Source organism: Polypterus senegalus, chromosome 7 (assembly GCF_016835505.1).
Source record: "Polypterus senegalus isolate Bchr_013 chromosome 7, ASM1683550v1, whole genome shotgun sequence".
Classification (NCBI taxonomy): Eukaryota; Metazoa; Chordata; class Cladistia; order Polypteriformes; family Polypteridae; genus Polypterus; species Polypterus senegalus.
In genome coordinates, this window is record NC_053160.1 from 35,354,106 (window position 1) to 35,498,284 (window position 144,179).

Here is a 144,179-nt window from a genome sequence, read left to right on the forward strand (position 1 = left end):
AGATTCACGGAAGGCGGAGTTATTTCTGCAAAGCTGAACCGCTGGTAGGAGCTTGTAATTGAACTGACATTTTGTTGTTTCTTTGTTTCGAATGATAGGGCAGTAATGCCAAATGGCCATTTCTTTTGTTTATTTTTTGTTTAAATTAAACAGAACAACCCGATTGACTCCCCAATTTTTTATCCAGCAGTCTGTCATTCCTGCACCTGCCCACAATCTATATATATATAATTCACTAAGGGCAAGCAAGACGCACACAAGACAGAGAGCCACGCCTGCCAACTCACAGAGCCCCGCCTGCCAACTGTAAGACCATGGGATACCATGGGATACGCATGACAAGGCCAGCCCCGCCAACTCACAGAGCCCCGCCCGCCAACTCTAACACCATGGGTTATGCTCGACAGAGACCTGCCCGCCAACTGTAGCCCTCCTCCCACGTCCACTGTTGCTCTCGAGGCATGTGCACTGCCTGCTCATGTACCCACACGCAACAACTCACCAATCACAGCCTCAGTCGCTTTCATCTGTGCTACAGTCCACATGCACCTCTGAACCACGTTGACTTTTCATTGTTCTTTTCGGTTCCGGCTGCTTTTCTACATATATATAATCGACCAAGTCGCCCGACCATGGGGTACACATGACAGAGCCCCGACCGCCCACTCTAACCATCCTCCCGCGTCATGGGGAACACACAACAGAGCCCCACCCGCCATTCACTAAGGGCACGCAAGACAGAGAGGCTCGCCAACCAACTCACAAAGCCCTGTCCACCAACTGTAAGACCATGGGATATCATGGGATACGCACAACAGGGCCAGGCCCACCAACTCCTCTGATGGCCAATGAAGAGCATTACAAGAAGTACATACTACAGTAGGTAGGCCAATGTTATGTTCTTGGACAGGAATGGTGGTATTTTCTTGAAAAGCGGCATAAAATTGAATGCGATGACTGTGCATGGGGTTTGCAAGTTGACACTGAAAGGAATTCGAATGAGTTTGTAAGTGCTTCTTGAGAGCACAAGTTGTTTTGAAGCATTGCTGGCAATGTTCACATTGCATAATTTGTTCAGTGGAGTGTGATTTTAAATGTGCATTGAGATATCTCTGCAGTCAGAACGTTTTCGATCAAATAGTGTATTGAAAGACCTGTGTGGAATGTGTTTGTTCACATTGTGTGTGTGTTTAAATGTACTTTGAGATACTTCTGGAGCGTGAAGTTTTTTGAGCAAATGTTGCATTGAAATTCCGGTGTGAAATGCGTTTGTAAATGTTTTTCAGTAAGAGAATAGTGGGAAGGTGACGTCACATCAGCGTGGCTGCAGACAAATGTTTGTGTTGAATGGATTTGCACATGGTTGATGAGATCCGTCTCTGTCATGGCACTAGACTTTCTGTTACCAGCTTTCACCGCAATGTACTGGAGTGTAAGACTATCACATCTGCTACCTCACAAACTGTCCTTATTCCCCGGATTTCACTGACCCCATCAGATTCAAATTTGCCTTTTACTTTTACATGCAGACAATTTCCTGTTAGATTGGCGTTTGCAATGACCATTAATAAGGTACAGGGCCAAACTTTCAAAAAGATATGCCTGTATCTGCCAAAACCTGTTTTCAGTCACGGACAATTGTATGTTGCTCTCTCCAGAGTTCCATCTTTTCATTCACTGACAGTTATATCCTCAAACCCTCCCCATTTGGACAACTGTGTCTTTCAGGAGGTGTTCACACATCAATAAATAATTATGCGGCGTATACTACGCCATGGGTTGGCTAGTACTCAAGTAATGCAGAAATGTTCTCGGAACATACTTGAGCACAATAATGAAATATTTCTACAGACCTGAAACCTGTGTAAAACTTTAAAATGCTAACTCAGCGAGCATTTGCTATTTCATTTTGTTATACTTTGCCCACTTATTGTGCTTAATAAGTTCCTGATCAAACTCTTTCTTTGAAAAGGCTAAAGAAACAATTATTGTTCATGTTATTACACATATTCTTCCAGGTGTGCCTTTTGGTCTTTCAGATTTCCTTAATGTCAGCTCTGGTGTGTTCATAAAGGTGCTTCTTGTAAGTATCTTTCTTTTTACCTTAATCATTTATTGGGGGATAGATGTTACAGAAGTGTTGAACTTGTCTGTACACTGTGAAGTATACTTAACAATCTTTCTCTTTTGCACCTTTAAGCTCGTCCAGATTTATTTCCACAATGCCTGGTTGCAACTCTTTGAACCCTGCCTTTTTAAGATTAAATATAGTGTTTTAATGTTATGTTAAATTTCTCTGCGAAACGATTACATTTATCATAAGATTTCTTCATTAAAATTTTAAGTCGGGCTGAATGAAAACAAATTGTTTAAGACAGGATAGAAAGGAGGTCTGTATTTATCACTGGTAAATGTGCTTCCCTCTGTACTTGTATTCACTGATTTTACAATAATTATAGTCGTTCCTGATTACATTTTAACAGCTGACTGGAACGAAAAACGGACGACCGATACGCTCATCCAACACTTTAAAATCAGCAGATGACAGAGCACTGGTGACCATCGTCAAAGTGCAATTCATGCAGTTGGACACTAGAGGGCACTACGCATACACTTGTTGTATTCCGAGGAAACGGTTCGCTGAAGGCTTCGCACGCCCAAAATATTTGTGCCGTTTGTAGCAGAAATAAATAAAACAAGGCTTATGTAAAAGTGTTCTGATAATCACCAGTGAAACAAATGGAGCTACTCTGTGCCCTCGTGAAGCACTTTTATGAACAGTACCTTGAGAACCTTGGTTGACATAAAGTGAAAGATACATTCAGATCTTTTCTATGTAAATCAAGCGATACCCCAATACATTTACAATTATTTTATCTTCTATATTGATGTTTTTATTTGTATAAAATGACAACGAACACCTTAAATTTGTCAAATTCAAACCATATATTTTCGTTCTTTAAACCGTGGCAAGATTGGGTTTTTTTGCTAAAATAATTTAAACGACTTTAGATCTAATATATCATAATACCGAGAAAAGAAAGTCCCCTCATCTATGAATTGCAATAGCACTCACCATATACACACTGATTGCTCTGCAGATTTAAAAGAACACAGGATTTGTTTGTATATTGAAAACTGAAAACACATTAACACTCACTAAAACACATCCGTATACTTCAATATAGTCTGAAAATAACTACACATGCAATAACAAGAAACAAGAGTCACACATGTAAGACAGCATGATGGAAAACTGCAGAACATGCAATGTGTGGGGTCAAGATAATTTATATTATTTTATGAGTTCTTCAAAGTTCAAAATAATATTTTACACAGCCCTTGGGTCCCAGGACTCAGATACAAGCTGCAGACACACAAGTAACTCACATTGCTTAACAAGTGACAACTAATTTTCTTCTTTCTCTAACACTTGCTTCTGTGGTATTCTCTTACTTAGTATTTAATATACACTTGCATGACATCATGCTTTACGTGAATATGAACTACTTTTTTTATAATGGCAGTTACAATAAAGCTCACATCTAGCCTCTCTGTATAAAAGTGATACAAAAAGTACAGGCCTATGATTGCAATTACATTGGTAAATGTTTAAACAGTTATGAATGATGCATTTTTGCAAAACATCAGACAAAATGCAGGCAATCTCAGTTTTATATATATATATATATATATATATATATATATATATATATATATATATATATATATATATATATATATATATATATATATATACCCACACACATGTATAAAATACATGAGAGAGAGTGATGGGCTGCAGAGGTGGACTGGCTTCCCAGCCTGATAAACCATGTCCTTTTACCTGGCAGAGAGGCCAGTGTACATTGTGGACAGGGGAGACTGTCCCCCAAGAGTAGGCACACTGGAAGCATTCCTGGACCAGTATGCCCATTCGTGTGCCTGCAGTGCAAGCTGAGAGTTACAGTCCCATAGGGCAGCTCTGCTGGGCCCTTAGGGTGCCAACAGGAGGAGTGCTGCAGGTGACGGCTGACCCTACTCTCTGCGTCTCCCACCTGACCCAAGAGTGCTTCCTCCTTGACACCAGAAGTACTCCGGGGTCTGGCATAAAAGGAGCCACATCTGTCCACTCAGGGAGTCAAAGTCAAGTGGGAGAGCAAAAGACTTGCCTGGAGAAAGGAAGGAAAGGAATAGAACAGAGAACAAAAGAAGAGAAAGTGTTGGCTATTGGGAGACCTGTAAAAAGGTATTTTGCTTAATAAAAAGGTCATTAGGAATCCAGGACTGTAGTTGACAGAAAAGTCCTGGGCAGGAAGAGGTGGGTCCAGGTGGGCAAAAATCAGAATTAACATAAGAGGTGTCATGGTTGTCAGTCTTCTGGTCTGCAGAGAGAGGAAAAGAAAAGGCATTAGTCGACAGCGCCCACTAGCTTTCCGGAGGTAGATTACAATTAGCCAAACCCTTAAACTGTCCTCAATGCATAGGCATCTCTCTCTCTCTCTCTCTCTCCCTCTCTCTATATATATATTCATATATTAATATTCATATATATAAAATCATTTTTACTTGCCTGGTGCCTTAACCCAAGGCGACTGACAATATTTAAGATACACTTGGTTACATTTAATTTGTTTTTCCAATAGGCGCATAAGCAGGTGAAGTGACTCATGGTCACACAGTATCAATAGTGGGATTTGCAACCACCACGTCAGGGTTTGAAGTCCAACTTTAACCACTATAACACACACAAACACACACACACACATATATATACAGGTATATATACACACACACCCCTATATAATGCAATTCCTGAAATATTTCTATGATATGTGGAGTATCTTAGTAAAAATATATATTTTCTTTGTCTTTTGTATACATTAAGTGTAAAGTAAATCTTGTGGGATTTTGTTGTTGCATACTTTTATATACATAATGCAATCCGACTAATTAATACAGTGTATACTGCTATTTAATTTTTCTCCGTGTTTTATTGATGCCTCCTGTGTCATTTGTACTATTTTAACATAACAGTCTCGGCATTATGTACAACGCAGGAAACGTATCAACTGATGCCCACAAATTCACATGGGGTTGATATTTGAATCGCCGACAAACATGACATACATTTCTTTGAAACGTCACAGGAAGCCAATAGCACCTGAAGAAATCCTTACCAAAACACAGGTAGATCACCCGAATTCTGCATCCAGCAACAACAGGCGCAAAATTCTAAACCAGTGTTAAATTATCTTTGGGCCAGCAGCACCAATCATTATTTTACCGTATTGTTAGGATTATGTAACATTGCGAATGTTATTTTTTTTAGCAAACCAACCCTTTTTCATTTCAGCGTCCCAGGGGTCCTGTTCCTGTCCCAGTAGCAATAAACGCAAAGTGGGAAGGAACTCTACAAAGAGCGTCAGTGTCGCATGGTTAACCGCCGCACACAAACCACATTAACACTCAAAGAGGACCGATATGAAATCGTCTATCACGCTAATTTGCAGGTATGTACAAAATAAGAAAAAATCCGGAGTATCCCCAAAAAAAAGGCACAAACACAATTGCAGAACGCTTAGTTTTGCGCTGGATTTTTGAAGTTGTGGTGCTTATCTACAGTATCTTATTATTTGTTAAGACAGACGTAAAAGTCACCGCTGCCATCTTCCAACTCCGTGAATGTGTGTCCATTTGCCTTGCCAGTCTGTCAGCGTTATATGTGCACACTGAGTTTAAGTTATCCTAACGTAACCGAATGGTCCGTTTGTTTCTGACTGTGTGCTTAATTAATGGGGTGGCGGCCCCGCCAGGACTGGCCCTTGCCTTGCGTCAGACAGGTATGGTTCTGCTGCGAGGGAGCTCTAATTATTACAGACATGATGTGGTGAACTTACAGCACTGCTAAACCACGTCGAAATCTACTAACTCCCATCGGGTTAAGAAAATAGGCGGACAGATAACCGAAATCACAAGGGCATTGTCATATCTCATATGTTGACACAGTATGTGACTTCTTGGGGACCCACTTAGTTCATAATTCTGCATCTATCGTAACCTCTTGAGATGTATACTAGAAATGAGTTTAACAAAATTATGCGATGTTGTGTCACAGGCAGTTCACGTTTATTGCCAAAAAGCTGCAGTAGACGATTTACTATAGATCATTCAACTAATACTATTGATTTACTGAATGGCTGTGAGCTATATGTATCTGTAATAAAAATGTTAATTTTGTTAAGTAATACTTCGCTTTTGAACACGTAAAGCACCGAAGGTGTTTTTTGTATAATGAAATGTGATAGATATTGCTCTGATCGGCATTTCTGGAAAGAGTTTTAAAACGCACAACATGTTTGTAACCAATTTAGATGAAAGACAATAAAGTAAAACTTTTTTGATTTACATTGAATTATATTATAACTTAATAATGCCCGATTCCGCATCATACGCAAATCAATGCCGAAGGACGCCAAATTTATTTGAAATTCTTGAACGGCTGCGTGTAACGCACCCTCCTCGTTTGGAGTGTGACGTCCACCTTATTGTTTGGATCGTGATTTTTTTTAACAAGTCACTTGTTTTTAACCCGCTTTTCTCAGGGTGCCCATCTCCGCCTATCTTTAAACCAACGTGTCTCTCTTTTTAAAAGGGCGGAGTCTCCCTTTGAGTGACGTATGAATATTAATAAGAACGCGCCTTACAAAAATGCCCAGCGAACCGCCCCTTGTGGCTCCTACATACCAAGCGGCTGTCTCATTTAAACGCGAGTAATTACCAGGGAAACGGCGAGAGCGTGAGCACGGGAAAGAAGGAGACGCGGGGCTTTTAGATGCAGCTGTGGCACGGCCTCTTGCTCACTCTTCAGAAACCTGGAGTCCTGCAAAATCGGCGCTGCTCCCTCAATTTAACTTTCAACGACCAGACAAAACTTTAAGCACGCCGGTTGCAAAGACGCGGAGAGGCATACAAGTCTGCTTTGTCACGGGGTTGCTAAAAACACAGTAACAGTGCAAAAGCAGCTAATAAAAGCTATTGTTTAAACAGAATAGACAGGAAGGAAACAAACATAAAGACAGATAGGGGAGAATCTGTCATTATGCCATGCTTGCCGTTATGCTGCCTGTGCGCTGCTTTAGCGCTGATGCCTGTCCAGATAGGCGCCCTCAGTGAAGACAGTGACATCGACGTGCTAATCCTTTTACCCAAAGACACCTCATACTTGTTCTCCATTCCCAGGGTCAAACCAGCTATAGAATACATACTGGACAGAATCAGGGGCAACGAGAGTCTCCATTCAGGATTCACTTTCAAGGCGCGCTATGAGAACTCCAATTGCGGCAATCAAGCCCTGTTCACCCTGGTGGAGCTGTCCTTCAAGAGGAAGCCCGACGTGATCCTGGGACCTGTGTGCGAATACGCGGCCGCACCGGTCATTCGGTTGGCGTCCCACTGGAATATTCCAGTCATCTCGGCAGGTGCACTGGCTTCGGGCTTTGCCAGCAAGAGCCCTGAGTACACGCATCTGACTCGAGTGTCACCCTCTTATCGCAAGATGGGGGAGACTTTCAAGGCAATGTTCCGCTTCTTCGACTGGAAGAGAGCCTTATTCATCTACGACGACGACAATATGGAAAGGAACTGCTATTTTGCTACTGAAGGGGTGTACGGTGCACTGGACGAGGATGGCCGCCACACTGTCACACATAAGATCGATTCCAGGTACCACGTTGACGTGGACGAGATCATCAAGCTGATTCAGGACAGCGCGAGTGGTAAGTCTTGAAGCCGTATTGAACAAAACATTTCGGAACGCCTTATGCCGTCATTATTTATCGATGATGGAAGACCTCCGAACCTTGTGCTTTAATGGGGAGACTAGTTATTCGTGGGTCACTTTTCTCTGACACCAATGCGCTGCTGCTTCCAACAACTCCACAAGTGTGATAGCTCGACTACCAGGAGGTTATTATTATTATTATTATTATTATTATTATTATTATTATTATTATTGTATCAAGCAGTTTGGTGTTATGGCTAAGCCATTGCATTTACAGACACCAACCTTGTCGTTTCAATACCAGGTAGAGATTCACCGGAGGAACGGTTAAGCAATCGCTTAACAAGCCTGTACGTCCAATGTGAAAAAAAGTTCTTTCTGGACTCCTGCAACAGATGTCAATCTTTTAAATCGCTTGGACAAAGACGGGTTCAGCGCTACAGGTGTCATTTATTACGTGTCTAATCCGACACAGTATTTTGAATCTGACTTTTTCAGTGCAATTTTTCCCATTACATGTCTAGTAGTTGGAGGTGCGTAGATTTGTATTATTGCTTGGGTTCAACTTTTTTTTAGTTTTAGGCCGATCGCTTATTTACGCATTTTTAGGAGTATGTGATCCCTCTTTTGTATGCATTATACCGCATTAAATCAATGGGTAAATTGTTAGATAATAATCCCGACAAGGAAGATAAATGGAGTTAAAAATGAGGAATTTAATTCTAGGGGTGGGTATGCTTCTCAAAAAAAAAAAAAAAAACTTTTTTCTTCCGACATTTCATCATTTTCAGCATGAAAAGACCTAATCTTTTTCATTCTGCCGTAGCTTCGCCAATTCAGTCAATCTTTTGTTATTCACATCACGCTCTATTTCATGGAATCTTACAGAATAACCAAACAAGCAAAAAGAGAAACCGACCAGTAGAATAACGTTTACACCTCAATATAGAAGTTGAAGTAAGAATGTATTACGGACACTAGGGGGCGCATGGAAAAGCGTTGACATTATGAAGCGAGAATTTCACGTATCAATTTACTGGCGGCGCGGTACTCGCGTGCGTGTGGAGCTCAGATGGCATTCCACGAGGCACTCCAGTTTTTCTTATGGTTCAGTGATACATAATTGGATGTGACAGTTTAAATTGTCTTAGCGTTGTTGTGCACATTTGCTGTGCTCTGTCAGCACCGGGGTCCTATCCAGGGGGCTTCTTCATTATTAACTGATGTTGCAGCGTCTCTGTAAGGGATAAAACGTGCACGAAAAAGGAATGTTTGCAGTCTGAGTAGCCGCAAGTGCTACTCAGTGCAGTAGTGAACGCCAAGAAGAACAGTTTCCTAGTGCAAAAACAAAAAAGTGCGTGTTCAACGTGTTGGACCTTTAATTACAGGTGCTAGTTAAATAATGACTTTGAACTGTAGCTTTTATAGGCATTTGATATATTTTAGTTTCAGCAGCGCAAAGCTGTGCATCTAAGCATTGCTGCTTCACACTTCCTGAGTCCTGGGTTCAAATCCCTACTAGGTCACACTTTCTGTGGAGTTTCCCACCATGGCTGCATGGGATTTTTCTCAGGGTACTCCAGTGTTCCTCCCACATCCCAAAGACGTGATGTTAGGGTTAACTGGAGATTCTAAACTGATCTGGTGTGATGAAGTAGTGCTTAGCACAGGCTTGGTCCCAGACTTCTGTCTTGTGCTGCCAGCTCCTGTGTATTGAATGTGTTGTGGGTGTTAAGAGCTTTATGTGGCTGTTATTCTGTGCCCTGGTGAGTGCCCTTTTTACTCGCTGTCGAGAGAAGGTCTTTACTTTTGATAAGGATTTGCCTTTTTAGGACAGACCACTTGTTTTTTATATATTGAATATTGGGAATGCTGTATTAAATGGGAAAAATGTGCTTTGCTCATGTTATAGTTTTCTAAATAATGTAACAATTTTCTGGTGATCTATCATTATTTCACATTGGCCAAAATGACAAATCTTTTTTTTATGTACAGTCCATTAATTCACATACAGTAAGCTGGGTGGCATTCTACTGCTGATTTGTACCTCTTTCTTTTAGGAAGAAAAGTGCATTAGTCTTCTTCCATACAAAAAAAAGTATTTTTTTTTTATAAATTTTGCTTCAGTCGTGAGCAAGCATTAGTTGGACAGAAAGCCCTATGGTTAGTTTGGAGTATCCCCCCAACCTACACCAAATGTTCGCTAAAATATCAGTCCATCCTTTTTCTCAACCAAATGGATGCTGGGGTCATTCAAAGCCCTGGCCCAAAGATCAGTTATTGCAAATGCGTAATCCAGAAATGCGTCAGACTAATCCAAATTAGTGCTTGTCTTTGGACTCTATGAGGAAGTTCACGCCAGTTCCACACAGATGTTGAACTGGTGTCTGAGCAGTGTAAAATGGCAATGCTAACTAACCTTTGTGCCAACAAGTCAGAAATAAATATTAATACATAAAATATGCCTTGGACTTCACTGCAATACTGGTAAACACTTGGGAACATCGACCATACCTGTGACTATGAGCTACATACTGTACTTGGTGACAAAGGTGTTACATTACCTCTTTAATCTGGTGAATAGGTTTTCTTTTTTATGTATATTGTACATATATATATATATATAAATACATACACTGTATATATACAGCATATATATAGGTGTGTGTGTGTGTATGTATATGTGCAATAACCGCCGAGAAAATTATTAGGGACACATACGCTTGCTTATCCATACAATTAACTAATTAGCTAATCACATGGCAGCGTCACAATGCATTAAATCATGCAGACGCAGGTCAAGAGTTTCAATTAACATTCATATCAAACACCTGAATGGGTTAAATTTGTGATCTCCGTGATTTTGACTGTGTCACGATTGTTGGACTAGTTGGAATATTTCTGTACCTGCTTATCTGTTGGGATTTTCACACAGAACAGTTTCTAGAGTTTACACAGAATGGTGCAAAAAACAAAAACACTGAGTGAGTGGAAGTTCTGTGGATAGAAGCACCTTCTTGATTGGGTTGTGTTGGTCATAGGAGAAGGGCCAGACTGGTTTGGGCTGACGGAAAGGCGGCAGTAACTCAGATAACCACTCTGTACAACTGTGGTGAGCAGTGAAGCATCTCAGAATGCACAACTCTTCAAACCTTGAAGCAGGTGGGCTACAATAGTAGAAGACCACAGTGGGTTCAACTGGTTTCTGCCAAGAACAGAAAGCTGAGGCTGCAGTGAGCACAGGCTCACCAAAACTGGACAGATGAAAACTGCAAAAAACATAACCTGGTCTGATGAATCTCAGTTTCTGCTGAGACACATAAATCAGTGCTTCCCAAACTCAGTCCTGGGGACCCCCTGTGCCTGTAGGTTTTTGTTCCATTTTTAATTGGACTCCTGGGCTAATTAAGCGAACTGTTATTTCCCACATTCTGTGTTTTGGGAACAATATAGAAATTAGAAAACTAAGTTTGGTAAAAAAAAAAAATATATATATCTTGTATATAAACATCTATGCATGGAAGTGTGCGTGTCTGTCTGTCCAGCCCAAAAGTGACAGGTGGAGTCGGGGAAAGGGCTCCACCTCCGAGGATACACAAGCGAGATGAGCATGTCAGCCAAACGAAACTTCCGAAGAAAGACAAAGTCACTTACCTGCTAACATCGGCAAAACAGGATCCCTTTATCTTTTCCTCCTGCCGCTAATGCGCAAGCGATGCAAGCACGTCGGCAAAACAGAACCTCTTAGGAGAGAGATATCCAGAGTAGTTTCTTTCATTTACCTGACATGTCTACATTTCAGTTTTTTTCTGACGATTTCAATAGGTTCTAGGACCCTGGGCTTTTTACAGCATGGGCTTACACATCTGGTATATATATATATACAGTATATTAAAATGTAGCATGCAGTAACAATTAGGGCATCCTTTTGCTCTTAAATCAACCTCAGGTCTTTGTGGCATGGGAATAATAAATGTTTTTTCTTTTTAACAATATTTTCATTTTGATTTTCATTCTGCTTTTCCAGGCGTTCTAATTGTTTAATTAATCCATTATTTACTAATCAGTGGGTCTGACGCTAAAGTAGTTGCAGCCTTTCATGATTCAGTGTTGTTTGCCTGGGTGTCTGATCTGCTCGTTTTAAATTGTCATTAATAAGAAACAACGAAGGGGGAAAACTGCACAGAAAAAGGGCAAAATAAAATGAAATCAACAAAAGAGAGTTAAGCATTTAAATCTATAGTAAAAGCAGAAATATTTCTAAATGTCTTATAAATGTAAAAATCATGCTGCTGTGCTTTACTGAATGTAGAATAAGAGAAAAGGGGAAAAAACAGCTAATTAAATGAGCTCTGTGTTATCAGGCGTTGTCACTGATTATGAATCTGGCTCAAACAAAAACCTGCAGCCACAGAGGGTCCCCAGGACGGAGTTTGTTGAGCACTGACATAGATGATAGCATCAGAATTTGTGCCATCCTGAATTGTGTCAACAGTCAGGTGGTGGTAGTGGTGTAATGGTGTAGGAAATGTTTTCTTGGCACACGTTTGCCTTGTTAACTCCAATCAATTATTGTTTGAATGCCACAGCATATTTAAGAATTGTTGCTAACCATGTACGTCTCTTCATGGCCACATTTTAGACATTTTCTAATGGTTATTTCCAGCATGATAATACATAATGTCACAGAGCAAAAGTCGTCTCAAATTAGTTTCATGAATGTGACAGTAAGTTCAGTGTTCTTCAGTGGCCTTTCCAGTCACCGGATCTGAATCTAACAGAACACCTTTGGGATGTGGTAGAGCTGGAGATTCACAGTATGAATGTGCAGCTGTCAAACCTGCAGGAACTGCATGGTACAAGAATGACCACATTTGCCCAGAATCTCAAAGGAAGGTTTCCAGCATCTTGTGGAATCCATGCCACAAAGACCTGAGGTTGATTTAACAGGTAAAGGATGCCCTACCCAGTATTAGTATAGTAGTCCTGATAGATTGGTCAGTGAGTATATATTTTTGATCCATACATGTTCTCAGCCTAGTAATGGGAACAGGGAGTATGCAGGGCCCTGGCCGAAACTTTAGTTACTGCTAATGTGTATTCCACAGATCAGACTAAGGCAGCCTGTGTCAGAAGGCAATGATAAACTTTGTACTACCAAGTCAAAACTGAAAAATGGAATCATAAAATACAGTATGTCTTGGCCTGCTCTGCAATACTGACAAGCACTTGTAAACATCTGCCATACCTGGGACACTGAGTTACACAAGTCTCCGCTAATGGTGACAAAGGTGTCACATTTCCTTTTGTAATCTGGTGAATAGATTCTCCAGAGAGGCTGCATATTATTTTGGAAACCCGATGCTACACAAAAACAAATGAGTGAGATGTCTTTGAATGGTGAGCATTCATGTCAAAAGCAGAATGGACTTTTAATTGTGAACAAAGTGGATTCCTAGTAAATGAAATTTGCAGCAGGTTCCTCTCTTGGGGTATCTGGCCCCAAGATGGCGGCGTTCATGGATGCAGTGCCTTTCGGCTCTGTGTTTCAATGCTTTGCTGTGTTAATATGTATATATGTGTTATGTGCAAGGTGTGCTAAGATGGACCAGTATAGTCATACAGAAGTGCTTAATATTGGATTATGATGCAATATGAACATTACAAGCAGTTGCCAGCGGATTCACAACATACCGTAGGATATAGCGAGGCCTCCAGGCGCTCCTTGGATTGTTATCGGGTCCAAGAGTCAGTGCAGATGGCATCAGGTGCGCAAGTAGAAGTATGGATGTCGGGAGGGCCTTCTGGTTAGACTAAGGGAGCAGACATATACGCCCCCAATACTGAGTATCTTCCTCACAAATGCTAGATCCATCATCTACAAATTGGATGATCTGGAATTACCAGTGGCAACAAACTTCTATGTCCATAAATGTCGTGTGATGATCATTACGGAAATCTGGCTGTACATGCTTGTCCTGGAAATCGTAGGGAAACTGGCAGGCCGTACACTCTACTGCTTTCACAAGATTGGAATCTGCCAAAAACAAATGTGGGGTATTTGCGTGTGTATTAACGATGGCTGGTCTACAAACAGTAAGATTTTATACACACACTGCTCTCCTCATTTGGAAGCAAGTTTTATGCAGACCATTCTACCTACCAAGGGAGCTGACTGCTGTGATCATTGTTGCTGTTTTTATCCCTCCTAATGCTAATATTAGCTCAGCTCTTGCCTGTCTACATGATGTGATTAAAAACCATCAACAAGCTTATTCTGGCAGTGTACACATTGTGGCTGGTTATTTTAATCAAGCATGCCTAAAGACTGTACTCCCCAAATTTGTGCAATATGTACTGTGCTCCACCGGGGGAAGAACACGCCAGACCATGTTTATTCCAACCGAAAGCATGCTTAGAGAGCCCTACCTCTCCTACATCTGGGCTTCTCTGACCATCTCTCACTTCTACTCATCCCAGCAAACACTCCCTCTCAGAGGGAAATCAAGCCAACCATAAAAACCATCAAAACCTGGCCTGAGGGAGCCCTCTCACAGCTGCAGGCCTTTTTTGAAAACACAGAATGGTCCATATTTGAACAATTAGACTGAGAGAAGCACACAGAAACTGTACTAGGCTATGTTAAGTCCTGCACTGATATGGTTAAAGTAGATAATCACATACACGTCTACCCCAACCAAAACCAATGGATGACCAGTGAGGTTCAGTCTCTGTTGAGAACCTGAGAACAGGAAGCAGTACAGTGCAGCAAGAGCAGATCTGAGGAGAGCCATCAGCACTGACAAGATGACCTATAAGAGCAAGGTACAGCCCCACCTGACAGAAAATAACCCACAGCAGGTATGGCAGGGAATCCGAAAAATCACCAGTTACAAAAGCAGTACATGTGCCATTCTGTGCTGATGCCTCACTGACAGAAGAACTAAATCTTTTCTTTGCCCGCTTTGAGGGAAAGTGGTCTCACACTGACAGTCTGCCCCCTCTAACTCCCAGATGCGACATACTTACTTGTTAGGAATTTCAAGTGAGATGGGTACTCAAGATGGCGAACCTGAGGAAAGCTGCTGGACAAGATGGCATACTTGACATGGTACTTAAAGCTTGTACCAACCAGCTGGCATAAGTCCTAACTAATTTATTTAATCTGTCATTGACGCAGGCCACCGTTCACCCCGACTACAGACCAATTGCATTGGTGTCAACAGTCATGAAATGTTTTGAAAGACGTATAGCTCTGCACATTAAAGCCAGCCTCCTTCCCAACTTCAGCCCTCAACAGAATGCTTATATATCAAATAGATGCATGGAAGATGCTATCAGTACAGCCCTTCATACAGTGATGAGCCATGTGGACCATTTAGGAACCTATGTAAGGATGCTATTTGTCAATTACATCTTGGTGTTTAATACAATCATCCCTAGCATACCAATCAATAAGCTGTATAACCTGAACTTTGCCTCCTCCTTCTTTGGATAAAGGATTTCCTCACTGGCTGTCCACAAACTGTTAGATTTAGCCCCGAAAGCTACTCCACCCTCACACTTAACACCGGCTCCCCTCAGGGCTGTGTACTGAGCCCACTTCTCTATGCCCTGTATACTTATGACTGCTCATCAAGTTTCAATGATGGCTCTGCAGTGGTAGTTCTCATAATTGGTGACGATGAGTCAGCACACAGGGATGACGTGCAGAAGCTGTCAGTGTGGTGCTCCAGGAACAATCTTTTACTCACCACCCGCAAAACTAAAGAGATGGTCATTGACTTCAGGAGGCACAGAGCAGAGCCAGGCTATACATCAATGGAGGCCGACCTCCTTTAAGTTCCGGGGAACTTACATTTCTGAGGACCTGTCCTAGACAACAAACACTCTGGTGGTGGTCAAAAAGGCCCAGCAACGACTGCATTTCAGGAGACTTCTCTGGAAAGTGGAAATGAAGGACAAGCTGCCCTTGACCTTCTACCGCTCAACCAACGAGAGTCAATATGGTATACTGGATGTACACAGCAGCAGACAGGAAAGCTCTCCAGAGGGTAATATGTACAGCAGAGCTCTCTGCTCTCCCATGAAGATATCTCCAGTGCCCAATGCCTCCGCAGAACCAGGAAAATCATTAAGACCCTTCCTATCCTGGCCACTCACTGTTCACATTACTGCCCTCCGGCAGGCAGTGCAAGAACTTTAAAAATAAAACAAAAAGATAGTTTTTATCCTTGGCCATTAGAATTTAAAATTTTAAGAACTCATAGAGCTGTTACAATTTTTTTACCAGTATGTATGACGATAACTTTAGTGAATAATAATTTCATGTCCCTTACTTATTTATGTATGGTATTTATTTGTAATAGGATGTGTGCTTTTTATATTATTTGTTCGTTGCTGTTTGATGCACTTGCACTGTTTATAGTTGTAGCTTTTACAATTTCATTGTGCTGGCACAATGACAATAAAGGCTTCCTTCCTTCCTTCCTCTTTTAAATGGTGGCAGATATACATTAATTATAGTATAGAAGAAGTTTATTTCTGCCTTTTCCCTTTTTGTGTAAGAGGACATGCTTTTCCTAAATTATTTTTTCATAAAACTGATTTTGCTTTTAGCTTTTGTCTGCATAATTTAAAAATACAATATGAATGAAATAGAGTTGATTTTGTAGATGTAGTAGGGCAATAATTTGGCCCCATTTTTTTTCCTACAGGTTATTCATTTTAATGTTTTTACTTGCGTTGATTGGCTTTAGCATGTGGTCCTCAGGCCAGGGGCTAAGCTACGGTGTGGCCAGGGCCCCCCATTCAGAAGCAAATTCTCTCTGTAATGTAATCTTCAAGGGGGATCCTCCCTCCGGATTTTTGTTAGGTCATCACTATGCTGAGCTGTGCAAAGCTTCATGTAGACCCCCTCTCCAAAGAATGGCTAATTGCTTGCCCACCCAGTTGTGTCCAGGCCCACCCACTTTGCAATTTCTGGCTTCACCACTGCCTCCGACTCCAGTGATCCAAAGACGATTCCTATTTTGTTGTTGGAATGGCCTAGTTTGCTGATTTGATGCCCCATATGTCTGTCAATGAACCTCCCCTATAGCTCTTTTCAAACAAAAAAGACTTTGTTTTTAATTTAAACAGAAGAGAAAAATCGAGGAACAGCCAAAGATGTGTAAGCCATTCAAACTGTTTTGCATTGTGTGCTCTGAATCGTTGTTTGTATAATTTAAGTGAGAGTAATTCAATTAAGTAAAGTAAAGCCAATCAGTCAATCAGTTAATACAAGAAGAGAGTTAGGAAACCAAAGAGAGATTATTCAGTTTGGCAAAACTGGCACCAGATGATCACCTTAATATCATACACGTTATGGCCAAAAGTTTGTGGACACCTGACCATCACACCGGTATGAGTTTATTGGCCATCCCATGCCAAAACCGTGGCCACTAATATGGACTCCTAACCCTTCCTCTTGCTGGCTATAACAGCCTCCACTCTTCTGAGAAGGCTTTCTTCAAGATTTTGGAGTGTGTTTATGGGAAATTGTATCCATTCGGTCAAAAGAGCATTTGTGTGGTCATGTATTGATGTTTTACAAGAAGATCTGGCTCATAGTCAGCATTCCAGGTCATCTTAAAGGTGCTCAGTAGAGTTGTGGTGAGGGTTTTGTGCAGACCACTTGAGTTCCCCAGTGTCATTGTGCAATGGAGCACAGCCATGCTGGAACAGAAATGGGCATTCCAGAAACCAAGCCGTTAAGCACACAATTGTACAAATTGTTTTTGTATGCCATAACATTAACAATACTCTTCAATAGAACCAAGGGGCCAAGCTCAAACCCTATAAAACAACCCCAGATCAGCATCCTTCCTCCAACAAAATTTACAGTAGGCATTATGCAGTCTAGAAGGTAGCCAAACCCTGCTTGGAAGGTGCCAAACTTAGATTTGTTCATTGTACTGTTAGGCACTGGAACATGATTCACCACTCCAAAGAACGTTTCTACTGCTCCAGAGTCCAATAGTGGTATGCTGACGTTTGACATTACATGTAGTTGTCTTAGGCTTGTGAGCAGCTGCTCAGCCATGGAAACACATTCCATAAAGCTCTCGATGCACAGTTCTAGTGCTGATGTTACTTATAGGAAATGTGGATTTTATGTGATATGTGCTTCAGCGCTTGGAGGCCTTGATCTGTGAGTTTGCGTGGTCTACCACTTCTTGGCTGAGTTGTTGTTCCACCTAGACGCTTCCACTTCACAATAACAGTACTTTCTAGCACAGCAGAAATTTCACATACTGACTTTTTGAAAAGGTGGCATCCTATCACAATACCAAGTTTAAGGTCTTCAGCTCGAGTCATTCAACAGCTAGTGCTTGTAAATGGAGACTGCATGGCTGTGTGAGTATATGAAATGTGTCATGAAATATTTTTTATTGCTTATTTACTGTATTTTTGTATTTATTTAATTATTTCCTAATTTATTTAATTCAGAGGCACTGTATGCAGCATGAAATACACCTTAAAATGTAAACTGTTATTTTCACCCAATAGAGTTGCAAGGATGGACTCTTGTGAGTACTGTGTTTTGATTGTTAGTAGAGTTGATGTAAAGCTTCGGCTAACTTTACAGCAGACACTTCAGATGCAGACTCAGTCATCATCAGTCATTTTCTAACCAGCTTAGTCCAGAACAGGGTCATTGGTGGGTCCTAGAGTCTATCCCAGCTAGCATAGATCACAGGGCAAGAACAAACCCTGGACAGGGCGCCAGTCCCTCACAGGGTGAACACACACACACACTAGCTGCACAACAGAGCCAAGTTAGTATTGCTAATCCACCTAACCTACATGTCTTTGGACAGTTGGAAAAAACTGGACAACTCGGAGGAAATCCATGCAGACACAAGGAGAACATGCAAACCCCACGCATGGAGGACCCTTGACGTGAACTCTGGTCTCCTTACTGTGAAGCAGATTCAAACTTTTGTTGAAGAATTCAGGGCTACTTGCACTAATATCAGTCATAGATGCTCACAACTTTGAGCATGCGCCTCACTGACAGTCCACCAATCCAACCAACCATCCAACCAAAACACAACATTCATTACAGCCACCCTCTCAGCTTTGATGGGAGAAAACAACAGTTTTCTGGCTTATTTCATGCTGCATGTGGTTTCACAGAAATAAATAAATGAAGAAATAATTTAATAGGTGCATACATAAAAGAGCAACACATGGATATTTAAAGACACATTTAATTATGTATACTCACATATAATTTTGTTATTATTTATTGATTTTCACATTTCACATATTCATGTATTTTCTGTGAAATCTATATCATGCATGATATTTTACAATTCTGCATTTATACAGATCATTAATGGCTGTTCTTTACAGTATGTTGAACATTAAATTTTAGTAAATTCATAGCAAGTCTCTGTACTTGTCATGGCAATAGCCTACTAAAAATATTTTACATTATTCATAATCTGATAGTTTTAATTCTCATGTGGCTAAGATGGTTAAGGTGAAATGAACTAATTAGATGTTTACATTTGACTTTCATAGTTATTATGCTCCAGATCACCCAGACTCTTTTACATCAAGATGTTGATCATGACACATAAGTACAGTAAGTGATGGGTAACTAAAATATGGGCATCAAGGCTAATTTGCAATGGAGTCCTCTCATGTGAGTAAAAGCAGAATTAGCTAAAATGAAAGCTAAGTGACCATACCAAACAGTTTTCACTGACGCCCAGGTAGCGTACGGCAACACAAGTCACACATTAGTATTATAATATTATCATAATAAGAAGACTATAAGATGCAGAATAAATCAATTAAACAGTCAAGTGTGAAATATAAATGATATTAATATGTTTCAGTTTGATTTTAATAGGGAATCATATCTTTTAAATGTGAGGTGGAACCCAGCTCTCAAGAGATTTCTAATATTGTAGTAAAGGCACCACTAGGATTGCTGGGCAAAACTGTTGCAGGTAGTATCCAGACACTGCTAGCTGTTGGAGAGGTGCAGTAATACCCCAGGACATTCGGGGCAGGCATCCAGGCTACCAACATGGATGACTGATTGTCTCTTGTAAGGAAAGTGAGATCAAGAAGGGAAAACCATAGGTGGTAACATCTCCTAGCCCCTAGTGAGCATGATTCCAGGCTGCTTTGGAGCTGTCTTGGAGACGCAGCCTTAAAGGCCAACATTAGATGTGGGGTGTGTTTCTATCAGGTACCTTTTAAAGGAGTACTAGCCTGATGTACCTGGAGAATGGAAAGACTACTTGAGTCCACCAGAAATCTTGGGGTGCCACCTTACAACCAAAGGACTATTGAGGGAAGATTCAAAAAGAGAGTGAGACAAGCAGTCAATTGTCAGGAAAAAAAGGCCCAGGTCTAGAGAGAGAGAGTAGACAGAGGAAGGAGGTTCGAAAGAGAGTGCTGTCATGAAGGTACAGTGGTGGGCAAACTAAACATTAATTTGGGCCCAGAGGGGCCGCATGTTTTGTTATTGTGTTCCTTAAGATTTACTTATCAATGAATTGGTATCACTTCAGTCTTTTTGTCTGGTGCTTCCTGACTCACTGGTATGATAAAATCCCCACATATTATAAACCGTTCAACTCATCTTGATGTCACGTTATGTAGGATGTTGATTGTTTTAGTTTCCTCCTTAATTTGGCCTCCCACTTTTGGACCATATTTTGATCAAGAAATTACATCCTTATGATAAAGAGTAAAGCAATAGGTGCCTACAGCATAAATGATCAGAAGAACTCAAAGTCGTGTGTGCCACATCAACCAACCCCAGGAGTTCACACACAAATGGCAATAAAGGTTTCAAAGTTACTCCTTCTCACAAAACTCTGAAAAAAATGGGGAATGGTAATATGGGCATGAGGAGTGCCACTTTATTCTATTTCGAGTTTGCCAATGACAAAAATTACAGAAGTTTTGATATTTTTGGTCCTAACCCTATAAGAGCCACTTCCAGAAGGTTAAAAATGACAAACGTGCAAACATGAGCATGTGGGGTGTCATTTTAGACCTGTGTTTTTCAATCAGTGGGCTGCAGCTCAGTGGTGCACCGTTAGAGCTGCCCAGGTGTGCCTTTGAAGTGACAGTGTAGCGCACCTGGGTCTAAACCTGAGAGGGACACCTTCCTAAGTGTGTTGAGACCTTTCTGAGGAGGACAGAACTTAACCTGGAGAAGCTGGCATAAAAGCATCACCACAATGTTTATATTACAGGCACATCACTAATGAACTGTTACAGTCCATCTTCCCTGAGTGTGTGGTCAATAGTGAGTCTCACAGGGCTGGTGGATAATGGGCATAGGAGTTGTCTCTGAGGCAGAGAGGAGTGGGCATAGGGGCAAATGCAGGTTCGAGATACGCCCAAAGTGCTCACTAAGTGCCGTGCTGCGAACACTGATCTCGAAGCTGCTTTTTTTTACCTGCTTCTCCGGGAGTCCTACACCTTCAGACAGACTATGAGATATAATGTGTTTGTGGTTAGTTCAACAGCAGTGTGCCTTGGGATGGTTTTAGTTACAAAAAGTGTGCCACCACAGAAGAAAGGTTGGGATATACTATTTTAGTCTATTTCCAGGTCAGCGATTACAAATATGTTATTGTTGATTTTTTTTTGTTTTACAATTAAGGGTACTTACACTTTAAATATATTTTTTTAACGTTTTATTAATTTTATTAAAATCAAATAACATTTCATACAAGCAAGTCAAGTTTAACAAACTAGGTTCGAAACAAATCAACCCCCAACCATGAGAAAGAGAGCTAGGCCAACAGAGTACAACTTTAATAACAGAATAATAAAGAAGGGAGAGAATCCACTTCCTCAATTTAAATTCTTTCTAAAATGTTATTGATTATATCCTGCCAAGTTTTGAAAAAGTTAGATTTTTTCCAATTTTAGATAGTATATAACATCAGTTGCCAACTGACTTGAAAGAGGTGAGTTAGGATTCTTCCAGTTGAGCAAGATAAGAGTGCGTGCCAGTAGTGTAGTAAAGACAATTGCAGTTTGTTTGTTCTTCTCCACTTTAAACCTATCTGGAAGTCCACCAAACACCACTGTTAATGAATTAGGAGTGATTCTGACACCCAGGCTGTCTAATAATCATTTAAAGATTTTGGTCCAGAATGATGTTAATTCGGTGCAGGCCCAAAACATATGGCCCAATGAGTCTGGAGCTCGATTGCAATGTTCACAGGTTGGATCTTGCCCTGAAAACATTTTGGACAATTTTAAATGAGACAGATGCGCTCGATATGTAATTTTAAGTTGAGTAATTGTATGCTTTGCACATGTGGAGCTCAAGTAGACTTTAAACATTTAAACCGAAGAACATTTTTTTAATATTCACTAGGGGGCTCTGCCCCCTGCTTGCTTCGCTTGCCAACCCCTGGGTTTGGTCCTGTGGAAAAACAATTAAATTTTTTTTTTTCACGGTAATTGTTAAATATGCGTTATGTTCAGTTTCCATTTTAAAACTTCAGTAAAAACAATATTTGGAATGAACTTTTCTTCAAGATCGCATTGAATTTTGATTCCTTGTTTGGTCTTACAGCAATCAATCAATCAACATTTATTTATATAACACATATTCATACAAAAAAAGTGCTTTACAAAATGAATAGAAAAATAGAAGACACAATAAAAAATAAACATAAGTCAACATTAATTAACATAGAATAAGTAAGGTCCGATGGCCAGGGTGGACAGAAAAACAAAAAACTCCAAAAGCTGGAGAAAAAATAAAATCTGTAGGGATTCCAGACCACGAGACCGCCCAGTCCCCTCTGGGCAATCTACCTAACATAAGTCAAACAGTCCTCTTTGTATTTAGGGTTTTCATGGAAGGACTTGATGATGATACAGCATGATAATGCAATGTATAACTGGCCGTGAGTGAATATCGATTCTTTGTCTCTTATAAATAAACCGACTTTTTCAAATGTTTGTCCTTGTGATTTGTTAATTGTCATTGCAAAAGCTATTCTCACAGGAAACTGTTAACATTTTAATATGGATGGCATATCAAGATTTCCTATTTGCTCAAACACCATTTCGAGTTCATTCAATAAAAATAAGACTTTCTGATAAAACAATCTACTTACGCAAATGAGAATATCCATAGCCGATGTAGCCGGTGGCATTGTTCTCAAGAAGCTGTGGATTTCTGGCCATTTTGGATTGCATGTCATTGTTAGAAATAAATCTGGCCGACCGATAGTTCTGGATATTGCCATTGCATCATGATATAACTGTTGCAATGCTCTTGGACTACCTTGATATGATGATGGTAATATTACTGCTTTACCTATTTTGAATTTGTCTGAACTATTGATATTTGAATTTTGAATGTGATCAATGAGACCTTGCATATGTTCCATTCTAAGTTTAGCTTGATTCGATTTAATAAAGAAGAGACAATTAGCTGCGACATTTACATACGTATTAATAGTGTATGGTACATTATTGTGTAAATCAATGTTTTGTGCATTGAATGATGCTTATGTGTAAAGATTATTGTAGACGTGTATATTTTGCCTGTATTGTGTGTGGATTTCACTTTCACCAAACAACAAATCTTTGAATTCTTGCGGAAACGCCTCTTCATTGGGAAGCAGCAGTACTTTTCCCTGATGGCAACACGAATTAGACGATCTACAAGTCTCCGACTTAAACTTTAAAGCCTTACAATATCTACATACTTCCAACATATCACCTATGTCCATATATTTGATCTCTTTTTGCTGTTCTGTTATTTCACCTAGTAATAATTTCCATTTGTTTGCGTGAATGCGATCTGTGCTCTTTTTTTGACAATTTCGAATATTAGTACTGTCACATTTTTGAACTTGCTCTGCGTGTGTATCATGCCAAGGTTTTTTTTGAGCCTTTCGAATCCCACTGCTTTCATAATCTGTAATCTGCTCTGCATGTGTATGGTGCCAACGTTTTTGAACGTCTTTATGAAGTTCTACTGTGTGTTTTACTCTTTGTCTTTTATTTCTGAGCCTGTTTGGACCTGCAAGGTTTTTAGTTCCACTTGTTCCGGGCTGATTATTACTTTCCTTGCCTAGGTCACTGTCTCACGGGAGCATGCTTTCCAATGGATGTCAGTATGACGTGACTTGACCGCGACTTGACCATGTCGTGGCAAGTGAAAGTGTCTCTGGCTCTCTGAAGTGTCTCTCTGTCTCTCTTCTGAAGATCACATCTTGTCGCAAGATTTTCATTTATAATAGAGAGAAATATCTAACCCAATTATTTTTGTTTATTATGTACTTCTAGCTTCTTACGAACATCCTGAGTTAAGGCAGCTTACGCTCTATCAGACTTTTGTTTCCCTTGTTTACTTGTACGTTAAATTTTTCCTTTTGTCTATTCTTCCCATTAGTCATTTTTGTTAATAATTGTGCCATTTTTATTTATCTTTTGCATTCTTGTTGGATGGCTGCCTTAAGGGCTTATCAATCACACAACAGGGAAACTTTGACTTCCCAATACAATTTATATTACAATTAAAAACTTGGGATTACACAATGCTGATAGTGGATGAGAAGTGTTTCTGAAAATTCCCACAGTATGACAAAAATAATAATGAAGGAGCATTAGAAGTGGTCATGAGTATATCGTGTCATTTAATGACTGAATGGTTAATAGTGATGCAGATGATATTTAAAAAGTAACAAGTGAACCCAAAACTGTAAAAAAATTAATTACATATACGTGTTGATGGGTTTGTTTTAGTTTAGCCGTTTACTGTCTGGTTAAGCCCATTGTAAAGTACAATGAAGCAATCATTTTGCAAAATAATCCATTATGATTTTATCAGAAACAAACACAGGAAAAAATCACTTCATGTTGTGTTTTGCATCTTTTGTCAGTGTGTGTGAACTAGGAAATGTTTCCGTTGCTGCTGCTGTCTTCAAAGCACTTAGGAACACATTGTAATGGCCTCCTAGGGACCTGCAGTTACCTAACAGAATTCTGCAATTGACTTAGTGACCTTTGTATGTGCTTGTCACTTCTCTGCATTTCAAATGAATACATCAACAAATGGCCATATTAAATGATCTATCCATCGAGTTTTAACCCCAAACAAGTCAGAGTTGCTGTGGAGTGGAGACAGCCCAACGACTTCAAGCATGTAACACAATTCAGTAAGGAATGGGGTTCCTTTTCACCGCAGGACACATTCTGCTCACACTGGGTCAGCTTAGTTTTGTCAGTCCTCCAACTCACACATTAGGCCTTTGTTGGAGGTAAACTTGAGAACTCAAAGAAAAACCCACATAGGCACTGGAAGAACGTGCAAACTGATAATAACTGCGGCCAGGAGTTGAACACACTAATAAGGTTCTGTAAGGCCACAACTCCAAATATTGTGTCAGCTGAAGTGTAACACTTAAATTGATATTGCAGTTATTTTGACCCAAAATACAATATTTGATATATTATGATGCATATATACAGGCAGATTTATCGTCAGGATGATTTGGGTGCACACCCTGGGGCCCAACTCTTAAAGAAGCCTTAACATATGTGATAGAAAATGCCTAATAACAGGAAAGGTCTGCATTATCACCTACAGTACAGGCCCTCACAGTTTCTTTGACATTTTCTGAAGCTCCTTGAACTACATTCTGTACATCAAAATGTGTGCTATAGAAGTAAATGTTGTTAAATAACTTAATATAAGGGAATTGACAATAGGGTATCATGTAGCACTTGGCAATGTCCACAATTAGGATAAGGATGGACTGTGAAAAGAACCTCCTCCTCAGTCTGTCTGAAGAGTCCTTACATAACGTTTCCCTGGCCACAGCACGGAGGGGAGGCCATTAGTGGGTCGTGTCCTTGATCATTCTTTTTGTCCTGGTTCAACGTCACTTGGTGTCAATGTCCTAAAGGTTGGAGAGTGCAAACCCAATGCTGACGACACCATTTTATGCAGCTCCTTGTGGTGTGTATATGATTATTATGCATATAATGTTTCATGATTTACATCATTTGTAATGAATCCAAATTATGCATTTTAATATACACGCATTTTCCTTTTTGTAACATTCTGTAGAATTTGCGCATGTATTCATTTTGGGACACTTACCAGCATTGTAAGTAGCATATTTGATGTAATGAATATCATTCTGACTGTCTCTGACGTCATCACACATATTACACAGACACACCATAACACGATCCAAAGCAATTCCTAAAACCCCTGTAAATAACCTGTTGCTGTCTATTTAGAATATTAGGACATTTTAATGAGAACAGGCTGTTCAGCCCAACAAGCTTGTCAATCCTGTTAACCTAAATTCTCCAATATGACATCAAGTTGAGTTTTGAAAGTCCCCCGAGTTACTACTATTTACCACAGTACTTGTTACTTATTCTGTGTATCCATAATTCTTGTACAACTTGCAAGCAGAGCACTAACGTGTGTTTTGAACCAGACCAGGAGATAAATCAAAGTCTGAAGCCAAAAATAAGTCAAAACCAGGAAGTGTAATTTACTGTTTTATTCATGGCTCTCGAGAATGGTGACTTGCATTGTCTGCAAACCTAACAGCTTGTGATTTATATTCTCTTCAACATCATGCCTGTATGTTAAAAAGAGTAGTGTCCCTAGCACTGCTTCCTGTGGGATACCACTTTTAACATCACCAAATTTAGGAAAAGTTCCTCACACCATAATTCTTTGTTTCTGTTGTTTAAGTCAATTTTGAACCCATCTACACCTCATGCCTTGAATTCCCACTTCTTTTAATTTACTCCTTATCCTTTCAAATTGTGGCAGGACTGCCACTCCAGTCACTGTAAAAAACCTCACACTGTTCCATTCCATTTGAGCTAGGGTTCAACGTTGCACTGCTGCACTCGGGTCCTAATTTGGGATACTTAGGTGGTTCATCGTGTAATGGGTGTGTCAACGTGCTGTATCAGTGCATTCTCCCAACTCTCTCTTTCTCATATGGGACCTTATCAAAAGTTTTCTGAATATCATATGCACCCCTCTGATTGTATACTTTTGCTGCTTCTTAACTCTTTGAGGGCTGAATATTTTTCCAAAAAATTATGCTTTCACACCGAAATCAACCTTTTTCTGTCCACCCTGGCCATCGGACCTTACTCTTATTCTATGTTAATTAATGTTGACTTATGTTTATTTTTTATTGTGTCTTCTATTTTTCTATTCATTTTGTAAAGCACTTTGAGCTACATTTTTTTGTATGAATATGTGCTATATAAATAAATGTTGATTGATTGAACCTAAAACATCTGTTGCTCCATGCTGTGGCTGCCAGTTTGTCAAGTTTGCTGCCAGGCTATCTTCACGTGGCTGGGACAGCAGCGGTGGTCATGGTCACAGTGCATTACAATCTGGTTTCTACATCTTATTATTGTTAAGTGGCAGGACTCCCTGGCAAACATTGTCAGTACCATGACTAGCTGGGCACCGATCAGCTGAAGCCCGACCCTCACATTCATTTTCGATCACTTGTATCAAAATCTGAGTCTGACAAGTCATAGTCCAGTTTAGAGATAATAGGCAAAGCACCATCCACAGACTATTTGATTTTCGCATTCGATTTGATCTCTCGCCAGATGTCATGTGCCATTTTTGCCATTGTGTGCGCCTTGCTACTCACGACAGAGCAGGGAATCTCAGTCAAATCAATGAATCTAACTTTCCTTCTAGCAACAAGAGCTCAACGTAACGGCTTGTTTTGTCAGAGTTTACAGTCGATGACCATCGTCAACTCCTTCTTTTGACAAAAGTCGACATCAGCCCTGAAAGAGTTAATATAATTCCAACATTTAAGTGAAGCATGATCTCCATCCATCCATCCTTTCTTCCATTTCCTTAACCCATGATCCCCTCTGTCTAGATTCAAGCTGATTGCTCACTAATACACCTTTTCTTGCCATGTGATGCTCAATCGATCTTTTCCTTAAGAATTGCTTCCATTAATTTACCCCCGATACTCACAAATTGTACTAACAGTATGTTAGGACTTCAGATCCATTTATCAGGCTCTCAGGGTGTCATAAACCACAGTTATCACAATGTTGTGAAGAAAGTGTGCAACGGTAGTAATTTTTGTAAGAAGTGGCCACTCTACCAAAAGGTAAGGTGTACAATTTATCATGAAATCAATTGTAGTGATTCCTAGAGAAGCAACTTGGGATTTCAAGTTTGTGTCTTTATCTTTTGCTAAGCGCGATGTTTATCTCTCCATGTGGGGAAATTTATAATAGCAGGGCAGAAGCCACTACTCTCAAACTAGTATGTGCATGAACATGTCAGTCAAAAATTAAACTGTTTGGCCAAGACAGTTTTGATTATGGCTGTAGAAAAATTAACAATACATTTCTCAGTTGAAGCCTCATACTAACATCTCAGTCAATGGCTGTGGTGTCATATTTCGGTAATGCTTTGCTATACCAAAACTTGTAATGCCAACTTATAATCACTAAACAACTATGAGCTCCACTCTGTTTCAGTGATCTTTAAGAGAATGTCAAGCAAGGTCCTGAGTTTAATAAAATGTTCCCAAATAAAACCCTTACAGCAGAGTAGAGTGAACATTTTTTAGCCGTAGTCTTTAATATGTTCAGTACATGTATGTTTTGTCTTGGTAGAGTAATATATTGCTCTACTTTCCCCTTTTGCATTATTAATATGTAGCCTTTGTCAGAATGTCTCAAATCTCACATACTTTCCACTGCTTATAAGGTATTGTACCACATAACTTCTCCCCATCTTCCCTTCTACATTTATAACCTCAGGCAATTAGGTATAGTAAAAGACAAACACTAGTTAAGTTACAATTTAAATAATGTTTTATTGATAATGTTAATAAATAATAATATGCAAAGTGCAAGTGAATACTGGCAACCACATAACCTGATAAATGCTGAAGTGTAAACAGACTTATAGTTACTTTAAATGTCTCTAGTTAGGTCCCCATTTGTGGCCAGCTTTCTTCAGAATAGACCGAATGCCTGTCTCAATATGGCTGCCGAGCTGTGCTCTTCATTGTGTTGTCCTTTTCAGTTTATGGTGTGTGAGATGCTCCTTCATCAGTTGGTAAGAGAGAGAGCGCGAGGTAAAGCAATCAAATTTATAGATTCTCTGTCTAAACCCTACAGCCAATAGGGTGTCATGGTACTTAAAGGCTTCTGATACAAACCAATTCCAAACAGCCATACTACAGACCAATGGGGCACAGAATACCTTCACACCTGCCCCCAAAACCACTTGTTGAGCTGATGTTTGCCAGCTAGGCAGTCTGGCTTTCCTGTGGGGGGTGATTAAGAGAGCCCTGCAGAGAATCACTTGCCAAACTTGTTTGAGGCACTTCCCCCAACCCTGTCGTAAAATTACAAAGAGACTCAGCCTTAAAAGGGGGTGGGGGTACTTAACCATACAAATAAAGACATACAAAATATTTATCAACTTATATGCAAAATTTCACATCATAACAGTATAACTATCAATAGCTTAAAATATATAGGCAAAATTTCACACTATAACACTATAAATATCAATAGATTAAAATACATTATATACGATGTGTACAGATATGTTATTTTTCTGGTGATTCAGGTGCTGCATACAAGTCTATAGTAGTGGCACACATACAGTATAATGCCTTGTGTAAGTATAGACAGGTTCATAAAGTGCTGATTAACAAAACAATTACAGATAGCCAGATAAGATCTACTCATGAGAAGGTAGACGTGGTAAGAGTATCGGAAGAGTGTGATATTTGATCAACATATAAAACATGGGAGTAACATTCCTTTACACCCTGCAGTGCACCATTGTAAGGCAAAGTGAGAGATGACGAAGCACATATCTCACTCTTTCTCAATGTACAGTATATGAGAAGAAGCTAATTCATCTAAATCACATATTCACTAGATCCAATTCCTAGCAGCATAGTCAAAGCTTGTCTTCTTTCACTTACCACACATTTTCCTGCCATTATGGAATCATCTCTATCAACTGGTATTGTCTCACATTCTCTTAAAGCTGCTGCTGTTACTTCTGTCATCCAGAGGGCTGATGCTGATCCTAATGACTTCAGTAGTTGCTGATTTTTGATTTTCCTCTATTGGTTAAAATTCTAGAGTGTGTTGCTGCTCTGCAACTTCTTTCACAGATGAATTGTAACAACTTTGGCAAACTTTTTCAATTGGATTTCCATGATAAACATACTGTCAAATGATCACAAATAATCTCCTTTGTAGTTCTGATGCTGGACTTCTTAACATTCTTATTCTCCTTGATCTAAGCACAGCTTTGGACACAATTTCTCACTCTCCACTATTCAAATGTCTCTTTTCTTTAGGAACTACAGGTACTGCTCATTCATGGTTACAATCTTCTCTAACGAACAGATTTGACTTCATCATTTGAAAAGTTATAGATCACATTGCCCCCTTATTATTCATGGTGTTTCTCAGAGGTTAGTATTAGGTCCTTTGCTTTTCATTTTATATCTCCTTCTTCAGGTGTCCATTATGCATGACTGCGGTGCCAGCCTTTATTGATTTGTGAGCGATAGCCAACTATCCATTTCTACTAAACCTTCCGAAGGACTTCCTTCATTTTATTTGATTTGTTGTCGTCATGATAATTAACACTTGGATGACACACCACCTTCTTAAGATCAACAGCAAGAAATCTCAAATTCTTTTTATGGGGCAAATTCCACTCTGTTAAAATCTGGTAATGTTCATATTTGTACTGATAGCTCTCTGAAATGAACAGTTTATGTGTGACTCTGTGTAGAGAATGCTATGAAGGCTGCCTTACTCCGAGTTAAGACCTCTGAGCCCTAAAGGTGGCAAAATATAGTAAGCAGCCAAGGACCACTGGAGCATGACAGGAGACCACTTAACTGCCTGAAACTAGGCAGCAGTACATTTTCCTTGGCTTGGATAAATGGGATCATATTGCCCCTTAAAATTACAGAAAAGAGAATTCTTTGATATTTTACTGGTTTAATGGCTACTGGGGCACTGCAAAGTAATAAAAGGAGTATGGTGTTTAATGGACGGAGTCATAAAGCCACCTCATGGTACAGTAAGACAAGTCTGTAATCATAAGGAGAGTTATAATGGAGGCTTACAGATTGGAGGAATAGCCAGTACTAAGAAAGAGAGAAATGAAAAGAGGAGGAGAGTACATACAGTAGGTGTGGTACATTTAAAAAAGTAAAGTGGGTAAGTTATGCCACCATTCAGGCATGGGAAATTCCCGTGCAGTCAGGCCCAATTTGTGTTTATTTGTATTTTGTGCCAGCCTACTTTAGTCTTTTTATCTGATTATAATAAACATACCAATTTTAATAATAATTCTTTCCATTTATACCTCGTATAGTACTTTTCTCACTACTCAAAGCACTTTGTACACCAGGCATGGGGGTCCTGGGACACGAGCACTACCATTGCACCCCTTGATATCTGAGTCTCCTTGGAATCATTCCATATATGAAGAGATGGCAAGAGACATGAAATTACAACATACAGTATATGCTGTTTATACTGTAGTGTAGTTTATGAGCCAGCATTGCTGCTTTTGATTGCTGTGTGAATTGTGCTTTGTGAAAGTTCTGCTTTTGTCATCACTACTTATGTTGTCCAAATCTGCATTCAGTCATCTGACAAATTGTAATTAACAGAATAAAAACAAAATATAACAGCAGATTTGTACTGTTCAGTAATGATATGCTACAACTAATTCAGTTTAATACTTTAGTTAGCTTAAAAGGCTTGTTATTTTAAGTATATAAACATAAGAATGCATGTTTGCCTTATCTCAGCAAGGGATTTATTTTTTTCTTGAGCATTTGCTGTTGTATGCTTTGGATGTCTGGTTGACGGTAATTAAAATGTATATAATATTGCAATCTGCGGTGGGTTGGCACCCTGCCCAGGATTAGTTCCTGCCTTGTGCCCTGTGTTGGCTGGGATTGGCTCCAGCAGACCCCCGTGACCCTGTGTTCGGATTCAACGGGTTGGATAATGGATGGATGGATAATATTGCAATTGTTGATTCTCAGAATTCCTTTATGTACATTTTTTTTTACCTCAAAAGATAAGTCAAAGAGCCACTTAAAAGCAGGAGGTGCTTGAACCAAAGACTGACTCTTGGGGCTTTTCGGCATATGGTAGGCACCAATGTATTATGTGTTGTGAAGTGATACGTAAAAGTCATGCAAGATTGTTATAGAAGCATAAATATCTGAAATGTTACTAGTTTAGCAATAATATGTCAGTTAATACGATTAAAATTTACTATTAGATGAAACAGTGAAGGGCTCCGGCACCCCCACGACCCTGTTGAGTACTGAGCGGTTCAGAAAATGACCTACTGACTATTAGATGATGAAGTGGGAGACACCACCCTAACTTGGCTTTATCATCTGTGATTTGACTCGGTAGGATTTAATTTTCCACATAATATAAGGTTTTAGCAATTTAAAATCATTAAATTATATGGTCTTGGGTGGGCAGCTTATAAACTCCTGAATTAATTGTAGACTGAAATATTGGACCAAGGAGAAAGAGTCCATTGTATTCATTTGGATCAATGTTTCTTAAGATCCAGATGTATTTTTCTCTATTCAGGTCTTTATATTATGTCCATATCAATCCGTCTTTATAGGTTGAGGAGATAGATTGTAGTCAAACATACTGGACACATCAAATCTGAATAATAAAGGAAAACACAATTTAGAATTTGAATCAAGTGTCATGAGTCAGGAGTTTAACAAAATGACTTTCCTCTATTGGTTTAAGAAATCTGTGCTGAGAATGTGTCATTCAAAATGGCCAAGGCCACAGAGATGCAAAGTCACTCCAGGATCTGTGCATTTTAAGAATGTTATGAGCAGACAACCCAAACTCAACAAACAAAGCACATGCACAGTGTAAACAAAAGCAAAACAATGCCTTTATGTAAAGAGTTGTCACACCAACACACATCGGCCATCTGCTTCTCCTGTGTGTTCTTTATTACACATTTGAATTTCCCATAGTAATTCTGGTCTTGTCTGCCATTGTATTGACATATTGTCAGGTCAAGTGATTTTAAGTGAACATTGGGAAGCATGCAGATTTTAAAAGACACCACATGTCACCACAGACTTCTTAAACCAATAAAGGAAAGTTATTTCATTAAATTTTCTGACTCCTCACACTTGATTCAAATTCTAACTTTGTGTTTTCTTTTGTTATTCAGATTTGGTATGTCTAGTATGTTTGACTACAATCTGTCTTCTCATGTATAAGGACATGTTAGTTAATTTTTCACGTAAATATTGTCACTCTTCAGTCAAGTAATACGCATATCTACACTTTAAAGAATTAAGTGCCCATATTAAAACCAATGTGTTTGATACAAACTTGGTTTGAAAAATTAAACAAAATAAACGCGGAGTTGCCTTTGCAGACACGAATTCAGGACAGAACCGTCCCAAGATGGAGAAGCTTCCAGTTTTGGATCCTTTTGACAGACAGAAGTGGGTCCACATGGACAGACACGGGAAGTGGGGTCAGAGGTGTTATAAATGTCAATCACCCGGTCTTCAGAGAGAGAAGAAGAGAAAACGACATTAGGACACAGCGCCAGCCCCTGGAGCGATGGTTGAATTAACTTCACTGTCCCCTATGTGCACACACTTGACAATACCTTATTATAATCTGAGATGAATGAAGCTAAGAGTAAAGCCCCATTTAAAAGGTCAATTCAAGCCCTCCGCAAGGTTAAGTAAGTCTAGTACTCTCTGTATCTACAGATGTTTTTCCTACTGAATGTTTCTAATTATTCTTGCAGATTTATATTTTACTAGCCATGTGCGGCCAACTACGTTGCGCATGTTGTCTGTGAAGGGCTCCCTGTTTAAACGCGGCTTCCAGTCGTGAACTGGGCCCTTCATCACACAGCATTATGATTTTTTATAAGGGAAACAAAATTACAAAAGAAAACCCTTGCACATTGATTCGATAGGAACGGCCTACTCAGAATCACTGTCCGAATAATAATTATGTGGTGGTGTAGGAGAATTTCTGCTTCTGTCCGTTCACAGTCCGTCTCGTTTTCACGACGCTATCGTTTCCTCTCACGATGTCTTCTCAACCTTTCTCCAATCTCTCTGGTTGCTTTGTGGCAATCCAAAGAGTAAGGCAATATACATGGAGCAATGGTTATAAAAGGGGGACACATAGGTATCCAGGCTCTTTAAAGCATAAATAGAGATCACTTCACTGACATGTAAGCAAGCCACGGTACAACTGTGAGACGCGCAGCACTCGCCAGCTACAACATAACAATAATAATTTCCAGAACATGCTGTTACGTTGTCATTCATTTTACCCACTGTCTTTCTTTCACTCATATGTTACATAGACACGTACCTTTTATCTTCGACAGTCTCATTCTCTAACCGGGCCTCAGGAGCTAACCAGCGTAACACTGTCCACCACCCCTTTCGTTATTCCAGCACATTGTTGACATCCGTGAGTAACAACAACGTACTAAACTGGAAGGTGGTCTACACATGCGTGGAATTCGCGGACAAAGATCAAGATCTAAATGAAGATCTCTTTAGTTAATTTAAAACACAACAAATTGTTTAGTTTGAATGTCTGTGTTTTGAGGTGTGACTGGCGTACTACAGTCTTCAGTAGTATAAGCCTGGAGGAGATTCTTAATACAATGCCTATGTTTTAGCTGTCTCTCTACTGCCATCTAGTGCTTCTTCTTCTAATTCATTCGTGGACAAACAAAGATCAAGATTCAAATGAAGATTATATATAGAGATACTGTTTACAAATACTGTTTTGCTTTCCTATCCTTGAAGCATACAGAAATAAGGATTGCAAATTTACAAATTAAATAAAATACACATTTTTATTGTTAGTCTGGGGAAATAAGGACACAACAGTTATAAATTGTCAGAACTGTAAGAGTAAGTTTACAATAATGTGCAAATTGTGTACATTTCCAGCTGCAGCATACACAACTCTGCCTTAGACTATTAGGCCCCTTTTTTAGTAAAGGTAAAATTTTTTCTACCAGTTTTGTACAAAATCCCAATGTCATGTAACTCACCTCCTCACATAGTGTAAATCTGTTAAAAACGTCACTTTTTATGTAAGGTCCTTTGGGATATTGCTGAATATGTACAGTATATGGTGATTTACCAAGTATGACAGGTTTGTAACTCCTGAATGCTCTGATGGATCATAAATTGCTCCTTAATATTTAGAATGACTAAATTAATATGCTTTATTTCAGAATCTTGACTGTAAGAATGCCTGTGGCGTGTTGTATCTACTGGCAGTCAGAGAAGAACACAACATTATCATGGCTGTTAGAAAAATGCAACTTGCCCTTTATATTCTCAATCATTACTATATTAACTAAAAAATATATTTTTTTTCAACTTTATACATTTTTCTTTAATTTTGAAAAGCAGAACAACAATATACTACTGTATTCAATCAAACAAATAATAACATAAAATATACAACCATTTGCTTCAAAATCAATACGGAGAAAACAAAGTAAAAACAGAAATACAAAGAAAAACAAACAAAAGAGGACCGAAATAGCTTTTCTAAATGAATTCTAAAGAACTGTAAAGAATTCATGTTTGAGTTTTATACTGGTCACCTTTCCTGATGTTTGCCCACTTGTGTCTTTTGAATGACTGTAATTTATGTAAACTACAAGAAACAAAGAAATATTCCTAAAAATAATAATACTTCCTGTCAAAAGGCGTCTTAATGGTGTGTCACACTATCCAACACTATGTAGCCTTCATTTACATAATCTTGGTGAGTTAGTGATTGTCATAGTAATATAACATACTCAACGGCTCAGTAAAACTAGTCTGCAACTTGCTCTGATAAAATCAGATCTTTAGTTATAGGAGCAGGCCCTGTGTACATGAACGCTGACAATCAATGAATGCTCATCCAGAAATACAACGCATAGAAGGCAGTGACAAGGAGTAACAAGGAGGCTCTCTGTCTAGTGTCTTGTGTTTTACATAACATGGCCAGATAGAATAAGAAAAAAAAAATGAGCACAGATTACTGCTGAACTCACCACGGTTGTTAAACTTTCGTACAGAGCCGACTCCATCAGGCAGCATGTTATTGGCTATCAGAAAGCTTGTCAAGCACAACTGAGGTTTAAGATCAGCACTTGGTTGGTAAAGTAGACATGCACAGAGATTTTTAGTCATTTAAATTGAGAAGGCTAAGCATCGGGAACTTCAATCAACAAATCTGACATACTCAGAGCAATCTTAAAGGCATCATAGGCCCCCGGGCAAAGTAGTGCACTGAGCCCCCTGTTTTGATTGCAAAACAGAAACACATATAGGCATCAGAAACATCATGGGCCCCTGACCAGTGCCCATATGTTAATCAATGACCAGAGGTTGTGTAATGTGTCATCAACTTTAATTAGTTCTGATTTATGGACTATTCATAACAGGAATGTGAGCAAGTTATCAAAAAATCTAAAACTATATTCATTTTAAAATGCATGGTGGAGATCTCTTTATTTTAGCAGCCATTCAGCATTTTGTTTTGTTAAGATGATGCTTCTGGCAATGCCACTTGTATTCTAGCTTCTCAATAATGAAGTCGAGGACATCGATAATTACATTGAACAAAACATCAAATCTTTTAAATCTTACCCTAGTCATAGCATGTGTGCACTATACATGTTTTTTCGGTGTCCGTGTGACTTTTCCACCCATATTTCAAATATGTACTGTCCACTCTAAACGGTCCCAATGTGAGTGAGTGTGTATCCTACCATGGATTGGTTTCTCATCTAGCATTGGTTTGGGCCGTGTGTCTCTGCACACCTGTACTTGAAAAGGCAATCTCATAAACTGAGCATTTTTTCCAAATATGTTTGTCTTTTATTTTTTGCAAAACAAAAGTAAACTTAAATGTGAGTGAAGTTGGCGGGACACCCTCTGACACACTAACACTGCATACTTTCAGGCAATGAATTATTCAGTAGAAGTGTGTGAAGAAACACAATGAGACACACTCCTTAACACCAAAAGCACTACGTCTGCATAATGCCTCACTGGGGCTGTGACAGCCAAGTCAGGAGTTTTCTTTCTTTTTGAATTTTCTTTCTTTTCAGTCATTCTGATGTGTGTTCTACCATAGTGTATAAATATATAAAAATAAATATTTAATTTAAAATTTATTTTATTTGTTTATTTCGTTCATTTATCAATCTATGTATGTATTTAATTATTTAAAGAGCTTCTGTAAAAAAGCCATATTTCCTCCTGAGGAAAAATAAAGTTGTATCACTGGAACTGGAACTGCTAAGTCAGAAGTTTTTATTTATTTTCATTTCCTTTCATTTTAGTCATTGGGGTGTATTTTGAAGGCGCTTGTTATTTGTCATAATATAATAGTACTATTTATTTATTTGTTGAACTATAAAAAGCCATATTTCCCTTTAGGGACAAGTAAAGTTCTATCTATCTATCTATCTATCTGTCTGTCTGTCTGTCTGTCTGTCTGTCTGTCTGTCTGTCTGTCTGTCTGTCTGTCTGTCTGTCTGTCTGTCTGTCTGTCTATAAGATATATATAAGATATAAGATATATAATATATAAGATAGCAGATCAAGTGAATGCCCACTCAATTTTATTACAGTCAGTGATCACCCCACGCAGTATCCCCCCTACATTAGCACAGGCCGAGGACAAGAGTACATTTGTCTGCTATTTTCTAAGTGTGTAGTCTCATTCCCAGCTATACACATTAGAAATACAGGAGCACGGTTACTCGGAAAGTTAGAGTGCTGATAGCACACTAGTAAAACAGTAACTGTAGGTCTTTATAGCTGCTGCAGTGTGACCCAGGATTGTGGAGCTGCATTTGGCACAATGTTCCATGAAGGACACCAACACCACTCCTCTCTTTTACACATCCTTGACATTACTGGCTGATCATCAACTATATATTTTGAAAATCTGATTATTTATAGCTTGCTTATAAAACATGTTTGAATCTTCACTGTTACATTCACAAAAACAAATGACACATAAACTAGTTGAATGTACTTCCGTATACTACAGCGTGAAAGCCCTCAATGATTTCTTTTCGGTGTGCTTTCCTTAAAATGCATCCATGTTATAAATGTCCTAATTGGGGCAGCTAATTATGAATATATACTGTATGCAGAAAGCTAACCAGTGCTTGTTAAGAGAGATTTTTCCGCTTTTCCAAATGCCACAGATTCCACTCCTTGCATATTTACTCTCAGGCACTAGTGAAAGAGAAAATGCAGCCTTTTACCAGCTGAGAAGGGAATTATTTAGAGAGAAAGCTGTTCAAAAACACAGAGATAAGAAAAACATATGAGGTTTCCATGGAAACATTACTTCGATGAACATAGCTCTGGAAAATGTTTAACCAGATCATGCCTTTTTTTTTTATGGATTGCTTTTTTTAGAGCACCCACCTACTTTAGATGTGAGCCTTTTGCCCTCTTGTGATATTTGTATTTTAGATTTCACTGTTAATGACATTCACAGCAACCTTACCAAGTTAGAAAGCACCAGTTTTATTGTTTTCTTTAAGCAGGTTAAGGAGTCCACATTCTAAGTGGAGACCTTCAACCTACCATAACTTTGCAATGCTTCAGATTGAACTAACCACTGTAGCTACCTGTTTATTGTCACCAAAAAGACAACTAATCCTAGGAAACACGTTCGAACGAGTGATCATCAGGGTGTGCTGGAGGATGGAAGCCGAGTACTTGTTCCTGCTATTATGCAAGTTGTCTCATCTGTTTTTCTGCCGATTTGTTAATATCGCTCAGGAGAAAATGCTGTGTATCAGTTCCATTAAATTCAGTTTAATCTCACTTAGCACTTTAAAGATACAAACTGAATCCTTACACAGATCTACAAATATAACATGGAATCAGAAAGTACAAAACTATGCAACATTTAACTGTATACAGTAGATATGCATTTCTAAATAATTAAACAGTAATAGAATCATAAAAGGATCTATACCTTTATCTTGACTGCACTCAGAAATGCCAGTCTAGTGAAACAAGTATAATTGAGGCTCTGGGACTGAAGCATATTCATGAAAGAATAATAACTCAGTAAGGGAACTTGTATATATATAAGCAAATTAAGTCCTGTTGACTTCAGGAAACAAAAAAAGTTATTGTTGTTGACAAATATTAGCAAGCAGAGGGCATAGTGGTGGATGTCATCTCTTGAAAGGCATAATGCAATATGCCCATTAGCCTAGTACCACCGATCACTAGTGGGCACCTCAACCTGAGATGAAAGTTCTTTGATTAACTGAAAACCCCTAACAGAGCACTAATAGGTCCATGTTTTATTAATCTGTCTTAGGCTACATCTGTGTATCCCTTTGTTCAGTGAGAAGCCAAGCAAAATGACACCTTTTATTGGCTAAATAAAAAGATTACAATATGCAAGCTTTCGAGGCAACTCAGGCCCCTTCTTCAGGCAAGATTAAGGTGTCATTTTGCTTGACTTCTCACTACATTCATAATGGCTAACACGGTACAACACCCTAGTGCTCCCTTGTTTCACATATCCATTTTTTGTGCCACCTTTTATTTTAGGTTCATTCTAGTTGTTCTTGTATAGAGTTAATGAACTGAGTTCAACAGTCCATTCCTCTTGTATACAATTAATAGACGGAGTGTAACAGTGAACTTTGTGTAAAAGATGCTCCAATAGAAAGCCAAATCACTTCACATAGCTCTTGTTAATCCTAAGGATTAAGCTTCTCACCCTATCATGAAGTGTAGGCCTGGCCATCCTAAACACTTTAGCCCAAGTTCTTATCCTTTTGATTGCTTCCCAAAGCTCATGACCATAGGTGAGTATGGAGATGTAGTTACTGTACCATGAAATACACTGTAAAAACTTTACAAATACAAAGAAACTTCTGAATTGCTTAAATAGCCAATATAAGAACAAAGATTTGATATGCTATTCCATGACCGAAGCATCTTATATATAAACGTCTGTGTGTGAAAATGTGTATGTCTGTCTGTCCAGCCCGGAAGTGAGAGGTGGAGTCGGGGTAAGGGCTCCACCTCCGAGGAAACAGAAACTCGCTTAGCCGCTAATACACAAGCGAGGCAAGCACATTGACAAAACGAAGTCTCCGAAGAAAAACAGTCGCTTAGCCGCTAATGCACAAACGATGTGAGCACGTCAGCAAAACGAAACCTCCTAGGAGAGAGATGCCCAAAGTAGCTCCTTTCAATTGCCTGACATCTCTACATTTAAATTTTTTTTCTGACGATTCCAATAGTTTCAAGGACCCTGGGCTTTTTACAGCACGGTGCTTACAGAGCTAGTAGTTTATAATGTTTCTTTGGGACCAGGGGGTTGACTATCAGTTGCAGCCACCATTGAACTAACCTGATCAAGGCTTTTTTAATGAAGATAAAAGATCTGAGCCCTCAGTAACTAAAACACATCCTGTTGATCATTCTACTCAACCAATTCTGAGGTACTGCCCAACCTTAAAACAAATACAATGTAGTGTCATCAGTACTTCCTACCCGAATTTTGTCCACTGTGGTAGCCTTGCTGTTATGGGGCATTTTAATCACTTCACTGACTTCAATCACCGAGTTCCATTAGATACTTAGGACACTGCCTTCTCTGGAGAAGACATTCTGGTTAAGGACTTCATGAGAGTTTTTCTTCAACCTTTCATCCAAATCTTTAGATAAGGTCATCTTTTCCTTATCCTTGCTGCAAACAGCTTAAGAAGTATTCTGCCTGAACATTCTCAGTTTTCAGATGTTTTGTTAGAACCTCTTTGGGTCTTCCTGAAAGTAATTCTTCTTTCCATACTATTTTTAAACATGGGCCATTGCTTTGTCCACCACTACATCTGCTATTCAAATCCAGAGACTCTCTTGCTAATGATGCACAGAATGTATATATTTTCAACTTGATTTTTTTCCCCAATCATTGATGTCTCTCACTGGACCCAAGAGCTGCTTTTCATGAGAGATACCAAATAATATATGGCCATAGCTCCTAGCAGCAGTTTCAGTTACCATAACTGCGATCCCCACTAATTTATCGTTGATCTCATTCCAAACAGTAACATTCACTACTCATAACACCCACACAACCCATTAGATTTTCCAGTTTATGCAGCAGATTCCCTTGAGGTCTCACTTAACTCACCACTAAGTGACGATTAGTTGAGAGAACCTTTTCTACCAGTGACCAGGATGAGGTAAGCCATTTTGTGTAATCACACCCGTCTAGGTCACCTCATCATTTTCAATGAGACCGTTGACATCTTCCAGCTTAACTACAGACTTAGAAGACAATACACTTTAAAACACCAAGCTCACTCTCTCTAAAATGTCTGCATACTCTCAACAGTAATTTACAAACCAAGTTTTCATCCGTGCAACTTCAAATCACATTGAGGTGATCCATTTGCCCACTGGCACAAATGCTATTATATGTTTTTAAATTTTTTACTTTGACAATTACAGTATGTCTAATTTTTGTTGATTTTTGTATTGCTATTGTTTTTACCATCTTGCTGATGATGTCATTGCTGCCCCTTTTTGGGTTCACATTGAGAGCCTTTGTTCTTGACAACTATGCTCGTTATTGGTCATGTGATTGACAGTGCCACTGTGTAATTGTGGAAGACTATTTAATATGGCACTGCATTAACAGTGACATTTATGTTCTTGGATAAATGTAGAATAAATAATTGCAAACAGTTAGTGTATTTAGAGAAAGGTTTTACAGGCATCTAGGATATGTCTGTGTTTTCAATTTATTAATTTGGATTTTCATTTCAGGTTTTTGTGCACAGTTCTTTAACTTTGTAGTTTTGACTCCTTGTCTGGTCACCTGACTGCTTGCCTCTTTTGTTTTTTTTTCATTTTCTGGTCCATAATTATTTATTTTTTTTTGTTTTTGAGCCTTTATCAGCTCACAACAAGCACATACTCTGTGTTATTCATTTAAAGGCTTATGAGTTTTTCCACACTTTTCCGGGCTTTTTTCTAAGCAGGAACTTGACTAGTTGAGAGAGACCAACCCTGATGAAGAATTCCAGAGTTCCACAATTCTCAATGTTGCAAGAACCAACTTCCATTTTAAAGGTCTTGCATGATCAGATCTGCTACAGGTATGCCTATTCTCTAACTGCGTCTGAGCCCATTGCCTTATGGGTGAAATGGCCAAGTGGCAACTTCATGCAGCGTTTAAGTCTGTGTTGGTCAATACATCAAGAAAGATCACCTGAGTCCTGAATGCAGGAGTGGGTCCTGCCTGAGGTTTAAGTAGATTGCTGAAAATGATCTTGTGAGTCTTACTTTTTGTTTTGCTCTCTCTCTGCCTCACTCCCTTTAGACAATGTGATCATTGAAGCCCCTGTAACACTACATGACTTTTCCAGTGATTTTCATAGGCATCATTTACATAATCTTAGCAAGCTGAGGAGCATTTAGCATCCCTGGAAACGCAGTTATAGTGATCCTTTACAGTAGTGACTAGCCACAAATAAATCAAGTAGGTTTGCTTTTGTCACAAGATATGGAGGGATGTTTCCTATGTGTCTGAGAGCTGACAACCAATGTACTCAAAGTACAATACATATAAACCTGTTGTCCAAAACCAAACAAGTATGGTTCCCCAGGTTATACAAAGTATTGTCTTGATTTTTTCTTGCTACATAGGAAAGCACAGACAACAACAGCAGCGGCAGCTGCCACCTAGCTGTTCTCTTTAATTTTTATTTATCTTCACATGAGATGCCAATTCTTATTCTTTTGTGCTCCGCATTGATTAGCTGCCAAAACATGTCTCCTTCATGATACCTTCACGGCGCAATAGGAAATTTGAAACTCTGTAGAGAGGTGTGGGAGTTGTGTAATCGGTTGTGTGACGCTGGCCTTAGGCACAAAAGCCCTGCCAACAAATCAAGGTCACAGTCCTAGGAGAGGACTTTTAAAATCTTGCAATGGAAATAAATTGTAAGTTACAGGATTCATACTTGCTGTATAAATATCTTTTGCAATTTTTTTGAGGAGCTTTAGATTTTAAACTCGGTAAATTTTACCTTGCAGTGTATTTCTTTTTGTTTTCCTCATATTCCAATTGTTCACAGCTCTAATTTAATTTGATCTAATTTAAAATCGAAGCTAGTCCCCCTAATCCTGAGTTAACTTTTTGTTTACTGATTTTTAAAGTTTGTCCTGTTTCAGTTCCACACAGCTAGTATACTATATGAAATACTGTATTAGTAAGCCCCATCAGATCAATATCTTAATGCAATCATATTCTGCAAGAATTTCAGTCTCCTACATTGTGGTGAAGAAATTTTAGAACTGGGATAAGATAGGAACCAACCCTTAAGGGGGTGCCATTTCATCACACACAAAGTTACACTAACACAGACAAGGCTGGGTGTAAATGATCACCTAAGCCAGAATTTACATCTTTGGAAAGCAAGAGGTGACAGACACAGACAGAATGCACTTACGCATTACAGATAATACCATGCAGATAGGTGAACCTTATAAAATTGTGATCCTCCAATAACCCTGTGATATGTTAGAATAAGATTCAGTGTTGTTCTATTAACCTTTACAGTGTTATCAGCAATAACCAAACCAACAAAAGCAAAACCAATTAATTGGTACAAACTGATCCAACCAGGTTTCTCTCTGGCCTTCTGTTAAGTTGTAGTTAGGAGGATGGTACAGCTGTAGGTATCCAGTTCGAAATTACATTTCTATATATCAATATTTAGGGATTAAAAATGATATTAATAGAAAAACTAAATAAACCAAATTCTCAAAAATATCTTGGCAGATTTAATTGAATTTTGGTGATGTTGTAAAATAAAGAAAATTAACCAACACATGTTTTTTATTGATGATATTTGTAGTTAATAATGCTGTAGAGAGTGGGACATTTTACTGCACTGCATCCCCTGTTTCACCACAGCACTGACAGTGATCACACAGAGAAATGGAGTTTGCTGGTTTATGCAATTGAAGCCTATCTATAGACATGAAGTGAAAGGAGCAAAAGGAGCAAAATTTAGCAAAGCAGGCAGAAGACATTTTTAGCAAGTGCATACCAAGCGCTGTGGCTGTGCCTGAGAGTATAGTCAATTTCATGTATTTGATTTAGTAAGAAAGGCATTTAATAAGTCTTACCACTCCCCATTTTATCGGCAACCTTGAGAAATGCTGAAGTAGGGACTACAATTTCCATCAGCGGAACAAGATGATTTCATCACCACTCACAAAGTTTAAATAAGAGCTTTGAAAAATGTGGCCTGTCATCAAAGGTAGGAACTGCTGCGTTTTTTTTTTTCCTCAACTGCTTTGGGATAATAATTTCATTGTCTCATTGCATTACACATCTGTCATAGAGCAGCGTTTCACAACCTTTGTGGCTTTGGGATCTAGTTTTACCTTTTTAAAACCCTTGACAACCCAGCATTTGAAGAGCCCGGAAGGGGTCTTCCCCCTTTTTGAATTGAATACTGTTAGAAGAGTGTGGGGAGGTGTGGACCCCTTGGTGAAACAGAACAACAACAACATTTATTTATATAGCACATTTTCATACAAATGAAAGTGCTTAACAATCTTCTTCTTCTTCTTCTTCTTTTGGCTGCTCTCGTTAAGGGTCGCCACAGCGGATCATCTTCTTCCATATCTTTCTGTCCTCTGCATCTTGTTCTGTTACACCCATCACCTGCATGTCCTCTCTCACCACATCCATAAGCCTTCTCTTAAGCCTTCCTCTTCTCTGGCAGATCTATCCTTAGCATCCTTCTCCCAATATACTCAGCATCTGTCCTCTGCACATGTCCGAACCAACGCAATCTCGCCTCTCTGACTTTGTCTCCCAGCCTCGTCACACCCAATGCAAATCTTAGCATCTTTAACTCTGCCACCTCCAGCTCTGTCTCCTGCTTTCTGGTCAGTGCCACCATCTCCAACCCATATAACATAGCTGGTCTCAATACCGTCCTGTAGACCTTCCCTTTCACTCTTGCTGATATCTGTCTGTCACAAATCACTCCTGACACTCTTCTCCACCCATTCCACCCTGCCTGCACTCTCTTTTTCACCTCTCTTCCACAATCCCCATTACTCTGTACTGTTGATCCGAAGTATTTAAACTCATCCACCTTTCCCAGCTCTACTCCTTGCATCCTCACCATTTCACTGACCTCCCTCTCTCATTTACACACATGTATTCTGTCTTGTTCCTATTGACCTTAAATCCTCTCCTCTCTAGAGCATATCTCCACCTCTCCAGGGTCTCCTCAACCTGCTTCCTACTCTTGATACAGATCACAATGTCATTAGCAAACATCATAGTCCACGGGGACTCCTGTCTAATCTCGTCTGTCAACCTGTCCATCACCATTGCAAATAAGAAAGGGCTTAGAGCCGATCCCTGATGTAAGCTGACCTCCAACATGACTGCATCTGTCACTCCTACTGCCGACCTCGCCACAGTCACTCTTCCCTCGTACATATCCTGTACAACTCTTACATACTTCTCTGCCACTCCTAACTTGTGGGGCATATTGTATGCACTAACAACATTCATCATCACACCTCCAATTTCCAGCTTCATAATCATTACTCTGTCTGACACTCTTTTCACCTCCAAAACACTCTTGACTTACTGTTCCTTCAGTATAACCCCTACTCCATTTCTCCTCCTATCCTCACCATGATAGAACAATTTGAATCCACCTCCGATCCACCTGGCCTTACTCCCCTTCCATTTAGTCTCTTGCATGCACAATATATCAACCTTCCTGCTCTCCATCATATCTGCTAACTCTCTCCCCTTACCAGTCATACCGCCAACATTCAAAGCTCGTACCCTCAGTTCCACTCTCTTTACCTTCCTCCTCTCCTCCTGCCTCCGGACACGTCTCCCCTCTTCTTCTCCTTCTTCTTGGCCAACAGTAGCCCAATTTCCGCCAGCACCCTGTTGGCTAACAGTACTGGTGGTGGTCATTGTTAACCCAGGCCGACCGATCCTGTATGAAATTTGTATTGTTGTCCGCATATTGATTTGGCAAAATTTTACAGCGGATGCCCTTCCTGACATAACCCTACCCATTTATCCGGGCTTGGTGAACGGCACTAAGAAATACACTGGTTTGTGCATCCCCTGTGGCTGGGTTACCTCATAGTGCTTTACAATATAAAGAAAAAAGAAAAATATAAAAATAAAATTAGCCTATACTAAGTAACAAAGAATAAGTAAGGTCCGATAGCCAGGAGAATAGAAAAAGAAAAAAAAATCTCCAGAGGGAAGGAGAAAAAACGCAAAATCTGCAGGTGTTCCAAAGCCACGAGACCTCCCAGCCCCCAGTGGACATTCTACCTAACAAGAATTTCAAAAAGAATGATATCAGGTAGTACTGTCGATCATTTTGGTGGACCAGGGGTGTGTCACATGTGACAATAAATCTGAGATAAACTGACTACATTACATTTTTTTATCATTTTATAGTCTGGAATTTATGAAAAAGCCAACAACGTTACCCAGTTGCATATCATCATTAAGTCTGCAATACCGCAATTAACGATCAACGCTTTCTGAAGTTAAAAAAAGCAAAGATGAAATAAAAAAGGAAAAAAACCCCTGCAAATTAACCAATGGAGCAAACTACAAGTGAAGAGAATGAAACACGATTTTTTCTATAGCCGATGGAGATGCTGTTAGATTGTGATAAGAGGAGAACAGGGCGGTACTTTTGAATGAGTAAAAGTAATTGGTAACTTTTGTATTTTATGTTGGTAGACATTTATTCAAACCCACTGTATATTGAGGCAGTACTAATATTAGGGTTTAATACTAATGGACAGTCGAAAATCTAAACAGTTTTTGCTTTTGAATAAATCAACTTTAAATCACCTTTGTAATGTTACAGAATACTGCTTTAAAATGGAATTCTGCAGCAATCATTTTCTCACTAACATCACCAAGGAGTGAATAAAGCATGTTCAACAGAGGGCCTCTCGAGTGAACTAACAATATTAGCTTTAGGTCAAAAAAACAACAAATATTGTGCACAATAAAGAACTTAGTTACATAGTACATTCCATTAACCAATATCACTATCAGGCCTTTTGACTTTTACCTAGTTGAATGAATACTCAGTGACTCAGTACAACTAGTCTGCGACTTAATTTTGTTTTAGACAGGCTTGTGTCTGTGTGTGTGAAAGCTGACAACCGATGAGTGTTCACCCGGACATATAATACATAAAATGTAGCCACAAGGAATGAGGAGCACAGGTGTTTTGGGCCTGACAAACCAAGAGTGGATGAGAGACTCTGATGTTGTGAGACCCGAAAAACCCAATGAGAGCAGCCATACCACATGCATCTCAGAAGAGGTCGTCCACCTGAAGCTAAGCAAGTTTGGGTCCGGCCTAGTACTTGGATGGGGGACCAAACAGTAAAAGCTTGGGTTGCTGCTAGAAGAGGTGTTAGGGAGTTCATCGTTGGTGCTTACCTTGTGGTCTGAATGTGGATCCCAGATCCCCAGTGCAGTGGCAGGGTTAGTGTGTGGTAAAAATTGTGCTGTCCTTTGGATGATAGGTAAAACTGAAGTCCTGATTCTCTCTGGTCATTATATATCCCAGGGCATCCTTCATAAAGAGTAGGATGTATCCCAAAGCCCTGGCTAAATTGCCCAAATCAACCAAGTCGTTCTGCCCTCCTAATCGTCCCTTGTCTATAGTTGTCTGTCTCATCACTTCACCACCTAATAGCTCATGTGTGGTGAGCATACTGGTGCGAGAATGGCTGCCGTTGCATCATCCAGGTAGATGCCACACATTAGTGGAAGTTGAAGTGGCTTCCCACTCAGTATGTAAAAGCACTCTAGTAGTGAGAAAAGATCTATATAAATGTAAAGAATTATTATTATTATTACTATTGATGCATCCCAGTGCTTTCTTTGTATGTATCTGCACATCATACATCAATTATAAGATCTAAACTTTATTTGCCTCTTATACTAGTGAGGATGGTATGGAATTACTCATTAAAATGAACAAACAACAGAAATGTGGGTGCTGAAACAATTCCTCACTAACAGGAGAATATAGTCTGTTCAGAAATTAATAATTCTCTGGCTTGACACTCCTAAAAGTGTTGTTACCCACACCTAGAATGAAAAAAAGATAAAAAACATGCAAGAATAGTTTAAAATCGTAGAATCACAAGATAATGCCCTGCAGCATGGCCAAATGCCTTGGGGTCCTTATCCCATACTGGTCAGTTAGAGAAGAAGGGATAGTTGTACAGTAGTTGTGGGTCCAAACAAGTGAGGCCCAACGCTCCAGCAGCATCTTTTTTAAAGGAGCAACAACGGGCAGCATTACAGGGTTTGGGGCGAGCTACAGTGCACCCTCCTGCACAACCTGTCCCTGTTATATTATGTGCTTAACTTTTACTCATCTTGCAAAATAGTGTTTTGAGAATGCATTTTAGAAGCATGAGTGTATATCTGAGTGTCTCGATTTGTTGTTTCCCAGAAGCCACTTATTGATTTTGTGGGCTTTAATTGTGACATATCATGAATACGTATGAGCTACTCTTAGCAGTACTGGAAAGCCTTTTTAACAGCTTGTACAAGTCAATCTCCCTTTGTGCATATGACACCCTAATGGTGTGAAAAATATTTGGCACAACTTACTAAAGTTAAAATCACGTATTGTAACAGTGTTCTGCGTGTGAGCCTGCTAGACTGCAGCAACAGCATCTCCCTTGCAGGTAAGAGGAACATCATAAAAACATTCCTCCGTTCAGCTTGTTAGGTCACTAATACGTCCAGTCAGCAGCAAGGCTGTAATTACCAGAACAAGAGATCAATATAAGGTGGGAGGCAAATCACTGCAGTCACTAAGATCCTGTTCATAATAATCGCTCTCCTATGATTTTATTTTAGTATAGATATGTAGTGTTTTAAAACTGATTTCATTTTTAGATTCTGAAATGTTTTCTTAGTTTATTCCTTTCTTATATTTGTTTGTGCAAGATGGCATATTGTAAATATTGTAGGAAATAAAATATTAGAGTGTCGCATAGGCTTTAATGTTTTAAATGTATTGACTTTGAAAGCACTTTACTGGTGATACAATCACATTATTAAGGTAATGGCGGCTAAGAACAGGTACACGAACATGGCTTTGTACAAACAGCATTCTGAAACATTTACTCTGAATATGACTGCTCAGCTGTTTAATTCTGTCAGTTACGCTGCCATCTTTTGGTAGAAAAAATAACTACAGTACAAACATTAAATAAAGTTTCTAAGGTAAGAAAATAGTATAGTTATACAGTATATACTGTAAATTTACATTACAGTATATATTTAAAACTGTACATTTACAGTATATATATATTGAGTATTGATGGGTTTAAGATAACATAACATTCTAAAACCTGTTTAAGCTGATTCAGGGTCATGGGGGTCCAGAATCTGTCCTGGCAAAACTGAGCACCAAGCAGGAGAGAGCCCTGGAGACACTAAGTCCACTGCAAAGTTTAGTTATTTATTTCTAAAATAGAATATTTTGCTAGGATTTTTTTTTCTTATTGTAGCTGGAAATTTGAGTATTTAAAAAAAAAGTTTTTTTGTTTGCTTTGGAATTTCACAATACATTTTCCATTACAAACCTAATGATATGAAGGCTGTTGCAAAAGTCCATAGCCATTCATGCAAGAAATAACAATTAAGGCATAGAGGTATTCCCCATTGAAAGTTCATTTATTGGTGACTTCAACACAGAGAGTAGTTAGGAGCACGCACTGATACAGCGTGTTGCAGCACCCACCACATGATGAACCACCTCAGGATCCCAGATTAGGACTCGAGTGCAGCCATGCAACGGGTGACACCTCAGCACCACACTAGTTCAGATAGAATGGAACAGTGGGAGGTTTTTTTATGGTGGCTGGAGTGCCAATTCTGCCACCAACCCCCAGGTTTCTCCAAGCAAATTGGAAGTCCTGCTTGTAGGGATGGATACAGGTTTACTGTATGTCATACCCAGGATGGAGCAGTTGCAGGTTAAGGGCCTTGCTCAAGAGCCCAACAGAGTAGAGTCACTTTTGGCATTTACAGGATTTGAACTGGCAACCTTCCAATTACCAGTGCAGATCCCTAGTCTCAGAGCCACCACGTCTTTCATGCAAGAAATAACAATTAAGGCAACAATATATTCCCCATTGAAAGCTCATTTATTGGTGACTTCAACACAACATAAATGCCTTTTTTCCTGCCCTTGAATCATTTGTCAAAGCAAGCAGCAAAATTACCTTTAGTTATGCTCTCAAGTTGCTCACTCACCACATCAATCCATTAATCGCTCATCTTAAAAAAAATTCCATGTAAAAGTTCTTTAATTTTTGGGAACAACCAGAAATCACAAGGCACTAAATCAGGTGAATAAAGAAGTGGGTTCAAGCACCTGGATACTACATTTCTCCCAAGTTTGAATGGTCAGCTTTGCAGTGTATGCTGGCGCATTGTTATGGTGGAAAAATTACTCGTTCACAATTGGGGGGCAAACTCCACTTCTCTCGGTCTTCTCCCCTGTACCAACTCATCATGACTTTCTGTGGGTAAGAATTTTTTTTTTTTTATAAACTTGATCTCCAATCAATCAAGACATCTCAAATGAGCATGTGGTCACTACTCCTCACCTGCCTGACATGCATTTATTCAGTTTTATTGTTGTTTTCATTACTGTTAAATTATTATATTTTATTTATGCTGTCTCACTAAATGTGTGGCCATTCCGCTCACTTTGTGGGTGGAGCCCCAGGAGACTTCACTGCTGCTAGCTCCTCCCTCTGGTTTTATAAGTAAACAATAAAAAAGGATTCAGTGGCAGTTCATTGAGTTTGTAGTGAGGTTTACTGTTAGCTTTGTTGGTTCTTGATTTAGTTTTGGTTTCTTTGATTCTTTTGGTCTATTCTTTGATTGCTGGATTCTACACTGGGACTTGATTATGTTGGATTGTTTTTTAAGGCAAATAGATTTTTTGCTATTTTGAGCATTTGGTTGTATTTTTCACACTTTGTTAAATAAATTCCTTTTATAAAGATTAACCTTTTGGTTACAGGCCAAAAATTGTTTATAGTTTCTCCCTTGTAGGGAATGTCGTATATTTTGCGTCATTTTTTAGTCATTTTGATCTTATAAGCCTGTCTAGGCTGAAGCCTACAGGTGGCAGTTGGGTGTCATTCTTCTCTGCTGGCCAGAGTAAGTCCTGTCTTGCTGCTCTTGTGGTTACTTTTGGGGGCATCACTGCCATGTTTTTGACCTCATGTTATAACACAGGTTAGCTGGGTTAGTTAAGGTTACAGACATATTTAAGTTGTGAGTTAAAACACTAGTGCATTCAAGATCTAACTGATAAAGAATAATCCATCTCAATTTACCTGACATCAAAGGTGCTAAGTGTCTTTAAACTTCTAGATGATACAAATTTGTGGCATACCACTTTAGACGTTGGGCAATGGAAATAACAGTATGCAGTACTAGATGTTATGAATGATGGTGTAGCTGCTCTTGATGTTTTGGTAGCATCCATTATCGGAGGTGTAATGTACCCTGCTGCATTGAATGGCGGTAGTATCTGGTTATGCCAAGGGTACTTCAAGATGACATTGGTCCATAATTACTTCTGAAGTAATCTCAACCATTGGGATTTAAAGTGAAATGTGTCAAAATATTTATTTAATACATTAAGAGCTGATATAATTGAAGTGTCTGAAAGGAGTTAGTGAATTCACACTGTTACTTTAAAATGAGCTCAACCAGAACACATGGTAGTAGTTGGGGCTTTCTTAAACATTAGGAAGGTTTTCTTCACACAGAGATAAAGCAGCGTTGTAGACTATAGAGCTTTCGGGACCTTGAAGAATCGACTTGATGTTATTTTGGATTAATTAGGTGGATAAGACTGATGAGCTTTGTTGGGCTAAATGACCTATTCTCGCTACAGATTTTTTAATGTTCTAACATATGGTGTGTATGTGTCACAGAAAACTCCTCTGTATCAGACTGGGGCAGAGATTGACTAAGACCAGGAAGCAAAAAAAAAAAACAGAGTCCAAAATGGGCATGTTTGTAGCAATGAAAAAAAGAAAGAGGGATCATTGGAGTCTCACTTTCTCCAATGAATCTTTTAATGATTACCTCTGGTACAAACCATGAGAGAAAGTTGCATGATTGTATGGTAAGCACCATTCCCAGCTATAGTGCTTTATATTTTTATTAATTAAGATCAACTTTGTGCTATCATTTAGGATTCCATTTGTGATGACCTGACAGGAAATGAAATTACAAACATCTGAGTGGAATGCTTGCCAGCTGATGACTGGAGACAGTCGCGTAATTCCAAAATAAATATATAGATAGATAGATAGATACTTTATTAATCCCAAGGGGAAATTCACATAATCCAGCAGCAGTATACTGATACAAAGAAACAATATTAAATTAAATAGTAATAAAAATGAAAAGAATTAAAATAAAATTAATGTTCGCATTTACTCCCCCGGGTGGAATTGAAGAGTCGCATAGTGTGGGGGAGGAACGATCTCCTCAGTCTGTCAGTGGAGCAGGACGGTGACAAAAGTCTGTCACTGAAGCTACTCCTCTGCCTGGAGATGACACTGTTAAGTGGATGCAGTGGATTCTTCATGATTGACAGGAGTTTGCTTAGTGCCCGTCGCTCTGCCACAGATGTTAAACTGTCCAACTTTAATCCTACAATGGAGCCTGCCTTCTTAACAAGTTTGTCCAGGCGTGAGGCGTCTTTCATCTTTATGCTGCCACCCCAGCACACCACCGCGTAGAAGAGGGCACTCGCCACAACCGTCTGGTAGAACATCTGCAGCATCTTACTGCAGATGTTGAAGGATGCCAACCTTCTCAGAAAGTATATTCTGCTCTGAGCTTTCTTACATAGAGCATCAGTATTGGCAGTCCAGTCCAATTTGTCATCCAGCTGCACTCCCAGATATTTATAGGTATGCACCCTCTGCACACAGTCACCTCTGATGATCACAGGGTCCATGAGGGGCCTGGGCCTCCTAAAATCCACCACCAGCTCCTTGGTCTTGCTGGTGTTAAGGTGTAAGTGGTTTGAGTCGCACCATTTAACAAAGTCTTTGATTAACTTTCTGTACTCCTCCTCCTGCCCACACCTGATGCAGCCCACAATAGCAGTGTCATCAGCAAACTTTTGCACGTGGCAGGACTCCGAGTCATATTGGAAGTCTGATGTATATAGATTGAACAGGACCGGAGAAAGTACAGTCCCCTGCGGCGCCCCTGTATTGCTGCACACGATGTCAGACCTGCAGTTCCCAAGACGCACATATTGAGGTCTGTCTGTAAGATAGTCCACAATCCATGCCACAAGGTGTGAAGCTACTCCCGTCTCAGTCAGCTTGTCTCTAAGGAGCAGAGGTTGTATGGTGTTGAAGGTGCTAGAGAAGTCCAAAAACATAATTCTTACAGCACCACTGCCTCTGTCCAGGTGGGAGAGGGATCGATGAAGCATATAGATGATGGCATCCTCCGCTCCCACCTTCTCCTGGTATGGTATATGGTTGGGTATTAGACCTGGATGTGTATAAACTTTAAATGCAAACTACAAATATTTTTTCTTTTTTTTACTTTTAAAGACTCAGTTCATAATAGATATGTAGCACAGTAATTTATGCTGCTGCCTTATAGTGTGTTGTGGCGTTTCTTGGTTCTACTTGTGTTAATGTGCATATTAAGTTATTTGATGTTGCGAAACCTGAACGTTTAGACTGAAAGTGGATGTATTTGTATGTATGCCGGTGACAAACTGGCCTCCTGTCTTTGGGGTGAGGTTGTGGCCTTGCAGCCAGCATTACTGCACTGAGGTTTGGATCTCTGTGACTCAGGTGACATATTCTTAAAATGAATGTATGGAAATGTACATGTAAATATGTTCTCACATTCTATTTGCTGCCATTGTACACCATTTATGTACATAATGCAGTTTCTCCTACCTGAACTCACTTCACTATTCTCATCTGAGAATGTAATATGCTTCTTAACCTGTGCTAGGCTTAATAAAATCAGGATCACAGACCATTTCTCTCATTAAAGGACTAAAACAAGTAAAAAACAATTACGTTTAGTGTTACGTTTAGTGTAACAGTTTGGTGTGTTAGGAGACTTGGTTTGCTAGTTTGAAAACTGCAGCATTTTTTAAATCTTTAGTCAATTTCATCCAAGAGTATATTATATCAATATATGACATATTTTTGTAACAGTGAGTCATATTGAAAAATAACAGTGATGATATAATATACTAGTGGATGGTTGGGAGACAAAGTCAGAGAGGAGAGATTGTGTTGGTTTGAACATATGCAGAGGAGAGATGAGGGGTATATTGGGAGAAGGATGCTAAGGAAATAGCTGCCAGGCAAGAGAATAAGAGGAAGGCCTAAGAGAAGGTTTATGGATTTGGTGAGAGAGGACATGCAGGTGATGGGTGTAACAGAACAAGATGCAGAGGACAGAAAGATATGGAAGAAGATGATCCGCTGTGGCAACCCCTAATGGGAGCAGCTGAAAGAAGAAGAAAAAGTATGCATAAAATGTGTGTTTTAATGTCATTTTACAATATATTGTGGCTGAAGTTGCTTTCAAAGAAGATTACAACTCAGGTGATGAATAGATTAATGTGTGGTTGTCAGTTGCTCGATGTGGAGGATCTGGAGCTAATTGGAGTTCACATTTCTTAAACATAATTTTTTTCAAATAAATACCCAAAGGAGATTTAAAATCTGTGCTGAGGTCTGAAGCTAAAATTTTTGGCTGCCTCCAAATACAGTATGATAGATAGCTAGTTAACTGCTAAAATTGTTGGCCGTATCCGTACATGATAAATAGTGGATCGTTATGACAGTTTGCTGAAAAATTATAGTGTGAGAGAAATACTGAATCACTATAATCTTTAGAAAATGCGGCCATGAGGTTGTTTTTAGTATAACAGAAATATTGAGTACACATTTCTTCACTGTAGCATGAACTGTCACCGAGCCATCACTCATACATTTCTTTCTAAGTTGAGATGCTTTCATTTACTATTGTTAAGGACATGAACCTAACGTCACCTACCCGCTTTGATTTCAAGGACCAATAGAACTGTGACTGAGGTTTGCGCAAGAAACTGCACAGTCGTAGGGACAAGTGTGGGATGGCATGACCTACTCCTGCATTCTGATACTATAAGAGACAATACTTACCTTATACAGAGATGAATACATAATATAATAAAGAATATTATTATTAGCTAATTGAATAAATACATACACATCTAAGGTTGTACCTTTCTTATATGGTAACACTTGACCTACTGAACCCACCCCAACCCCTGTTCTCTACCGAGGTGCAGTTGCTTCAGTAGGCACAGCTGTTTTGCTGTCGGGTGTGGTTGTCAAAAAAGAAAAGAAAAATGTTAAAAGCATACAAGTTTTAAGTAACTACTCACAAGGTAAAAGCCAAACAGTATCTAATTCATACTTGAAGTCACACAATGTTTCCCCATTTTAAGACAGACACATTCACAAATTCACCAATGCTTTTCAAAAGGAGATTTTGAAATCTCAAAAACATGTACAGTGCATTGTATTTGAGATATCTAAACAAAAAACTGAACCGTCCAAACAAATCTCCTTGAAGAATGAGTGTGCCAAATTTCAACAAAATCAGTCTGTTGTGTTCATTTACTTCTTTGGCTGACACCTTTATCTAAGGTGACCTACAACATTTATGATACAATTGGTTACATTTCTTTTGTTTTTCCACTTGGAGCACAGAAAGGTTAAGTGACTTGCTTATGGTCACATAGTTTCAGTAGCAGGATTTGAACCCACAACCTCAGGGTTTGATGTTCAAAGCCTTAAATACTACACCACACTGCCTGCACAGACATTGAGATGTGGCTATTGCAGTAGGTGCTTTCTGCAGTGTATGTTAATGCACCTAAAAGGAACAGCTACAGCAATACGATTATTATTTAAAAACATAAAGGTGTGTGTGAAAGCAGTGCTTTCCGTCTTCTTTCTTAAATCAACTTCCATTTAATTTAAAGCAGTCTCCTAAAGTTCATGGCTCAGTGTTAACTAAATATACATTTATATTCATACAAACAAAAACAAAGGACGGAAGAAGGAATTCATTAATATTTAAAGAATCTTTTATAATACAGAATTCAGCATTTACAATATGTAGTCAATAACATCAGCAGAAAATGTAAGGCATAAAGTGAATAATAATACCATTTACCATTCACAACATAACAACATCTTCAAACCCACTTCATGCAATTCCGAGTTGTGGGTGGCTGAAATCTGTCGTGACATTTTTATTGAATGATAATTAATGCATGGCCTTTTCTACTAGATAAGTGTTGACAAAGATGTAAGCTTATGCCATTGTGGCTGAAATTAATGAACAATTGGCAAAAAGCAAGACAAAGTAAAAAAGAAGATAAAAATGTACTGTGTTAAATAAATAAGCAATCCCTTTCCTTCACAAACTAAATTCTTAAGGGGTCCAAAATACCTGATTTTGCAGGAGTCTTGCTCTCCATTCTGGGACACATTGACAGGCTCAGAGGATCAAAGGGCCCAGAGTATAGCTGTCGAAAGATATTGATTGTCATCTCTTGCATATGTTAGGAGATGCATCACCTTTTATTTATTCGGGAGTTTTATGTATGGTTAGATAGCTGTGAAGTTGCTCAACAGTTAATTCAAGGATTCCTCATTTTTGTATATTTATAACAGCTTAAAGCCTCTGTGCTCTGAGCAGTAGGTGGACACAAAGGTTCTGCACAGAATGGCACAAGAGCAAAAGAAATGCATAACTCACATAGGACACCTTTTAGTCTATCTTTAGATACTTTTGGATTAGAAAAAAATGTTTCTATTGAGTATTTACATTACTCAAGATATCAAACCTATTCATTCAGATTAATGTCTTTTGAGGAGTCCCTTTCTCAGTGTAGATGCCACAGAGAGCTTAAGAGTGGAGACCATCCCAAACCAGAATGAAAGTGTTATAAGTCTGTCAAAAATAAAAATAAATTATACTTTTACTGCAGGAAAATTCAATAAGTGAAGGATCGAACAATTTAAAACCATTAAGTATTAAAAGGAATATGCTTACGTTTGGATTCTCGAAATCAATTCTCCACAGGCAGTAAATCAGTGAACTGAACGCTGGTTCTTTCTGTTACCTGTATATATGGCTGAGGAGTGGACAGGCAAAAATGGACCTGCTGTCTGGATAATAAGTGCTTTGCATTTGCTATATTAGCAGCATTGGGGTCCTGTAAGCCTCAACCATGAAAACGTTCAGACAATACCCAATTCACTTCAATATCAGGTTGCTTCAGCTTACAAAACAAAGTTTGCTTCCGAGAGTGCAGCTCACTTTGTCAAATAAATAGCATACATGATACATTAGCTAACATACTGTAACATTTCATAATTGTTTAAAAGGTTACCAAGGTAAACTTATAGCTTCTCAAAGAGTACTGGTTCCCATGAGCATTAAATCATCTAACAAAATGTTCATGCTTACTTTTGTTCGACGAAGAGCCTTGCACTTGTCATAGAGAAAATGCAAATTTTATGGACTATGTTGTGAAATAACTGATCTAACTGTGTCCTCAAATGAAAGTATCTGATTACTATTAAGTGAAACTTCTAAAACCTGTAATTAAAGCCTAACCCTTCTAGTTTTATATTCTCAACTTCAAAAGACAAATTTACAAAGACTGTAACATCAGCCTTGGTGGCTTTTGTGCTTGTGAAAAAATGATATGTCGTGCTTATGCAAATAATCTGGGCATAGAATTATTTACTTGAATGTGGGGAGAAGTTTTAAAGGGACAATCCAAAGAAAGTAGTCAGACACTGAAATCAGGACCAAAGGGGTGAGCAGTTGCTGGAAGTCTTTAAGCAGGTAAGAGACCGAAAACCAAATGAAAAGCCGCTCAACAAGTGAAAACATTTAAAAAGATAAACTTTATTTACTGACAGAATTTTTTCATTTAGAAAACAAAGTACAGATGCAAAATGCTTTCCATCTCAGTTTTTTAAAGACAGTCGAGGTCAAGCACTCATGTTCTGCACATGAACAAATGAGCCCTAATGGCAGCAGGTGTGATAGAAGCCCAAAATACAAACCGGTGTCAGTGATGCCGTTGCTGATGGAATCGCTCAAAACTATAACAAATAAGCAAAAACAAAATGATATAATCACTTCATTCCTTTCAATGATAAATAGAAAGACAATGCATTCAATATATCTACAAGAATACAACATTCTGTCAGTATTCATTTTGACAAATTTGCGTGGGAAGGGCCCCCTTAAACATTTTTGTGAACAGTAGCATATTGTGCAGAGTGCCTTTCAAAACATAAAAACTTCCTGTCCACCAAGAAAATAAGGAATAGACAAGTTTTATAAGTCAAAGCAAGCCTTATTAATGGAGTAATGATTTGCCAATAATCTAAGCCATTTCTTAGTTTCATCCTTTATAGAAAGCAAAAACATCAAGTAGAAGCCTTCTGGTCTATGGACCTGTCTTCACCAGGTCTTACTCTACTTGGAATGGCATTGGTTCCACTTTTTTCACCACTCAATACTGCAAAGGTTTTCTCTTATTGTCTACTCCTATCAGGCCCTGTAGTCCTTCCCCTGTCTGCTTTAAGCCTCTGATCATAATAACTTAAGAAATTTAACAAGTGAGAGGAGAACATTCAGTCCGTCAAGCTCATGTGTTCAGCTAATAGCTAAGCTGTCCCAATAATACTGGCGTGAGTAATGCACTCTGGTAAGGTGCGCCCATAAACCACCTGCCATCCGAATGAAGCTTGTCTATTAAGCCTCCAGATTTGTTAGCTCAGAGCATTGTTTAGCAACCCCTGGATTTAGTACAACCCCAGACTCACTCTTTTTGGAAGAGCGTAGTACCTACAGCAGTTTGCCCTCTTTTAATATAAGCAGAACTCCATCTATCCCTGTTGACTGTCTGTGTGTCGACTGCTTTTGTGTCTTTCCCTTATGTGGCATTGTCCATATGTAAAGGGGGTGGGTTTTTGCCCTCTGGGGGCATCTGGCTACCCACACAAGCATGCAGATTAGCTCTCCACTTTCTCTATAGCCTTTTGTTGAACCTTTTGATACCCGTCCTAGCCCTTGCAACCTTTTGCCCACCAGACAATTCATTACAGGAAGACTAAAATAAATTTCCCAAATCATTATCATGAAGAAATTCTTGACTGCAGCGAGAATAAATTCTTAACAGTAGAAATGAAGAGTTAAAAAGAAATCTCTGGTCCGTAAAGGTCACTCTGGTCACCTTCCCTCCAGGCATATAAAACTGCAATGAGAAGAAAGACAGAGGCAGTTTGTATGAATATTGTTAATTGTTTCTATTCTGCCCGGAGGCTGACTATGCTTTCCAGCTCTCCTAAATCCCTTGCTGTGTCTTAACTTGGCTGAAATGACTTATGAAGTGGCAGGTCACAGTAAAGGATCTGATAGAAAAGAAAAAAGGAATAAAATTTGCAAAAATGTTAATTCCACAGGCTTTAAAGAGAGAGAGCAACTACAACTGCTACCATTTTATACTTATTAACTTATGTTGCAGCCTTATACTAAAATCTTTTAAATTGTTTTTCCCTCATCAAGCAAAACTGAATACCCCACAATGACAAATCAAAAACAGGATTTTAGACATTTTTTTATAATTAAAAATAAAAATCGTCACATTGACACAAGCACTCAGTAATTTTGTTGAAAACCCTTTGACAGACATTGCCACCTGGAGTCTTCTTAGGTTTGATGCAACAAGTTTTGCACACCTGGATTTGAGGATTTTCTACCTTTCTTCTCTGCAGATCCTCTCAAGATCTGTCAGGTTGGATGGAGGCTGTTGGTAAACAGCTATTTTCAGGTTACACATTCACATAGTTGACCCTAAGCCACTCTAGTGTTGTCTTTGCTTTGTGACTAGGATCTCTGAACACTGATGTTCTCTACAGGAAGGTGCAGAGTAGGCTGTTTTTCCTCAGAAGACTCAGATCATTCATTGTATGTAGTGAAATGCTCTCTGTGTTTTATCAGACAGTTGTTGCCAGTGTCCTCTTCTTTGCTGCTCTGTGTTGGGGAGGCAGTTTGACAGATAAGAACACTAAGACACTATACGAGCTGGTGAAGAAGGTGGGCTCCATGCTGGGTAAGACTGAGGACTCACTGGGAATTGTGGTGGAAAAATTGCATGGGGAGGAAGGTACAAGCCATCCTTGACAATAGCAGTCACCCTTTCCACAACATTTTGGCAGGTCAGAAAAGTAAAAGTAGCAGACGTCTTCCCTCACTGCAATGTGGAACAGAATGCTTTAGAAGATAATTTGTTCCTACATATGTGAGATTTTATGACTCTGTTGTCAACACGAGTGATTCATGACCACTCGTCATGACCATTCATCACCACTCTATCATCTGACACTGTAACAAGTGACTATTTGTACTTTATACTTTCTTTCTTTCTTTCTTTCTTTCCTTCTTTACTATTTAATTATATTTTTTGCCTTTTTAAATAATGCCTTTTTAAATAATTTGTAACAATTTTTTACTGATGTGATTGAGCTCTGGACACCTGAATTTCCCTATAAGGATGAATAAAAGTATCTATCTATCTATCTATCTATCTATCTATCTATCTATCTATCTATCTATCTATCTATCTATCTATCTATCTTACAGACAGACCTCAATATGTGCGTCTTGGGAACTGCAGGTCTGACATCGTGTGCAGCAATACAGGGGTGCCGCAGGGGACTGTACTTTCTCCGGTCCTGTTCAATCTATATACATCAGACTTCCAATATGACTCGGAGTCCTGTCATGTGCAAAAGTTCGCTGATGACACTACTATTGTGGGCTGCATCAGGAGTGGACAGGAGGAGGAGTACAGAAAGTTAATCAAAGACTTTGTTAAATGGTGAGACTCAAACCACTTACACCTTAACACCAGCAAGACCAAAGAGCTGGTGGTGGATTTTAGGAGGCCCAGGCCCCTCATGGACCCTGTGATCATCAGAGGTGACTGTGTGCAGAGGGTGCAGACCTTTAAATATCTGGGAGTGCAGCTGGATGACAAATTGGACTGGACTGCCAATACTGATGATATATGTAAGAAAGGTCAGAGCAGAATATCCTTTCTGAGAAGGTTGGCATCCTTCAACATCTGCAATAAGATGCTGCAGATGTTCTACCAGACGGTTTTGGCGAGTGCCCTCTTCTACGCGGTGGTGTGCTGGGGTGGCAGCATAAAGATGAAAGACGCCTCACGCCTGGACAAACTTGTTAAGAAGGCAGGCTCTATTGTAGGATTAAAGTTGGACAGTTTAACATCTGTAGCAGAGCGACGGGCATTAAGCAAACTCCTGTCAATCATGAAGAATCCACTGCATCCACTGAACAGTGTCATCTCCAGACAGAGGAGTAGCTTCAGTGACAGACTGAGGAGATCGTTCCTCCCCCACACTATGCGACTCTTCAATTCCACCCGGGGGAGTAAATGCTAACATTAATTTTATTTTAATTTTTTTCATTTTTATTACTATTTAATTTAATATTGTTTCTTTGTATCAGTATACTGCTGCTGGATTATGTGAATTTCCCCTTGGGATTAATAAAGTATCTATCTATCTATCTATCTATCTATCTATCTATCTATCTATCTATCTATCTATCTATCTATCTATCTATCTATCTATCTCAGATCATTGTTCTATTGGAGCACTCTTGACCCGGTTTTCATTAAGGAAATCTCTGAACTTTGATATTTTTAGCTTTCCCACAGCAAGATATTTCCAACCAGTGTTAATACACATACCATCTAGAATTAATGACAACCAGTTTCATGTTAGTTTTATTAGACCAGAGAATTTTTTTCTCTATAATCTTCGAGTCCTTTAGGTACCTTTTTGTTAACTCCCAGTATTCTTTAAGGTGTTGCCTGGTCATTCTACCATAATGACCAGATTAGTGGAGTGTTGCTGCTGTTCTGAACTTTTATCCCGTCTCTAAACAAGTTCTGTTCAGCTTACCTTGAAAAATCCTCAAATTCTTGGTCACCTCCTATACCAAGCCCATAATTGTTCAGTCTGGCTGAGTTGGTAAGCTCTAGAACGAGTCCCAGTTGTTCCAGACTTCTTATATTTAAGAAATATGGAGGCCACTGTGTTCTTGGGAATCTTAAATGCTGCATTTTTTGTAGTCCTCCCCATGTCTGTGCCTCAACACAATCCTGTCACTAAACTCTGCAAGCAATTCCTTTAACCTCATGGCTTGTTTTTACTCTGATATACATTGTAAACTGTTGGACCTTCTATAGAGAGGTGTGTGTCTTTCTGAATTAAACTGACCACGGATTGTCTCCAGATAAGGTGTAGAAACTTCTCAACGATGATCAATAAAATGTGATACACTTGAGACAAATTCCAAGTGTCATAGCAAAGGGTCTGAATACCTGTGTCAATGTGATGTTTCAGTTTTTTATTTTTAATAAATTTGCAAAAATAGCTTGACGAGTGAATAAAAACATTTTGTTTAGTTTGCAACATAATAAAAGCTGAAAAAATGAAGGGGTCTGGATAATTTTTGAAGGCACTATACTTATAATGGTTAACATCTTTGATACAATATACGTGAAGGTTTCTGACATTATAGAATACAGCCATGCAATTCAGTATTAAAAACCTCTGTTTAGTTTTTCATAATTGAGAATCCAGACACTCCATAAACTTACTAAGGAACACATTTGTTTTATAGCAAATGTTTTATCGGCAACCTTTAGAATTACATATGGCATTGCATGGTTTTGTTGTGGGTATTTGCCTCACAGCTTCGGAAGTCTGGATTTTCATTTAGTTGTTGTCCGTGCAAAAAGTTTGTTTTTATCCAGATGTCTTCTCGGATTATTTTCCAAGCTCACTAGTTTTCTTTCTATACTCCATAGATGTGTGCTATTGGGTTAATTAGAGAATTTACTTTGACCCTGTATGAGTGAGAAGCCCTACAATGGACTGGCACTCCATCCTAAGCTGCCGTCTGCTTTGAACCTGATGTTTCCAGCTCAGACCCTGAATTGAATAGGGTTGGTAACAGATAACGGAGGAATAGATGAAATAAAATTGTCTTCTGAGATTTATGATGTTGTCACTAAAGCTTTTAATATTGCAGTAATTTATATAAAAAGGCATCCCCTACTTTAAAAAAGACAAAAGTATTTAAAGTGGTCTTTATAATTTGAAACAGAATTTAAAGTGAGATCATTTCTGGCATAATTAATACTTATTTTCACATCAGTTAATGCTGCTATTTGAGAGATTTTCGCCTTACTGATGAAAACTGAATTTTTCGAAATGTCTTCAAACAATTTCACTTTGGGGAATCTGTTATTATATGATGTTTATTTATTTTCCTTTGATTTAGTCCACAAGTACTTATAATTTACAATTGTTTCCATACTAGATTAAGTGGTTTGAGAGCCGCATAGGATTGAAATAAAGACCTTGAGTTAAACACCTGCTGCACTTAATAGAGATATCACACTTTATTTCAGTATACTTATTTTTCTGTATCCATCGGAGTCCTTTGTGCACAGCTTTTCAATGTTCACATTCAGGTTTGATGGTGTAAGGTAAGGTATTGAAAATAATCTTTAGCGTAAGAAAAGAAATCACTAAATTAGCAGAGTTTGTAAACAACAACCTACTGAGTCCATCTTATAAAATGCTTTTTTTTCTTTATGATTTTTTTGAGATTAGAGTGACTGAAATCCTCCAAATACTGTTTAATAATCTTTAAATCCTGCATTATACCCAGAAGCAGCTATACACAGATGTTTTCTTGGCATTCAAGGCAAACTCATTACAAAATCACTGAGTATTTTTCTGAATCTGTGCCTGGCTGGGTTATACTGTATGCCACAGTTTAAAATTAAACGTTTAATTATCTACATCAATGATATATCTGTTCCAAAGCTTTGCATATTTAATAAAGAATATTCATAAATCATTTTCTTTTCGGTTTCTTAACTTTTTTTTTTTTTTTCTAGTTGTGGTGATGTGTGCCACCAGCAACATTATCCGAGAGATTATGCTGGCTGCTCATCGGTGGAGAATGACTAATGGAGACTATGCTTTCTTTAACATTGAATTGTTCAACAGCACGTCTTACGGTAAATGCTTATTTAATTTTGCTGATTTTTGAACATGGCAACAAAGGTTTTTTTCCTCATGTTAATAGAGTCTGATAATGTACATGCCCTACAGTGATCTCCTATGCCATCTGAGGGTGGTTCATTCCTTGTGTCTAATATTGTTATCTTAAAAACCTTTAAATTATATTTGAAAGTTAATTTTATTAGAAACAAAGCCAAGTCTTTTTGACAAGTGACCTGGGATTAGAATAATGTCACCATCTCTCTTGTGTGTTTAAAAGATGACTAAAGGAGGTTGGTGTTGGGAAGGGCAATGAAAACTTGTGGTCCAATAACTCCAAAATCTTGGGGGCAATCACCCAACCTGGGTGAACCCAGAAAATGACCATCTAACTGGCAGAGAGTGAGTGAGAGAGGAAACCTAAAGCTTGTCTACTATACAATGAAACACTATTGTCTGTGTGTGTGTGTGTGTGTGTGTGTGTGTGTGTTTGTCCAGTTTCACCTAGCAGTATAATTGGTTGGTTTGACTTTGGCCCAATTGGTCAGTTTGGCTTTGGTAGCTGAGCTGTTGGGATGGTGACATGATATGTTAGGGGTGCGAAGTTCAATTCTTTATTGTGACAATTTTTTTTATAAAAAAGAGTTAAAATGGATAATTTCAACAGAAACAAAGCCAACCAAAGTTTGGTCACTAAATATTAATGAGGTGCAACCCGAGTTGCCTTCAAAAATGGGCATTATTTGCAAGAATACGAAGGATGTTTTCACAGCAGGTAATGGGGGCCAGTCTACCAATGTGCCTCGAAATGATGGAATCTGAGAAGCAGGCTTTATAGGAGCATGACTGAGAAGGGGAGAACCAGATGAGAAGTTGAGGCACATGAAGATACAGAGGAAAGCCATAGGAGGAATGTTGAAACTCACCTTCAAAAATAGGAAGCATTCACAAGAATACAAATAATATTTTAACAGCAGGTACTGGGGGGTTATTTACAATTGGTGGTGGTCAAAAAACAGACGTGAGGTGAGCAAGGTGACTCGAAATGAAGGAATGAATCTGAGGAGCAGGGTTTACGAGAATGTGATCAAGAGAGGAATCCCCAGCTAAAAGACATTGAGAAACATGAGGGTGCCATGGAAAGATGTTGGAGGAATGCTGACAGTACACGAAAAGCAAGAGATTTCAAATATCAAATTTATTTAATTACCTGTTTTCAACAGGTATTGTGGCTAGTATATAATATGTTTGTTATGAGAACACAGGACTTCAACATGAGATGCAGGATCTGTGAGGGAGCAGTGCTAACTACATCACCGATATGCTACTTATAATGATATATACACTGTCAAAGATTAGACAAATGAGTCACAAAATGTTTTGGGGCAGCCACTCGTATAATTTTTCCTGGCTGCAAAAGATTTGAGTAAAGAGTACATATGTGTACAAATTGTAGTCCAAAACTGAACTATCATGTTGAGGTAAATATGGCGGTTTTAAAGCAGAGGATAGGAAGTGACATCATCAGGGCCGGAAGTGGAGTCATTAAGCTCGGAAATGGAAGTGATGTCATCAGGACCAGGCAGAATTTCTCGTATTCAGTCTGCAGTGGAAAGAGATAATGGGTCAGTACACTCTGCCAACGTCTGATCTGTTGTGGACCTTTAGTTGCCTCCCATGAGCACATGTGTGACAACACTTTTATAATTAAAGTTAATTATCATGTTAATGTTTGAACACCTTAAATGTTAAATTAGACAATTAATTTAATTTACTCACAACCCATATCTTCATCCACTCCCTGCACCTCAGTGGGTTTTTCTCTGTGAACTCTGTTTTTTGTCACAGATCCCAAAGTTGTGTGTGCGTGTGTGTATTTTGTAATCGCATTTTTATTATCATTTAAAAATCAAATACAAAAATAGAACAAGCAACACAATTTAAAGAGAATTAAAACAAATATATGGAACCCTCCCCGATATACCCTACCCTTTAAGGAAATTAATCAAGTGGATTAGGATTGCTTGTACCCAGAAAGAGAATCACCATTGGGAAGAGAGTGAAGCAATAATCTGAAAATAGAAAACTCCAACATTAAGAGCAAGGTCAGTGCAACTGGGTACTTATCCGATCATGAACCAGCTGATTTCCACCTTTCATTTCTAAGCCAAGATGATCCATTAATTTGTGTTGTAGAGAGCTCAAGTAAAAGAAAATTAAGAAAATTATATTTTCAATAGCTAAAACAAAAAGAGTCAGAGGAGTTCCAGTGAGAGGGCAACATTGCCTTTTCCAGCAATTATACCTAAAGAGAATAACCTTTGCTGGATAACAGTAAGAGGAAGAGAAGAGAAAGATCTAACAGAAGAAATATTTGAGACAGTAGTTTGTTATTATTAGAAAGAATGGAGGACAGAAAGTTGAAATTAGCAGACCAGAAAGCTCAAACCACTGAACATTCCTAGAACATATGCGAAAATGTGCCTGGAGCCAGTGACGTGCGGTGAGGTTCATGGCTGGTAAGGCACTGACTCCTTCAGAGTCAGATTTACAAATACATGAACCCAAAAGAGTAGCTTATTCACTGTTCAGTTGGCATCATGTACATTGACTACTGGTTATGTTTCATATCTCATCAGCATTCTTTACATACAGTACGCATCGGTTAGGTTCATATTCAGCTAAGAAAGAACGTTACATTTATAGCGGCGAGAGAGAGTGGAGAGAGCGCGTTTGCTCTGCACCCTCCATGTGTTCAAAATTTGCCGTTGCAATTCCACAATTCATACTCATTCAGTGCAAATGAAAGTACTGAGTGGTGTACAAAAAAAACAGATTTCAATTTTGACCTTAATTGAAATATTTAGTTGTTTTTAAAATCTTTTAATTCTGATGCTTTAATCAATTTTAATACAGACTGTTCAAACAAAAGGATAACAAGAAAAACAAAAGAAGATTTTATTTAATGTCAAAATTTTGTTTTTAAATATTGGATTGTTTTTAGTCTGATTCCATTTTTTATAAAACCCAAAATCGTTTATGGTGTTACCTTTATTTTTAAATGAAGTCCATGCGCCTATCCTTCTCCAAGAAAATCCCCATCACTTTCTTGTAAAAGTCCTCCTTATTTTCTTTTAGTTTTAAAAATCTTAATCTTCCATTTTGGCAGTCAGTTGGAACAAAAAATAAAAATAAACAGACCGCTGCAGTACGCTTGACTTTCTGATATGCTAACTTATTGGCACCTCTGCATAGAAGAACAGCACCAACGAGCACCTGTTGGGCTCACATGCAACCCCTTCAGGGCGGCACGGTACTGTCTGGCTCACCTTGTGCCTTTTCACTGTGGTTTTATCTCCGATTAAAGATATTAGCCAGACTGTGCAGGGTGTATAATAAATGTGTCTTCAAACATTATATTGGTGACATACAGAGAGACAGCAACAGGCACACACCAATTGCATGCATCAACCCCATGTGTGAGGTACAGCGCAGTCTGAGGTGGCTCGTTGCTGCCGCACCTCACGTTTCTCCGCTGTATGTGAACAGGAAATGTGCCAGCGATTTTGACTATAAAGATGATCAAAATTATTGGAATCATACAGAAAACAAATTTATAGCTCAGACCAGTGGACACATTTATTTTATCATTATTAGTTTTTTTACTTTTCATAATGACAGGTGATGTTCTGCTTCAAACCTGCCTCCCCTGACCACACATCCCTGCCTGGAGCCTTCATCATGCAAAGATGGCAGTTATGGTCCACAGTCAGGCCTGAACTTGTATGTATTAGGTTAATTATGTTTCCTAAACAGGCCAGGCTTGTGTGTGCATACGTATGGGTCCTACACTGGACTGGGACTCTGCGCGGTGTTAACTTCTACCTACCTGTCAATGCAAGTTGGATAGACTATAATATTCAGGGACTATGTAATTGGAAAAGCAAATCTGAAAGTGGATCATGAATGGATAAAGAAGTTTATCATTGGGTGCTTTCTATTTCTATATAAGATGAAATATTAAGAAGCAAATTCAAAATAAGAGCCATTTTAGGAGAGACTGTGAAGTAGTAATGTATTCAGTCTAATGTAAAATCCACATAGATTCAGTTTATTTATACCATGGGTATTCAAAATGATTTTTTTTGTCATAGTAACTAAGTGGAACAGTAGATAGCACTGCTGCCTTGCAAATTCCAGACCCCTGGTTCTGATCCAAGCCCAGGCACTGTCTGTGTGGATGTTGCATGCTCGCATTGTGTCTGCTCCAAAACTTTGGAGATTGCCCCAGTATGAACAACTGGAGACCATGTGCTGCCCTATCAAGGACTGGTTGCAATCATGTGCTCAAGGTTGGCAGGCATCTTGAGGTCCTCACTTACAAAAGCTAGAAAATGAATGGTTGGACACTAACCAATAAGAACCCTTTAAATGGTCTGAAAGCTGTTTGACATGGTGTTTTACTGCTGCCATACATGAATCATAGACATGATTAATTCAACATAAATATACAGTACAGCTAAAATTTGGAATAATGTGTGAAATTATGCATTAAAAATGGCCGCTTTACTTTCTGAAGCACTCTTTTTATATTATTACATGGCCCAGAAACTTGGATAGAAGATGAAAACTGAAACTCCTTCATAATTTAGGGACAAACCCTCATGGAGATTTTATTCTTTGAAAACATGACAGAGAGTCTGGAGAGCTAAACATTCTTGAACAGACTAGCCATACAAGGAAATTAAATTTGTATGTCCAGCACTATGCTGGCAATATGTAACATCCTCTGTTTAGCCTGAAGACCAGAGATGTTATTTCTAATCACTCCATTAGCCACTCTGCCAGTATTTATTTTATGCAGCTTATTGCTTCTAGTGTGCAATGTATTACTCTATGCAGAGAATATATATTGTAAGGAACTCCACTCAGAGTCATAGAAAGGTTTGGGGCAGCCACCTGTATAATTGATTTCCTGGCTGCAAAGTCGATCAAATGAATACAGCACTGATGTGCATAAAACCGAGTCCAAAACAGAACTGAGGAAATAGGAAAAAGGTGGAGGCGTTTAAAGGGGAAGACAGGAAGTGAGATCACAGGGGTCTGGCTCATGAAGGTCTTCAGCCATAGGTTCGAGCCCGGACGTGACATCACAGGGGCTGGAGCTGGCAAGGTCTCCTTCCATAGGCTCGGTCCCAGAAGTGACGTCAAGAGGGCCAGCTGGGATCTTCCGTGTATGGCCTACAGGAAAGAGAGAAAAAGAGTCAGTGCACTCTGCAACATCCCGGTATGACTCAGAATTGCCCTTACTCAAGCCCTTTAGCTGCCTCCCATGCAAACGTGTGTGACAATATTGATCAAAAATGTCTGTCCTACATGGACAGTTTAAGACAAGTTAATGTGCCTACTGGAAACTGCTGGAATGTCATTTAGTCGGCCATGAAAGTCGCAACACCATCCTGAAAGTGAAGGTTTAATTTGTCATACATAAATTAGTACGTGAAGAACACAATTACAAAATAGTTAAATGTTTAATTTATCTTTTCATATTTATTTACTTGATAGTTTAGTAAACATAACTTTGTGTTCTTCCCTCTTGAAAATGCTGCACTTGTGTATGCTAAAAAAATAGTTTAAGCCAAAAAGCATTACTAATTAGAATCGAGATCTTCTATTCAATAAGATAACCTGTTCAGATTTGCCTAAGACTTACTAGTACATCTGCAGTGGGCTGGCGCCCTACCCGGGTTTGTTTCCTGCCTTGTGCCCTGTGTTGGCTGGGATTGGCTCCAGCAGACCCCCGTGACCCTGTAGTTAGGATATAGTGGATTGGATAATAGATGAATGGACATTAGTATGTTCAACTCACAATATGGATTAAACGTTGAACTTGAAGGAATACAGCATATAATGTAAAAGAATAATTTTGGGTAATGTCAATGGTCATTTAGCCCAACACAACTTTTTAAGTTGTGATGTATGGGAAATTTGGCATTTGGTTATACTGTATTAAGCGCTGAGGGGAAATTGTCTGCTCTCATCATGTGGTATGATTTCTCCTCACACTCACAACAATGCATTTTCACTACTTCAGCAAGCGGACACAATACTAGACATACTAATATGTGACATTTTTCATTTTTCATAATATGCAAGTGTCTCTTACAGGACTAGGACCACTGGTAAAGTACTGAATATCAAAAATGTTATCATATTTGTGATCAGCAACCTCAAAATAGCACAAAACAACACTTCACATGCCAGTATTACTGATCCCTATTTTTTCAAAGTTTTGTGAAGAGGAGCAAATTTGACCCCTCATATCCTATTAGGGAATGAACCTCTGGGGTCGGTTGATGTGGCATGCAGAACTTCGAGGCCTTCTGATCACTTTTGCTGTAGACACCTATTGTTTTACTCTTTTTCATAAGGGTGTAATTTCCTACACAAAATATGATCCAATGAATGCCATAAAATTCAAGTTTTTCAGGTTTAGAGGAAGCCCCAAAAGCTTGATGTTTTGTATGACTAATCATCAAGACAAGTCGAATGGGAAATCATATGCAGGGGTTTTCTCATTATGGTAAGTCAGGAGATGAATAACTGGAGTGATTTCAAAGCATTCATCCATCCATCCATTATCCAACCTGCTATATCCTAACACAGGGTCATGGGGGTCTGCTGGAGCCAATCCCAGCCAACACAGGGCGCAAGGCAGGAAACAGGCACATTAAGACTCTCTGCTGTTATAAATAACTGTTCTTTAGTTTTCACTTTCTTCTGTAACTCTGTTTAGCCATTATTATTCTAAAGCACTCTGAACTACTTTCACATATAAAAATATGTTATTTAAATACATTTTGTTGAAACTCTGTGTTTAGGGGATGGGGCACATAACCACTACAGGGCACACACCCACACACCAAGCACACACTAGGGACAATTTAGGATCACCAATGCACCTAACCTGCACGTCTTTGGACTGTGGGAGGAAACCGGAGCACCCGAAACCAACGCAGACGCAGGGAGAACATGTCAAACCATTCATATGTATGTTTAAAACATTTTTATTTCACTTCATTCTCCACCTTCTTCTGCAGCAGCAACCAGGCCACCATATTCTTAACAAAAATCTTGCCGGGACCAAGTGTGATGTGTGCTAGCAAGGCCCTGGTTTGGGTCAACCCAAAGAAGCAATATGGAGTATTTAAGTGGGCTTACCATCTGTAAGACAAAAGTGAAAGTTAGATGAGCGATAGAAATGTTTGAAACAATAAAAAAAGAGTTACTTATAAAAATGAAGAGAAGCTGTAAAACTTAAGTTTTTACCAGAATATTACTACTCCTTTATAAGTGTATTTCTGAAAGTTTTAAACACCTGCCATATCTCCATTGTAGGGAAACAAAGTAGCACAATTTTACTTTACCATAGGTTTAGAACCTTTGTGTTCTAAATAAAAATCTAAATCTTACACTTTAAAACTCCTTCTGTTTTATTTACCCGTTTGAGAAAGCATTGTATGTCAGTATCATCCTAAATCTCTAATCCATTATGCTAGGTAGCAGATTACATTTATTAGAGAGATCTCCTACTTGCAAGAAGGTTAATGCGGCCTGAATTTGTTGTTCCCCAATTTTTCAGTCAAGTATTCAAAGTATTCTTTCCCACATAGTCTCAACCCAAAATATTTTGTTATTTTTGATGCTTGTGTTGTTATCCATAATCGTTTTATGAAATTTTATATTTTTGTAGCTGTGCAAGTCATATTTTCTTCTCGGATAATAAAGTTTACCTTAACCAGCGGGTTGGATAATGGATGGATGGATTAACCTAAATCTATTAAAATGTTCACCTGATTTCATACTTTGACAATAGAATACATTCAGTAGTCACTATGTTATTGTTAAAAAACGCCACTAATATTTTTATTCTACTTTTATCCTACTAATCTAATCTGTGATGGACTGTTTCTCTATTTGGGGTTGTTGTTTTCCTCATAATAATACTGAAACAGGCCCTGGCCCCATTAATCCCTGAAACTGGATAAATTAATATATACTGAAGGCTTTGTAATCTTGTGGTTTGTTATATGATGATAATTAATTACTCATGTTTTCTTAAGCTCCTTGGTAAATCTCTCCTTTTAACATTAGTTGCATTGTTTTTCCTGGAAGTAAATTGAGATTAATCCCTGAAATGAGAAAGAACACGGATTATGTTTACATTAAACAAGTACCCGGTATTTTTAAAATGTTTGCTAAGTTTTTTTTTACATTTCATGTATTGTTCTAGTAAATATAAAACAATTTTTTGCTTGGACGTTTGTCTCAGAAATCAGAAGTGTTCTGTTTGTATAAAGCCCAGTATAATACACCTTTAGTATACACAGTACTCTTTGAATAAAATGTTTTGTAGGTATCACGTTTTGCATACACTTAAATTTAAGTTCTAAACAACACATTCATATGAATCTTGAAATTTAACAGATAGATAGATAGATAGATAGATAGATAGATAGATAGATAGATAGATAGATAGATAGATAGATAGATAGAACTTTAGTTGTCCCCAAAGGGAAATTTGACTTTTTAGAGAAATTCAACAAATAAATAAATAGTATTAATGTATTAGATAGATAGATATCCATCCATCCATTGTCTAACCCACTGAATCCGAACACAGGGTCATGGGGGTCTGCTGGAGCCATTCCCAGCCAACACAGGGCACAAGGCAGGAACCAATCCCAGGTAGGGTGCCAACCCACCGCAGGACACACATACAAACACACACTAGGGCCAATTTAGAATCGCCAATCCAACTAACCAGCATGTCTTTGGACTGTGGGAGGAAACCGGAGCGCCCGGAAGAAACCCACGCAGACACGGGGAGAACATGCAAACCACGCAGGGAGAACCCAGGAAGCGAATTCAGGTCTCCTAACTGCGTGGCAGCAGCGCTACCACTGCGCCACCGTGCCGCCCATAGATAGATATATACTTTATTAATCCCAAATCTCCTCAGTCTGTCAGTTGAGCAGGACAGTGACAGCAGTCCAGTCTGTCACTGAAGCTACTCCTCTTCCTGGAGATGACACTGTTCAGTGGATGCAGTGAATTCTCCATGATTGACAGGAGCTTGCTTAGCACCTGTCACTCTGCCACAGATGTTAAACTGACCAGCTTCATTCCTACAACAGAGCCTGCCTTCCTAACAAGTTTGTCCAGGTGTGATATATAATATTATATTATATAATGTAGTTCCAGTTCCAGTGGCAGTTCCAGTGAGGCATCATCATGGCAGAGCCAGTACCATAGAGGGGAGGCTTGGCAGTCAGGGAAGAAGCCTCATGCAGACTAATGACACTCCGGGGGTAAGTTCACTTCTGCTGAACATTGCTGAGGAGCAGAAGTGACTGATCTCTCTAGAGAAGGTCTCACAGACACTGAGGGTGAGGGATGGTGGTGGGACAAAGCAGCAGGGTTTGTGGGGTCCCCCCGGATGCTGAGGGATGGCGGTGGTAACACAAACTAGTGAGGATTCTCTGCGCTTGCTGTAGGGTGTCTCCTTCTGCTAAGCTGAGCAGAGCAGACGTGATTGTGGAAGAATGCACAATGCACAACTAGCCTCTGATATTTAAAAAAAAAATTAATTGGTTGGATAAAACTTACAGTGTGATTTTTTTTCTTTCTTGAACCATTAGTTTTTTTCTTTATATTCTAATTTGTTATATTTATATCTGATGCCCAGTTCTCTTTGAAACCTGCTTCAAATACAGTTTATTGTTATATTTAATATACTGTAGTATTAATAATTAGAAATAATACCTGCAAACAATTCCAGTTGTTGGAAAATTATTTCTACATTCCAGAATCTTGAATACATCTCCTGACTACACTTTGTAAAATTCCATTTTTTTAAATCAGATTAAAGATTTCCAGTATGGAAAAGTTTTGGTGTTGCTTGCGTTTAATTTATTTAACATATACATTGTGCTTCAAGTCACATTCTAATTTGGGAATATACCGTTTACCTTGATTGGTAAAACATATTATTCAAAACAAATTCTGTTGCTTTTACATGTTTTTTTTTTTTTGGATTTACCATTTGTGCTTTGCATTGATTTTGTCGCTTAGTTATGTTCATGCTCATTTTCTCATTCAGTTTAGGATTTTTGTCTGAATATTGACTTGACCATTCCAAAAATATGTGAACTTATGTTTTCAGTAAAAGGTGTGACTTCCTGGAGCAGCAATGACTTCAAAAAAACATTTATGGAATCTGTTGGTCAACCCACAATCCACTTGGAGGACTCTGGCCCATTTCTGCTTAGAGAACTACTGTAACTCTTACATGAACTCCCCTGCTGTCACAACATTTCTGTTGGATTAAGGTCTATATTTTGACTTGGACATTCCAAAACAAAAAATTTCTTCTGCTTTGATTCTTCTTTGTTAGACTGACCTGTGTCAGCCTTGCTGCAAGACCCACCTTTTGATGACATTCAGTTATTGGATGGATGCCCTGACCTTGTCTTGTACAATTTCATCAATGATAGCAAGCCATCCTTGTTCTTTGGCAATAAAGCTGGCCGAAAGCAGTGAGCAGTGTTTGGTTTTCACCAAACATACGGTTTCTTGTTTAAGCCAAAAGTTTTATTTTCCACTTATCCATTCACAGAACATTCTCCCAGTCACATTCTGGCTCATTCAGAAGCCTTTAGCAAAATTTAACAGGGCAGCTATGCTCTTCTTTGAGAGTAGTGGCTTACTTTTTTCTATCTGTCCTCACACTCCTGTTCCTGTAATCCTGTTCAGTGTTGATCCTAATAAACACTGATATTAAATGGTGAAACAGAGGCCTGCAGATTCTTAGATGATACCCTAAGGTTCTCCTGGAATATTATACACCTGCCCTTTGAAGTGACGTTTGTTGGATGAGAATTGGTTTGGATTATATCATACAATTTGCTCGCCAACCCCCGGGTCTGGGCTATGCACCAACCCCTTTGCAGTTCTGCCGCTCACGTATGGGGATGCAAATGTACAATTTAAACAGATTTTTATTTTCATGGGAATTGTTACATATGCATAACAAAACTAACTATTTTACATTATATTGAGTAATTAACCATATTAAAAAATAATAAAACATAATAATTTGAAAGTAAATTATGTTTCATGTTGCGTTAAGAGTTATTCATTGCGTAATACGATTTTGTTCTGTTTGGCTTTGAAGTTAACACGCAAATACTTTTTAAACTTACACTTTTACTGTAAAACTTCTGTAAAAACTATTTTTTGAAGTAAAGTTAATTCAATATCACATTGAATTTTGACTCTGTGTTTGGACTTTCATCGTGACAACACAACATATAACTGACCGTGATTGAATTTCGTTTCTTTCTCTCTATTAAATAAAATGACTTTTTCAAATGTTTGGCTCTGAGATTTGTTAATTGTTTTTGCCAAAGCTATTCTAATAGGAAACTGTTAATGTTTTAATACGAATGGCATATCAAGATCTCCTTTGTTGTCAAATGTGATCCCCTGAAGATATACTACATTACCTTTCATGGATACATCCTTCTTTCTACAGTAATTTGGCCGGTGGAAGACTGGTTATAGATATTCTACGGGATATTGTAAGTTGATGTTTTCATTTTCCACACAATCATCACTAACTGTTTCAGCATAGTCTATTGATACACATTTAACCAATTTGCTGTGTATTTTTGCCGTTATTTCATTTGACTTCATCGTTTCTCTGTGCTAGGATTGCCCATGTACTCATTTTTTACTGTTGATAACCCTTCGTGATGAAATTCTTCAATAAGATTTGGACATAATACGTCTTCTTTAATTGGGAACTTAAATTGAGGAAAACGTTAACATTTATAAGAGCTGAGAGAGCAAGAACTGTGTCTGTCAAAAGCATTCACACGAATGAGAGGTGAGAGAACCATATGCATGGTTGAATATGGTTGAGAGGAGGACGTGACTTGAAAAAAATCTCAAAGCCAAAGTCTCGTCTTACGGGACTTGAAAAAAAATCTCTTGAAAAAAGTCTTGTCTCATCCCAGGATTTTTTTTATATAATAGAGAGATGTAAACATGAGATTACATTTTTTTTTCTTGATTAACACTTTAAAACATATGGGGAAAGTTGTGTATAAATTTTTGTGTGGTGTGTATAAAATCCAACCAGGTCATAGTTTTACATGAATTTAATGCAACATACAGAGTGCTTTGAGAATAAAAACAGGGTGTGTCTGTAAGAGGAAGCTGTAGGTATGCAGTATTTTCATCAAGGGTTAAGACAAAATGGAATTGTTAAAAGGTCTAATAACTGGTAAGTGCTATAAAAAAGATCTTTAGCAGTATTGTTAAGCAGTCAAGCACAGCAACAATGTTACAAATGATTATTCCCCGTGTGATCACAAGTGAACATAGTTTTAGAACTAATGTAGGTCTTCCCATGAACCGAAATTGTATTTATGATATTAATCATCTCCTTTTTAATTACAGGGAATGGATCCTGGAAGAGAGGGGATAAGTATGATGCAGAAGCCAAGCAGGCTTATGCCTCCCTGAAGACTGTCACCTTGCTGAGATCTGTCAAACCCGAATTTGAAAACTTTTCAACAGAAGTGAGGAAGTCATTACAGAAACTGAAACTTGATGACGAAGATAACTCTGTACGTAAGTCGCGCTTGTAGGCTCTATAATGACTGTTCTTGTTCTTGAATATTTCGATTAATTGGCTGTGTTTTGAACAGATGAATACTTTTTATGATAAACATTTCTTAATTGGCTCTTTTTGCAAATACAATATTTTATCATATGAATTACATTTTGATGTTGCCCTTTACATGAAAGAATGCTTCTGATGTGTATCTGCCAAGTTGTGGCCATTTGTTAGTCTTGATTGTCAGAAGCCTTTGTCCTTTATTTCCAGGAAACAGCCCAGAGGTTATGTTTAATTTCACGGGGTTAATCCATTTGTTGCAGACATGGCCTGAATGAAGCCTTACGATACTAACTGGTGTCTCTTTCGCCCGAAGTCCTGAATGGTTTGGCTTGGTAAATCATATGTTTCTGAAACAAGTGCTCTGGGCAACTCACTATTGCCAGAATCTAGGGTATTGTCCTTTCATGGCAGTTTCTTCTGAATAGATATCCACATTTTGTGACAAGTCATGGCAGGAGCAATCACTGTGAAATAATGCTGCTTGATGGAAAACCAATAGAGGTTAAGAGACACAATGAGTGAATTTAAATGCCTACACAGTTGGGATAGATTTTAGACAAATGGTGCAGTCTTAAAGGACTCCCCTGTTGTCAAGTTTCTAAAAAGTTACAGGGGCTTTCTGAGTGTTTTAGTGTACTGTAACTGGTCTATAAAATTAAGCACCAAGTCATGCAGACTCCATTTACAACCATTGCTAGTAGAATCGGTCGTACTGAAGAGCTCTGTGACTTTAAATGTGGCACTGTCACAGGATGCCACCTTTGCCACAAGTCAGTGTGTGAAATTTCTGCTCTGCTAGATCTGCCCCGGTCAACTGTAAGTGCTATTATTGTGAAGTGGAAGTGTCAAGGAAGAACAATTGCTCAACCAAGAAGTGGTACACTATGCAAACTCAGAGTGGGGCCGGCGAGCACTGAAGTGCTTAGCACGTAAAAATCAGCTTTCATCAATTGCTTCACTCAATACAGAGTTCCTGACTGCCTCTAGAAGCAACATCAGCACAATAACTGCGTGTCAGGAGCTTCATAAAATGGGTTTCCATAGCCAAGCAAGTGTACATAAACCTAAGATCACTGTGCACAATGCCAAGCACCAGTCACAGTGGTGAAAGCCTCTTTTCTGGGGCGATGAATCATATCTCAGTATCTGACAGTCTGATGGATGAATCAGGGTTTGGCAGATACCAGAAGAACACCACTTTCAGGACTTTAAAGTTTGGTGAAGAAGGGATAATGGACTGAGACTGTTTTTCAGGGTTTTGGCTATCCCCCACACACCCTCCCCACCCTTTTCCATTAAATAGTGCTGTTAATACTACAGCATACAAAGATATTTTAAACAATTGTACACTTCCAGCTTTGTAGCAAAATTTTGGGGAAGGTTCTTTTCTGTTCTAGTATGACTGTGCCCCTGTACACAAAGTCAGGTCCATACATACAAGGATGAACTGGAGTGGTCTGCACAGAGCCCTAACCTCAACGTTATTGAACACTTTTGGAATGAATTGGAACACCAATTGTGAGTTGGGTCTTCTCGTCCAACATCAGTACCCAACCTCATAGATGCTTTGTTGGCTGAATAGCACAATTTCCCTCATACACATTCCAAAATCTTGAGGAAAGCCTTCTCAGAAGAGTGGAGTCTGTTTTAGCCAAAAAAGAGTGCCCAAGTCCATATTTATGCTCAAGGTTTTGGAATGGGATGACTAACAAGCTCAAATAGGTGAAGTGGTCATGTGTCCTCAAACCTTTGACCATATAGTTTACTTTTCAAGACAAAGTTATTTTTTTCGTAATCATGGTATGCTTCAGGTATGCATGGGAAATTGTGCTCTGAAGTGAAGCATTTTTACAAATTTGTAGCAGTACTGTGCCTGTTCTAGCAGTGTAAAATAGACCTTAAATCTTATTGAATATGTCCACTTTCAAGAGGCAAATATTTTAATTTTAGAAAACATGCTTTCTGAGGTATGTTCATGGCAGCAAAAGAAAAATACATTTTATCATTGATTCTTGGTGTTAATTTTCTCGTGCTGAAGATATGCTTGTTTTGTCATGTAAGGTCCTATGGTGACCCAGTTTTCCTCTTTGTACTCTTTACCGTGTAGACCTTAATTAAATGTCTCAAATCCCATACACTTACAACTCTTAGGTCAGGTACTTCAGCATCCTCTACCAAACTCACGTTCCCTTCTACTTTTGTAAACTTAGGCAATTAGACAGTGTAAAGAAACAGGCAGAAGTTAAGTTACACATTTAATTATGTATTATTGACAAAATGTCCAAAAATATTTTGTGAATACTGGCAACCATACCTTTACAGACTAAGTAGCAGTGCATATTACATCCATAGGCAGCTCTTGGCTTGTTTTGCTACCACATGGCCTTTGAATGGAGTATTGAAACAGGCCACATGTTTGTCTCAATTTGGCCGCCAAGACAGAGTTGTCTTCATCATGGTCTTCTCTTCATGGCCAGATGGAGACAGAAAGAGGTAAAGGCAAGGAGACCAACTTTATACCATTCTTACCACAAAACACAAACCAATGGGGAGTCATAGTACAGAATGGCCACCAATTCAAAACCAATCATAAACAATCATACTTTAGACCAGTAGAATTAATTTTGCTATCACTTCCTGACCAATTGTCAATGAAAGCACTCTGGTACAACTCATTTCCTAGTTGCTTTCTTTAGTCAGTTTATATCCTTCTTGCCCTGGATGGCTTATTACCTCTAAATCCAAACACAGCCACCCTTATCAAGGTGGTCTGATGCTCCATCCCCTCACCATAAATTCCTCATCCTGGGGGACTTTGGGTGTTCGTTAAGTAAACATGAAAGCACTGCTGTTCTCGTCAATGAAGTTAAACATGCCTCTTGAAATACAATCTAATATTATATTTGCTTTGTTTAGTCTAAAAATAAAGACATACAAAATATTTATACGTTTATATGCTAGAAATCACCCTACCAAATATTCAAGCTCAAATAGTCCGCTCGCATCCATCATTACGGGAGGTGGAGATGTGGAGATGTCATGTAAATAAGAAAGTAAAATAGCATGAAGCCATGTACATGTCTGAAGCTGTTTATCATGACATTGCATTAGTACTTCTTCACAATTTGACATAATGCTTTTGTAAAATGAAAAGGTAATTATCTAAATCAAGAGAACAACCTTACCCTGAGTAGTTGAATCACACTTAAAAACTAACAGCAGCTACAGCATTCACTAAGGAAGCTGTAGGATGCTACACTTCTGGGAGTGAAATGTTCTCATTAGGTGAGGTGATGAGCACAGCCATATGTCTTTTATACTGTCTGAATCTCTCTTTTTTTCCCGAAAGCAAGACAGATATGCTATTTTATAAGATGTGTGCAATTGCAAGATTTGGATCGATACTTGAGAACATTCTTGGCTTGAAAATGAATGCATTCAGTAAATTTATAAGCATATGTTTTCACATTTGGACTGGTGCCCCATGAACATCTTTTTAAAACTGAAGAGCAGGCAAGGTATTATTTTAAAATTTGTAAGAAAAATCCTTCACTTTAGAGCATGGCCATGAAAAAAAATAATATGACAGATGCCAAATATATCCTTTTTAGCATATTAATATGTAGATTCTTAAGTATACTATTAGCTCTACCATTTTTTTGCTAATAATTTTAAACCTGCTGCTTTCTCAAGTAATCGTGTTTCAGTTATTTTTTTTTTTTGTTTGTTTTAATAAATTGTAGTGCACTACTCATACGCTGCAGGGCTCTGCACAGTCATGTCTATATATTCTGCCTCACCATATAAGTCCATCCTTCTTAAGACCAGCACCAGTGTGTTTTTCCTCTTTAAGAATGCTCCAAATGGTTGATTTGACTTTACCTAGTGTTTCTGCTTTCTCTCTAAAAGATTTGTTTTATTTTCTCAGCCTAATAATGGACTGTTTTTACTTTCATGGACAGCTCTTTGGATCTCATTTTGAGAACTAACAGTGGCAGCTTCCAAATGCAAATTCCACACTTGAAATCAACTCCAGACCTTCTAGCTGCTTAATAGTTAATGAAATAATGAGGGATCTGCTCCCACCTGGCTATAGAACAGCATGTCAGTCAAATGTCCAAATAATTTTGAGCCCCTGGAAATGTGGGGGCTAAGCAGAAAAATGACTGTCATTCCTAAAAGGACCATACAATATTTTTGGTAAACCCTATAAATTAAAGCTGAAAATCTGCACTTGAATCGCATAATGATTGCTTTATTTCCAATCCATTGTGGTAGCAAACTCACCCAAAATTATGAAAATTATGTCACTCTCCAAATACTTATGGACCTGACTGTAGATGACAAATATTAGCTACTTCAATTTCATGAAGGGTATTGTCTCTCTGTGTTAAATGCATTCCTAATATATTTAAAATAATTGCATATAAAATGAAATAATAGTATATAATACATACTGTACAATTGCATGTTCTTCTAAAATCAGCATCATTATCATATATTTAGGTGAACATGTTTGTTGAAGGATTCCATGATGCATTGCTGCTTTATGCCTTGGCCTTGCATGAAGTCTTAAAGAATGGTTATACCAGAAAGGACGGAGACAAAATTGTGCAGCAGATGTGGAACAAAACATTTGAAGGTAAAGTAGAGCATTGTCTTACTTCTTCTGAACATAAACAATTCTAGTAGCAAAACTAGACTGTCCTCTTGTGGGGATGCTAGGGTTGGAACCACACTTTGATTCAGAGAACATTGCCTACATCTTAGGATATATTTCTTTTGTGTTACATTTATTATACAATATATTTTCAGCTAAAAGAGACTTAAAAATAAAATACAGTGGATTCAAAACATCTGCGGTGGGTTGGCACCCTGCCCGGGATTGGTTCCTGCCTTGTGCCCTGTGTTGGCTGGGATTGGCTCCAGCAGACCCCTGTGACCCTGTGTTCGGATTCAGCTGGTTGGAAAATGGATGGATGGATGGATTCAAAACATATTGAGAACTGCTCACTTTCTGCACATTTTGTTGATTATTTTTTGATTTCATTTAAAATTGACAAATTTTCCATTTTTGCAGATTAGTCTACACTCAGTAACCCACTGTGACATGCTTTCATAAAGGTTTGAAAATTATTAAACATCAAAAACTGAAATCTCTCATGTATATAAATATTCAGAACCTTAATTCAGTAATTTGTAGAACCCCCTTTGGCAGCAATTACAGCTTTCAGTCTTCTTCAGCAAATCTCCAAAATCTTTGCACACTTAGATTTGGGCAGTTTATCTCATTCTTCCTGACAGATCCTCTCAAGCTCTGTTAGAATGGATGGTACACATCTTTAAAATGTCATCTTTACATGTTCAAAGTGGATTAAGTTTAAAATATGACTTGGCATCTGAAGGACAGTCAGAGACTTGTCTCGAAGTCACCCCAGCTATATCTTGGCTGTATGCTTTGGGTCATTGTCATACTGTAAGGTGAAATGTCACCCAGTAAGAGGATTTGTGCACTCTGGAGAAGGTTCTCTTGAATGACCTCTCTGTATTTGGCTGCATTTATACTTCATTCAATTCTGACCAGTCTCCTTGTTCCTACCACTAAGAAGCACCTCCATAGCATGATGCTACCATCACCATCATGCTTCATTGTAAGGATGATTTTAAGAATGGTGGCGAGCAGTGCCTGGCCCTCGTCAAATATAATTTTTGAAGTTCTGCTGAAATAGTTCCATTTTTGTCTAACAGACCAGAGAATCTTTTTCCTCGTGCTCTCAGAGTCCTTTACATGCCATCAGATGCAATTTACAATCATATGCAATTGATGGAGTGCTGCTAAGATGAAAAGTTCTCCCATCTCAGCAGAGAATTTCTGAAACTCCTTTAGAATGACCATTGGGTTCTTGGTTACCTCACTGACCATGGCCCTTGCATGGTTATTCAGTTTGCCAGGATGCCCAACTATAGGAAGAGTCCAGGTGTTTACAAACATCTTCCATTTCACAATTATTTAGGCCACTGTGCTTCTGGGAACACTCAATGCTTTAGAAATGGTTTTATACCTTTGCCCTGATCTATACCTAACCACAGGTTGATTATGAAGGTCTACAGAAAATACCTTGGACTTCATGAGTTGCCTTTTGTCCTGACATGCTGTGTGAATTTTTCCATCACAGGTGGACTCCAATCACATTCTAGATACACCTCAAGGAGAATTAAAGCAAACAGGATGTCCTTGACCACAATTTAGAGTGCCACAGCAAAAGGATGAAATATTTATAGAAATAAGAGATTTCAGTTTTAGATTTTTAAGACATTTGCAAATTTTTTCTTAAAAAAAACATTTTTCACTTTGTCATTATGGGATACTGAATATACAGTAGATTTTAGAGCAAAATCAGCAAACTTATCTACTTAAAAGTATATTTATAGCACAGTAAAGTATCCATTGTTGTAATCCACAACTTTTTCATTTTTAATTATAAGTTATAGATTTGGACAAAGTAGATGATTAATTCATACATCTATCTATTTTCCTGGCACTCCACTTCTAATTCGATGTTAGAGAAAGTCAAACTTGCCCAGCAGTAATTGTGTGTGAAAGTTATCAAACATGGTGGACACACATAGACTTGCTTGCATGTTGTAGGAATGCTGGAAGAAAAGGGCATGATGATAGTTCTGTGGCCATTGTGCCACCCAGAAACACCCACTTTGCAGCTATAACAGCTTCAGCTGTTCTTGGAAGGCTGCCTACAAGATTTTGGAATGTTTCTATGGGAATTTGTGCCCATTCACATTCTGCAGAGCATTTATGAGGTCAGGCACTGATGTTGGATAAGAAGGCCTGGCTTGGAATCTCTGTTCCAGTTCATCCCAAAGGTGTTCGATGGGATTGAGTTCAGGGCTCTTTGCAGGCCATTCAGGTTCTTCCACACCAAACTCATCCAACCATGTCTTTATGGACTTTGCTATGTGCACTGGGGCACAGTCATGCTAGAATAGATAAAGGCCTTCCTCAAACTGTTTCCACAAAGTTGGAAGCACAGCGTTGTCCAAAATGTCTTGCTATGCTGAAGCATTATGTTTGGCCTTCACTGGAAATAAGGGGCCTAGCCCAAACCCTGAAAAATAGCCCCACATCATTATCCCTCCTAGACCGAACTTCACAGTTAGCACAATGCAGTCAGGCAGGTAACGTTCTCCCGGCGTCCACCAAACCCAATCTCGCCCATCTGACTGCCAAACAGAGAAGCATGATTCATCACTCCATAGAACACGTTTCCAGCACTCCTTCCTTGTTGATGTGAGGCTTGCATGCAGCTGCTCGGCCATGGAAACCCATTTCATTAACCTCTTGTCACACAGTTTTTGTGTTTACATTAATGCCAGTGGAAGTTTGGAACACTTCAGCTATGGAATCAGCAAAGAGTTAGTGACTTTTATGCACCAGGCACCTTAGCAGTCGTTGACCCCACTCTGTAACTTTACAAGGTCTTCTACTTCGTGGATGAGTTGCTGTGGTTCCTAAATGCTTCATCTTTCCAATAATACCACTTACAGTTGACCGTGGAGTATATCCAGCAGGGATGAAAGTTCATAAACTGTCTTATTACAAAGTTGGCATCCTATCATAGTACCACGCTTGAAGTCACTGAGCTCTTCAGAACAACCCATTTTGTTTCACAAATGTTTGTAAATGGAGGCTGCATGGCTAGATACTTGATTTTATACACCAATGGCAATGGTTCAGATTGAAACACCTGAATTCAATAATTAAGAGGTGTGTCCCAATACATTTGTCTACTTTATATAGATATATATATATACTCAGCAAAAAAAGAAACGTCCTCTGACTTTCAACTGTTTTTACTTTCAGTAAACTTAATGTGTAAATATTTGTATGAACACTAAAAGAGTCAACACCATAAGACAAACTAAAAATGTTTCACAATGTGTCCCTGAATGAAGAGAGGCTCAAAATCAAAAGTACCAGTCAGTATCTGGTGTGGCCACCAGCTGCTTGAAATACTGCAGTGCATCTCCTCCTCATGGACTGGACCAGATTTGTCAGTTCTTGCTGTGAGATGTTACCCCACTCTTCCACCAAGGCACCTGCAAGTTCCTGGACATTTCTGGGGGGAATGGCCCTAGCCCTCACCCTGCGATCCAACAGGTCCCAGACGTGCTCAATGGGATTGAGATCCGGGCTCTTCCACTGCGAGGATGATCAGCTGTCCTTCCTGTCTCCCTGTAGTGCTGTCTTAGGTGTCTCACAGTGCGGACATGGCAATTTATTGTCCTAGCCACATCAGCAGTCCTCATGTCTCCCTGCAGCATGCCTAATGCACGTTCACGCAGATGAGCAGAGACCCTGGGCATCTTTCTTTGGGTGTTTTTCACAGTCGGTAGACAAGTCTCTTTAGTGTCCTGCGTTTTTAGAACTGTGACCTTAAATGCCTACTTTCTGTAAGCTGTTAAGGTCTTAACGACCATTCCACAGGTGCATGTTAATTAATTGATTATGGTTAATTGAACATGCATGGAAAACATTGTTTAAACCCTTTACAATGAAGATCTGTAAAGTTATTTGGATTTTTAAAACATTATTGTTGAAATACACAGTCCTGGAAAAAGGAACGTTTCTTTTTTTGCTGAGTATATATATGCTCTGGTGGACGGCTGGAGCTCTTGCCCAGCCAGGATGCCTGGAGGATGAAAGGACTGGGAGAGAGATCATACCTCCCCCAGGACACGAGAGGGTAGCCCCCTGGTTTAAATCAGGACCATGGAATTGGAGCTTGGAAGCTCAACCCTGTTGGGGCCCATGGCCACCGCCAGGGATGTCTGGAAGATTCCAGAGCCCTGGACTGCAGCACTTTCGCCACACCAGGAAGTGCTGCTGGGAGATCGTCAGGGAGCACATGGAGCACGTGCGGGTGCAACATAAAAGGGGGTATCTCACTCCATTTGGGGAGCTGGAGACGGGAGGAGGAGGACAGAGCTTGCAAAGGGAGGAGAAGAGGTGGCAGAAGAGAGAAAAGGAAGGAAGAAAAGAAAGAGAGAGAAGGGACTGAGCCTGTTTGTGGTGATTTGTATGCTGAAGGGCACAAAATATAAATAAAAGCATTTTGCACTTGTGTGTCTTGGTGTCTGTCGGTGGGGGATGATTTACCACAATGCATATATATATCTCCATTTCCCCAACTTCTTCTCCTCTTTCCCTTTTCTAGTGATACACAACACATGATCATCAGCGAAAAGCATGACTCCTTTATGACAGCTATAGCTTTAGTGTGCCATGGCCAATATTTACAGTGTATTTTTTTACTTTCGTAATTCAACTCTAGTCTGAAAACAATATAAATATAACATATTAATACAATACATATTGTACATACAAACACATAATGTAAATACACTATGTGCACACACTTTGCAGAATTTTAGTAATAAAATCAAAATTTTCTTCTTGAATACAAAAAATATGTAAAGAATTTAGGAATGTAGACATGGAGATGAAATTACAATTTCTCATAGCAGTGCCAGCAAAAATACTAGGAGATTGATGAGATTTCCTCTTGTATCGGTTGTCCGGAATGCATCAGCTTTTTGTCTTGTTTTCTTTGGAATGTTCAAGTCTGGTAGCTAATTCATTATTTTCTCATTCCTTGAATGCCATTTCTTTAGGCATTGCAGGCCAGGTGTCTATAGACTCAAATGGTGATAGAAATGGAGATTTCTCTGTGATTGGCATGACGGATCCTGAAGCAGGCACTCATGAGGTAAGAATGAAGAATGGAGTTCTGAAATTTTTTTAAGTGACTCCCTTGTTTAAAAATAAAATAAGAAAGCATGTTTCTTTTAGGGCGCAGTGGTAGCGCTGCTGCCTTGCAGTTAGGAGACCTGGGTTCGCTTCCCGGGTCCTCCCTGCATGGAGTTTGCATGTTCTCAGCATGTCTGTGTGGGTTTCCTCTGGGCGCTCCGGTTTCCTCCCACAGTCCAAAGACATGCAGGTTAGGTGGAGTGGTGATTCTAAATTGGCCCTAGTGTGTGCTTGGTGTTTGTGTGTGTCCTGCAGTGGGTTGGTTCCTGCCTTGTGCCCTGTGTTGGCTGGGATTGGCTCCAGCAGACCCCTGTGTTTTGGATTCAGCAGGTTGGATAATGGATGGATGTTTCTTTTAGTTATAGATTTCCCCAGAAAGAAGTGTGTGAATGGTAGAACAAATGCCTGTACTGCTGTTATCACTCCTACTTTTCCACTGGGTTTTCTTCCTGGCACTTTGGTTGTCTCCACCATTCTAAACATGTGCATTTTAGATTAAATGGGGACAAGATTGTCTTTTTTATGAGTGTGTGAATCTGTTGGCTCTTGCTTTACGGGACAGCACCTTCAAGAATGAATGGATGCATTTTTCTACAAGGTATTCATTAAGTGACTAGACAAGTGTCTGCCAAAATCAGAATGCATCAGAGGTATGGATGTTCAAGGTGTGCAGTTTGTTTTTGTCTTGTTTTTTAAAAGTGTTGCATTTTCCTATTCAAATAATTTTCAGTCTCAGAATTCAGCTCTTACTTTTGTCTTCTGCTACTGCTGATGAAGTGAATGAAATTACATACACAGTCTCACGATCATGCATTTATCCATCCATCCATCTCCACCCATCTTCTAATTTACTTATTCAGCCCAAGGTTTTGCGGCATGTGCACAGGTGGAAGAAACACAGAGTAGCTCTAAGAAGTGTTGGCATGCCAGCCAGGTCACCCCTTTTAATTATAGTGGCAAAAAATAAACAAAGCAGGCACAGAAGGGCGCAATATCTAACATAAATAGTCTTCTTGCCTTCTGTATAAGAGTTGGCTCATGAGATTATCTACACTCGTAGAGTTCCATCCTCAGGTAAGGCTGGGTCCAAGTCAGACATTGACATTTGGAGGCGCTAGATTCTTATAGCCCTCCTACCTTCCTAATATTGTGTAGGTCTCCCTTGTGCCAGCAAAACAGCCGTGACCCATCGAGGCATGGATTGAAGGCATTCTATGGTATCTGGCACAGAGATGTTAGTAGCAGATCCATTAAGTCTTATAAATATGAGAGGTAAGGCCTTCATGGATTGTACTTGTTTTTCCAGTACATCCCATGGATGTTCGATCAGATTGAGATCTGGGGAATTTGGATGCCATTCAACACCTTGAACTCTTTCTTTTGTCATGTTCCACAAACCATTCCTAAGTAATTTTTTGCACTGTAGCAGGGTGCATTATCCTGCTGAAAGAGACCACTGCCAATAGGGGAAAACTGTTGCCATGAAGGACAACCATCTTTATGTAGGTGGTATGTGTCAAAGTAACATTTATATGAATGCCAGGACCAAATGTTTCCTGGCAGAACAATGTAGAGAACATCACTCTGCCTCTGCCATGTTGCCTTCTTCCCATAGTGCATCCTATTGCCATCTCTTCCCCAGGTAGATGATGCACACACACATGGCCACCCAAATGTTCAAAAAGAAAAAACTGCTTCATCAAACCAGGCCACATTCTTCCATTGATCATTGGTCTAATTCTGATGTTCATGTGTTGATTGTAGATGCTTTCAGTGGTCAGCATAGGCATTCTGACCAATCTGTGGCTACACAGCCTAATATGCAGTAAGCTGCAAGGCACTGTGTGTTCTGACAACTTTCTCTCATGGCCAGCATTCAGTTTTTCAGCAGCAAGTGCTGCAGCAGCTCTTCTATGGGATCGGATCAGATAGGCCAGCCTTGGCTCCCACATCATTGAGTCTTGGGCACCCATGACCATTTACTGGTTCACAAATATACCATCCTTGGACCATTAATGATAGGTAGTAACCACTGCATATTGGGAACACCATCATCTACCATTTTGGAGATGCTCTGACCCAGTTTTCTAGCTATTACAATTTGGCCTATGTCAAACTTGCTCAAGATCCTTATGCTTCCCCATTTTTCCTGCTTCCAACCGATTACCTTCAATAACTGACTGTTCACTTGCTGCCTAATATATCCCACCCCTTGACAGAGGCCATATGCAGTGTTTTACTGTGTCAATGATCTAAAATATGACCTTCCCCTGCTTAGGAAAATTAGGGTATTTGAAGACTATGGCATGAGTTTCAAATGCATGTCACTGGCTTTAAAACTCCTCAGTCTTTCCAAGTACATCTAGTTGAAGCCAACAAGATGGGGTAGGACTAGAAGTTAGAAGCGCCCAATCAGAGTCTCAGTCATTTCCACAGCTAATGTTGATGCATTTAGACACTGTCCTCACAGCAGCCTGCTGAATGGAGTGCGGCTGATCCACACATATCTTCTAACATTATACTAGGTATCAAGGCTCCAAAACAGATCATAAAGTAGTTGCAAAATCCAATTAAACACAGAAAGGTTATTCTTTTGAATATGAAACTACTGTAGAAGTGATAAACTCTAGGTAAAGTGCTTTATTATTCTGGTTTGTTTTAGCAAATAATCTTATTAAAGCAATTCTATCAATTTTCATGTATGGGGATCATTTTTGGGGAGAAGGAATGCTTAAACATACCTTCCATTTAACTGTATTGTGTTATGAATAGGAGTTGTAATAATAGCAACAGGCCTCCAAATAACAGAGTACAGGCCTCCAAAAAGTTCCAGAGGAGCAGATCAGGACCTTCTCTAACCAATGCAGATAAGTTCATCCAGTCCAGCTAACTCCAAACTTTTAACAGTGGGCTTTTTGGCCTGCTTAGACCCAAAAATGGAGAAACTATATTAAAACATGCTTAAGTTTTCAAAAAAATGTTTCACAATGGTGGAAGAACTGAGCAAAACTAAGGCTTGTGAACAACAAGTACAAACTATTTGTTTAAACAAAAAAAGAAATAACATAAGGTGCTCAAAAGAGCAGAAGGAATATGCTAAAAAGGCAATCCTAAGGTGAACCAGTCCCAAAACATTATCCTGAAAGTGAAACACAAAAACAGTAGGAGAAGTAATAAAAGAACCGTTAAAAAGCAAAGAAATGGCAATATGTACAAAACTCCATTAACGTCAATGAAAATGCTGCCAGAGGTCTTTTTGTGTGGGCTTTAAATAGCCAGAAGGTGGGGTCAGGAGCAGTGATATCATAGTGGCCTCGCCTCTTGGTGAACAACCCACAAAGTTCACGAAATATTAGGATATGTAAAGTAACAGCACATAATTACAAACAACAGAAGCGACATATAAATATGAAACATTATACGAGTAATTTAAAAATAACAAAAACAGTAAAACATAAAACAGTGTAAATTCAGGGAGTAGTAATTAGGTGTTCAAGGTATAAAATGTAGTTCAGGAAGGACTTTTAAAGCATGATAAGCCTTCGTGCCTTTCCTATTAGCACCTTCCCCACTTAATTAAGACACAATCCTAAGTAAGATGTCTTCCCAGACCGAATGTCACTGCTTTAAGTTACTCGGCTCATGCCTTAGTGATTGTGATATGACTCACATGCAGAAGGTAAGTAGTATTTGTAAGGGCTTTTTATGTCTACATTTAAAATGGAGAGAGATAAAGTAATCCCCCGACTATCGCAAAAGTTGCGTTCCAGACCCATCAGCGATAGGTGTTAATCCGTGATATAGAAAAACCATATAAATAAACATTTTTTTAATAGTTTAAGCCTTAAATTACCCCTCCCACACCCTTTAAACACATGTAAACTTATTAAAACACACTTTGTAAACACATATGATATGAGGATGTCGGGCTAAGGATATCAGTAACATCTCTTTATTATAAAAAAAAAATCTTGGCAGGGAGACGAGGCTTGATCTTCTTGGAAGACAATTTGACATCCTGGGGGAGACATTTTAACGTCACGCAAGACAAGGCAGTGAGACAGAAGGACAGCTGCTGTACAGGCTTTTAAAAGATCGACGCGCAGAGCGACAAACAGAACAAGCATCTTGGCAGAAACAGCACAAAGTCAGTAGCTGACCTGTCCACTTCTACTTAGAGTGCGTTCAGCTCCCCCCCTTCACAACACGAGCGGAAAAGACGTGAAGTGGCAGGAGCATAGCGCGCCTCTGGGGCGGTTGAGCGAAGTGATTGAGACCAGATCATCTCGGTGAGACACTTTGATGACACGCAAGACTAGACATTACAACATTAGGAAGCAAAACCCGTGAGACGGTGACTTTTGCATGTCACAACCCTACTTAAAAACAATTTAAAACAAGTTCACTGACATCTAACCAAGCAGTTGTTGGAAAGCTTTTGGCAGACAAACTTCAGGTGCTACCAGCTCTTAAAACAACGACAAGCAGAACACGCAGTTTGCCAGCAGCAGCTGCAGCAAGCCAGCAGATAATCCGAGCACTTCTCCTTAGCATGCGTTCAGCCCTCACCCCAACACACCCCCCACACCTTTTCCTTCAGAAAGCTAGCGGCAGAGACGTGAAGTGGCAAAAGGACAGCTGCTGTACAGGCTTTTAAGTGATTGACGCAAAGTGCGCCAAGCACAGCACACAGCTGGCCAGCAGCAGCAGCAAGACACCAGCTGAACTGATCGCATCTCTTTAGCATGCCTTCAGAACCACCCCTTCACAACACAAGCAGCGTTATAAGTCCTGTGAGAAAGAGATTTAACCACGCCCAGGACAGAAAATAAAGGACAAATATTGTTTTAACAAAAGTTTTAAAGTAAAAATGAAAATAATGCATATGTAACAAGTCCCATGACAATAACAATCTCTTTAAATTGTTTATCTGGTAAACCAAACCCAGGGGTGGGCGAGCGAAGCGAGCAGGTGGCGGAGCCCCCTAGTAATAATAATGATAATAATAATAAATCCGCGATATAGCGGGGGCACGATAGCTGAACCGTGATATAGCGGGGGATCACTGTACTACATTCACTTGCACTTTAAAAAAAATACTACTTAAGTAGTTAGCTCATGAGTACAATAATAATAATAATTAGTCGCAGTATTTCAGAAATGGCTGAATTTTTGTTGATAAGCTGAATGTATAGCACAATCTCGGGAGCAGTCCTGGGGGTAATACATTAGCATGTGTTATGTAGTCTGATTACTTTTTTAAGTAACCTAACACAGTAATTATTTTATTGAAGCAAAAATATCTGTCTTTTATTATCCCATCAGTCCTAGGTGTGTGTAAAGAAGCACACATACAGGTATGCTGGTCCTTTCCAGGGCTCAGTCACACAGCCAAGTAAAAGACAGGGAGCTGCATGCAATCCGGTAACAGAATCCTACAGATACAGGATCAGTTTAGTTTTCATCCAGCTGTTTGCTATAGATACAGTATGCAGAAGCAGTGTGATCTGGTGACATAAAGTGTTCATAACGCAAAACAGCAGTGGCTCAGGTTCAGGATGTTAAAAGGGGATGGATGTTATTTACTTCACATCACATGATAGGCTAAATGTATTTATAAAACACAAGAAGGTGATCACAGGCTTCATGCTTGTTTTTAGATTCATGGTGATTGGTGATGATGCCTAACTCTTTTTTTGTGCAGTTTACAACAAAAACAACAACATTTATTTATATTCTTGTTTTCATACAAATGATGTAGCTCAAAGTGCTTTACAGGATGAAGAAGAAAAAAAGAAAAAATATAAAAATAAAATTTGGCAGTATTAATTAACATAGAATAAAAGTAAGGTCCCATGGCCAGGCAAGACAGAAAAAAAAAAACTCCAGAGAGCTTGAGAAAAAAAAACAAAATCTGCAGGGGTTCTGAGGCCATGAGACCACCCAGCCCCCTACTGGGCATTCTACCTAACATAAATGACCAGTTCTCACGGTCTTCAGGCTCCACATGGAAGAATCAGACAATGATGGTTATGTGGACCTCTGGCCTTCAATCCATCAATGTAGGGACAGCACGGTGCTTTGATCAGATGTCCAAGTATTTTTCCAAAGGATAATTCGTTCTCCGGTGGGGAGTCCTCCCGCGGAGTGGCCCATTCCAGGAGGGCAGGTTCCTAATGGCGTCGGTCCCAGCGCTCGTCGGGGCTTCGGTCCTGTGAAAAGAGAAAAGGGAGAGCCAGAAGCACTGCCTGGACACTCGCCCCAAGCGTCCCGTCGGTCTCTGTACCGGCAGCGCTCTCCCCCCCTACCGACAGCCCACGACTTGCCTGTCTGGCTCCTCCGCCGCAGATTCCATGCCCGTCCGTTCGTCGTTGGCGGGACTGCTCTCGCAGGCGGCACCTCCAACCGCCCAGGGGTTTCACTCTGCCTCCGCAGAGGACGGCCCTTCACTCGACGCGCGCACCCAGCGACACGTCCCATCCTATTGGAGGAATCGGCATTCACCCCTCGGTTCCTCCTTCTTCTCTTGGACGCCCTGACGGTCTGGGTCTGAGCATGGTGGCAGCTCAAATCCAGCCCCGTCTGCATCCCTGCAGAGTAACAGGAGACTGCCGCGGGCTTGGAGCGCAGGGTGATAGGACCCAGGGCACTCGTCAGCCCATGTCCTGTCAGCCCGTGCGGACTCGCTCTTCTCGCTCCGCAGGCAGTCTGCACTATAGCATCCGCTGTTGGGGAATTGCCTACTTGTTGCCGGTCAACCTTATTAAAGTCACGGCCGTTTTCGGCGAATCCCCCTTATGCTGTACAGGGAGGGCAAGACTTACCTTCCCCGCCGTACTCTGCTGGCCAAAGGCTCCAGCGTCGCGCCGTCTCCCATGACCAAACCGCCTTCCAATTCAGCTTCTCCAGCTGAATGGCGAGAGCACTCAGCACCTGCAACAAAGGCGACTCTGCGGGCCAAAGGGACTCCTCCGGCTCGCGCAGAGCTCCCGGCGAAAACAGGGAGACAGACGTCGATGGGCTTACCTGTCCATCAGCCGCACTCGTTGTCTGCCTCCTGTGGGCCACTCCCTCTGGCCCAATCGGGTCTCTTCTTGGCACAAAACTGGCATTCCTTGGTCCCGCCTCTGTACCGTCATTGGCGGGCACACAAGACACACCGGCCAATCCTGTACATGCCATCTTGTCTCCCCTTCTCTGGGTGCGGTGGCTCGCCTCCTGGCAGCTTCGCAGATGTTGCGATTCTTTGAGCTGCAGCGGCTCCGATTTCGCAGCCTCCTCCGCTGCCGCCCTCGTGCTGTCGACAGCCCTTGGCCCGGCGTGCTCCTGCCACAGACGCGGATCCGGATCGTCCCTACCTGTGGGAAACAAGGTAAACCCGACCCCAAAGGGCCGTTTACTGCAGGGCAGGGCACTCGCCTCCCAGATCTCGTCACTCCGAGGCCCCTGCCTCGGTGTGGCCTTCTGCGTTGCAACGCCGGCCTGGCCGTCCTTCCAGATAGTGCGACTCTCGGAGCCCGCTGCACTCTGGCGACGCACGGTCCCCTTCCTCCGCACCCGGGGAACATGGCCCTTTTGCGGTCCGGCAGTGGTCCGTGGGGAGAACCGCTCCCTCTGTGTTGTGCATGCGCCGCTTCCGCGGCGAGTATGTGGGGTCCGCTGCTGCACCTGCCGTCCACAGAATATTGATTTAAAGCAGGTCCCTGCCTTGTACCAGGCAGAGCATCCTGCCGGCTACGCCACTGTGAACGCTGGCCCGGACTTACACAGACGGACATCTTAAGTTCGCCCAACAAACGTTTATTTACACAATATTTACAATCACTGCACTTCCCAGTGCCTCCATCACCGTTCCCCAAATGTCCAGGGCACACAGTCAAATTGCCTTTCTGGCCGTCTCCAGTCCTCTCTCCAGCTCCGTCTCTCTTCCACCTCACTTCCGCTGCTGACTGAAGGGAGGCGGCCCCTTAAATAGGAACCCGGATGGGCTCCAGCTGCTTCCCGGCACTCCTCCGCAGACACGTCCCAGTGTGGTGGAAGTGCCGGCTGCATACCCGGAAGCCCTCCGGGTGTCCCCTGTCTTCTTCCCCCCAGCACTTCCTGGTGTGGCGGAAGTGCTGGGCTCCTGGGTTGTTCAGGCACCGGGGCGCCGCCTGGCGGTAGCCACAGGTCCCTACAGGGCTGGGCTTCCAAGCCCTCTACCCGTGGCACCCAACATAACCAGGGTGGTCGCCCCCTCGCGGTCTGGAGGAGGCACAAGCCCTCCTCCGGTCCTCCTGGGCATCCCAGCCAGGCTCCAGCCCTGGCCGGATGCCACACCACTAATAACACAAGCAACACCAGCACATCATCAAAATGAAACCTCACAAGAAAGACAAAGTCGCTTAGCCACTAACATCTGCAAAATGGTATCCCTTTTTCTTTTCCTCCCACCGCTAATGCACAAGCGAGGCGAGCACTTTGGCCAAAATGAATCCTCCTAAGAGAGACGCCCAGAGTAGTTCTTTTCATTTACCTGACATCTCTACATTTACATTTTTTTTCTGACAATTTCAATAGTTTCTAGTACCTCAGTATTTTATAAATTTACTAGGGAGCTTTGCCCCATGCTCACTTCACACGCCAACCCCCGTTTTTGTTTTTCCGGATACACTCTTTTAAGATTTTTTTTTTCTTTGAATTGTTGCTATTTCATTAGTTTCACTTTTATTTCAGAACTTATGTAAAAAAACAATATTTGGAATCTTTTGAGTCCCCACGTGCTGAATCTTTTTAATGAGGTCAGTGAGACATGTGTTTAATGACTTTGTACCATAATTCAGGATAGGTTTCTCTGGAATTTCAACACAGACAAAGCGATCTACATCATCAGCAGTTAATAATTTTTTTTGCAAAGTAACCAATAAATGCATGTGAGGTAAACTCCGTTTTTGAAATTCTCTTGACTTAAACTTCAAAACCTTACAATATTTACATACTTCTGACATATCACCTATGTCCATATATTCGATCTCTATTCGCCTTTTTGTTATTTCTCCAAGTAATAATTTCTCTTTCTTTGCGCTAATGTGATGTTTACCTTGTTTGTTTTGACACTGTCGTTTTTTTCTGCTTTCATATTCTGTATCTTGCTCTGCTCTGTTTCGTGCCTGTATTTTTTTTTTTCATTATCTCTAACCTGCTCTGAATGCGTTTGGCCCCCTTGTTTTTTAACCTTTTTATGATGTTTTACTTTGTTTTCTCTTTTATTTCTGACCTCGCTTTATCCTGCTTTGTTTTCAATGACACTTGGTCCGTGGTGATTATTTTCCCTTTTTCGAGTAATAATTTCCATTTGTTTGCGCTATTAAGATCTTTACTTTCTTTTTTTTATACTCTCTAATTTTCCTACTTTCATATTGTTTAACTTTCTGCATATGTGTATCGCGCCAACATTTTTTTTTTTTGAGCCCTTTCGAATTCCACTGCTTTCATAATCTCTAACCTGCTCTGCATGTGTATAGCGCCAACGTGCGGATTGGATGTGTTTTTTTTTTTAATTCCACTTGTTCCGGGCTGATAATTACTTTCCTTATTTTCTAAATTTACACCTAGAATATTCTTTTTCTTTTTTGTCTCTCCAACGCTTTTGAGTCTCTTTTCTCCGTGCTGCTTTCTTCTTCTGCTTAGTCATCTACATACCCCTGGATCTGTGTGTGCTCAAAGCGAAAACATCACTGAGTGTGTCGCTGCCCGTGCTCTTATTTGATATTGATTGTAAGTAGGGCGTGTCTTGCAAGAATCTCATGTTCTACAAGACGTCCTGGGTCAATCTCTTGGCACAAAGTCTCATGTTTGAGGTCCCCACAAGACGCACCGTGGCCAATCTGTTTAGTCTCACGGGTCCTTTAAGTGTCTTTCATGATCTTAACGTGAAGATCATGTCTTGTCGCCCTACTGTTTCTCTCCAGAATTTTTTTTTATAATAGAGAGAAAGTATATATTCATGTGCACTTACTGTATTTGTGCATAGAATCACATTATATCAAAAATATTGCTTTAATATTTTAATTGATTTCACTGCAGTTATTAGGGCCTCTTGGGTAAAACTTTGGACAATAAAGTAAAAGCCTGCCAGTTTTCTCACCTACTACTACAGCTCCAGTTTGTTTGGAATAATGCAATGCTTCCATAGCATTTATTGCTAAGATCACTGTTCTGGTATAGGCATGAGAAAAAATGCCTGCTTTTAAGTAAACAGATAGATAGATAGATAGATAGATAGATAGATAGATAGATAGATAGATAGATAGATAGATAGATAGATAGATAGTACTTTATTTGTCATTGGGAAATGTAGTGTTTTACAGAAGCTCCATAAATAAATAAATATTGTTACAGTTTAACAAGCAACAAACCCCTCATTAAATACACAGCAGAATAACTTAAAAGAAAGTAAAACTTCTGACTTGGCTAAGGATAATTTGATTAAACAATTAATGAAGGAATGATATTACACTTGTACTGATGATATTTTATTAGCCTGATATGCTCACTGTAAATGTTACTGTTTTTTGTTTTTATTTATATAATACAGTATATTTATGTTTTTCTTCTCTCTCAACTTTAACATTATATATTCAGAATTTAATGGCCAGTTTCTGTATTTTTGCAGGTACTTGCTAACTACTATGGATTAAATGAAAGCTTTGAACTTCAACCCAGAGCAAAAACTGGGCACTTCTTTCAAAGGCTACCTTCAGTGGAGATATATCCTGGAGAATCGGCCATCCCTTGTAAATCATGTAATTTGTTTCTTTTAGTACAATTTAGAACAATTATATTTACATTTTCATTTTAAAAGAGCATGTGTTATATAAGAAAATATATACATAATATATACATATATACATAAAATACTTTTATGCATTTTAGCATTTTAACTATTTTCCTAATAACAAACATTAATCAAGAATAGACCATTCATGTTTCATATAGAGCTTTATATACAGCTCTATCCCAAGAGCACTGGGCACAGAGTAAGGTGCGACCTTGGATTGGGGTGCCACTCCACCACTGCCCACTCACCTGCACTAAGTAATTTGGGGTCACCAGTTAATTAACCATGCATATTTTTGAACTGTGAATGGAACTCTGAACAATTAGTGGAAAATGACAATGATGCAAGTCACTGTGCCATCGTCATTATGAATATTCCTAATGAAAACTGCTGAATACATTTCAGAGTTGTGAAAGTTAAAGTCCAACTTTGCAGCACTGGGCACAAAGGACCAGCCAACCTGCAAAAGAATGGTCATCCATCACATGGCAAATTTAGTATTACCAGACCAGTGTAGAGTCCCCAGTTAACATAACATACCTGCACTTTTGGTATAAGACACAAAATCTCAGACATAGGGAAAACAAGCACATGCCATGTAGATAGTGCCCAGCCTGCAATTTGAGCCCAGGGTTGTGTATCTGTCAGGCATCAGCACTTACCACTGTGCTACCATAATCCACCAAATATACAGAATACCTGGCATAATATAAATCTTTGCTATGTATTGACAGTGAAAGATTATTGAATTTATATCTGATGTTTCTGGTATTACAAAAGCATTGTGTTTTATTTTAATATTATATTTTTCTTTTGTGATGCATGCTGGTCACCACAAAAATATCACTAAGCAGTCTGCAGTTTTAGAGGCTGAGCATTGTTCTCGCTACAGTGGCTGAAGTGATTTATACTGTATGAATCGCTGGACAAACAGCAGCCATATCAATAATCTGGAATTTTAATTATAGCTAACAAATATGAGTTTTTTTGTTTTCTTGTATACTTTTTATGAATACTCAAGAGCCTGTTTGGGAATTTACTTTCTCCTCTTTGCCAAATTCTGCTCCAGAATGAATATTTGTTTACAGTGGGTTTATGAGTATAGATCTAAGCCTGAAAAAGTCAATGAAATAAAAAAGCTAAGTGTGTATAGCTAATGTGTGCTGGGAAAAAGAAGCACGTCAAAAGCTTGGCCAATAAACTGTTTATGGTAATATTTGGAATTCTTCAGATTCTTTGTAGGAAGTCGTCAGAGGGCATACATGAAACTGAATGTATTAGGAGGATATTAATAAAAAGCAGTCTTTCCAACTGTAGTGAAGATAATTACTTATGCCTGATCTGTTTTTTTACAAGCAGGTGGTCTCGGAGAATCAGCTGTTACTGGCATTGTTGTAGGAGCTCTACTTGGGACTGCATTACTTATGGCTTTCTACTTTTTCAGGTCAGTTTTTGCACAATTTTAAATGTTTCATTTTGTAATATTCCCCAGAAGTCTTATTGATTTGTTTAAACGTGAATCTAAATGCTGCTTATATGCTCACATTTCAGTTACTTAATGTGATTATAAATGTGGATGCCATGTCATTATAACTACATTAATCTCAAGAAAACCTTTATATGCTAAAATAAAATCTCATGTGTAAAGCACATGACACTCCCTACATAAACTGTGATTTTTACAAGAAAATAATGGAAGTCGGTGTGTGCAAGAAATGCAAAATCATCAACTCTGTAAAGTAAAATTTTCTGGATGAATTTTGTTAAAAAGTAATGAGTTTCTAACATTTTTTTAATGGTAATAACTGTGCCTAGTTTCAGATTGGGTGATTTTAGTAATTATATTAACCAGGGTTTGATGTGAGTGGGAATGCCATTCGGCTAATTGTAAAATTTTAATTTAAGTGTTCCCTCATTTATAATATCATCCATTTACTTTGTAATCCTCAATTTGGTTACCTTGAAAAACAGCTTGAACCTTTTTTTCTTGAGGTTGAATGATCACAAATCATCTTTTGATTGCAATATTAGAACAATCTAGATGAGAACAAGCCATTCAGCCCAACAAAGCTTGCCAGGCCTATCTACTTAATTCTTACAAAAAAACATCAAGTCGAGTTTTAAAAGTCCCTAAAGTCTTACTGTCCACCACACTACTTGGCAGCTCATTCCATGTGTCATGGTTCTCTGTGTAAAGAAAAAAACATACTAATCTTTGGGTGAAATTTATCATTAACAAGTTTCCAACTGTGTCCCCATGTTCTTGAAGAACTCATTTTAAAATAACAGTCTTGATCCACTGTACTAATTCCCTTCATAATTTTAAACACTTCAATCATGTCACCTCTAATTCTTCTTTTGCTTAAAATGAAAAGGCTCAGCTCTCTTAACCTTTCTTCATAATTCATCCCCTGTAGCCCTGGAGTCAGCCCAGTTGCTCTTCTCTGGAGTTTTTCTAACACTGATATGTCTTTTTTGTAACCTGGAGACCAAAACTGCACACAGCACTCCAGATGTGATCTAACCAGTGAGCTATAAAGCTTGAGCATAAAACCAGTTTGAGTCTGTTGAGAATGCTTTTCCAGGTTGGAGATGTACAATTTCATAACAATTATTATTAGTATTATTTCTGTATTGTCTGTAAATGTAAAAAACAGACTTACAACTTTTTTTTAGTTTGTAATATTTTTGGAGAATAGAATGACAGCTTGAAGAAACTGCAAAGGATTGTCTATCACATTATCTGAGGACAGCTGCCATAATCTCTTGCAGTGTAATTGCATGCTCAGTGTCTTTGCTGTGGAATAAATTGAGATTTGTGCCTGGGTAATGCATCTCATAGGCATGGGAAATCTTTCTGATGGATTTATTTGAAATTTAAATATACTAACTATTAAATCCTATGTACAGTAAGGTGTTTTCTGATAAATTAATAACCTGACACACCCATGCACCACAGTATTTGAGTGACCCCATTGTAATTTTGGATCAGATCCTAGAAAATTACCCACCTGTGTATAAATAATAACCCCACTTCCCCAAACAAAGGAGCTGATTTAATATGTTTAGCACAGTGGGTCCTGGTGAGTCGGTTATTGCATGCCAAATCTATATATATAATTCACTAAAGCAGCCAACCATGGGCAGGCAAGACGCAAGACAGAGCCATGCCCGCCAACTCACCGAGCCCCGCCCACTAACAATTCACTACGTACGACACGACAGAGACCCGCCCACCATATCTAACACTCCTCCTACCACACTCTCTAAAGCAGCCACAAGACAGAGCCCCGCCCTCACTAAAGCAGTCGCAAGACAGAGCCCCGCCCTCATTAAAGGAGTCGCAAGACAGAGCCCCGCCCTCACTAAAGCAGCCGCAAGACAGAGCCCCACCCTCACTAAAGCAGCCAACCATGGGCAGGCAAGACGCAAGACAGAGCCCAGCCCGCCAACTCATGGGCAGGCAAGACGCAAGACAGAGCCATGCCCGCCAACTCACCGAGCCCCGCCCACTATCAATTCACTACGTACGACACGACAGAGACCCGCCCACCATATCTAACACTCCTCCTACCACACTCTCTAAAGCAGCCACAAGACAGAGCCCAGCCCTCACTAAAGCAGTCGCAAGACAGAGCCCCGCCCTCACTAAAGCAGCCGCAAGACAGAGCCCCGCCCTCACTAAAGCAGCCAACGCAAGACGCAAGACAGAGCCCAGCCCGCCAACTCATGGGCAGGCAAGACGCAAGACAGAGCCATGCCCGCCAACTCACCGAGCCCCGCCCACTAACAATTCACTACGTACGACACGACAGAGACCCGCCCACCATATCTAACACTCCTCCTACCACACTCTCAAACTGTTTTACATGCTGCATACAGCGATTCCCAAACGCGATTACCTTCCTCCTGCCACACTCGCAAACTGTTTTACACGCTGCATATCACTAAAGCAGCTGTCACATTCCACCATCAGATTCAAATTTGCCTTTTACTTTTACACGCAGACAATTTCCTGTTTGATCGGGACAAACTTTCAAAAAGATATGCCTGTATCTGCCAAAACCAGTTTTCAGTCACGGACAATTGTATGTTGCTCTCTCCAGAGTTCCATCTTTTCATTCACTCACAGTTATATCCTCAAACCCACCCCATTTGGACAATTGTGTCTTTCAAGAAGTGTTTAGTCATCAATAAATAACTATGCGGCGTATGCTATGCCGCGGGTTGGCTAGTATCAGATATTACACAAATTAAATCAAGTCAAAATTATGATTTAACATTTGATTTGGATGAAGTTTTCTGCCAAAATAATTAACTTATTATTTTTAATATTCATTTCAGACTTTAATTATTTTTCTTTAATATATTATGCCACCAATCCCTCCATCAGGAAAGCACGAATGTTTAAGACCCAGATGCCCTTTCTGATTCCAACCTCCTTTAGTTGCCCTGTACAATAGGCAAGAGAGTCAGTGAGTAGTGATAAGTGAAGCGATTCATTTAAAATTGAATTCACAATGAAACTTTAGACTTTTGTTTTGTGATCGTGATTGTGTTTTGACAGTTGTGAAATTCATTCCATTATCATAAACATTTTCATCTCATTTTTCATAATTACTCTACATGTGCAAAAGCATAAAACAATTTGTTATGCTGCAAAGCATGGAGAGAGGTGGTAGGGCTCTAGAGCAGGGGTCACCAACTCCAGTCCTGGAGGACCACCATAGGTGCAGATTTTCATTCTAACTCTCTTTTTAATGAGTGCCATGTTTGCGCTGCTAATTAACTTCTTGTGAATTCATTTTAATTTAATTGCTTTTTTAAGATTTATTCCCCTGATCGTTCTTCTGAATTGCTTCACTTCTTTTCCTAAATGGCACCCAAACAGAAATGAAATGCGAAGTGAGGGAGCCAACAGAAGACCAGCTAAGTCAGGGCCTCAAACTCCAACCAATTTCACTCCAACCAGCTGCTTAATGAGGCTCCAATTCTTGTTAATTAAACCAGTTTTTTAACTCCATGGCTTGCAGCTGCTTGTGCAATAGGGTACGTTTCTGAAACTGTTGATTTTCTCTTCCGAAGAGCTCTGTTAAAATTTTTTGGGGACCTGAGCAGACCAATATTCCTGAGACCTTCATTGTTCTTTATTTTAAGATATTGTGTGTTGGACACCAGTTGTTTTGGCTCATTTTGTATCTCATTATTGTTTGGCAGCTAATTAAGGAAAAAGAAACAATTAAGGGGTCTGAGTCTTCAAGAGCAAGTCAATTAAAATGAGTTCAAAAGAAGTTAATTAGCAACAAAAACAGGTCACTCTTTAAGAAAAGGGTTAGAATGAAAACCTGCAGCCACGGTGGTCCTCCAGGACCAGAGTTGGTGATTCCTGCTCTAGAGAGCATTTACCTGTAAGAAGTTATCTACAGCTAAAGCCTATTAGCCATGGGTATGTGGTCTCTGGATGGAACCAGGCTTGGGTTGGCTTATTAAGTTGGGGAAAGTGAGCACAGATGGTGTTACCTCTTTCCCCAAATCAGAAGTATGAGGCAGAGTTGGCAGTGTGTAGGAAGAAGGCAGATGGGTGCACTGAGGCTGACTGAGAAAAGAGACAGCAGCTTTGCTACAGAATATCCTTAAGGAGCAATGCTTCATGATTTCCACCCCCAAAACCTATAAACAACCCTAAATCTCATTTTAGTATATTTTGCAATTGCGAAATCACTTACAAAACTAAATTTATGGGCAATGTCACAAAACTGTATGCAAAATGAAACTTGGCTGTTTCACTCATCACTAACGGTGACCTTAGAATAATGTCAACAGTCACAGGTCACATGTTGCTTTTCATGATAAGTGATGGAGATGGTGACCAGAGAAGTGTCACTCTTGCATGCTCATGATCTTATATTGACAGCAAAGAGCCAAGTGAAACTGTAGAAGAAGATACTGAAATAGTAAACCAGTTTGGGATCAAAAGACCTCAAAGTAAATGTGGAAACGGTGGGTGCATGGCCTTCTATGGGTTTTCAGAAGTGGGTGCATAAAAGATGTAGTGATGTGAAAAGTGGTTGTCCAGCGAATGGTGATATACTAAGGTTAAATGGACATGTCGACAATGGACATTTTTGGAAGAAGTAAAGAAACACTGCTACTTAGGTGACATGTTGAGTGCAGACAAAGATGTGGGCAGAGAAGTGTTAGCCAGGAGGAGAGGTGAATGGAAAAAATTCCAGGAGCTGTCCACCATTATAACTTCTAAAGGAGCCACTCTGGCATTGAAAGACAAGCCTTATTAAAGCAGTGTAAGGAGAAGTATGTTCTGTGGATGTGAGACATGGACAACAAAAGAGAAAAATGAAGCAAAGCTGAAAAGAACAGAGATGGGAATAATCAGGTGGATATATGGAGTGTCACGGAGTGAGAGGATGGTGTTGATAAATTAAAAGAAAGGTATGGTGGTGAGGAGTTTGTTTGAGCAAATGTAGCAAAAGGCTGAGAATGACTGGTTGGAGAGCCACACCAAGACAGAAGTGGAAGGAATAAAGTGGAGGGGGATACTAAAGGAGACATGGTCAGAAACCATGTCATATGATAGGAAAAGAATGCAACTCATGGCAAAGGAGGAAAATGATTTGGGGGGGGACAACTGTCTAACCTGTGGAAACCTGGAAACTGGTGATGGCGATAATGATGATGATGACACCACCAATAACCGTCTACTTTTCAACCCAGCTAATCTATTGATTGGGTCTTAGAATTTTGAAGTATTTAAAGTACATATTTAGACTTTTTTGAGAAAATCTCAGTTGGTTGTCTGCCTCCTATCAGAAATTGTATCCTGTGCCCAGTGCCAGTGATAGGTTATTTTGCTCCCTAGGCCAAGTTTATTAGTGTGCCAACTGACTGTTCGGTAGCTAATTCATGCGACCGGGCCCCCCACTTATGTTCTACACCCTAGGCGAATGCCTAATTCACATTAATGGTGGCACTGGTCTGTCTGTGCCATCATTATGCACTGTCTTCTCTGCTGCATAATGTTTTTTAATGTGCAGATTTTTTTAACTTCTGATCCTTGAATTGTGATAACAGATGGTTATCCGTGAACTGAGATACTTTGTGCTGTGAGTTCACAGCAATACATGTGGGTAGCAGTACTCAAACCCTGACCCCATCACTAAGTCTATTAATTTTATTTTGCTTGATTGAAGCAACTGCTAGGAGTCATGCTGACAACCTAAAAGAGAAGCGTGTGATCAGAAGGGAAGTACAAATACTGTCTTAATTCTGTCCACATTTGTGCCATGACCCACATTTGACATGAGGGTAAAATTTAGCAGGAAATAATGTAACAGAGGTCACGTAATAATCTCATTACAAAGACGAAAAAAATCAACCAAAAACATGTTCACTTAGTTCAATTGGCTAAGAGGTTTGTTGATCACATTTTGCAAGAAGGGCAAAGCAGATGCTGTGTTCTAAGGGAAGTAATAATCAGGTCTTAACTTGGTCCCGTGGACACGTTGCATGGTGTAGTAATACTTTATCAGTGTGTGAAATGTCCTTGTAGTATTCAGGGTTAGTTAGTTAGTGCTGTAGTGATTGCTGGACACTATGGTCTTACTTTGGCATGGTGGAATATTCGATATTCATCCTTGGATATGTTATTGATGGTTCGGGGTTTAAGCTGTTAGGGATCATGGAGCTAACCCGGACTGTCACAATGTGCTGACTTCATGTGTTATCAGGGGGTTTCACTTCATTTCCAACTATGAGAAAGACAGGAGTTGCCTTTTTGGCAGAGTAGTTTCTACTTTTTCAGTGGGTAGTCTTTTCTAGAGCTGGGCAATTCCAGTTTTATGATGTCAGTTTTGGATGATTCCATTTTCACATTGGTGCTGAATGATATAATGTTTCATTTCTCCAGTTGAAGGCATAGGAGAGCCTTTAGTGCTGAATATCACAAATGCTGCCTGCATACTATAGAGAATTGCAGGTCATTTGGAATAAATGAAGCACACTTGTACTAAACATACTGGCTAGCATATGATTATCTGAATGCACTTCAAAAATGAAAATTCACTGCTCAAAAATGAAAATGCATACTTGAACAGCTTGTATTTCAAAGTCACACTGTAAGTCATTTTTAGCTTTTTGCATTGGTTATGCATTTTTAATTCAGTATGTGTTTTTTTTAGTTTTTTTCTTACTGATATGCATAAAAATAGTCCAGGCTGTATTCTAATTTATAATTCACTAAACGTTTTATATTCATTATGAGGAAATTGGGTCATATGACAGAAAGATCCAAGCTGTGAAGTCTTACTTTGGAGTGCTAATTCCTTATCTTGTCTTAAAATGTACAAATACATTAATGCATTTATACATTATTCTTTTTTGATTGATTGCATTCAGATTAGTGTGCTAGGTAAAGTTACATGTGTTTGCAAAATCAATAATACAAAGTGGCCAGTGTGTAATTTTATTTTAAGGGCAACAGAAATCACAAAAGTACACTTTTAAATGTGTTAAATTATTCATCAAAGTAAGTTCATGCTGATAAAGAAACATAGAAGACAAGAAGGACTATAAAGAAAAATATTATCTTGCACAGCTTGCAATTCACCCAAAAATATTTGATCCTATCAGTGTCACAGATTTCACCCACATTCAGTCGTTGGTCCAGCAGACCTCCTACACTGCTGTGTTTTTAACATGTGCCCATTAACTGGGTATGATGAAAACTGTTTTGCGAAAACTTCATGTAGTCCTCCGCATATGATTACACATCAAATCATTGCTTTAAATTCTTTATATGATTAAAGTAAGGTAAAACATTATGTAGAAAATGCATCATAAGAGAGACAGAGAGCAAGAAAGAGACACTGCAATGAAGATATTTGAAATTTTAGTTGTAATGGTCCAGTGCCGCTAAGATTCACACCGTTGAAGAGAGCAGTGACATAAACAAAACCAACGAATTAATAAATCTATCTAGTATATAAAAAAAATCTTGGGTCGAGACGTGATCATCTCAGAGAGACACTTTGAAGTCACGCCCTACAATTTCTCAGAGATACCCACAGGACAAGGAAGTGAGACAAAAGGACAGCTGCTGTACAGGCTCTTAAACGATCGTCACGCAGCGCGACATGCAGATCATGCAGTGGGGCAGCAGCAGCGTCTGTACAGGCTTTTAAATGATTGACGTGCATCACGATATGCAGATCACGCACCACAGCACAAGCAGCTGCTGTACAGGCTTTTAAATGCCGAACACATAGCTCAGTAGCAGCAACTGCAAGCCAGCAGATGATCCGTCTGCATCTCCTTAGTGTGCGCTCAGCCCCCCCTTCACAACGCGAACAGCAGAGACGCGAAGTGACGAATGTGAAGTGCGCGTCCCATTCGACGAAGCAAGTAGAGGGCAAAGCCCCCTAGTAATATATTAAGTTAAAACCTAATACACAACAACAACAACCAGACAAACGTCCCCCTTTCCCCTACGGCAATACAGTTGTAACATAACAAAGAACCACAACAGTAAACACTCACAACAACGTCCTTATACAGTCCAATACACCAAAAGCAGGTGAAATGGTATGGTGTGAAGATGAGAACCCTGAGAACAGGTTTCGTAAAAAATGAGTGAAACAGTCCTACCAGTAGTCCTGACAGCAAAGGGTGAGATTTCCAGGAGCACTTCTTTTGAAGACACACAAAGATAAATCCACCACTGTACACATGACAGGCAGGCACGAGACAGTCCATTGATCCTAACGGGAAACGATCCAGGGCACAATTGACTTTTTAGACGACACGTTGGACAGGATACACAAAAACACCTATCTCCTGTTGCTCCAACCGTACTCACTTTTAAGCTTTCCCACTGGCCTCTTTCATCCCCAGCAGCCCCTACTTCCATTCCAGTCATCCTATGCAGATAATCCCCCTTGGGCTGCTGGGAAATGGAGTTCTTCTCATGGTAGCACTGCTACATAGTTATCTGAAAGCTTCACTTTAAATGTTAATGGTGTCAGATTAATTAATTTGTTCATTATCATAGTATTTAAAGAAGAGCCAGTCAATCCATTAGGTGACATGGCGGGCACTCACTGAGGGGCACCATTTTTGAAAGTTAATGGGTGCACACTCAAGACACTGGGAATGACCCCATTGGTTGTTGCACTCTGATGACGCTGAGTGGGCTCTATTATCCACTGTGTGCTACTTATGAAAGTAAAAGTGTGCATGCTCCATGTACCAAGGGCATGTGCTCCTTAAAGTCTTCAGTATGTACACAAAGGGGCATTGTTTGTGATACTGAAAGGACACTGAGGAGGACAAATTCCCCCCCAAACCCCCAAGGTCATTGATGTCTAATAATACCAACAACCTGCTTTGGACAATGAGGGGCAATGTCCATCCAACCCGCCTAGGGCTCCAAATGAGCTTTGACCACCACAGATCTAAAGGCCCTGTCACATTAGCCTATTTTTCCAGCCATTTTCTGTCATGGCCTTCATTTTCATAATTTTAGTGAGTCACAGGCAATAGGCAGCATGTCCCATGTGAAGGGCAATCTTGTAGTTTGACATACCCAGCACCTGACACCAACTAGTCCTAGACTTGCTTTGGGTTTGATTTCATTTTTAGTCATATGAGAGGACTCTATGAACCTGACAGCTGACAACCAATGAATGCTCATCTGAAAGTACAATGCATATAATGCGAAGACATAAGGAATGTGGGTGTTTTGAACCTCACAAATTGAAGAGAAGCTTATCTGTTTGATGCCTTGTACTTTGCATACCATAACAGAATGTACATAAGATTTAGGGGATGAGATTGTAGATGAACTCAACATGCCTGTTAACTCTTCATACAGCACCAGTTTGATCAGGCAGCATGCTATTGGATGTCAGAAAAAGGGGCGAGCGCGAGTGTGCTGGAAAGTCGGCATGCTAAGTGCCCCACAACTAAAAGTCAAATAATGTGACTAATCTAATCATGGCAGCTTCAGGTGCAAGGCAGGAAACAATCCCAGACTGAGCTCCAGTCAATCACAGGAAACACTTGTGAGTACAATCACTAGCCTATATGGGAACAATTAAGAGTTTAAAATCAACCTAACATGCATGCCTCAGCTTCCCCATTTTTGCCTTATCCTGAAGTTTGTGGTGTTCCTTAGAAAAGTATGGGGACTCTGTGTTACATTTCTTATGGTTGATTGAATGGTAACTAAGAAGATAGCATTTTACCTACATTCGATAAAGCAACAAATGTTATAGTTCTTCCTTCACTTGTGAATGAAAAACTTAAAAAAAAAAATAACACTAGTTTCTTTCTTTCTTTCTTTCTTTCTTTCTTTCTTTCTTTCTTTCTTTCTTGTACCAATTGTACCATTGACTCTTAATACAATGACCTCATGTTGTTTCTTAGTCTTGACATTATACAGTTAGTGTCCCTAAGATAACCCCAGTGTCACAATGTGCTCATTTAGAAAAACATCTGTAAAGTTTCTTTTTGTCTGTTGAATTCAGCTTCAACAGCTTCAATCTGGCAGAATTCTTTGAAAATAAATTGCCATGGTATGAGTATTCATTCACTTTTAATGTCATACGTTTTGTGTAATAGGAGCAACAATATTACACAGGGACACAGATGGAACTAGGGATAAATTTCACCCAAACATTAGAATTTTTCTTCACATAAAGAACCACAGATACTTGGAATAAGCTACCAAGCAGTGTGGTGACTTTAGGGACCTGCAAAACTCAACTTGATGTTATTTTGGAAAAATGAAGTAGATAGGACTTGTGAGCTTCTGCGGTGGGCTGGCGCCCTGCCCAGGGATTTATTCCTGCCTTGTGCCCTGTGTTGGCTGTGTTGACCCTGTGTTAGGGTATAGCGGTTTGGATAATGACTGACTGACTTGGGAGCTTTGTTGTGCTGAATGACGTCTACTCGTCTAGATTGTTGTAATTGTCTAAAAAGGTCAAAATAAAATTTAAAACACTAGGTCATAAATGAAAAAAAAAATCAGTAACACTTTAGTTTTAACAAAACCTTTACCATACACATTTTTGGGTCTTTGTAACATTTAAAAAGCATCTGCAATGTGACCTTCTAACACAGTGTCACTTTGGAGTGTTCTGTTGTGGCCAAACTGAGATACATTTCTCTAGATACTCCATATTTAGTATACGAGCTGTAAATTATTCATATTAACAAGTAGTTTTACCGTTATGTCAACATGCCAGCACTGCACAGAGATGAATAACCTGTCTACTGATCTTTTATAAATGTTATGAAGGCCAAAAGGAGCCTTTGTTAAGATCATGTTACAGAACAGTAAATGAGTAATAGATGCATTTTTGCAGAACCTAAACTAAAGTGTTACCAAGAATTCTAATATTCCAGTGCTTATAAGAATAATGCTTGTATTAGAATAAGTAAAAGCGCAAACATTTCTGGTCTCTGACTTCTTCTGAAAAATGTAAAGAAAAGCTCCTTTAAAAAGTAGAAGCCATCACACAATGCAACATTGTGCAATCTTATTATTGTCTGATTGTTTAATGAAGACTTTTTTGAAGAGGCTCTAACTCAGTCAGGCCTTGTGTGGTACGTGACAGAACAGAGCACAGAGTATATTATTGTGAATCTGAGCAGGCTGATGATGGGTGTGATAACCCACAGTGCAGTCTTTTGACATCTGCTAAGTGCGTGAGGTGAACACATTGAACACCCATGGTATACATTAACTACATCACCATTCCACCAAGTAACCATGGAAAGGACAGTATTTTCTTGGCTAGTGAATGATTAAATATTAACGAACTGCATTTGCTTATTTTGTATCCAGCAGTGCGAATCTCTAATTACTACTAATCTGACTAACTTCATTTTCTGAACTGCTGGGGCAAATTTTTTTTTTATTAAAACTTTAAACTTTTTTCTATAAATAAGTCCAAAATCTAGGCTGAAAGGTGGCCACCCTGTAAACGACTTGAAACACAGAGCCTTCATATATACCATACCTGCTCTACTAGTCTTTAGAAATCTTGATGTCACAGCTTTGAGAATAATGAAGTATTTGTATCATAACTTTTAACTGTTTAATTTCAGAAAAAACTACAGAATTACAATTGAGAGGCGAATCCAGCGAGAAGAATGCAACATTGGGAAGCATCGCCAGCTGAGAGAAGACTCAATTAGATCTAATTTCTCAACAGCATAGAAATGACAAAGGAAATGCTTGTTATCCCACCAAGCGTCTGAAGGGATGTGACCAAAGACTTTGTAGGCTGTTGAAGACGTCCTGTTATTTAAGAAGTTAAAAAAAAAAAAAGTTGTTTTTTAATCTCAATTTCTTTGACATTCACACACTCAGGAAAGTTGTATTGATTATATGGTGTAACTTAATGGCATATCATCTCTGTAGAGACAAGGGTATAATTTAACTGTCTAAAGCTTTTTAAAAGGTAATTTTGAGTTTTGGGTAGTAACATTTCCTGTCATTGCAAGTATACATTCCATACGAATATGCGTTCTTGAGTACATAATTGTGTTATTTGAAGTACCAAGAATTAGACTCGTAGTCAGTTACAAATGCGAGGGATATATTTTTATATATAAAAATTAATTTTAGAAAGCTGAAGGCAATGTTTTCTTGTTTTGTTAGCAAGGCATCCTTTACCCAGATAATCAATAGCATGTCTTGTAAACAAGCGAATGTAATGTTTATAGATTAACGTTTCTGACAAAAGAATGTAGACTTATGGTAAATCATATTTACATAAATTTAAAGCATAGCAGGGACTAATACACGTCACATGCTCACCAACGAAGAATTCAAAGGAGGAGCATTTTCGTTTTTGTGGAAAAAAAAATTGATAATGGAATACAAAATAATTTGTTCTACCATTGTCTGAGAAATCCATGCTAAATACTGTATCTTAGTCCAAGATAAAAGTTTTATGTTTAAAGGGCATTCTTTGTCTGTGGCAAAAAAATGTATACTTAATCACAATTGCTTTTCTCTTTTATTGTTTTTAACTTATTTATTTTTCCTGTATACAGAAGTAGTTACCTTTTTATCGAAACCAATACGATTTTTGGCCGAAATTACATAAAACTGAGATTCCTTTGGCATTCACTATGAGTATACTTAGACCATCTCTGAATAGGCCTGGAAAATTAAATAAGGAGTTCATTGGTACTTAATTTTATTGGGAGCATAGTATGACACTTGGTTTAGCTAGCTTCTTTTTCATTATTTTCAGAAAAAGCAGGCAGTTTTGTAGGCCTCACCGTGTCAAATCCACATTTTGCATGCACTTTGCATCGACATTTGTTATAGTGAATTAATTTTATTTGAAGCGCTTTGAAAAGAAATAGTATCTGTAAACTGACACATGCATTTAATCTTTCTATGTACGTGGTGAGTTTGTTGATTATTTCAGTTTCTTCTTAACTGTATGCTTTGTTGGTGGAAATTTAACAGTACCATCCCTATTAACAGGATTCATATTTTTAATTTGTTTAAAAATGTTCTGCTTTGCGGTTTACTTGCTGCTTCGATTTCTTCTACTATTTGCAGCTTTTCCATAAAATAATCTATCACAGATTTCACAAATTTTATGTTCCATGATCAAATTTTAAACCAATTAGAACAAAAGGTTCCTGTGGTATTTCAAAGTTACCAGTTTAAAGAAAGAATTGATTATATAAAATATTACGGTGCACCGTATACACAGAAGTCTCCATGCGTTTTTGCTTCACATCACAATTCAGCTTCTTCATGGCTGATTAAGAAAAAAATTACAATTATTAACACTTTTTCAAAAATGTTTGAGGTGCATAGGAAGAATAAATGAGTACACCTAAGTTTATTTCTTATTTGACATAGAAATTTCAGTGTTTGAATGTGAAAAATTTGATGAAAATGCTAAGGGACTTGTGGCAAACAAATGAGAAAAAGGGAAACAAATCTCCAGTATAATCCGAATGTAGGTGAAATTGAAAATATACGTTCTTATTAACAGCAGTGGGCTGGCTGGCGCCCTGCCTGGGGATTTGTTCCTGCCTTGCACCCTGTGTTGGCTGGGATTGGCTCCAGCAGACCCCTGTGACCCTGTGTTAGGATATAACGGGTTGGAAAATTTTCTGATCACTGAGTTCTTATTAAAAGCAAATCAATAGCAGACCTACAACCTTATATCGTGATATTAATGTAATCTGCTTGATTCTGTATTAAGCATGAGATGACATGATGTGAAAGTCTGGATGGCACTCCAGCAATAGGGTTACACTGCAAAATCGTCAGTGTTAAATGAGCTCATGCAGTATTAGAAAGTCATCGTTAAAAGTGCACATGTACAAAAAATAATGCAGCCATCCTAAGTGTACATATACAAGTATACATTTTAAGCATTAATTTAATAATCATGATATGTCCGAAAATAAGCTATTAACAGTATCTGCTCTTAGGTTTTGTCCAGCGACTAAGTGATGTTGTCTGGCCAAAAATGAATGCAATGCCAAAATGATAAAGAAATTTTAAAGAGAATTGGATTTAATTAAAATGTCATCATTTGGTAGATGCTTTAGTAGTCAGAATGGCAAATGGATCTGAAGAGGGAATATTAACACTAGGGCCTCAAATTTGGTTAAAAAAGTCTCTTTAATTTAGACCACCGTTGCATACCCTCACTGTATATCGGTAGGCTCCTCCAAGACTTAGTGGCCTTTGTAGTGAACTACAAGGTAACATTCCGACCTGTTTTCGAAAAGTTAATGCACTTAGAATCTAAACCGATGTCACATTACGTGACTTGCCGTCAATGGGTGCATTCGATCTGCTGACTGCAGTTGCCAGTCCTGTCGGCAGACCAATTTACATGACAGAAAAATGCTAGACAAGTGTCACATTTAGTATCTAGGTATCAACCTTCCAGCATTGTCGTGCTCATCCCTTTTTATCTGAAAGACAACAACACACTGTACGAAGAGTTAAAAGGTATGGCCGACTTCACTTATAATTTGCCCTTTTTTTGTTTTTTATTTTTTCCATTCTGTCATGGTTCATAAAACACGAGACACCAGACAGACAGACATAGCTTCTCTTCTGTTTGTGAGCTCCAAAACATACATTTCTTTTTCCTCATCACTGCATTATATGCAGTGTAATTCCATTGGTTGTCAGCTCTCATGCACACACAAAGTCCCCCTATAGTTATGATTTTGACAGAGAGAATTGTGGACTAGTTTGGGTGAGCCGCTGGGCATGTCACATTATGTGTCTGGCCATCACAGAAGTGTACCGTTGACTGCCACCGACTCGCTAAAATTATGCAAATGAAGGGTACGATCGAAAATCACCGCAAACGTTCTCATTGTGTCTGCCATTATTGTGCAGGTTCCAGTATTTGAGATGACAAAGTGATTTTCTGGCGACAAGTAAGTTCAGAAAACAGATATAAGGATGGTTGAAAATGAACTGCTATATAAGAAAAGATGCTGTTTGGTTAGTCTAAAACATGCAATTCAGGGATTAATTGAAACATGTCCCATTAAAGTAAAAATAATAAAATTGAAAAGAAAGAAAAAAGATAATAAACTAAATAAAAAATGTCTTTTTTAAGAGATTGTCCAAATAGAAACTAAAGATAATATTGCTTCTGACTCTCCACTGAACGTTTACCTAAATGCAATAAACACAGAGTAGAGATAGAAGAACAAATCTTATTTTATAATATTTAAGGTGAACAATGCAAGAAAAAATTAATTGAGAATTTGCAGATATCATACAGGAAAATCATTTATCTTGTAAAGCAGCCACATTAAAATATGGTAAAAATAATAATAATAAAACAAACCTACTGAAAGAACTGCTTGTAGGTGAATGATATTTGTTTTCAATTTAAATTTTTATTAATACAATGCTAGCTTATAAGATTATTTTAGTGAAATGATGCTTACAGCTGAAAATTTATACCTTTAAATATAATTGTATAAGTTACTCAAAGAAAGAGCTCAGAATTATTTGAACACATTTTACCTTGTGATTTATTCAGAAAAAAAATATCCTTTGTCTTCTCTGTGTTCATTAGTTTTATTTAACTGCCCCTTTGTAGGTTTACTGTGAAATCTAAACACTTCAGATGAAATACTTCATTAAGATTTTAACAATCATGTTATCTTAAAACTACATACGAAGTAAACATCACTTTGTGTCCTAAAATCCTGGACAGTGTTCTACAGTATACTGTATGTTTGCTTTGTGTATAGTAGACTATTTATAGTATATTATTTTCATTTACTATGCATTTTTAATTCATTTGTCAACAGCTACTTTTTACTGCATCTTCTTAAAAAGCTTTGGAGGCAGCATAGAATATAAAAGCTAAAAACATTTGGAGTTTGTCTTTTCAATGTTGCATTTTTATATGCCACTTTTTCAGATTATGTATAAGGTTGTCAAGACAACAAAATTCAATTTTATTGATTTTTTTTAAAGTAAAGTTCATTCTTTATAATACTTCACTATATAAATTAGAATTAAACATTTCTATGGATGCATTTTTAGTAACAAAATGTCCATAAGTCCATAAGTAAAGCATTCAGAATGTTGGAGCACAAGGGTCTATAACTTAACTCAGTCGCTCCTCCAGCTCATGTAGTTTTATGCCTACATTAAAAAAAAAGAAAACTTGTTCTTATTAAACCATCTTTACAGACGTTTCCTGACAAAGTGGACATTGCCATGTCCAAAGCTGTGCAAAATGGAAAATAAACTATGTATGCTCTTTATTTCACTGTAGTGCAAGATACAAAGTTTTTAATGACTGGTTAGTGTTTTTTTTTATTAATTAATATATGGGTGTATATGTAAATATAGTACTCATAAGACCAGTTTTTGAAAAATTCAAATTATTAAATTCACTTTTGATAATGTCAATGTAAACTTTCAAGGCACATACTCTTTATTTCACCATGCAGTGTTATAAAGTGTGACATGTAATAATGTGATTAATGATTATCTTGTTGCTAACTTGTTGTCACCCAACAGCCTTTATGCCAGTTTTTTCTTTAAAGTACTTTCTAGACACTATATAACTTTCTCTTCATGAATTACTAAAATGTGAATTACAATGTTAATCCGTATTTTAACACATACGGTGCTGTCAAATTAAAGACCATTTCATCATGATTTAAGATGTGCAATGCAGAAAATGTGCATCCCTGTAACAAGCAAAATCTGTAAACATGTTTCGTTTGCTATTGTGCTCTGTCTTTGTGATGCCATCTGCACTGGCATACAAAACATAATTGTTTACTACATCAAAAGTGTAATTCCTTATTTAATCATGACTCACATTTATTGCCTTTGTAACAGTGATATATGGCATCTTGTGGATTATCAGTCTTTAAACAAATCCTAGCGGGCCCTCTTGCATGATCTTGGATTTGTATCCATTCTTTTAAGATGCAGTAGACAGTTTTACCACAAATATATATACATATATATACACACACACACACATATACACACACACACACATATATATATATATATATATATATATATATATATATATATATATATATATATATACACATCACAGTTAAAATAAGCTGTTTTTGTACAGAATTAAACTTTCTATTTGGTCTTACAGTGTGGTTGTATTAGTGGCAAATTCATAGGGACTTATAAGCAGTTTTTTTAAAACAATTTACTGGGTTGGGGAAATTAATACTGCACAAGCTATAGAAAAATTGGACTGATGTAAGTAGAACTATCTGCATATAATGTGATGTTATTTATTGATACTGTTTTTGTAGAATTTTAATATTCTTTCTCTGTAGATATAAACTCTTGGTTTTCTTGTGTAATATATTTTATTGAAAAAAAGGTTTGTCATATTAAAAAATTGCCTTTTCAGAACTTCTCTCAGATAATACATTTGTACACACTGCTTTGTAAACATTTCCTGCAAAAATAGTGAAATGTGAGATATCACAAATATTATGGTATATTGACAATAAAAGACGGAAAAAAAAGTATGTAGTATCTCTTTGCCGTGACAAGGATTTCCTGTGTATAAGATCTGTTCTTGTCCATGTCTTTTCTTTTGAAGTATCTATAATGCAAACAGTATGTGGTATTTGACCTTAAAACCACACTGAATTAGAAGCACACCCAAATATTCTTTCAAGTTTTCCGTAACAGCACTCTGGTTGATGCCTGAGATGTTTTCAAATCTAAAAAGAATAATAAAAGAAAGATTAAATTTCATCCAAGGTTGTGACCTCTTTAGTCTGCTTTGTTTAACTGATTACATTATCCAAGAGCTCTCTGTGGTTGTTAAGCATTCATTTATATTGGGAAATAAGTTAAAGAAGCATTGATAAAATTCCTGAACTCTCTGATTAGTCTCCATTCGCTAAGATTAAAGTACAAGTATAACAATTTGTCACATGCATAGAATATTTGAGTAGATTAAGTATTTTCATATTATTAACACTGTGAATCACATACAGAAAGAAATATATGATAATTGGAGACTGTCCATACCCAGATGGCCAAAAGAATGGTACAACTATTTTAAAAGAAAGCATTACAGGCAGGATAAAAGAGTGAGAATACAAACTACAAATAAACAGATGAAAGCAACATTATCCGACCACTGTAGGGAGGTCTGAGCCTATCGGGCGTATGGCTCCCTCACTTTCCCACCTTTGTGACAGTCTTAAACATTTTTTTTGTTTGCCAAGTGAACAACTGCCTCAACTTTCTTTCCAACTTCATACTCAATGATACCTTTGGCCTAAGACCATTTTAAACTCTGTGTTGGACAACTTCTGGTGTCAATCTGGAACCACTTCCAGAGTCAGGGGCAGCCATACTTTGCTGCAGAGCTGCCTGTTCATGGAACTCTTAAAATGACGGTCTCCCAAGCAGCCTCCCAGCTGCCCATTCTTTTAATGGAACACCTTTATAGATGGAAGATTACTGGCCTCCTGCCAGTCATTAAAGGACAAACCCCTAAATAAGCAACCTGACCCTAACTTTAACATGTAGTGACCAACTCCTAATATCTGAGGTACTGCAATCTCTTGTATCTCACTTTACCTAAATAGTCTAGCGCAGTGATGGCGAACCATTTAGAAACCCAGTGCCCAAACTGCAATCCAAAACCCACTTATTTATCGCAAAGTGCCAACATGGCAATTTAACCTGAATACACCTAAAACTGAACACCAGCATAACCAAGGAGCTGGTGGTGGATTTTAGGAGGCCCAGGCCCCTCATGGACCCCGTGATCATCAGAGGTGAGTGTGTGCAGAGGGTACAGACCTATACATACCTGGGAGTGCAGCTGGATAGTAAATTGGGCTGAACTGCCAATACTTGATGCTCTGTCTGTCTATCTATCTACTGAGCTTTTAGTTTAGAAAAGCCACTCATACATTAACATCTTTTGTATTAAAAGAAAAACATAATAATGGAGCTTTCAATGATACAAACAACTTTTTGTTGAAAGGTAAAAGTTTGCATTCGGTATGCTTTTGAACAATTAATGTGCTTTTTGCTGTTGTATGCATGCTGATAATTTGTCTAACCTTGGCTCATACTTTGTAAGTTTGAGAGCAACACATGCAGCACTCAGGTCATCTGTTAGTCTGTTTCTGGTGTCAGATTTGATTTAATTCAAAGCTGAAAACAGCTGCGCACAAGCATAAGATGCTCCAAACAAAGTAAGGAAAGCAATCTCAAGTGCCTTCATTGACTTAAGATTATTTGGCAGAGAATTCCACACTTTAAGGATTTCATTTTCATAACTAACTGTGCTGTCCTTTGTCATCCCTTCGATCCTCTCAAGTGTTTCACGCAGGTCTTCCCTATTAAGCTCCGCCCCAAAGCTTCCATTATATATTACGGGGTCGTGGATCAGGTGTGGCGATTAGCAACTCCCGGCAATAATTACAGATGCGGACGACTCCTCACCTGTGCGCTTAAGCAAGGACTGCCCGCATCACAAAGCTCCCGGAAACCGCTCGCCACTCTACCATAACCCCCTTTAAGCCGCGAGTGCGGCAATTATCTGTTAAAACTGGCCTTTTCAATTTTGAGCTGTGGACCCGCTATACCACATCCCCTCCAACCCCACCACGGGAATCACAGACTCAAAAGGCTGCAGTCCATGCCGCACCCTCAAGCAGCATGTGTGCTGCACACTTACCCAAGACAGGAGAGAAAGGAAGCGCTCCCATTGGGCTGCTGGGCAGAGGGGCGGGTGATGTGAGAAAAGTCCTCCGGCGCGCGTGAAGAGGGGGAGCAGCCCCGCATTCCTCTGGCTTTATAGTAACGAACGGGCTCTGAGTGCCCCCTTTGGCACGCGTGCCATAGGTTCGCCACCACTGGTCTAGCGTCTCTGACAGCAGATGAGTTGCCTGCAGTCTGTTGACCTGACCTTATCAAAAATTGGATGTTTCCACTAAGGGGTCAAGCTCAGTTTTTTTTCTTATCTGTTGCCCTCCAACACACATGCAGCCCATACTGCAACATTTACCACCCTACTTCTGCTACTATCAGTCTTTCTCTTTCTCAGGTTTTCATTGGGACTTTACCCTGACCTGCACCAACCTGGGGTGTCCTCACCTCTGGCAGCTTCCTTAGTATGAGTATATTTCTAAAATATAAGGGAACTGGACTTAACAGTTACACATTCACTGGAAAGCTTGCACATTTACAAACAAAACAAAGACTTAGTCAATTTATTTTGTTCTCATAATCTCCAAACTTAACCAGGAATTTGTTTTACCATGATACTAAGGCATCTATCACCTCAAAGAAATCAGTGCTGAGGTGCTGCAGTCAGAATGAGTCTTCAGTCACAAATCACTGGAAGTCACTTAGTTTAATGTCTAGGGTTTAAAATAAGTGGTCCAATAGGACCAAACCCCTCTACCAGTGGGCAATTCATTTCAGCTGACATTAGGCTTGTGTCACATAGAAATTGGATTACACTACTACCTCTACACCTGACCATGTTTAGAGATGTCCTGTTGTCTTTAAAGTGGTGTATGTGTCACACTCTCTGATGTCACATTATTCATATGCCTTTTCAGAAAACAACAACAACAACATTTATTTATATAGCACATTTCCATATAAAAAGTAGCTCAAAGTACTTTACATAATGAAGAATAGAAAAATAAAAGACACAGTAAGAAAATAAAATAAGTCAACATTAATTAACATAGAATAAGAGTAAGGTCCAATGGCCAGGGTGGACAGAAACAAAAACAAAAAAAAAACTCCAGACGGCTGGAGAAAAAAAATTAAATCTGTAGGGATTCCTGACCATTAGACCGCCCAGTCCCCTCTGGACATTCTCCCTAACATAAATGAAACAGTCCTCTTTGGATTTAGGGTTCTCGCGGAAGGACTTGATGATGATGGTCACGTAGACTTCTGGCTTTTAATCCATCCATAATTGTTGGAACATCATGATGTCACACATACACTATGTTCACCTTCCTTAATAAAACATACTTGAGTATGCAGTTCCAAAATTTTTAAGTCATCTCAGCTCTTCTTCAAACTAAAGGTGTTTGCATATATAAATATTTATTTAGTCAACTATAGAGTACCATTATTATTTGCTTTCATCTTCTTCCTTATTACAATACTCCTTTTTATTGATATGCTGATGATTTGCAGTTCTACATGTCTACTAAACGTGTTTCCATCCCACCCCACTAACCTTAGTGTGTGCCTTGATAACATTAAGACATGGATAACAAACAACTCTTTCAAAGTTAATAGCAATAAAACTGAGCTACTATTTATTGTTTCTAAATCAACACTGGTAAAGTCTTGCAACTTCAGTCTTTCCATTGCTGAATGCATGGGCCAAGATCCTTGGTGTTCTGGAAAACACTCTTTCTTTTATTGCTGACATAAATAATGTTTTCTGGATTGCCTTTTTCCATTTGCAAAACATCTGTAGACTACACCCAGCTTTAACACTACACAGCACAGAAGATCTTGTCTTGTTTACATCTCACATTTGATCATTTAGCCTGGCATTCCCAATAAACTTCTTTATCGACTTCAACTCATCCAGAACTCTGCACCACAGATTATTACTAGTTCTAAGTTCCCAGAACATGTCACACCTCTATTTTGGTCAACTTTGACCAACACAACAAAAGCCAGAGTTTTTATAGGCTACATAAAGATTGGCAGCTAGAAAGCAGTTAATCACGTGGTGAAACAATACAAAATAGACACCCACACGTGATATTGGGAACATGTTGCAGCACTGGAGTAGTTTGCAGTCTCTTTCTGCTGATGTCAACAGCCCAAAACACCCAATATGTAGAATATAAACTTAAAAAATGAAAATAATCTGATATGCAAAAAATACCCAAACAAAATAAAGTTTAAATGCCAGTAGGTCTAAACATGATGTCCCTTGATTCAATATATTGCAGTGTGTATTCAGTACCAAATATTGAAGTTTGGCTGTTGTTCAGGAAAAGGAAGGTTTTAGAAGGTAGAAAAAAACTACAAAAATGGACGAGTAGGTACACTAAATGTTTTTGTGGTAGCTGTGCAAGTGTATGTCCAACTAGACCATATTTACTGTAATATGGAATAAAAAGAAGAAATGATTTGCCAAAAACAGTACATTTGGTGAGGTTGTGGAGAACTCCTGGATATTACTAATGGTGTTAGGCTTAAGTAGGATGAAGAAGGGCAGACCATGGAACAACTGACAGAGTTACAGAAGTCAAACATGGAGACTGGACCCTGTTCAAATTGATGACAGAAGGGCAATTGTCTTAATAGGAAAAAGTGCCCCCCATGTTGCCCTAATAAAGCTTTGTGGTCCCAGTGGGACAAAATCAAAGTTAAGGTAGAGGTTTTGCATCAGAAGGATTTAACACAAGCTGTTCTCAATATTGTGCGACTGCTAGTTGTACCTGAATGAATTCATACCTCTATTCTAAAACAGCAAATGACTTTCACCAAGAAGGGTATTTCAGGGTTAGGAAAACTCTCCAAAGGCTGCAATAGAGGTTTAAATGGGAACAGGATATGGAGGACTGGTGTTGCTGTTGTGATTCTTGGGCAACAAGGAAAGGGCATCAAAAGCAGACAAAAACACTAGTACACCAATACAATGTCCTTTGGCCTCTACCAGCCACTGATTATTATGGATTATCATGCAAAGTTTCCAGAAGTCTATGCACTTCCCAGGAATCTCTCAGGAGTCAGCGGCTGTTATTTGTACACCTCTTGACCAGTATGTCACATTTTGAAGTCCATAGTTATCAAGGTAGGAATTTTGAGTCCGAAGATTTTGTGTAAACTTCTGAAAATAATGAAGACACGTATCATACTAATGATCCTAAAATTTTAACTGTCTCATTTTGTCCATCAGCTTCAACATACCTGGGATATTCAATACTTTTACCGATTGCATATTAAACAACCATTCACACAACCACAGGCTCTACATCAGCTTCTGTCATTTTTGGGAGTTTTTTTCAAAGACCTATTTAACAACTGTATGGCAAGCCACCACAAGAGGCAAGAGTGGTTTTTATACACCTCATAAGGTTTTGTTAATAGTACTCCAAACTCACTGGTCCTTGGGTGGGTCCTTGCAAGATCCAAGAAATGATCACTAGTATTGTTTACTGGTTGATGTTGGGTGTGATGTAGCACATCATTTTTCATCAAAACTAGTTGGCAGCTGACCAACCTGTGAAGAGGTGAACATAATCACCCCATTGTGGTTTTTACCCAAGAGCAGAATTCTAGTCTTCTATGTTTCAGAAACACGAGGAAATCCTAAATGGACAGAAAGAGTGCAAGGTAAGGAGGAAAGGATTTATTTCTTGAGACATCATCCATGCTGATCGTACCTTGTTCACATTTACCTCCTACAGGGCCTGCCTACACAACTAGTAAATTCAGTAAATCTAGAGTTGATAGCCTCCTGTTAATATCACATGTTTTAAATGGCTGAGATTTGTAAACTCAATCTTTTTTTCTTAAATTTGTTAGGTAGATATATGCCATAAAATCACTCTCCATATTTACACTTTCCAAATACTTTTTAAGTATCAATTTAACTCATAGTGGCAAATTTGCTGTTTAGGTTATAGTCACAGTATTGTAACAACCTCACCGTGACAGGTTCAAAAAGGAAGAAACACAGCATGACAGAGAAGGAATTACAGAACAGTTTACGTGTACAGTCAAAAAAAAAATACATGAAGGTAAAAGTAAAACGAATTACTTTAAACTTGACCTATTTACAGTTATCTACAAATCTCTCATTGTTATGGCCCCGAGAGATGCCGTCAGTGGGCCAAAATAAAAATCCTTCCAAAAAAAGAAGCCTTACATACATAATCCACCTCACGTACTCCACCATCACCCCCTCATCTTCTTGGGTGTTCCCTGAACCATTCAGAAATCCCTGACTCTGTTTTCAGCCCCTCCATTCAGGGTGCCGCCCCTTTTCTTCCCATAACTGTCAGTCATATCATGTTAGTCCTCCATGCCATTCTGCACACTTCCCGATCAACCCAACAGTCAGTTTCCCTGCAGGCTTTACAACAGCCAGGATGCTATTTTAATCATGGAAGATGCATATTAAAATGCATGTTTGCAGTATAGGCTATTTTTTTTTATACATACATGATTGAATTGTGGTCAGATATACAGTAGACCAGTGGGACAAGAGTATAAAGCCATTTCCGAAGTGTAATGAAACGGTACTTTTAATATGTAACTGTAAGACACCAAAGGGATCACAACCATCTATGTTCTTTGTTTCAAGTCTTCCCACTCAACCGGATTACAATTACCAACCTGGATTACCATTGTTTTAGATTTATGTTCTTGTTCTATTCGTGTGATTTTGTCTGATTTGGATACGTCTTCATCCAGGGAGAGCTCTGAATCACATTACTATCAAATCCTCCTGTAACTGCTGGAACTCAGTAGAACAATACTTTTCTTAATATTCAGGAAGCTGTTCAATTGATCTTGAATCTATGAAAGCAGGCAGTTTGTGAACTGTATCATGAGAGTTTACCGTTTTGCGCTCAGTTTTGTCAGATTTAAATTTTTTAGTTCTAATTAAGTAAGTATACCTATGCCGTTGGTGCATTTGGGTGGGCTTTTGTGTGCATGCTATTTGTTTAGTAATTGTTTTTTAACCTCTTTTATGTGGTTGATATGTTCTCCTATAATCTCATTTGAAGCATTTATTACTTGTCTCTGTGTGTAAGTGTGTGCATGCCGGGTCAAGGCTGAGTGTGTTTTTGGGATCCCTGAAATAAAACAAAAATCACCGTTTACAGAGATGGGTCTAACTGCAGCCTGCAATATCTTTGACATAGTTCAGGTAATGAACATGTCAGTCACAAAATGTCCTTTCAGTGAGATAACCCTCCCACAACCCTAATCTTATTGTTTAATCGTTTAACGTGGCCCTAAACTCAACCAAAGGGGAAAGTGATGGGTGTTTCATGAGTGATGTTGAGGGCGTGCCACCGGTACTGCGGTCCGCAATTACACTCTGTTGACGTTTATCGGCGTCACGTAACTACTACAGGTTTGACTACGCTGTGACCCAGCTAAGCTGTTAAGGTTTTCCCTTGGCATTTTTGAGATTTTTTTTTCTTTCCACCTTTTTCCATTTGAAAGCTTCTTCCCACTTTTTCAGTCATGATTTCCTGTGCCAAAAGATTTAAATCTCCTAATCTGGATATACTTTTGGAGATATAATCCAACGGTACATGCAAAGGTCAAAATTAGGAGAAACAAAAATGCAGACTTAAAAAAACAGAAACAAAACTCTAAATCAAACTTAAATGTCAGAGCCAACATGTCAATGACCAGCTGATTCAAAAACAGAAAAATCATAAGTGAATTATGAAAACTCCTGCCCGGGGCTGACTTTTAATCCCGTTGCATTGATGATGTTGCAGATTGTGCACTTCTGGCTCAAGTACTTAACAATGTTTTGGCAACAGTGAAAAATAAAATAGCGTTGAAAAATGAAGTAAAAAATATTTTAACCAAATTAAACAAATTTTAAATCAACAAATCTTTGCCACCTTTGCTTTCAGGATGCGTCATAACTAAGAATGAAAAAAGATTTTAAAACATGACATCGATATAGAAAAAAGCTCATAAAGAACTCATTCATAATACCAAGAATCCAAAGCTAAAGAAGAGAGAGTCTAGCACAGCGCTTCCCGACTGGGGGTGCTCGCAACTGTTGCTGGGGGTGCCAGAATCCATCGAGGAAGAAAAATGAAAAACATTAATTGTACAAAATCTTAATTTATCTATTCATTCCGAAATAATTAAATGGGCAGGCTATTTCGTATCAGTGCAATATGCTGCTTGTTAAAATGGATGACTTCCGCTCTTACACGCACTTAGTGCTGCGTGGGTATTATGAACTATCATATGAACTCATATTTTTTCATACTTCTTCTCAAACCAAGAGGGTGCAAAATCGGCCTCGTCTGTCACAGGGGGTGCGAGGGTAAAATGAATCGGGAAGCGCTGGTCTAGCATTTTCATTTTTACTGTTTTACTGAGTTATGGAAGTCAACTACAGTTTGTATATCTGTCCTTCACTCTCAAGCCCATTTAATCTAATTCAGGGTTTTGGGGGTTGGAGGCTTTCTTGACAAAATTGGGCATAAAGTCCAAAGTCTGCCTCATTCACACTGGGGAAGATTAGAATCCCTGGTTAAACTAGCATGCAGTCTTTGAGGATGTTGGTGAACAAACTTTTTTAGTTTATTTTTGCACACAGCTCTTCACCTGCACTAAGTAAAAAACATTATGACAGTTAAAATACATGTATAGGTTTCACACATTACTAAATACAGAATTATTACACATAAAGACAAAACTTTGTTAAAACACAAAAACTACGATAACATAAATGGTGCCTAGCAATACCTGCCCATTACTTAATTGTTGATCATCGGAGGAGAGAAAAACAAAAACTCCCTTCAGCAGCATCAGTGGAAAAATAAACATCTAGGGGGACCCCTTCCAACTAACCATCCGCTCCCTCCAAATCAATAGTTTTGGATATGTAAGTTGAGGCAGAATTATTATTGTTATATTTCAGATGCCTTTATCCACTTAAAACATTTGAGAGATACAATTGGTTACATTGTTTGTGTGTTTCTGTAATTCATGGGGAGGTGGAGTGAATTGTTTATGTCATACAGTATCAGTAGTGGGAACCCACTATCTTAGGGTTTAAAAGCCTTAATCACTATGCCAGACCCACATGAAGTGTCTTGAGGGTGACAGCAATGTCAAATACTTTTCTGCAACAACTTTTGAGATAAAAATGGGACTGCAAAGTCCAATACTTTACTGTAACACCAACCATCCCTGTTCCTGTTTACCAAAATTTTGACCACAATCCCTGCACTAGTTGCATTCAATAATACATTATATCAGAATTTTTACATTTTTATTGATAGAAACTACATAGTTTCTTTTTACTTACATTTAAGCTAAGTTTAAATTATGATTAGTGTTGACCGGTGAAATGCAGCATGCATTTTTCGCAGAGATTATGCCTCATTCACTGGTAACCTTGTTTGCCAAATATTTACCTGGAAATTCATCATGCAACTGGCTTAGGCAAACATTTTATTGTAAGTTCTCCATGATGCTTTTCAAGGCCAGTGTAATATCACAGAGTTGTAGAAGCCAAGCACCCAACTTTCACGCATACCTACTGTAAGAAAGTTTTCAACGTGACCGTCATGGGGTTTTAAACACAAGAGGAAAAAACATAATGCTGTTTCAGCTTATAAGATGCTTGGAAACAGTTCACCAAACTTAACAATGCTGTGAAATATTTTGCCCCATCTCTAACTGCACTAGTTTCTTGAACTGGTCATCATTTCAACTCCTGGGACTCTTTGACTGCTGTATGTGGGTTGTCAGTGAACTTAAAATGGTAAAAATTAGTTCTAAAGCCAAAAAGGTTGACAAGCACTGATACATTTTCATCCCACATATGAGGGATGTTCAAAACGTTTCCACACTTTTTATAACTCTATTTATTAAGAATTTCAAAAACAAATCACGTCACTTTTCTACATAGACACCTTCCTTTGCAATGCAATTTTCCCAGCATCGTACCAACTTTTTAATACCATCAGCAAAAAATATTTTTGGTTGAGCTCATAGCCACTGATGTACCACTACTTTCACATCAGGGTTCTTTCTTCATTCCTCATGGCCATGAATGTAGCTGGACGTCTGGTGCGCTCTGCATCCATAATACTAGTATGGCCATTTTTGAGCACACATGCGGAGATGAATTTGTGCTCGCAGTACACTTTCTGCCCTCAAAAAAGCAGAATGCTGTTCCTCTTTGGTGCAGTCTATAAGTTTCACCACATGGTGCCAACTCTTATACTAAACAGCAAGGACAGTCGGCTTGCCAGACAGAACTAGTCACATGACACTTTCAAACACGACCAATTACTACTCCTTTCTTCTTCACCGTTTCAAACAAAAATAGAAAAATGTAGAAACTTTTTGAACGACCCTCGTACATTAAAAAAAATCATTAAAAAACTTGCAGTATTAATGAGGACTTCCACTGGATACATAATTTTGATCTGCTGGCAGTGTAGCTTTGCATGGCTAATTATGCATGCAATTTAGTCATATGCAGAGAAAAATCTCAAAACGGGCCTTAAACGAGCCCATAAGAAAACACATAACATACCATGAAATAATAAAAACAAAATGCATTACTATTTACAAGGTGCTTCTTTCTTCTTGAAAGAAGAAGAAAGTGCAAAGAATCTACGCAGATACATGGGAGGCAGAAAAGACATTCTTGCTGTGCCGCTTTGTTGCAATGTGTGATTTAAACTCTTTGAGAGCAATGAACTATATTGTAATTACTTATTTCTAGTTTGTGGCTGTTTGTTGGAGTTTTCTTGTGGTATTCATTCATTCTTTTGTTGTTTGAAGCACGGTTAGCACAGTGCTTAGCACTGCTGCTTCACAGCTTAGATCACGTATTTGGCTGCCATTATTGGTCAAGCATAGTTGGCAGAATTTCCCCTATTCCTCAAGAACACTTAAAATACAATTATCTATATATATAATTCACTAAGGCAAGACAACCATGAAAAGCACGCCGGAAGGGCCGTGGATTCACTAAGCCACCGACAGGTGAGACACCTATGGCGCACACAGGAAGGAGCCACGCCAACCAACTCCAAGACAATTGGATACGAGCATGTGTTTAGGCGTGGGTAAGCCGTTGAACCCCATTCGGGCTACAAACCATGGAATTGCCACTAAGTGCCACTCATACGCTCACACTGTTTTCGTCCCTTCCCTTTGTACACACCCCCCTCCCACACGTTGACTGTTCATAGAGGCGTGTTTCTCACGGAGGTGAATCGCCATATGCAGCGTGTAAAACTGTTTGCAAGGGGTATCCCATGGGATCATTAAAACATTCCTTTACAACTGAGGTTAAAACACAACGAAGTGAGCAATCTTTAAAAAACGAGTTTTCGGTTACGACGCACGACCGCATGCAGCATAGCAAACTGTTTTACACACTACATACAGCAATTCGCATCCGCGACAAACATGCGTCTTCTTAGATGCTCCTGCACTTTGTACACACCCCCCTCCCACCTTGCTACGCCGCACGGACGATTGTGTGTTGGTTCGTTCCGTGCATTGTTACAATATTGCTTTTCTTGCTGATTTATTACATTACCGATTTTTCAAATGTAAAATTTTCTCCCAGTGCTTAAAAATGATTAAAAAACCGGCCTGATTATGCGGCGTATGGTACGCCGCGGGTTGACTAGTACCATTATAATTCACTCAAAACTAGTTCAGTTCCTCCTTCCCCATTGACTTCAACGCATTTTTCAAATGAAAGCTGGCGAACGTTTCTATGATTTCATAAAACTCTTGGCAGGGGTTCACTCATCAGTTGTTTTGATCAAAAATAGTCATGCTCTCTAAAATCCATCACTGACAAAGATCCATACTAAGACTAAAGCTGTTTTTTTTTGAGATAGTAAATTAGCACATATTATATTAAAACAGGATCAGGTGTTTTTATAAAACCTACAAAATTACCTATTTTTCATTGCAAAATACAGACTACAATGACTATTTAATTGTAGGATGTAGCAAAAAAAAAGAATAAATATAAAGACTTAGAGACCTCAGATTTAACACTCGGTATATTGACGGATTAACTTTATAATGGAAGGAGTTTGAGGAATCTGGCTCTGATGTTTACTAATCTTTTACAGATGAGTGCCCAGAGTTTGAACACTAAATATATTGTTTTGTTGCTCTTTTTGTCATTTTTCACGATTATGATTTATTTATTATAATAATTCCTTAATGTTATTTACTTTAATGTTCATAATGTCAATATTTTTATCAGTTTCATGGCCATTGCCATGATGTTTTTGACAGCTGACGTGACTCTGTGTTGCATAAGACATCATTGCAGGTGGCCTGTTTAAGATGGTAGTGCACATTTTCATGCATCCAAGCTTTTCAATAAATCAAACATTTTCACAAAGAAACTTATGGTTATGAAATTCATGAAACTTATGATTAGTGACAGCAAAAACAGGTCACTAATTCAGAAAATGGTTAGAATGAAAACCTGCAGCCACTGGCGCCCTACAGGACCGGAGTTGGGTCTCCCTGCTTTAATACGTATCGTATAACACTTTTTTCACTCATTAGAAATAGTTTTTTTAAATGAAAAAAGGAGGGCTGATTGAATACTTATAACAAATATTACATTATGATTTTCCAGTTGCATTTAGGACATACAGCTTTACTCCTAAATTCCTCATAGACTTATTAACTGTTCTGGCAATAAACTGGAGACTGTGAGCAAAAATCTGTGCACACAGGTTTATAAAGCTGAAGGCGTCAGTGGGCAAGAAATGGTTTGACCGTAACAAAGATGACTGTTACTGTAAAAACCCACACTCATCCAGCATTGTACTCTGTCTGTGAGATGACATCTAGATGGCATCTAGCCTATCAATCATGCAGGAAATGTGACAATTTATATAATACAGTAAATAGGAAGAACATTTTTTATTACACCCATAGGAAAAGGTGGCATTTGTTAAATTAATCCAAATGAGTGCTTTATGAAGTTATTGCAATGTTCTATCCTGTAAAAACTTTTGTCTGGTTAAAAGCTTTTGCCTTTACCGTGAACTTGTGTAGATTGGAGGGCAAATTGTTCAAAGTAAATCAATTAAATAAATACTTTTAAAAAAACGATAAGGCACTTTTCAATCCAATTTTATTGTTTTACTAGTCCTTTTCTATATCTTGGTGACGTTTTCCAACATGAGCTTAATCACGTTTTCACCTCTGACTATTGTTTGAGAGACTGAAGGATATTTGCACCAAGGGTATGAATAAGGAATGAATTGCCGTCCAATGTGTATAGCAGATCTATATAGAAGCGTTATTGTATATGTTCTTCAATCCAAGATATGGCACAAATGTCTAACGTCTATTTAAGTTTCTATAATCACCAGACATTTTCTGAAATAAAGAAATTTATAAGAAATAAATATGCCTATTCATATTAATTCAAGTCCCTTTTTTGATATTTAAGTGAAAATTTTCTCAATTTGGGTCAATGCTGAAATCTCTTGGATCTGATTCTCTGCTGATCAGTTACGATTTTGGGATATCTACTGTACATCCTCCCTGTATGCATGTCTACTTCTCTACCACATCTCAGAGATAGCAATTTAAATGATCCCGATGTAACAGGGGAGAGCATTACCTTTGATTGATTTGAATACGGGCCAAGGTTGGTTCCTGGTAGTGAATGATCACCCTTTGTGCTAACTTTTAAAATGTCAGCATGATATTCAACACAAACACACTATGCAGTGGATTCAGAAAGTATTCAGGCCCCATTACCTTTTTCACATTTTGCTATTAATTAGCAGCATTATGCTAAAATCATTTAAATTAATTTTTCTCACATTAAGCAAACAAGCAGAGATAGTAAAATTTTGTGAATTAAAAAAATACAAAACTGAATTGCCTCATTCGCACAAGTATTCAGACCCTTTGCTATGACACTTAAAATGTAGCTCAGGTGCATCCCATTCTATTCATCATTATTTGTTTCTGTACCTTGTTTGTAGTCCTCATGTGATCAATTCAGTCAATTGCACATAATTAGAAAAGGCACACACCTATCTATAAAAGGTCCAACATTTGACAATGATCAGAGTAAAAACCAAATGATGAGGCCGAAGGAATTTCCGACAGAGCTTTAAGAAAAGATTTTGTCAAGGCACAGATGTGGGGAAGGCTACAAAATATTCCTTGAGCAATGAAGGTCAGTCAGTCATTATCCAACCTGCTATATCCTAACACAGGGTCACGGGAGTCTGCTGGAGCCAATCCCAGCCAACACAGGGTGCAAGGCAGGAAACAAACCCTGGGCAGGGCACACTCACGCACACACACACACACACACACCAAGCACAATTTAGAATCGCCAATGCACCTAACCTGCATGTCTTTGGACTGTGGGAAGAAAACCGGAGCACCCAGAGGAAACCCACGCAGACACGGGGAGAACATGCAAACTCCATGCAGGGAGGACACGGGAAGCAAACCCAGGTTTCCTTACTGCGAGGCAACAGCACTACAACTGTGCCACCGTGCTGCCCACAATGAATGTTCCCTTCGTAATTCTTAAATAGAATATGCTTAGAGCTGGCCACCCGGTCAAACTGAGCAATCATGAGGGAAGACCCATGGCAGGAGAGGTGAACAAGAACCTGATGGTCACTCAGCTCCAAAGAACCTGTCAGGAGATGGGAGAAAGTTCCAGAAGGACAGCCATCACTGAAACATACTAGCATTCTGGGCTTTATGACAGAGTGTCCAGACAGAAGCCTGCTTGGAGTTTGCAAAATGGCACCTCAGTATATTGAAATTGACAAATTGAAAAAGAAGACTCTCTAATCTGATGAAAGCAAGGTTAACGGTATGCCTGCGGGAAACCAGGTAGAGCTCATCAACTGTACAATACCATTCCAGCGGTAAAGCATGGTGATGGCAGAGTCTTGCTGTGGTGATTTTTTCTTCAGAAGCAGGAACTAGGAGACTAGACAGGGTTAAGGGAAAGCTGAACAGAACAAAGTACAGAGAGATGTTTAATGAAAACCTGCTCTAGAGTGCTCTGGAGCTAAGACTGGGCCTAAAGTTCACCTTCCAATAGGATAATGACCCTAAGTACAAAGCAAAGACATCACAGAAGTTGCTTAGGGAATACTCTGTGAATGGAGACAACACTTGAACCCAATCAAAAATCTCTGGAAATATGTGTCTACTGATGGTCTCCTTCCAACCTGACAGGATTTAAAGGGATATGCAGAGAAGAATATTCCTAAATCCAGGTGTGAAAAGTTTATCACATCATACCCAAAAAAGAATCCAAACTGTAATTGCTGCCAAAGGGGCTTCAACTAAGCCATGAGTAAAGGGTCTGAAAACTTGTGTCAATGTAATATTTCTGGTTTATATTTTTAATAACTTAACAAAAATTACCAAAATCCTTTATCACTTTGTTATTCTGGGGTATTGAGTGTTGCTTGATATGGGGAAAAAAAATAACTGAAATGTGAAAAAATTGAAGGTGTCTGAATACTATCTAAATGCACTACATAAAAATCACATCAGTTTAAATTTTCAAAATCACCTTTTTAAGCCAGAAGTCCTTACTTACATCTGCCCACTGGTACCATATTCACTCAGCTCTCTTCACCTTGTTTCATGTTTAATGCCTCCTAGCTTCGTGCTGTACTAAAATTCTGCTTGCGGGAGAGGAACCTCTCGTAAAATTGTTGGGATGCTGTTTGAGGCATGTTAGGATTGCCAAGGCAAATAAAAACTGAACCTTGCTAGAAGCCAAGAGAGACTAAACAGGTGGCCCAGGATAGATGGATGTTTTCTGAGCAGCAGGAAGACTAATTTGTACACAAGCTGTGACATGGGCAGTCTTCTCCTATTTCAATTTGGAGAGCATAGCTCTTTCCAGGCCTTGAAGATCTAGTTTCAAAGGATGCACATGCAGGGTATACTGTCTATATAAACTCAAATTCTTGTTTTTAACTGATACTGATACTAGATTAAGCACCAGTTCCATATGAGGGAAAACTGAAACATTTACACAGCATACTAGTCATGTATCCAACTTTTCCTTCCTCTACCCATACTTTCATCCATTTCTGAACTAAGTTCTATGTTGCAGTGTGATTGGAGACAATGAGAACAAGACACAAATATTCCTCGATGTAATTTCAGTTCATGGAAGAACAAATTCAGAATTAACAATTAACTTAACATGCATGTTTTTGCTTAAACAAACGGCATATAGCTGGTGAGCAAACGTAGGTCCCTAGAATTGTGAAGCAGCAGTGTTAACCCTTGATCAATACAGCAACTGCATACTAAGTATACATTTTAAATACACTTCTCTACAGCCTCATTTTTTCATGGCTATAAATTTTTAAAAATCATAGTTTCGCATTTCATATGTCCAAACATTTTTCTTTCATTCCACAGTTTTCATCATTAATATTTCTTATTCTCAAGACTGCAATCAAGTAGCCCCAGGTGCACATGTATTCTTCAAATCTGTTTGCTTTCATTTTCAGGAACACCATAAATAAAGGTAGGAACTGATCAATTGTGCAAATTTTACAAAACGATCAAAGCTAAAAAGGTGTCAACCTGAACTTCTGTATGTTTTATTTGTTTTATTATCATACTAGTCTCTCTCACAAACTAGTCTCTCTTTTGATTTAATTCAAATTATAGATAGGAGAGCATCTGCAAGCCATGACTTCTATTAAGATGGCAACTGCCATGTTACTTTTGAGTACACATAGTGTCACTACTGCCACTTAAAAGCATACTTGGAAATCTGTGAAACACAAACATGAATGACATTATTAAAAGTAATACAAATATATTGTTTTTAATATATATTGTCACACACGTGTGCATGGGAGGCAGCAGATCACACGGCACAGGAGCAGCAGCAATCCAGCAGCTGATCGAGCAAAGAGGAGGTAAAGAAAACAACTGTTATTTGTTTCCCATTGTATCACTGTTTATGAGGGGTTTTGGAGGAGCCAACACATCTCCTTGGGGTGCATTCAACCTCCCTCCTCACAACGCCACGTAGCGCTTGGTGGGGGACAGGAGGGGTGGAAGGTGTTGGCGAGTGAAGCAAGCAGGGGCAAAAGCCCGTAGTCTATCTAAAATGTGGGCCTGATAGTTTATTTCAGTAAGAATTTTAAATATTACCTTCAGATAATTTGATAAAAGACACTTTCCACTATATCTTGTTTGGGATGACATGAAATATTTCAATAGCAATAACAGGCTAGTGGTGGAAAAAATTGTTAACCTTTAGCACATTCCACCAGGATGGGCCAAAACAAGGCTACTGTGTGTCCTTCTTTCCTTTTTTTTCAGGATGCCTCTGTCCATTCACCTTCACCTTAGCCATCACAAATACCATTTGGGATCTAGAGGCAAGGCTTGGTAGCAGTCGATATGTGACATCCTGCTCTCCACTGTTAAGATCATCTAAGAAAAGATCAGCAAAAACCTGAAGGTAGTTGGGACTTCAAATAAGTCTGAGCAGCATAATATCATACAGGCGCATGAGAAAGTTGAAAGTCTGTTTTTTGGCTGAGCAAAAGAATTTATGATCAACTGTACAGGAGAGCTGCTATTATATGAGAAGTCCAACTACCTGACATGAGGACAGGAAGATCAGTTGAACACGTTGAGGAACCGTTGTGACATAAAGCCCTGGTTGGATCAGTCGCATATGGCCAGACACATCTTGGTAGTATCCCTATACCTCATTATGATTAGATACAAGTTAGTCCATAGGGAGTTGCAAGCAGAGATATTGTAGCTAATGCATTCATTTCCCGGAACAGTCCACTTATACTGTACCACCTAGCCCAGTCAACCTGTTCTCTTGATGCAAGTCTGCCCAATGTGCAAAAGAAGAGAAACACTGGACTACCTCCTCAACAGCTACAGAACATTTGAAGGCCAGCACTAGTGCGATGAGCAGATGCTGAAAGTACTTGCTGGTTCCTTCAACAGCAGCATTATATGATCACATATGGCACATCATCACTTTCACTAGAGGAGCAACAACAACAACAACAACAACAACATTTATTTATATAGCACATTTTCATACAAACAGTAGCTCAAAGTGCTTTACATATTAAAGAATAGAAAAATGAAAGACACAATTATAAAACAAAATAAATCAACATTAACATCGAATAAGAGTAAGCTTCAATGGCCAGGGGGGACAGAAAAAACAAAAAAACTCCAGACGGCTGGAAAAAAAAAAAAAAAAAATCTGTAGAGAAGCCACAGCCAATACCTTTAACTGTGCTGCTGGACATTGCTCAAGACTGAGAGCTGAAATTGCATAAAGTTATGCTAAAAATATTGCAGGGTTTAAGGACCTTCCCAAGCAATTCGTAAACGTGCCAGTTGGGCAAAGACTGAAGTTTTGAGGTAAAAATATGGGAATTTTGAGATGTGGTAATGATTAATCAGGGCAATGTGTTGAATGTTGATTAACACCTGCCAGCAATAATTGTATTGTACTCTGTACATGTGACAATATTGAACCTATCAGCCTAAGAGCCTATGAAAGGCAGCTTAAAATTGCAAGTCCCATTACATTGTGCATTACATTATGCAAACTTGGTGTGCAAGTGCCACAAGGGTGACTAGATGGTGTCACCCTTGCATGGTGTGTACCCACTGAAGTATGGCTGCAGAGGGTTAGCAGCTCACTCTCTCTGCAAACCATCCAAATGTTTTGGGTAGTTGAGGCACACAACTTTCAGAACCATTACAGAGGCCTCTCAAAGGCCTCCTAGATATTTTTGAATCAGAAGGTGTGAGCCTTGGACCAGGAGTGCAATTTGGACACAAGTCAGGTTACCTGGGTTAGGGTGACTGACATTGAAAGGGCCAAAACATCCCATGACTGTAGCAAGTATCGCTGATGAAATGTCCAAATGTATAACAACACTAACAGACAACTAGAGTTACTAGAACTGCCAGCTCAAAGTAACTATGCCTTCTTATTCTTTTCTAGATTTGAAACACAGAGGGCTTAATCATTTTTGGACTTTAAACAAAATTGCAGTCTTTTTATTGCAATCACTCTCTTTAAATTGAAGATATTAATGAATAGGTGTCTTGTTGTCCTTTTCCCTGTACTCAACCCATTTCTTCAGAATGAACCTACGGTGTGAAATTCAGCAAAGACTTGTATTGCTAGCTTAATGTTTAAACATACATTTACTCCCTAACTTCCTTTTTAATCTCTTGTCTCAGTTTATTTATTCATTCATTTCCTGAGCTTGCTTTGACCAGGATTGTCTCAAGCTGCAACAAATCCCAGCAGCCAAGGATGTAAGGTGGGAACCAACCAGTCCATCTCAGGACACGTTTTTACTTACTCAGATTGGGTGAATTGACTACACATGAACGTCACAGAAATAACAATAATAACATTTATTTATTAAAAATATTTTCATAAAGAAGTGTTTCTCAAAGAGTTTTACAAATGACAAAGAAGGGAAAAATGTTTGTTTTGATTATAACGAAAGCTGAAATGAAAATACAGTATACAATACAATACAGTTTATTTTTGTATAGCCCAAAATCACACAGGAAGTGCCGCAATGGGCTTTAACAGGCCCTGCCTCTTGACAGCCCCCCAGCCTTGACTCTCTGAGAAGACAAGGAAAAACTCCCAAAAAACCTTGTAGGGAAAATGGAAGAAACCTTGAGAAAAAAGTTTAAAGAGAGACCCCTTTCCAGGTAGGAATTAATAAAGGGATTAATAAAGTATCTATCTATCTATCTATCTATCTATCTATCTATCTATCTATCTATCTATCTATCTATCTATCTATCTATCTATCTATCTATCTATCTATCTATCTATCTATCTATCTATCTATCTATCTATCTATCTATCTATCTATCTATCTATCAGTGGGTGTCAAAAGAAGGGGGTCAATACAACACAATACACAGAACAGAACAAATCCTTAATACAGCATAATAATAAAAATTTTAGAAGTACGGAGCAGAATTTAACAGTATGCTGTGGTCAAATGGTCAGCAAGGTAAAAAAAAACAAAAACTCAAGCTGGCACAGTTTCTGGAGGAAATAAAACTCTAAGGATTTCAAGATCAAAAGTCCTCCCAGCTCCCTGGATATTCTACTGTTATGTTCTAGTCAGGGTTTGTCTCATGCCATAAGTATATTTTTGTGTTTTTGTCATTGCTGTTTTTGAAATAAAATTTTTCATGTATTTTTTTCATTGTGCAGTTTTTTTAAAAATTATTTTGTTTAAACTGAGACAGTTTATAAACTCAGTGTTGTTTCTCAGTCAGACAAGGGGATGCCACTGTCACCTGATCCTTTCTCCTTTTGTCCTTCTTTAGACCAAGTGAAGACCACGCATGCTAATGGCATCACATCCAGCCCATACACTAATGACGTCACTTCTGGAACCACCTGATGATGTAATTTCTGGTATCCAGAACCCACCTATTGAAGACATCATTTCCTGTTCCGGCCTCCCTGATCCCACCTCTTCCTGTTTCATCCATATAAATAGACCAGATTCACCCTGTTAGTTTAGTTCTGTTTTGAAATCCATTCTGTAAAGATGAGTTTTTCACTATAATGGGTGGCCATCCCCAAACCTTTTCACATATGCTGCCTGATTTCTGTGCTCAGTTATGACCAGATGCTCAAGGTCTAGTTGGGTGAGATCAGGACACAGCTGGCCGAGACTGAGGCATGGGAACAAACACATGTCTCCATCCAACAGGACTGGTCAAAGGCTCCTTCCCAAGTGCCAAAGAAAGATGCTATAAATTTAAGAACTGGACTGGTGTCAATCTGTGGCAAACTAAATTGATTGGACATTGTTTAAAAAGGGACACTCTGTATATAGAAGGTCCCACCATTCATACTGTATTTGTGGACAAAAACCAAGCCATGAAATCCAAGGAACTCTCTGTCAACCTCCATGATAAAATTGTGATGAGCCATTGTTCATTGCTCTTTGTGAGGAGAACTCCAAGCGGTATGTCTGACAAAGACCAGGCACTGCTCATCACCTGCCTAAACATCAATGAAGTATGGTGGTGGCAGCATCTTGCTATGGGGGTGCTTTTCATCGGCAGGGAAAGGGAATGCAGAGACGTCCTTGAAGAAAACCTGTTCCCGAGTGCATACAGTCTTAGCAAAGACAACAGTGGGATGGCTTTGGGACAAGTCCCTGTCTGTCCTTGAGTGGCTCAGACAAAGCCCAGTCCTAAACTCTATGGAACATCTGTGGAGTGACTTGAAGATGGCAGTGTACAGACATGCTCATCTAAGCTAATGGAGTATGAGATGATGCACCAGGAATGGGGTAAACTATCCACATTCAAGTTTGCAAAGCTCAGAGAGTCTTACCGAAGAAGTTCCAAACCTGTAATTGCTGCTGAAGTGGCTTCTACAAAGTTCTGAGATAAGGATCTGAATACTTATATGTATGAGAGATTTCAGTTTTTAATTTCTGATAAATCTGCAAACATTTCTGAAAAGATGTTTTCACTTTGTCATTCTGGGCTAGAGTGAAAATTGACGGGCAAAAATGGCAAAAGCATCCATTTACAATTAAATCCTTAACACAATAATGTGTTTATAAAGCAAAGATGTCTGAATATTTTCTAAATCCACTGTATAAATTGAACAAGCATCCCCACTGATTACTTAACAGAGCGACGAAGATGCTAGTGTTCCTTCAGAGTATCATAACACAACTTTATCAAATCCTTTAGTCTAATCCTGTCTTGGCAGCTTCAAATTCAGGACCACTAGGCCATTGTAGGTCTCATTCATCACACCTTATGGGGTCAATTTAGTATCACCAACATTCACATCTTTTGGATATAGAAGAAAAACTGAAAACACAAGGAGAGCATACATACTTCACATTGACAGTAAGCAGGCCAGACCTGCCTATATCTATAAAGCTACAGTGTTAACCATTGCAAAGCCATGATGCCCTCTGAGTAATTTAAGTGCTAAAGTGGAAAATATGACTTCTACCCATACATATACGTACAAGCCTATGAGGTGCTAGAACAAATGTGATGAAATGTAGGGCAATTTTATTGAGAAATGATTCACTTGTAACTCCTGTCTTGCTGCTGCCTTCATTTTATTACTCAATGGACACTTTTTGGCTTGCTGTCATTTTTTACATGTAGGGCTTCTTAAATTCAGCACTTTTTTCCACCCATCATCAGCTGCAATAATACTTCAATGTTGAGTACAAAAGAGATTTATTACTTAGAAAAAGTAATAAAAATCAGCATATGTGGTGCTACATCCCTCATAGCCTAACATTTCTAGCTTAAACCAAGGTGTCAACTGTTTATTCACTCATAAAATAAATTTTACTTGGAACTATGCTACAGTAAATGTAATAACGCTGAACCTTGTAGAAATTTATTGTTATAAAGTCTTTTATTGACCTAAAGGATAACAACTTGTCATTTTTATAAGTCATTAAATGTAATACTTTATAGGAAGACAAAACAGTACGTCTCAGTTTTCATTTCTGGATGAAATGAGTTCTGGCTGCTATAACAGCATTTAATAATAATATTTATAAATCGCATATCTGCCCTAAATGAATCACAAAGTACTTTATCAAGATTAGAGTGTGAACCACAAAATCTACAGCTGCAGAAGATATACTTTCAATACATCCTCAGTTTTCAAGCTCTGTCCAAACCTCTTCTAGTATACCAGCAACCTGCTGCCAGGTCAGAGAGCCATGTTCTTACTCTTTTAAAAGAAGCCCTTCTTCTGGTTAACTGGGCCACACAGCGTCTCCTTCTTTAAGGGAAGTCGTATATTAATGTGATTGTGCGGTTGACCTTTCAGCAAAATGTTTGTTTAAGTGGGACCAGGATTGTTCTTGCTAATTCTTATTACGTTTTTTAAGCCCTTTCATAGATTTACTAAGGTCTCCTCATTTTACCCCAAATCTGCCGTTTCCTGACTCTGTCCACATTTTTTATTTAAAATTTTTAAATTCCTCCCAGTGGAAATTAAATATTATCTCTTGCGTTATTTCTTCTTGAGGATTGTTTGAACAAACTGCTAAGTATGTCATGTGGAAATAATATAAGCCATCAATCATTTGTCAGGAAAATCCACGGAAAGTCAGGCTTCTCCCTTCTGCTTTATTTAGTCAGCAGATTTTTTAAATGGTAAAAATTTGCTTTCTTAAGACCTGGCCAGGAAAACTAAGTCTCCCGTAAACTAAATTGTGTGTATCAGAGTCTGACACGTTAAAAGGGTTTTCACGCGTTGCTCTTACTAGCACACAGTTGTTGGAATGTGTGAGCAGCTGTTAACCTTATACAGCGCTAGCAGGCTGAGCCAGTCACTAATGGCCTTATTGTTTCAGTACTGTGCACTTCTGAGCCACACCACCCATGTTATGCATTGGTACAACAGTACAATGGTTACTGTACAAAGAATTACAAATAATTACCATATAAATTCAGCAGACAAAGTTCTATGATTTTGCTTTTCATGCTGCATATTAACTGTTGTAAAGAGACAAAAGACAAAGAAAGAGGTTTGGGGCATCTTGAAGGCAAACCCCTTATATTATGAGTTCACAATAGGCGTAAAAATAAATGTGTTGTACAGCGGAATTTTGAGTCTTGCTGAGAAACTCAGTCGTTCTGCCCAAGATGGCATTTCTTCCTATTTTTATAGTTTCTGGGAGGAAGAGGCAGGTCCAGTTGGTTTGAACCAGGAAGTGATGTAATGGGTATAAATTATAATTATAGAGCACTTCCTCATGTCTTGGAGGAGAATTGCAATCACATAAGCCCTTAAGCTGTTCCCCAAGAGCACACATGAGACACTTTTTAGAGATAGATAGATAGATAGATAGATAGATAGATAGATAGATAGATAGATAGATAGATAGATAGATAGATAGAACTGTATTAGTTCACAAAGAGAAGCATGCATTGAGACCCTTTAAATGTATATTCCAGTTGCTGTAAAGAAGCCCTGGCAGCGTTTCTTGAAAACACTGCCAAATAATTTTCTGGCTAAAAATCCTTTTGTGTCGGAGAGAGGATGTATATTATTGTTCATAATGGTACTCAGTTTTGCCTTCCTTCTCTCCTCAGCTACCACCTCTAGTGGGTTAAGAGTGTGTCCCCTAACTGAACATGCCTTCTTAATCAGATTGGTCATTTGGTGAGCCTCTTTTGAAGTGATGTTAGCAGCTCAGCACACCCCAGTAAAGAAAATCGCATTGACCAGCAAATATGTGTAAATATGTGAAGGAGGTCACTATCCACAATAAAGACTGCAGTCACCGAACAAAAAAAAAAAAGGAGACAGGATTGCTCCAGTGTTGCTCATATTCACATGTGATCTGCATGAGAGATACTTCATTGTCCTGTACACAATAGGCTCATCCACCTGCATATCCCTGAGTGCACCACTTAACAAGACGAGAAATCAAAACATACAGTCCTCACTGTGCTGACAGCTATGTCCAGATGGGAATAAGCATTGTAGTTAACGTAAAAGATATAACAGTTAACAGATGGTATTGTAGTGTAGTTAGCGGAATCCTGGATCTGTATGTTCTCTTTTAACCTGCAGATGTGTTTTCCTTTTTCCAAAGATGTGCAGGATAAGTTTAATGGTGATTCTAAGTTAGATCAATTTGTGTGTCACTGTTGGTGTATGATGTTGATGAGAGAAAAAGCCTACCCAGAATCATTTAGATGGGGTGTCAGTCCATTGCAAGGTCTACTTATTGATACATTTGTAGGACCAATTTAGAATTGCTAATTTACCCATCCATTCTTACTAGTTTATGAAATTCTGGAGTGTTTTGTCTGTTTTTTTTTTTTATTTATTTATTTTTCCGCTCTGTGTCCTGAAGTCCCAAAGCACTAAAGTCCCAAAAAGTTTCAATGTCAATATCAATTTATTTATATAGCACATTTAAAACAACATAGGAATGCTGTGGCCAAAGTGCTTTACAATCTATACTAATAAAAGGCAAAGCCCTCACTGACTCACTAACTCACTCACTCATCACTAATTCTCCAACTTCCCATGTAGGTAGAAGGCTGAAATTTGGCAGGCTCATTCCTTACAGCTTACTTACAAAAGTTAAGCAGGTTTCATTTTAAAATTCTATGCGTAACGCTCATAACTGGAACCTACTTTTGCCCATATACTGTATACGGCCTGTGGAGGACTGCCGGCTTCCCATGCTGGTCCTCACCCCCAGGCCGCCAGGAGGAGCTCTCGAGACAGCAGGATCGTGCCCCGAGGTCCAGCAGGGCCTTATGGACTTTGTAGTGTTTGTACGCGGCCCTGCTGGATACCTCGGGGACCACCGGGAGTCGCTGTGGGGGGGCTTATGGGCTCTGTGATGCCCTATAACCCGGGAGTACGTCACGGTCACGTGACGGGAAGGAACGACGTGCTCCCGGGGTGAAGAACAGGACTGTTTGCCCTGACCCGGAAGGAAAAAGGAACTGTGGTCTAATTGGACAGGAACACCTCCGGGTCAGGGGCTATAAAAGGACGGTGCCTCAGTCCAGACACTGAGCTGTGCTGGGTGGGAGAGGAGCAAAGTGTCTGGGCGAGGAGGAGTGGTTTATTGTGTTGGAATTAGTGATTGTTTGTATGAGTAGTGTGGAAGGTGCTTGGTGCACTGTGGGAAAAAATAAAAAGTCTTGGACTTTTACTTGGTGTCTGGAGTCATACCTGAGGGTTCAAGGGAGCACTAGCGCCCCCTACTGCCACAGTCCATAGCCTGCAGGTCGGTCACCGTATGAGGTGGAGTTGCGTCCCGCGTCATCACGCCTCCCACGTAATTGAGTGCCTGCCCATATAAGGTAAATATTCGCGGGTGAATGACTGTGTCTAGCATATTGATAAGTGCAACTACTGCGGAAATCAGCATGCCTCCCACGTAATTGACTGCCTGTGCATAGACATGCAGCCGCTAAATATTCGCGACCACACACTCGGTATACGAACAAGCCAGTTTCCCTTTCGGTCTGTACATGTTCAGTCTCTCCCTGTGCATTTCCTGTGCCGCGAGCAAGAGAGAGAGAGCGAGAGAGCGTGACACACACAAACACACACACAGAGGCAGCGCGAGAGAGAGAGTGACACACACAGAGGCAGCGTGAGAGAGATAGCGCAACACACACACAGGCAGCGTGAGAGATGGACACAGACACACAGGCAGCGTGAGAGAGAGCTGGACGTATTAAGGTAGGAAGGCAGTTAAAGAATTCACTGGTCTTGATTTTGTTTTCACTTCTGTTTCCAGCGATCTGTTCGTAGCGTGCATTGTTGCAATGTTATTTTTCTTGGTGGTTTATTAAATTACAGATTTTTTCAAATGTTCTTTTTTTTTCCCTGTGCTTAAAACTCATTAAAAAAAAGTGCTTTTAGCCAGCGGTTGGTAGCGCTATAGCGCAAACTATTGCAGTGTTAGTTTTCTTTGTTGTTCAAGGTTTTCTCAGTGTTATTCAATGTTATTACATTTAGTTTACTATTACGCTGTGCATTCTATGGTATAATTATATTTGTGCTTAAAAACTAAAAAAATATATATTTATATACAGTTTGTATGGTCTGGAATGGATTGATTGTATTTACATACAATCCTATGGGGGAAATTGCTTCGGTTCACGACCAAACCGGTTTACGACCAGAGTTTTGGAATGAATTATGTTTATGAACCGAGGTTCTACTGTACTGGGAATGCCTGTTAAACATCTTAGATTCATGAGTAGCGATTTGGGTGGTGAGATGTCTATTGAGGTGATCACTGTAATATTTATATGTCATTGAAATGCATTATCAGGCATGGTTTAGGCACCTATGTCATCAGGAAGGCACCAGAAAAAGGGACCTCAATGTTACTATTATGGAAGTTAATTTACAGCACGGATGCCGTGAATGTCAACGCTGTAATAAATAAAGATCCCCTGCATATTTTAAAAGAAAGTCTCGCCATCATTTTATTTTTCACAATTTGTGAAAACAAGACATGGTGTCAGAATAGAGGACAGTCATGGATTTTGTTGGAGTTCCCTTGCCATGAATTGACTGGGATTCCCTTAACCTGCCTGGAGAATGGAAAAAGTTCCGACAGCACGTGGAGCTCATGTTTTCTGGCCCTAACAGGCAAAGACGAGTGAGAAATGCAGCTACCTGCTCCTGTGGACTGGG

The 144,179-nt window shown here is 39.0% G+C and overlaps 1 protein-coding gene across 4 annotated transcripts; it reads left to right on the forward strand.

Moving 5' to 3' along the window:
• Positions 1-6,740: 6,740 nt before the first annotated feature.
• On the forward strand, positions 6,741-111,682 carry npr3 (natriuretic peptide receptor 3). Of its 4 annotated transcripts, none has more exons than XM_039758483.1 (8): positions 6,741-7,778; positions 64,155-64,277; positions 76,786-76,955; positions 81,515-81,650; positions 86,699-86,793; positions 97,489-97,618; positions 99,010-99,097; positions 110,779-111,682. In XM_039758483.1, the coding sequence occupies exons 1-8, from the start codon at positions 7,103-7,105 to the stop codon at positions 110,888-110,890; spliced, it is 1,530 nt and encodes a 509-aa protein (XP_039614417.1). In that variant the 5' UTR covers positions 6,741-7,102; the 3' UTR covers positions 110,891-111,682. The 4 variants fall into 4 exon arrangements, with proteins under 4 accessions (XP_039614417.1, XP_039614418.1, XP_039614419.1 ...); XM_039758484.1 differs by having other exon boundaries at positions 99,013-99,097; XM_039758485.1 differs by having other exon boundaries at positions 97,489-97,609.
• The last annotated feature ends 32,497 nt before the right edge of the window (positions 111,683-144,179 follow it).

Coding starts and splice junctions, on each gene's coding strand:
- npr3 (XM_039758483.1), top strand. CDS start 7,103: ATGCCATGCTTGCCGTTATGCTGCCTGTGCGCTGCTTTAGCGCTGATG. Junction 76,956..81,514: donor TTGATGACGAAGATAACTCT/GTACGTAAGTCG, acceptor TCATATATTTAG/GTGAACATGTTTGTTGAAGG. Junction 97,619..99,009: donor GGCCATCCCTTGTAAATCAT/GTAATTTGTTTC, acceptor TTTTTTTACAAG/CAGGTGGTCTCGGAGAATCA.